We start from the raw sequence: 144,179 nt of genomic DNA on the forward strand, positions 1-144,179 counted from the left end.
CAAACTTTTATACGTTTTGTTTTTTAACATGTACGTTAAACAGATACGCCTTTAATCAGCTAGGCACACGAGAGCGTTAGCTTTTAGAGCTTTAATTAGGAGGTTAGAAACAATGAATCAATAATGAACCAAAGGGTTTGTTCACTTTTAGTTTGCGAATAATTTCCCTCGTCTGGATGTGATGAAAAAGCCCCTTTTCTTGGGTAGTTCAGGAAAAAAAAAAAACCCGTCGTTTTGGCTTTAGAGCCAAGTGACATACGCGCACACCTACGACGGGCAGTCATGCACGATACACTGCAAAAGAGAAGAATCAATAAAAGGTATCAACAGGTGACGGGAAACACGAAAAAGGATTTTGAACAACGAGGTCGTGATCCATCGGTTGTATTTCACTGGGCTTTATTTAACACTGAACCGCATAATGTGTAGGCTTGCTATATACACACAAGTTTTTATACATCAAATTTGTTTCTCATCTTTGAAGTGTACGATCCCTTGAATGACTGAACGTGGCCTTGGAGCCGTAATTCAAGGCAGCATGCGGGTCAAGCTGTAGGGTTTATTCTCGAGTCCCACGACTATGTTATTAGTTCATTGGGCGTTTCTGGTTGGCTGAAGACTGAGTTACGTATTGGCAGTTTGTGTGGGTGGTGTTATGTGCTTTAAGCAAAGGAGCGTCCCAGTGCGTAGTAATCAATCGCGACAGCGCAAAGAAAATAAATATTCTTATTTTTTTTTTGTTTTATTGTTAGGCGAAGCGCGTGACACCAGACTTTTAAAAAAATAAAAGAAGACACAAATTAAGTTAAAAATGTGTTCATAAAGGAATCCATCTTAGTAAAACTTCCATAGGGTATCTCATTCAGTAGGAACAGGGCCAGGAAATGTAAAGATAAATATATTTGCTATATGCCTTTTTTGTTGTTCTGCCATACACATTACGACAGACTCACTGCAACTGTTTCGATATCTGATTGAATTGGAATAAGATGTCACACAATGTAAGTGATAATTATGCAGAGAGCTACCTTATATTCAACTTGATTGTTTACTGGTGCAGAATAATCAGGAGCAATGTCCGATTTTTATGCAGCGTTTACTCACGTATTGGTCGGCGAACCGTTCACAGAAAGGAAAGGGATGGTACGAAACAAGCAAAAAAAAAAAACAAAAAAAAACAATGGTTGTAATTTATCGCCCACTCCCTGTGTTAATACAAATGTTGAGATGCTGATATGGATTGTGAGTAGTAATCACGGTGATTCAGATGTCAGGGACCGGTCTGTGCCGTCGGGACGTACTTAGCAAATCATTTGTCGATCTGAGAACCGTACGTTACGCATATTGCTCACATTTAAGTCCCGTATTGCTCTGGGTCAATAATTCTGATGTTTCACTAACAAATTAAAAATAACAGAACCCACAACACTATGGCCCTTCGAACTAAGAGACGCGGGACCTTTTTAAATGTATAGAACGTTTACAATGGTATTGCGTCGAAGTGCCTGAAAATAGCCTCACTTTGAACAAGGGAATTGATGGCTACATAAACAATTATTTCCCATCACTTTGAAGAGTTTTAATTTCAACGACAGCTGACGTTCTCAAAGGACGTAAATATAGCGTGCTTCTTGAGTTGTTTTAATGTGTATATCAATGCTTTCGCGAAAGTATTGGTAGCTATAATATTTGAGCTCTTGTTAGATATTTTCGACTACACGCAATTTAAATTTTATCAGCAAGATATGTTTTTGGCTTGTTCTTAGTATGTGTATGTGATAAACGAAACTAAAATTAGAGGTACATTGCAGGAAACTCCCGTTCAACCACTGCCTCGTGATAAAAGCGAAGCTCACGGAAATTATACACTAGCGCCAACGTAACTGGCATGTGTATGTTTCATCATCGTGTGCCTAAATGCAACGAACAAAAGACACGGAGTTCACATACTGGTATAGATGGTATAGAAACAAATCCTTTATTTTGTTTTTTTCTGGTTTGCCACAAAAACGAATTGATGCAGCCGAGACAATTTAATTTTACGTCACGACGACAGGCAGAACCAGTGCAGCTTTAACGATTGCCACTAGGAGTTGAGTTATTTCATCGGAGGAAATAGATATCGCACCTTGAGTCGATACAGCAAAGCGTATACACACAATTTTATTATTCTTTTTTTTTAATATTTGAGAAGCATTTGTAAATGGTTTCGGATGAGATGCGCATATGGAGTTTTTGCTGATTGGTTTAACAACATCTCCCGTGACGTGACTGACAGGGAGGATTTTACGAATACGGGCAATACCACTCAGAAAACAAGGCTTGCGCCCCACCCCCTCCCCCTAACGTTATCGCTAGTGAATCCACGCGGCGTCACCCAGCTCGCGTCAGCGTCGCTGCCAAAGCGTCTTGCAGCGTCTCACAGGCGCCTGCCGCTTTGCGGCATACGCTAGTTGAGCTTCGGCGTGTTGGCCGCTTTGGGGCGGGTCGGGGATTCACTAACAATGAGGTCATGCGCCGGGCTTGTCTTCTACGTGGTATTGTTATAGGACACTGAACACGGATCACACGGAACACATCTACTGCAGATACTGCGCGAAAGACCACACACACACACACACACACACACACACACACACACACACACACACACACACACACACACGCACACGCACACGCACACGCACACGCACGCGCACACACACACACACACACACACACACACACACACACACACACACACACACACACACACACACACACACACACACATGAAAATAATATTTTCATCATTCTTGTCCAGCACGCTTGCACCTTTGCATTTAATTGCATTCTAATTATAACCTTAAATTGCAAGCTTCACCCTTGTTGGTGTTAGACTGGTGGCAGCTGATAAAACCCGTTTGCTCTACTGATGTCTAACCCCTGGTTAGCTCAATTGGTAGAGCGCTCCACCTGTAATGGAGAGGTCCCGGGTTCGATACCCGGACCAGGCGGATTTTTTCGGTCGCGCACCAGTCACCTAGCTGTGTTTGGAGATTTGTGTTTGTCCTTTGTCCCTCTTGTTCCCCTTCTCCAGGATTTATTTCCATTATATATATATATATATATATATATATATATATATATTACAAAAATGTGCCTGATAATTATATGAAGACATATAAGATCCTATAAGAACTTATATAGGCCTGACAAGTGCCTTGTACAATTTATATAGTTTCTGATGTGTTTAATTGGGAAATCTTATATAAATGTTTTTTTTTCCTTTCCTTATAGGGCTGGACCACCCACTTCATACTCGTCTATATAGAATATGATACCGTCAAGATAAATCTACATAAAAGATTTTAACAAAAAAATTAAATCAGATGTTGATTGGTAAGGTTACATAAAAAACCGCAACGTACCCCAAATTTGTTTACCTTACTACAAAAAAAAAAAAAAAAAACTGCGAATATAGGTTTTGCGCGTGCGAGCGCGCGCGTGTGTGTGTATGCGTATGACAATTCTCTACGTCGAAACGCCGGTGATTTTTCACCTTTCTCGCAAACAGCGTCGCAAGGAAGGCATAAAGCTTTCCTGCATGAGCAGAGCCCAACCCACGCGAAGATTTGTACTCGCGGAGGCTGTCCCGAAAAACAACGAAAAAGCGCGTTTGCGCCGTCTACGAAGCGTGAGCGCAGATAGCGGTTACAAGAAATAAAAAGCAGGACGCAGTCTTTCGCATTTTTCGTGGGAACAACATCCAAACAACACGGAGCAAAGTGAATGGTCGTAGTATTTGCCACAGCTAAATCTTTGAAACAAACATAATTTCAAGAAAGAAAGAAAGTAAATAAATAGCGAGCGAACTTTTTGTTGCGGTGACTTGCTGGCTCTCTGGTTCACTTGGCCTCCTGGGCGAGGAACCACTACACGCGGGGTCTTGATGGGAACTCATGCACGTTCCCTAAAGCTGGTTGGCGGGTGAGTGATTGTTTCTCAGCAAAAGCGGCGCGGAGTTCTCTGAGGCAACGGAGCTGATTTACGGAGACAGGGCGGAGTCTATTGCGTTACACAGCTCGATTACACCTCCCGTCGACACCAACAAGCCTTATAACGAAGGGAAGGAAGTTCATATCGAATTGTGTATAGAGTAATTAAACATGTTTAGTTTCTCAGGTTAAAGTGGTAGGCCTACGTGAGAAGTGCCATAAATGAGAATTCCTATTTTCTGCCAATCCGCCTTCGAACTTGGTAAACGGGTAAGCCGTTTCTTTAAGCAGTTATTTATATGCCTACGCCTAACAGTCCGTGATTTCAATTTTTAAATTTACAGTACTATTTTAGCAGATATGTTGGTCATCAGTTAGTCTTAAATACCGTATATGTCAACGTCATAGGCATGTGTAAGAGTGTCTGATCAGTAGGCAAGCATTTGGGGCCCTTACAACGGAAACGTAAGTCCAACTATTGTAAGGAAATCTCACTATTAGGCGATTTTAGAGACGGGACATCCACCTCTCATGCATACTGGGGCGGGCGCATCATGTTATACATTTAAGATATTTAAACAAGACGAGTACAATAAATTTCTAGGAATGAATGCGTCGTGTAATCACTTGTTTTTGTTACTCCATTCATCGGCTGCATATTAGAAGGAACTTGGTGGGCCTTGTGGTAGTTAATTTAAAACATGGCACTAAATTCCCGGTTCAAGCCAGTCTGCAATATTCAAAATTAAATCGATCTTTCCACATGTCGTCAAGGCGACATTTATGACACGACGTTCCCATGACAATATTCTACTCACCGACATCCGACGTCACAATTTATGCTGTCTAAGGAAGCATCGATCGCTTATCGTAATAATTTTCCGACCTCATACAAGGACCACTTCGTCATTCAACACAACGCCATAACATCGAGGAGGGCATGCTCCCCGATAATTAGGGTAATACTACTCTTTACCCTTTCCTTGTAGGTGTTGACACTATCGTAATTTTTCTTGTAACTTTATCACGGTGATGAAATATAAGACCATGCTTGAGCGGGCGTTGTCTACCAGCTAAATGCCGCAGCCAGCATGAGGAAGTCTTCTCTCTGATACCCGCTCACCCGTCACGGATGCTTCGGTGCCTCGAAGAGTGGTCGCGAAACTAGTAGAAACATGCTCCTATTACGTAGAGAAAGATAGAGAGATAGAGATGGAAAGAAAGCAGGGTCAAGCTAGGCGCGGAACATTAAACAAACTCGCTCCGGCTTTCTGGGAGGGTGTACGAAACGCAAAGCTCGAAGCATCAACAACAACAAGAACGGCAACAACGCTAGAGCGACGGCGACACCGCTAACCACCGGGAGCGGTCTCGAGTTGGGTTCGTTCCGGACGTGCGCACTGGAGCACCAATGGCTGTTCTCCTTCGGGACTTCTCCGGAAGGCGTCGTCACCGGAGAGCGCACGAACCCAGTTGTCTTGTTCCCGACACCACCAAGTATACGTGTCACGGCGTGGTCGCCTCCGGACCACGTCATCACCTCACCACGACCGCTTCTCAGGGGACGCGGCCTGGCTTGTCTTGGGTAATGGCGACTCCTCCTAGGGAACGAACGACGGCACCACCACGTGAAGAACCATCCGTCGCAAGAGTGTTTTTCGAGTAGCTGAGTCTGCCGGTGCCTGTCTTTTAGGGTTTTTTTTTCTTCTTTTTTTGGGGGCGATGCGAGATAAACGTGTCACTCCGGTGCCTGGGGGAAGCTGTGACTTCGAAGCGGAAAGGCAAACGGTCGGCTCTACAGTGTCCTGCCGTCCACATGGTAGCACTCCGGATCTCACAGTGCGGCCAAGACAGCGGAAGCAGCGAGGGCCAGCGCTGACGAGATCAGTGCCACTGTTGACGTCACAGAGGTGGAGGCTCGTCCGCAAACACGGTAGTCCTCCTGAAAAAATAATAAAAAAGGAACTTTTATCCATCATATTGATAAGCCCTCGGGGAGCACAGAATACGTCGTTTAGGCATTATGCGTGCCTTGTAATTTGTTAAGCTTTGGTACGGAACGCTTTCGGTAGTTTCGGATCTGTTGCGCGCGCGACCGACTCGTGGATTCCCCAGGTATGGCAGTATGGTCAAAACAAGTCTAAACTTATGCCGGTCACGCAACGTCGTGAGATCACGTGGAGAGCTACGCTTCGTTATTCGGAAGCCAGCAGCGCTCGCCGACCATCGCCTGTTGCCACAGGCTCCCTGGAGTCATTATTGTTGTCCCTTCCCCTTGCAAATAGCGAGCGATTGCAGATTTGGAACTTGGGGCATTCGGTATCGATAGTAGAGCTGCAGAGCATCCGCTCCCAGGGTCACATTGTAACGTGATGCAGCAGACGAATTATCTCTTCCAGAGCTATATGTATATAGGGGCCCTGACCCCTTCTCGCTAACAGCACCGCCGCGTGGCCACTGCCGCTGCTGCTACGGCCGCAATTCTGGCTCTTCTCCCCGATAGCGCTCTAACAAGCGGCCGAAGTTATTTTAGAGCGCAGCTCTTAGGCGCCGGCTTCGGGCTTGAGCGGCGTCGGTGTTGCCGTCGCCGTAACCAAGGTCACCCCAAGGTCACGTGATCCCTCCCAAGGTCACGTGACCCCCAAGGTCTCGTGACCCCCCGAGATCGCGTGGCCCCCCTCCCCGAGGTCACGTGACCCCCCCTCCCCCCCCCCCCCTCCGGGGTCACGTGACCCCCTCCCCCCGAGGTCAGGTGACCCCCCCGGAGGATATTAAAGAATGAGCGGAGGAGGAGGAGAAGGAGGAGGAGGGGTCTACCCTCCCCTCAGTACCCTTCCCTTCTCCCCCTCAAGAGCTGCGCTCCAATTCGGCGTTACAGGGAGTTGTAAACGGCTTTCACTTTTTTCATCTCAACATGGCAGTTTCCTTTTTTAATCTCACGTTCCGTTGCTAATCTCGCGAGTGAGAGTATAGGAGCTACCAGGTCACAAAACGACACCTTTGCATGGTCGTAGCACTTGTCGGGGCGCCGTCGATACCGATGTGGACGCTGACAGGGCGCCGGGTCATCAACTGGGATGGGGAAAAAAAAAAGAAAACTTGTTTCGAGAAACTACAAAATATAAAGCGCCGAAAAAACAAACAAACAAAAACGACAAGACAAAGAGGAGAGTAAACAGGACAAGGCGCTCCCGTATGCGCCTTCTCCTGTTTACTCTCCTCTTTGTCTTGTCGTTTTTTTGGCGCTTTGTATTTTGAACGTGAGCCAACTGGCCCAAATTTCCACGTTGTCGAAGCTACAGATCAGCTCCGCCTCGACCGTCTCACCTTCAGTGGGTGCTTGTAAAGGTGTCGGGGGTGGATCGCAGAATACTGGAGCACACGGCATCTTCGAGATAACCAGGATCAGGTTTGTGTAGCCCACTCGTCCCACGCCGTACTGCCTGCTCACACCGTTTTTGCGAGATCAAAACTGGTTTGGACCACAAGATGCGCGAGGAAGAGTTGCTTCTTTGACTGTGCATGTTCACTCTAAATCTCGACATGCTTTTTTTTTAAGTAAGTTATATTTTTAGAAGTACACAGAACTAAACAAGAGCATGCTTGCTTCTTGAATTCAGAAATTCAAGCTCATTGCAGACAGAAAGAAAATGCTAAGCAAGAATTAACTTTTGTAGTTTGTATTGAGCCGAAATATAGTATCTGGATACTTATCTGAAGAAAAACGCGAGCGTTTTCCTTACCATGCTAACTGAATTTTACTTTCACGAGTAATTCAACGGATTCCACAAAATCTTAAAAGAAGAATGATTAAACTTAAGGGGTAAACCGATTTGGATTGCCCAACTTCAGAACCCATTGCAATACGAGCGACGCGCAGAGCTACTATAGTCAAATACACATTAAGAATGCGCCAGAAACTTCTCCCTCACCCACACTATCATCATCCAGTGTACCTCCGCGACGCTCAAATAGTCCCCTACCGAGACGCACGTCGCACTCGCGTCACGTAACTCATCATGACTGTTTCTTTCCTCCGGTTTGTCCGTGGAGAAATTCGATACCATGGCTGGTGCGTTATGCTGCTTATTTTTTCATTATTTTACTTGTATCCGGCTGTAGCTTCCCATCTGGGCTTCACACACTCCTTTAAACCGCTCGTTGTTTTGGATCACGCCGACTATAAATCCCTTTCGAAAGTCACTTGCCGATTATTAGAAGGTTGGAACCTCTCCATAATGGCGGAACAACTGCACCGGGGAACGTGCAAGCCATTCCATGAGATAGATAAACGTCGGAGCGCGGCAAACACTCCGAGCCGACGAGCCAATCAAACAGCGTCGAAAGTGCAACGTCACTGCGCTCATCGCCTTTTTTTGTGGGTGTGTTTTTTTTCCAGTGTGCCGTGACGTTGAGGTTTTAGTCCGCCATTGTGCAGGGTTTCACAGCTGCCAGCAGAGGGCAGTATTTCGAAAGGGGTCTATGGACCTTTCCAATCATCACCTTTTGTAAGCTGCCATCTTTGCCATTCTGGACTGTGGAACAAGTTTTGAGCTTGCGCAGCTAGTGGCTCTCTTTCACGGAATATAAGACGCCACGCATGCGTCCACAGGTTACTCAACAGTTTTCGCCTGGTTGACGCGCGCTGGAAAGGTCTAAATTCACCGACAGCTTAAAAAACGCAGGGCGTGACTTCTTATAATCACGCTTGTTGCCTCGTCCTTCCTTCTTCGGAGTTCTTATCAGATAAGACCTCGATTTTATTGGCTACAGAGTGAGAATATAGACCTTTCCGTCGCTTATCACGCGGGCAAAACATGCCGAGTCACTGGGCTAAGGACAGATGCGCAGCGTCTGATCTACCGTACAGCAGAGCAACAGCACTCGCTCAAAAGGCGTTCCAGAGCCCAGCAGACAAAGATGGCAGCGCGCAGAAGGCGATTTTTGCAAAAATCTATAGGATGCATGTACCTCGCCACATCGCGCGTTCCTTAAAAGAGCGGTGCAACAATTTGGGTGCTTTGCTTAAATAATTTGGGAGCTGGTGTCTCGACCTGTAAAGAACAAAAAACCGCTTTTGCCTGCATGTCCTAGTTTTTTTATTCAAAATGGACAAAGATTGAGGTTTTCGGCATCTCTCAACTTTTTCACCATCTTCCGAGTCACGTGCGCTGTTACGTCAATGGAGGACGCGCGGGGTTCCGGTGAAGCTGTCTCTCTAGAGCCATCAGTGAGCAGCGAGAACTCACTCGCTCGCGACCACGTGACCACGGGCTTGCGCAGCGCGATCAACATCGCAAAAGAAGGAAAGTCTCATCCGCGTCCGGCCATCCCCGTCAGGCTTTGCCCCCGTTCCCCTTCTGCTTTTGGCGGCTGTTCGCGGTAACAGATAGACGGTTTTGTTGACCTCGGATAGATGGCGCCACTAAAACTTCGTATAATAAAAGTTTTGTCGATGATACCAGGTTTTTGACGCATTCATATTTATGTTTGTACGACAAGATTTACAGAAAAATTACCTTTTATCGAGCAGGTATTTGAACAACTTCCTATCTTTTGACAAGTCCCCCATTGACGTCACGCCGCTAGTTTCTCATGGCCGCCGTTCGCGGCTGCAGGTCGGGAAATATTATAATTTTTGCTTTGCGATTACGCGGCGGAATTGCAACATTTTGAAGGAGGTGTGTTTTTTGTCCTTTGTGACAAGGTAAACAATGTCAAAAGTAGAAGATGCAAGCCCTTTCAACATTAAAATCGTTGCACAGCTCCTTTAAAGGGCCCTTGAAAACAAAACGCAAACAAACAAAAATGTGTTTTTAGACAGTCTGGTTGGGACACGCGTGTCAAAAAATAAATTTTACGCAAAAACAATTTTTTTAGAGCAATATTGACGGCGCAAGACACGATTTAGTCGGTGGTCACCTCATTTCCACTTGTTTTCTCTCTCCGCATTTTGTTGAGGTGGAAAGAGAAATGGTTATCTCGTTGAGCGAATGACCGTTCCGTGACGTCATGAACTTTGCGCGCAGAATTTCAAATAAATCTCTCACCGTCAATATTGCTCTAAAACATTTTTTTTCGCGTAAAATTAGTTTCTCGACATGTCTGTCCCAAGCAGACTGTAACATGTTTTTTTCCTTTCAGGGTTTTCTTTTTAGGTGCCGCCGGCGACTACAGTCCATTCGGGCCAGGCCTTATGAATAAGACAGCTCTCCTCGAGTACGCACCTGGAGCAGTTCTCGCAGTCCAGGCTGCTCATGAAGTAACTGCTCCGGTTTCCGAAGTGGTACAGGGCCTCCCTGGTGGTGCACACGCGGTAGTCGTCCGGCGCGTACGAGCTCTTGGGGCCACCTTGGCCGACTGAGCACCCAGGGTCGTCAGCGACCACAGCGACCTGAGCCCATGTGCCGAAAACAAAAATATGCTTTGCTTTAAGCTGCAAGTGACACGCCTCACGCACCAATTTTAATTTTACAGCGCAATTATATTCTTTTAAAAGGCCAAGCTTTCCGAAATTGCATGGAGCACGCATCGAAGAACTATTAAAGAAAAAAATGAAGGACGCCATAACTTCGGCTTTAAGAGTGGAACGCGATAGCGTTATTGGGCCCCGTTCTCATCGCCTTCTTATTCCCTTCTCATGGTCTTCCTGTCGGTCAGCAGGAAGTGCGGCGGACATGGCCTAGATCAATAGAGGAAAAACAAAAGAAAAAAAGACACCCGTCCTAGGTAGTAGCGTGTGTGGCTCGAAACCGAAGGGTCGTAGGTTCGAATCCCTCCTAAAGGGGTATTCACACGAGGGGTATTCAGGCGCGCATCACGAGATGAAAACGCGAGGCTTTTGCACATCGCAAAGCCTGACGTTTTCGTCGTGGGATCCGCGATTTCTTCCTCGTGTGAATACTCCTTCAAGGGGTACTGAGATGAGGGAGAAATCCCGGGGGATTTATCCATGGCACGCGCATCCCACGACGAAAACTTCAGGCTTTGCGATGTGCAAAAGCCTCGCGTTTTTGTCTCGTGATGCCCGCGTGCCGGGGAAAAATCCCCGGGATTTCTCCCTCGTGTGAATACTCCTTAAAGGTCTTAAAATGTTCCTTCAAGGTAAAAGAGTTACTCTATGAAGTGAAATCTTTTGAGACATGCAGCGACCTTTAATTCGCACTACGTGTAATGTTTTTTATTCACATTCATTCCACGCGTGACGTCACGCTTCCCGTGAGGGTTGCGTGTTTGAAATTTCTGGGCGAGGTCATGTGGCTGTGACGTTATGACCCGGTCAACCAATGAGGATTGTCACGCCACCGACACCGGTTTTTTTGTGACACGATGTCCTTAACACTACTCGTTAAAGAAGACTGTGATAACACCAAAGGCCACAAGATCCTGAACTTCGAAGCATCCGATTGCGCAACGCCTAGTCAGATGTCGCGCTAGTAGCGCGACAATAAGAGCCGGAACACAACATCGGCGCTTCTTTATTTTGCATTTTCCCTAGAAAAATCTTGACGAGCATCAAAATTTGCCGTATTGATCAATTACCAAGTAAGCACTTTCGACTTCACTAGATAGTTTTCGTGGTACCCTTTAAACAATAATGAAAACAATAATAAAAATCAATAATGACCATCGCTTGTTTGTGCTAACTAGGTCGTGCTCTGTACATATGCATGTGACGTTCATCGCCGACCTTTTAAGTTATTCCAACAAAAACTGGGAGTACATTTGGAGAGTGTTCACAATGCACGAAGGTAATTTTTGGTTGGTGCAGCTTTTACTTGGAGTTAACGAAGATTGTGTCAAGAATAAAAAAGAAAAAAAAATCTGCGGAGAGCAACTGTTAGCTCATCATCGAGTTATTACCAGTCTTCCTGACATATATTCTAATATTTATGAGTATATATTCAATTAACTTCTTTAGTTTTCACTTCCCCCACGAAACTCATTGCGAGAATTGTGTTCATGCAAAACATTTGTTATAACACGGTGTAATTTTCGTTGTATAGCTTTGGAACAAATGGTGAGTGGTGAGAAAAAGGGACGTGCTCAACAAGCCCTGTTTTTGTCGATATAGGTCGCATAGATTATATTATAATGAACAAAAGTTTCATCAAAGTCTTCTTTGCAAGTTAAGAAAATGCTGACTAAAACACGCATAAAAGTCAAATTACACAGATATTAAAAAAAATATGGCTTCTCTGAACTGCATAAAATATTACAGTGAGTTGAAACCCGAGGGAAAGCTAGCGAGTTTTTATTTCTAGTCGGGCCTTCAATTTTATACGTGACTTAGGTTACCGGTAGAAGTTAGACGTTACCGGCGATTGTCGAAACTTTCTAAATGCATGCTGGTAAGTCCCATTGTCAGGAGGACCGTATTCAATGGATCTGGTGTGTGGGAACGTACTCTGGAATGTTCTTAAAGGGATATTCACACGCTGGAGAAATCCCTCCGCTTGCTCCCCGGGATTTGCATCACGTGGTAACAACGTTAAGCTTCTGCGCGGAGCCGTGCTGACGTAGACATCCCAGGGGGAGGGGCGAGCTTTGGTTCGGGCTGCACAAGCGCTGTCCGCCTTGGCTTGGGATCTCTTTTGCAATTGGCGGCATTTTATTCGCGTGTCCGGCATTTTTCCAGATTTTGCTCAGCGAGATGCCGGTGGTGGCACGGGGATCATCCAACTTGTTGTGGATTGCCGATGATGTCGTCCGAGGCATCTTAAGGTGTCTTCGGTATTCATCAATGCCATCCTCAAGCCGCTCCTCTCACAACTAGATTTTGATTCCACGTCCTTTGTGTTGTATCTAGCAACTCAAGAAGCATCTTTCTTTTAACAGGAAGCAGTTCGTCATCTTCTGCATCTAACCGCGCTGCTGCTATAATCGCGTAGGGCCGTTTTATGTGTGATTCTACTGTCGTCAGGGCGCACCGAGCCCTGTTGTCGAGCGTGCGGTCGCTACATGGATCTAATAATATTAACATCCCTCTCGGCTTCTCCCCGTTCGAGTGGATGCTTGAGTAGGGGAGGGAGTCCCGCTGGTTCCGCCGATCACTGACGTCTCGCGCTTCCCTTCCCCGTAAACCATCCCTGTGTGGCCCTTAAACACGGTAACAAAATCATATAAAAAAAAAAAAAGAAAAGACAAAACAACGTCGTCTTACGTGTATATCCAGACTTTGAGTAGTTGCCTGAAAGGAAAAAGAAAACAGGTCTTCAACATGACGAAAAGTTTGGTAATCAACTACAACAAAGTGAAAAAAAAAAGTATGCTCCACAAATCTTACCAAGATGCCGCGTCTAACACCCAGCTGATGTCGAAGATGTGAAAAATGTTTTTTAGAGGCTGCAAGAAGAAGCAACGATAACATTTTAATTGTTTATTTACACGTACTCATTGTTCTGCCGGAGTGAATTAAAAGGTGGGATTAAATTTGCTGTGCGTTTGTAGATTTGCACAAAAATAAGTACAAGCGCGCTGGCTTAGACCACGCGGGTAGAGGAGTGTTTCAGCTATCTTGTGCCAAGGTCTAAAAAAAGTTGGTCGCTACGCGTGTTGAAGAACGCAGTATTGTTCACGGTCCTATTGAGGAAGTAAAAAAAAATTTTCCGGTTTCCAAATTTGTTAATTTACGCAAAATAATGAGCTAACTTTTGAATAATAATTTATGTGCTAACCTCCTTATACAAAAATTGTCGGACGTTTTGAGTTACATTCCATTTTGCCGCTCTCATCAGGTAGCCTCTAAGTGGCTTATTTTAGTGGCCCTTAAATAAACAACAACAGCAACTGAGATTAAAAAAAGGCCAGACAACACACATGAGCGATGAAAACGGGCGCCACGCGGCAGTTTCCATAGCAACTTGAGCGGACGGTGTGACGTGTTGTGTAAACGGAAAAGCACCGGACCAGACCCTCCCTATCTAATCCGTCCGGCAACGGTGAACTCATTGAGTAGCATCGCCACATGGCTCCGGTCGGCTTGCCCGGAAACAAGGCGAGAGGCGACAAGGGGGTGCCGTGGGACCACCGTGTTGGCGTCGCCCCAGCTAGGCGCGGAGCTAAGCCGGACCCTTCTTTCTGGCTGCGTTAACGCTGGTCCGAAACGGGGTCAGCCGACTCAAGAACAGGAGGATTACCGGGCCAGGATTCCGGGTAACGACGCGCCAGCTGCGGGACCTCCGTGAGGGTGGGATTATCCCCGGACGCTACCTGCGGATGATCCGGCCAAGCCCTTTCCCGTGCCTCAACGCCGTCTGATGGAGGGGTCAGCACTACCACGGCCAACGTCGTCACCCGGGCAAACACTGGACCCCTTGCTGTCGCCTCCTCGGCGCAGCTTTCGAGGGCAAGGGTGCCTCGGCGCCGGAGTGTAAAGTCCGGCCACAGCTGCAGTGTGTGCATGTGGGTGTGTGCGTGCTCAGGGGATGAGTGAAGGCGGGGCCTGAACATGATTTGTTGGCAGCTCGGCCACCATTGGCTGCCAGCCGCGAGAGTACCGAAGAGCGACCCTATAAAAGGGGCAAACAGAACGTCGCATCTGTGCTCTCGGACGTTGTAACTACTTTGTACATACGTATTAAACAAAGTTTCGTTGCGAGAGACCCTCCCGTCTCGTCATGTTCCTGGACGGGAGTCTGCCCGCTGCTCCTTTCCTGGCCTGGCCCTGCGTGACGCTACCCGGAGAACCCCCTCGGTCCCAACAGACGTGAATGCTATACCATGCCACCACGTTACAGCGCCCACGCAAATTGCTATAGGAACTGCCTCGCGGCGCCTGTCTTCATCACTCACGTGTCCCCCCTTTAGGGCTTTTAGTCACGTGTGATTTTTTTTAAATATCTCGATCGCTGTCTATGAAGCTCGAAGTAATTAGACGCAGGAAGGCTACCTCGATGGATAAGGCACAATTGGATATGTTTCCCAACACGCGCTACAATGTTTCATCGGATTTGCGCCCACATTATTTAAAAAGAGTTAGATAATTAATTTATTTGTGTTGATTAGTCGATTCGACACACCACAAATATTATCTTGACTTGCTCAATAGGACTGTGACGAACACTGCGTTGGTTTGAGACGCGTAACGTGCGCCAGCTTGGCACAAGTTGGCGGAGTCACCAAAGATGTTTTGTATATTTCTCATTGAATCACGAAACGATACATGGTAAAATATGATCAGTATGGGTCGTGGTTTAAATTGTTCGAAGCGGTAGCTTTATAGGACCACTTAACCCAGGCGCGGCCTATGCACGAAGTCTGTGGGTTGTTCGGCTCGTAACCGCTAAACGATCTTAAAAAAAGCGGCGACCGGTGGCAGGGATCGAACCCCGGTCAGCGGCGCGGAAGCCGATGGCGCTCTGAGCTACGGACGCGGCAGGCAGGAACGGGTGGAGCAGAAGCACGAGGTGTGAGAAAGCGCGCGAAGTGGAGGGGTGTGGAAAGGGCAGAAAAGAGGAGCAGAACCAGGTGGCGTAGAAAGAGGGCGCGGAACGAGGAATGAAAGGGGCAGGAAAGCGCACTTCTCCTTATTGGTGGCTTAAAACCGCCAAACAATTTCGACAAAAAAAAAAAAGAGAGAGAAAGGCAATTCGCGTTAGGGATTTAACCCCGGTCACCGGCATGGAAGCCGCATGCGCTGCGGATTGAGCTACAGATTCAGCACGCAGAAACGGGAGGATCAGAAGGATGTGGTGTGAGAAAGCGAGCTGCGCGGAAAGGGCTGGAAAGGGCAAGGAAGAAAAGAGCGGAAACAGGTGGTGTAGAGAGAGCGCGCGGAACGAGGAGTAGAAAGGGCTGAAAAACGCATTTTCCGTGTTTTGTTGACTCGGAAAGTTCAGCGGAAAAGCTTTTTATCCGGTTGGTGTGTAAGGAAAGCGCGCGCAGCGTCACAAAGAGACAATGGTATGACGTAATCTGCTTTCATACTAAACTCTGCCCTAGGCACCACCTGAACAAAGAGCACCACCCACCCCAGGCACCTGAAGACAAATGGACATCCCAGGCACCACCCACCCTATAAAGCTATCATAATTAAACGCGCTTGGTAGAGTGATCAAACATGCAGCAAATTTTAGTTAATATAAAGCAATATACAGTTCACAATTCAAGGGTCATTTGGGTTCGGCGCTAATGCACATTGTAACATAAAAAAATGTATTGTTTACTTGATAGTATACATCAACGAATAATTACTGCAATATAGTTCAAACTATAAAATAAATATTCTAAATGAAGGAAACAAAAGAAATAGGAGGGCATGCACTCATGGCATAAGAACCATTGACTACTTGAAAATGTAACGGCTAGATTATTTCTTTTTTTAAATCTGTAATGATGAAATATCAAGATCAATGACAAGTTATATAGTGCAAGCCCAAGTCTCGAACGGTGAGGTAATGAGGTGTTAGGTTGAGATGCTCGTTTACCAACATGGACGACCTCGCTCCCGCTGTGTACTTCCGCACTCGTGGGCATCGAGACTCTGTATGCAGTTCCTCAATCCTGCGAAAGTATGTAATTTCCCTCTTAGAAAGCGTACCTTAACTTACTATCATCTCAAGAGTTACAAGCACCACTGGAGCGCCAGCTTATACCAGACTACGGATGTCGGCCAGTCCAAGCGACGACTGGGGCGAGTGATACTGGCTTGTGGCGCAGGTCTGGTAGGCTCGCAATGGCAGATGCACACGACGGACCGAATCGCGATTTTATTTCGCAGACCGCGATCTTGTCTGCACGTCCTCCAGCTCAGTCAACCAGTACGATTTTTCTTGCAGCACCGGCGAACTAAAGAGTTCGCCGCTGCGTGAAATTTCTTCACGCACCGCGCGAGCGCGCGGCGCGTGAGGGCACCTTCAATCCCCCTTCGTAAGCCCAAGATTCCATCGTTTCTAGGTCCAAAACTCCCCTCGAGCAGGGGTGCTATGTTGCGCTTTTTGGACTCCCAAGAGACTAGGGAGAAGGAAGTGACCTCAACGACACAGCAAACGCAGATTGGGTGTTGATTTCGTTTTCTTCTGTCAACAATCAATCTGCGTTTGCTATGTCGTTGACGTCACTTCCTTCTCCCTAGTCTCCTGGGAGTCCAAAAAGCGCAACATAGCACCCCAGGAGTATGCTTGTGTAATTTCTTGGGTTAGTAAAGCTGGTGGCGCGCAAGCCTGTCACGGTGTTTTGTCTTGCTCGGAACGTAACATGGGCACACAAGGATTCTTATTAGTATAATGCAATTAAATGCAAAGGTGCGAGCGAGCTGGACAAGAATAATGACAAAAAGAATCCCTGGAGCTGTGTTTGGAGATTTGTGTTTGTCCCTTATCCCTCTTGTTCCCCTTCTCAAGGAATTATTTTCGTCAAGGACTCTTTTTCGCGGCTATTGCCGTGACCATAGCGTCAAACGTCGCTTTCGCTGTTGGACAACGGTGCCAGAGTGCGCTGTGGGCGTTTTGCCGCCCTGTGTGGCCACAAATAGGTTCGGTTCGTCCTCGTTGTCGCCTGCTCGTCGTAACCTCCGTGTGGATGCCCTTAAGAGACGGACGGTCCGTGGACATGTCGTCACGTGATCAATCCCGGATTAGTTTGTCGTGTGAATCGTTCATAAGGGATCGGATGCACTTGAATGCGTTTAAAGAGCAAAGACGTTGCTGGTTCACGCTATACATGCTCAATGTACGGTTTTCACCTATTTCCACCTGCAAATAAAGTTTGGTTGTATGGCCATTTTGACAACTGGGAGTTAATCTGTTCTAAAATGTGGCAGGTTGTGTCATCGCAGCAGAGGTTGATACTTCACCAAGGGAATAATACTGATAACCCGAGGTCTTTAACATGCGTCAAGCTACAACGCCCGTCTAAACCAAAATCTACAGAAGTGAAATAGTTTGAATTCACAGTGTTCAGCCTGTGAGCATTTGCTCCATATTTAGACGAGCTTCACGTATTCATTCCCTCAAACCGTAGGATGCTCGCATTTAGCTGTTGCATGCTCTTTGACGCAATGCTTTGTGCACATACCGCGGGCTGAGAACGTTTGCGTCAACAGACTGTTAGCACTCACTCCTTTCGTTTCTGTGAATAGACCAGCCTCCGGGTGATGTTCTTCTGAGATTATCTGGCGATTGCAGGCAGCTCATAATTGGTAGGGTGATCGCACGCGCAGGTCCTAATGACTGAAGGTTTCAATTTCGGAATTTATAATATGTATTGTTTCGTTCGAGCATTATGCCAGCTGACATTGACAGGCGTCTGGCTTTGGAACTTACTTGAAATATACTGATTTCTTCAGCATGTCGTCCATAAGTTCTGGGTCTACTGCTCCGACAAATTTTCCTACCTGCAGAAACACATTGATATAATAATAATAATAAAGAAAAAAACACCATAGTGTCTACGCGCCTTGAAAGGTGAAGATGGTAGAATAGTTTTCGAGCATATTCGTAAAAGAGAAGTGGTTGTACAAAGAAAAGCTATAATAATTTCGAAATATTTACTTTATCACATTAATTAAGTTAGCACAATGGTGAACGAGAAAACAGAGTGCTCTATGAGCACATTCAGTTTAAAGAAGCTGTCACCATAATAAAATGATTCAAAATACCCACTATTAGGTTTTGTAAGAAATCGCTAAAATATTTTTACGACTGTGTAAAAATAATAAAGGTGAACAATTGTATTCCATGTTTCATTGTTTTAACAGAAAGACAGCAAAACTTTTCAACAGAGTTTAATTTTCTTAATCTTGAGCAGTTGGTCAATTTTAATTGGTTAAAACTAAGTCTTTATGACCACGTGTATGTAGTCAGTCACCCGCACAGCAATAAATGCGCATCTATTCTCTTACATTTTCAGCATGATCATCACCGCTTGATGTGATAATGAAGCCGCCGTCGTCGAGAAGGTAGCAGATTATGAAGTCCTGGGTCGATGAAGCAAATAAAAATAAAATTAGAATTTTTGTTTCCGAAATCTCACGATGCAACCATGCACAAATAAACAGGACTCGTCCTCACCTCGTCAGCACAACGGAGGTGGCCGCCCGAACTTCCGTTGGCAGACATCGTCATAAGAGACTCGTGAATAATTCTCTCTTCTACCAAAAGGCCTACGACTGAAAAAACACAAGAACATACAGTCCTCTATAAATGGCACCAAGGTGCTCTGAATTAGCGCACAGTTCAACAGAACCAACAGGATTGTCGAAAATTAAGCCTCGCCTTGTCTCGAAAATAAGAGCATCTCGTTCTTCCAAGTCACTGGGCGAGTGTTGCATCGACGAATATACTCTTGTACATTAAATGTCGCAATATTTCTGCCTTGACTTCAAAGGAAAGTGCTAATGATGGTGATAGTCGTCGGGTCCTGACTGATGCTCACATGAAAGCTCGAAAACCTCAAAACCGAGTACAATAAGATTAGATTTGCGTTTTAAACGTAGAGGTACCGCAAAAACTCGTCAAATAGCTCAGTTTAATCACGTGCCAGAACTGCTGGTCATTATTGCTTCGTTTCAGTATATTTTGCGTTTCGTCCGCGAGGAGCTCAAAGTAGTCTCTTTTCAAAAGTACGTGCCATCTATAGTAGCTCTGCGCGATTCTCCGAGTTCGCCATTGGTTGGGCAGCAACTTCGAGCGTTTGGACACAAGGATTATGTCATCGCTCGGCGTGGACTGAGACAAGCTCATATCGAGAACGAGTGCTATAGGTCAACGTTCGGCGAAGACTCGCATACATCACATGCTTCTTGCCCAAGAAATGGCGGTCTCGAATGTTGGTTAATAGGAATTTAAAAAAAAAAGGTATACTATTCAACTCGGCTATATTTCACCTCAAAGCCCCTATTCTACGTTACAGGGGGAGACTGTCATCAATGCGTTTCTCTAGGAAGTTATTTATTAGCGTAAGGGGATTCTATGAGACGAGCACCTTGCAGAGCTGCTTTCTCGCGCGTGTGTTTTTGATGGCTTTGGGCGCAACATGTTAGATAAAAGACATATAGACGTGCTTACCTGCCGGCATCAGCTCTGCCTTTTTTATGCAGACGTCGACCGCCTTGGCCGCTATGATGACATGTTCTTGAGTGGCATTCAAACCCCAGCTTCCTGGCGAAAAAAAAAAGAAGAAAAAAGGTGGCCTTGAAAACAAAAGAAGAGCCTTCTTTGTCGATCTGATTATACGTGTATCGGGATATACCGGCAGGAGGTGCATGTACATAGATTAGTAGGAGAAGAAGATAAAGGTTACTCGTTCTACTGCCCGTCATGATGGTCTTGTGTCCTTGTTCATGATGCATGATGTCAGAAGTGGCTTTTCTTTAGCCTGGCCATGGAGGGACTTCGCCCACTTGATGGTTTGCTTCTCTCCGGAAATGTAGCGGACAACTGGCGCAAGATTAAGCAGCAGCTCCTGGAGCTCTACCTGGCCGCCACCGAGCCGGATAAGGCACGCACCGACACACAGAAGGCAGAAAGTTTCCTCCACGTCGCGGGTGCGGTGATGCCATGGAAATCTTCAACACCTTTGGACTGACAAAGAAAGAACCAGCTACCGCGTCCTGGTGAAAAAATTTGAAGAATATTACACTTTAAGATGCAATGAAACTTGCGAATGCTGCAAATTCAGGACTCGGACGCAAGCAGAAGGCCAGTCGTCCAAATAATTTTTCGAGACGTAAAGCTAAAAGCTCGAACATGTAATATTGAGCAGTTGTTCAATTCTTTGATTCGCGACCAGATTGTCTATAGCGTCACCGACACGCGAGTACGCGAAACGCTTCTTTGCGAAGATAACATTAACTTGGAAAAGACAATCACACTCTGCCAAACGACTGAAGTAGCCAAGGAAAGGCAAAACACTTGGGACAATACAGAGAAGAGCGTGGCACCTGTAGCCAAGCAGAAGGACAAGCCCGCTGCAAGACCAAGCAACATGGAAGGTGCAGCACGCACTGCAAGCCTCGAAAACGCCCCGCATACGGCAAAGCATGCCATGTGTGCCGCAAAAAGAATGACTGCTTGACTTGTTGAAAATTCAAGACCACAGTCGACAAAGTGAGTAACCAAGACGAATTTTTTTGTTTTTTTGTTTTGGGCATCGGAAATGGTTGTGCTGATTGGGTCATACCAGCGATCGTTTCTGACAGAGGAGTTAAACTGAAGGTCGAAAATGGTTCCTAAGCACACCTGCTACTGTTATCGACTTTCAAGAAACTAAGGGGAGAACGTGTGCCGAAACCGTCGAGGGCGGAACTTCGCAGCTTCAGCGGAGGTATCATGGGGCACATTGAAATTGCAGAACTGCGGCTCAAAATCAATAGAACAGACGCAAGCCTAGACTTATTTATCGTTAAGAAAGCTAGCCAGGCACTTCTCGGACTCGGACCATGTGAGTCATTTGGGTTAATAAACCATGTCCACACCGTGACAGGTGCCAGTGACCATGCAAAGAAGATCGGAGAAACCTTTCTAAGACTGCCTGATAGCCTCGGATGCTCCATGTAAGAGTATGAAATGGTTCTAAAAGACGGAGTCAAACCAGCAATTTAAGCAGCCCGTCGGGTACCACAGCATTTGAAAGCACCTCTCAAACAGGAGCTGTTTAGAATGGAGAAGGCAGGAATAATAGTCAAAATGGAGGAACCGTCAGACTGGGTCAGCCCGCTCGTCGTGGTTTGCAAGAAAGAAAACAAAATACGAGTGTGCATGGGTCCCAGATTTGTTAATGAAAGCCTGAAACTCGAGCAGTACGAAATGCCGAGAAGAGAGGACATCGAAGTGTAGCTGGCTGGCACGTGATTTTTCTCCAGGTTAGATGCCAACGCAGGTTTCCACCAGATCCCCCTGGATGAAGAAACGCCAGGCATCTGCACGTTCCGCACTCCGTTTGGGCGATACCGTTTCAAGCGTCTTCCGTTCGAAATTTCGTCCGCAGCGGAGGTTTTTCAAAAGACAATGTCACAGATCTTCGACAGCCTATACCAGGCGTTCAAGATTGATTGGAGCGTTTATTTTGTGAACCATACCTTGGTCTATTGGGCCTCATGTGACATGGGGGAGGGGAAAGGGGCGTTTAACGATGACGATGGGTTGATGTACCGTCCAGTCCCGGAGGACCGGAGGTAGGAGATGATTGATGAAAATACTAGTGTTCGGTCAGCAGGTGCTGACGTTGTCGGATGGGTCCATTCCCGCAGGGTCGTCGATCGGAGGGGCGGCGGTAGACTGTTGACTACCGCCACCCGTTCACGAGATGTCACCGGACGGGACCATACCAGTTTGCATCGACGAACTCCTCATCTGGGGTGCCACGCGTGAGGAGCACGATCCACGATTCCAAAGAGCTCTGCTAGCGGCACAAAACGGGGGCCTGATATTAGATAAAAAAAGCCTCTTCTGAATCACAAAAGTCACCTTTCTGGGCGACAGGGCTACCAAAAATGTCATACAACCTGACACCTCAACTGGTACAAAGTGTCCTAGAGATGCCTGTTCCGAGGATCAAGAAAGGAGTCCAACGGATGATGAGTGTCGTCACCTACTTCGGCATGTACTTGCCACGACTTTCGGACAAGACCGAAAAGTTACGAGAGCTTCTAAAAGACGTATCACTCTTCGAGTGAACTCAAGCTCATGAAAAGGAATGACAAGACATAAAAGCGTCTTTCACAGCAGCGCCAATGCTAGCTTTCTTTGATCAGTCCCTTGTTACAGAAGTGTCCACAAATGCCTCAAGGTACGGTTTGGGTGCAGTGTTATTCCAATAGCATGGAAACGACTGGCGTCCAGTTGCTTATGCCTCAAGAGTGCTGACCGACACTAAGACAAGGTGCTCACAGATCGAGAAAGAAGCGCTTGGAAATGTCTACGGCTGCGAAAGATCCCATGATTTCATATATGGTAGAAAAGTGATGTGGAAACGAGTCACAAGCCGGTGATATCAATCTCCAAGAAAAACCAAGGAGCCATGCCTTCAAGGCTTTAGCGCTTCTTCATCCGTATCATTAAGCACGACTGCGAGTTCCAGTTCGTCCCTGGCAAAGAACTGCTCCTGGCGGATACACTTTCTAGAGCGCCATCAGGAAGAACCGCGTTTGACCAGAAGGAAGATGACGACGTTGAAGTGCATGCAGTCTCAGTTCTGTCAATTCTGGTGAGTCAGCATACACTGAATTGTTTGGTTTCTGCAACTCGTGATGGCCAGAAGTTACACCGTGGACAAGTGCTAGAGGCACATGAGACAATTGAGGAACCTTTCGAACCTTTCGCTTCAGAACTGACCATCATGAATGGAGTTCTGTTTAAAGGCGCAAAGGTGATTATCCCCAAGTTTCTTCGCAAAGAAATGCTAGCAAGAGTGCATGACGGACGCCCTGACCTAGCCAAATGTAAGAAAAAGGCAAGAATATTGATGTTCGGACCCGGGAATGCGACGGAGATTAACGCAATGATCGGTCGCTGCGAGATATGTAAATGTTTTGCGTATCGTCAACCCAGCGAGCCTCTACTGATACGACCGACACCCAGCAAGCCATGGAACGTGGGGGAGCAGATCCTTGCCAGTATGCTGGAAAATCATACCTTGTGGTTTACGACGCATAATCCAACTTCCCAGAGGTTGAATCTCTACCGGACACGACGACAAGCACCGTGGTCAGCAAGCTTTCAAGTATATTAGCGAGACACGGAATACCTATGGAAGTAAATTGAAACAACGAGCCACAATTTGTGTCACAAGAATGTAGAGTGTTTGCTTCCAAGTATGAGTTTAAGCACGTGACCTCAAATCCAGGATTCACACAGTCCAATCGCCTTGCCGAAAAGGGAGTGAGAGTCGTAAAGCGACTTATAAAAAAAAAAAAAAAGCTATGCAAGCGAGGACTTTTTTTGGGGGTTAGCTAAATTACAGGTCCTCGCAATTGGAAAGAGGAAAGTCACCTAGTGAGCTATTGATGGGTTGTCGGATTCGTTCCAGAATACCCGATTTTTCAACTAGAATCCACGAAAGCGTCGTGAAAAACAAACAAAAGGAAGACAGGGGCTACCAGACCTGCAACCTGGAGATATTTTCCGCGTGCGACACGACGACGGTTGGACTGCGAAAGCTCAGGTCGAATACTCTGTCGCGCCAAGATCGTACAAGATCATCAATCAAGACGGGCGCAAGTCCAGAAGAAATAGACAGCATCTGCTCACAACCTCCGAAACCTTCGATGCCCCTGACCATCCAGAGGGTTATGCAGCTAATAGCCAGGTAGAGCACTGAAGTACCCACTTCACCTGCGGCAACGCAGAAGAGTGCAGAGAATACTGTAGCAGTAGCACCCGCAAACCGTGTGCCACTGAACGTCTCGCGACGCCGCGGCAGCATCGCTGCACCGGCATTCCTGTTCGCACCTCAGCGCGGTTAAGACAACCACCCCGTCATCTGGGATATGCCGAAAACTTTAAGCGGATTCCCTGAGTCCGCAAGTTTGATATTCCCGCTCTCTCGGTAAAGAAAGTGGGGTGTATCGGTATATACCGGCACGAGGTGCATGTACTTGGAGTAGTTGGAGAGGGAGATAAAGATTACTCTTTCTACTGCTCGCAATGATGGTGTTGTGTCCTCTCTCATGATACAATACGCACCTCGCAGGCACTGGGAGTGGAAGCACGGCATAATCGAGAATAAATTATTCTTGAGAGCTTTGAGACGGATGGGAATAGGAAATCACACTGGTTACATGTGGCTAAGATATTATCTTGTTCTACTAAAAATAATTGATAAAATACACATTTTTTGTCTAGTTGCTGAATTTTGATTAAGTAAGAAAACACGACATAAAAATAAATAACAAGACGTTTTTCGTTTTAATCTTGGGAGGCGTCTAAACTATTTCGTTTAAGTTTCCACGAGTAAAAGCTCACTCTTAGAACCACTTTATATAAAAAGTGTTAAAAATCCTGAAAAAAAGGACGAACGGGAGCATAAAATGATGTTATTTGCTCGTCAAAGTGCCCTAAGCATTTGTATGCATCCGCAGCGAACCCTACTCTTAGTACAGTGGTATCCTTTTGTGGCGTCGTAGCACCATTGGATGTATACAAGAATCATGGCTCCTATTTTGATACTAAAGGAAGAAAAGGATGAAAACCGAAATATGCAGGAAAGCAATAAGCGAAACGTGTATGTCCGGCGAGAAGATGCGAAATCAAATTGTAGTTCACTCACCGTCGTCCTTGCGCTTGACGTTGCTGATAAGGAAAACGAAGTCCTCTGCGTAGAGGGCTCGCCTAAAGAAGGCTGCCTTTTGTGGATTCGCTTCGTGGATCAAGTACACCGCGATGCTGTAGTAGAAAATACACGTTCGTGAGGACAGTGGGCACGAGAAGGAAGCAACAGAACCTGGTGGCTCAGTTGCTTGCTCTAACCACGAAAGAAAACATTAGGGAATTTTCGTAGACCGCGTTTCCCCCTCCGCTAAGCCCTCCACAAGAAACAAGCCCCTACTGCGGCTGCGGGCCGATGGCCTTGACCGTACAGCTCCGGGTATCGCAGCAGGTTGCGGAGAGCGTTGCGGGACAGCGATAACGATCTACGAAAACTCCCAATTGCTAGACAGCGTTCGCTTACTTTTCCGGGTGGTTCCGTATCAGGCGTCCTTCGGTTCCCACGATGATACCGAGGATGCCGTCTCTGAAAATTAAACCGATATCACAAGAACCCCTATTTCTGCCGATTCCTAAAAAGAAAAAAAAAATTGTGTAATATAGTTTTGCTGTGCACTTGAAATAAATAGCGTTACAATCCTCTACCTGCAGAGATAAAAAATCTGTCACATAGTATACTCCGGAATCAGGCGTCTGAACGACGAGTGAGCGTTCCAAGATGCGTCTTTGGAATACTGCCTAGAAGACCAGGCTGTAGTGCTGACATGTTTGCGTCACTAGCGAAGGCCAACGTTGGACACGCATTGGAAACGACTGCTGCGTCAGCGCCCGGCTTCGAGTCAAGTTAGACCCAATGTTGACGCAATAGTCATGTCCAATCTGTGACCAGCGTTGGCCTTCGCGGATGATGACATCTCTATCAGCACGACGGCTTTGTTTTTTTGGGAGGTGTCGGCCTTTGGCTCATTCGGAACGCAAAGAGGGTCATGCCTACCAAAAGGGCAACATAGAGAACGCGTAGAGAACGCGCGATGGCAAAAAAAGTAAATTGGGTTATGGGGATATTTATACAGCGTGTAGTTGGTCAGCCATTAAAGTTGCGACGAGTCACTCGCTGTAGATGAGTAATTTAGCCAGTGCAGTACAACCGCTAGCCTGGGGTCTTTAACGTGCATCACGCAGTAGTGATACACGGCGGCACGCCAATACGATGCTCATCCAGATCGAAACGGGCAGGGGTGGGGATCGAACCCAGAATCCCTGGGTTCTGCAGGGCGAGCTTTCGCTCCACGCGCGTCGAGCTGGGTGACGCGCGATGGCGAGGCAGCTAAGCTGGCGCCGTCATTGGTCGTGGTCATTGGTCGAGGTTAGGGAGAAGCAAATGCACGGTGGCGCGTTTGGGCTGCAGACAAACGCACGAGGTTCAGGAGCAGACAACCTTGCACCCGGTAGAGTCACTGAGAGCTGAGGAAGCTCATGGTGTTTTAGCGGCGAGATGTTTCGGTGGCGCCCTCGCTCGGTTACCTTTCGTGACGTCATTACCTTGTGAACAAGTTCGAGGGTGTTTGTAATGGGCATGGTGGAAGCCTGATATCATAGCGGTCTCAAAGCAACACTGCCCACACCGTCGAAATTGAAGTTCTTACATTCCTCTTATTTCCGCCGATAACAAATCCTTTGCTGACGTCATTGTCAGCATTCGGCCAATCGTGGAAGCCGACCACAGTGACGCTTTCGATCGCTCACGTCGCCAATAGTGTCCCGAACAGTTTAACGCGACAGCTTTAAGGAGCTCGTGTCACAAAAAATCCGGAGTCGGTGTCGGCGGGACGGGAAAATCCTGATTGGTCGATAGGTTCATGACGTCACAGCTACATGACTTCGCGCGGGAATTTCAAACAACCTACAACAGTCACGTGAAACGTGACATCACGCGTGGAATGAAAGTGACACGCGTGATGCGAATTAAAGGGCGCCGCATGTCTCAAATGATTTCACTTTAGAAAGTAAGTAATTTGCCTTAAAGAAAGATGTTAAAATTTCTAGGCGGGATTTGAACCCGCGGTTGCGAGCCAGACCTACACCACCTAGAATGATCAAAGCCTCCGCATCGCCTCCTCTCCCTTCATGAACCGACATCACAACGGGATGGCTCTAACTCCGCTACTCGGCCCGAGTCCGACCGTCGACGCGCTGATTGAACACGAGCTCCGGCCGAACCCTGACGCAGCACTCGTGCCCATTCTCAGGCCTCGATCGATCTGACTGTAATGTTGGTGCGAAGGCATTCTGTTTATCTAGTTGCTACTGACTAGGCCACGCAAGGCACGCTTGCACGGCGAATGAGAAGGCGATGCGAACAGGGCGCGATAACGCTATCGCGTTCCACTCTTAAAGGCGAAGCTTAAGTGTCCTTTAAGCTCTATTGCTTCGCAATCAACGATATTGCGGCATTTGGCGATAAGAATTCGAAGAGCGTTATCCCAAAGCAAAAAGCGTAAACCATAACAAACCATGCTCTCCTCTTTTTTGAGGTGTCAGTGACTATAAAGCGAATAAAAAAAAAAACAATTAGAAAGCGCAATTTCTTTTGCTTTCTCTCTGCGAACCCTCGGAACAAGAAAATCGCTCGTGGCAACGCTTAACATTTATTATCGTTAGATCAGTTGTGAGACTGAAGCGTCGCCCGCTCAAATATATAATGTTAGATGGCATTAATAAAAACACGATTGTCACTGATAACTCAATAAATGCAGGGTGTGACGAGCCCCTAGCGTCTCATTATTGCATCGTGGGTAATAAAATTACGGCATCATCATTGACATGAAAACCGCAGAACGAATCACAAAGCGTGAGTATAGTAGGCCACGCCCTACATTTTTTAATTTGTTCCTTACTTTTTTACGGAGAGGTAAATAATTTTGTGGTGGATATAGCGGTATCGTATTGATCGCAATATAATGCTTTCGCTGACGTAGATTATTTAAAAAAAATTATATCTCTTCTTGGCGGCGTTGAGCGTGTCGAACGTCGAATGACTGACTACCTCATTCATTTATAGGTGATAAATGTTTTTTTTTTCGGGTCGTAGTTGTTTTTTAAGCACTACTCATAACTTCTCACAGCGAAATCCAGAACTGACGTCCGGGAAAAAGGGCCTGTAGTTACTGAGAGCTTTGCTCTTTTTATTCTATCTTCGTCTCAATGAGACAACGAGCCATTATTGTAAAAGGTATTGAACTTTTTATAATATATTTACATGAAATACAAGACAATACAGTACAGGGCACGACAAAAGTAATGTATTTTATATGTTAGCTTTTCATTGTCCGATACTCATAGACAATTAGCCACTAGTTCGTGACACGTTGATTGGACCGTCTTAATCGATTTTGCTTAGTTGTGTTTACATGCAAAGCTATGACCGTATAGATTACTTCGGAATTTCTTTTGGCGAGTGTAGCAAAGCTGCATGATGGCTACTTTTGCGTCGACCACTTATAACCGGTCGTGAGACGAAGTCGTGATGCTTAAAGGGACACTGACAGGGTATTTATGCTCGCCGAGGTTTTTAGTTGTACGTGACATATGAGAGCTCAACTACCCAGAACAGAATTTGCGGCTCGAAATTCGGTTTCTTTCCGCCCGAAAACCGCCGATCAAGAACTGGCCGGTTCGAGTCTCGCTCACTCTCTTTTTCGCGGTCACGGGCCGTTTTCTAAGGTATCGATGCGACCACCAAATTTAATCAAAGTCGTGGGTCACTGAAGGCACACACTCAATATTAAAAATAAAAAAAAATATGAAACCCATTTTTTGTGGCTTCTAAAGAGCTGTAATTACGTTGATTGAAAAAAAAAAGTTCCACAGACAACCGGAAGCATTCTGTGCGTTCGTCGTTTCGCGTATCGTGGGACTCGCGGGGACGGCGATGGCAGCGGACGACGGGCATGGGACCTCTATTTCAGAACTGTCGTTCGCGGTACCGGCGAATTCTGTCTACCGTTAAAAGAGAAATTTGGGACTGATCAAAAGAATTGGTATTCATCCCGTACGACACGCCCGGCCACCAAGCCGATTTGCACGAAGACGTCGCCGAGCCGTCGCTCCCTTCTCGTGGCTGAAGACAACGCTCGCGCGAACGTCAAGCACGACGTGTCTACTTCGAGTTGAATATGCACGCGTACGATTTCTTTACTAGGTGCGAATGTCCCCAAAGCGTGGTGCTGCCCGACTTCGACTCGGGAGTGCTTTTGCTAGAGAAAAATCGACAGCAAACTTTCCTACTGTTTATCGGCTGAATTATTACTAAGGAAAGAGATCCACCAGAAACGAGATGCCCCAGTAGCTCAGTGGGAAAGACGTCCGCTTCACACGCGATAGGACCGAGTTCGATCCCCCGTGAATTTTTTTTTTTTTTCAAACATTTTTTGATGTTTACATATCTTTTTCTTTTTTTTACAATCATCACTGAAGAAACGAACAAAAAAAATAACAAACAAATGTTGTGGACGATACTTCGCTGAATTGAACGGTATGGGATTTCCGTTTTGACACCTGCGAACTATATGTAATCACTTTCCACAAAATGCAAGGAGCATATAAATCAGGTAGCGTCCGCTTTCCGAGGTGCCCGTAAATGTTCTACAGGAATTGCAGCCAGCCATTGGTCCCGATCCCGTTGATCTTTCGGAAACTCTGTCGCACAATGCCACTTTTTTTCGGATGCAGGACATGTGAGCCAGCTCTTCACGCAACATCTTGGGTTTATTCTTTTCGGACCCGATCATGGAAATTCACCACGGGCACTCACTACTCATTTCGAACTCCTCAATGTACAAAACAACTCATCTTGGAGTACAGAACAACGAACGGAACAAACATAACTGCAAAAGAATCGCACGGCAAGCAGTTCCCGCACGCCGCATCGCACGCCGCATGTCGCGTCGTCTGCTACCGGAGAGGAGAAAAAACAAAAAACAAAAATAAAACCGCATGGTCGGGTGTAGCCACGTGACTTCCGCCAGTCACTCTCTTCTCTCCACTTCTCCGACCTCCGTCGGGTTTCGGTTTCGGTTTCGAGCAGTTGCGTCTTTTGGCTTTATTAAAGAAATACGCTACTCTGTTGCAAAATATTAATTGGGTAGTCCTCCGACACCATAATAAAGCGCCTGGCAAAAAATAAATTTTTTTTTGGGGGGGTGTCAGTGTCCCTTTAATTACCTTTCCTCAGCGAACGCGTCGCTTGTCCAGTTGTTGACCACAGCCCGCGTGTTTTCAATGTCCCAGAGGAGTCGCTGCATGAGTAGAGGATCGCCTGCGATAGCAAATAACCGGCAACTTTTTAAAAAGAAAAGTTATTGCCTAATTTTGTCAGAACGCTTGCACGGAAATATGAAAAATACGTACAAAAACATTAAGACAGCAAGTTAGTCATTAGAAAATTGTTTTACTAGCTGTAAATTGCTGAACATAACTTGTTCTAGCATAAGGTAAAACGAGCTGGTGGTTTAAACCCTTCATGCCAAAAGTAATTTATGAACACAAGGTCTTCTTTTCTTAGTACTCACTTTCATTTATCAAGAACGATATACAAAATTTAAAGGCGAATGACTACATTTTAGTTATAATAACAATGCCCTTTTAATATTGGTACAAAAACACATAATCACTTAATAGCAACCTCGCTGTTCTATAACACCCTCGGTGCAGCGGATACTGACGCGTTTAAGTCTCATTTTCTAGTGGGTTCTTGCGGACTAATTTGTAATCAAATTGTTTGTGCATCACTACCAAAGCGTTAGTTATCCGCGAGAACAAAAAATAAACAAATATATAAACGAATAAATACATACGCAAATGAAACGTTTCAATTACAAATTACAACAGGACATGCAGTATTACCACAATATGTAAAAAAATGCATGATCGAGAATGAAAATTTACGCTTTGAGGCACCCTAAATAAGACGAAACTCCCTTGGCGGCGCTTCAACGCGCTTACTTTACTCGCTAGCACAAAAGAGAGTTCATGACAACATCAGCATAATCTCCTGGCGATAATCAAAATTCATTTTAGTGGGTGTTACTTAATCGAACTGTGTCGTTTTTACGACAGAGCCCTTGGGACGACTTCGCGTTCCCAATAAACAAGCAACACAGTTAAAAAAAATCAAGAAAACACACACATAAAAAGTGAAATCCGTTTACAACTCCCTGTAACGCCGGATTGGAGCGCAGCTCTTGAGGAGGAGGAGGGAAGGGTACTGAGGGCCACGTGTTCTCGGGGGGGGGGAGGGGGTGTCACGTGACGTCGGGGTGGGGGTCACGTGACATAGGGGAAAGAGTCACGTGCCCCCTCCGAGGTCACGTGATCTTGGGAGGGGTTCGTGGCCTGGGGGTGTCAAGTGACCCAGGGGGAGGGGTCACGTGACTCCCCAGGTCACGTCACCCTCCCCCCGGTTACGTGACCGAAATTTCCCCGCTAGATTTAGCGGGGAAATTTTTCCGCTAGATCTAGCGGGAAAATTTTTTCCGCTAGGTTTAGCGGTGAAATTTTTCCGCTAGATTTAGCGGGGAAATTTTTCCGCTAGATTTAGCGGGGAAAATTTTCCGCTAGATTTAGCGGGGAAATTTACCCATAATGCACAGCGCGGTTACGCCGACGGCGACGCCGCTCAAGCCGGGAACGGGCGCCTAAGAGCTGCGCTCTAAAACAATATTTATATATATATATATATATATATATATATAAAAAACACCAGAAAGTCGCATCTGACTCACACTGACGATGGTCTGCCCGGTACGCTTCGAGGACTTGGCTTAGGTTCCCCGTGGGTCCCTTGGGGCGCGCCACGTTTTTGCAGTAGCGCCTGCATTTCAATGGTTTCCATGACATGCCATAAAATAGATGCCGGTTTTGCAATCATATCCTTAGTTTATAGCATTTAATGACAAGCATCTCATTTTTGACTCTCAAAAGTCTTTCCCCCAACCCCACTCCACTCCCTTCCCCTTCCTTTCTTGAAATATTTTCCACAAAATATTTGCTTCCCAAAAATACTATAGCTTGATGCATTTGAAGTTCTTAAAGCGCCTACAATGAATAAGACATTTCGAATAATTACAGTTACGCACGAAGATTCGTATTGATTGTCTCATAATAATATTCTTGATTATCACCTCTCTCAGTAGCTGTATGAGAGCTAGTATTGTCACGATCAGATAGAAAGTTACCTTACCACGGAGCCAAGAGGACACCATCTCCTTTCTCTGTTTCTGGCTTGAAACCTGCAAGAAGGTAACGGCCCGCTTAGCATCTTTCGAAACCTAACCGCCGAATTCAAAACCTGATCCGCCGTCGCGATTGGCCAGCGCCGGCCCTCGCGCCTTCCTCGAGGAAGGGGAGGGGCCCTTCAGTTTGAGTGTAGTTTGAGGGAGGTTTCTGAATTCGGTGGTGAGGCATTTCTTTTAAGGTTGCACTTCTATAAAATCAGAAACGCCCATGTTCTTCGGCAACAAATAAGTTATGTTGCAGCCGAATATCATTTGACAGTCAAAACCACGAAAATCATATTTCATGGTTTAAGGAGCGACCTTAGGTTACTTCTGAAGCGAAATCGTCTGGAACTTAAACATCACGCGGGGCGTGTTTTAGCAAAATAAATAAATAAATAAACCTTCTATATGACTTTATCTTGCTGCAGATGAAACAACAGTTGCAGTGTCGTTTGAAGAAAAAAACGTGGTTTAATACCTCAGCGTGGTTGCGTTAGGTTTTAGTATTTACTATCTGTTTTAAAAGTATTTAAAAGTAAAATAAATTATATTTATTTTCATTGCATAGAAGAAATATAAAGTCAAGGCACTTTTTTATATGTGATTTTGTAGTCTCATGACTCAATGAGTGACGTGTTCTAGAAACGACAGAGGAATTGAAACAAAAAGTCAACATACTGTATGAATAAAACAAGCACAAGAATACCATAAAAAAAGTTCGCATTGTTCACGATTATGTTTCTCAAGCTGTGAAACTCACCGTCTTCAGCACGCATCCCTTCCACACGCACGTACAACTTTCTCCTTTCTGGGAACGCCAGTCCAACGCTGCGGAGTTGAAGTGAGGACAAAAAAAGTGGTAGAATTATCCTACCTATGCATACGATTCAGCTCTCATGTAGCCTTGTGCAACCTCAGGCTTTCTCTACCGTGCACGACAACTTGTCTTGTCTATAGTAAGTTACTGCTCAAGAAGGTAGGGCGAGAGAAAGGAAGGTTGGGAAGGAGGAAGCAGACGGAACGCTGGAGAGAGAAAACCTCCTCTTTTCTCCAGCGTTCCGCCTGCTTCATCCTCCTCGGCTTTCATTTCCCTCGCCCCATCGTCTTGAGTTGCAACGGACTATAGCACCGAACAGAAGGTGGAAACAGATGGCTTTGTCTCCACGATCACTCACGCTTAGAGCGCAATCGCTTAAAGGGGCCCTGCAATGACATTTTACTAATTTTTAAATTGCACCGAACCTGAGCGCACTCACTGAACGTAGTAACTTAGTGAAACTTTTCTTTTCTCGAAATTCCCTTTATTTTAGAAGTTATAGGCGAATGAAAATTACAGAAACAAGCAAAAAATAACCTCCCCATGACGTCCTTGGTTGCTTGAGAGTGACCGTGAACTAGAGGAGAAGTAGTGGGCTCATCGAGCGCTTACGGCTGCCGCACTCCGAGTCGACGGCGCGAGAGGGCGCCACTAAAGTATGTTCTCGATATGCTGTATGCACCGGGCAGCCAGAGCGGCTCTCATTGCATTTGCTGCGCGATTAAAGGCTAATTCGGCATGACACTTCATTGGCCACAAAGGACAGCAAACACGGGGTAAAGATCAGTTCAGAATGGGAGCTACTTTGCGCTGCCACACCGCGAAACGGCCAAAACGCAAGACAAAGCTTCTCGCCGAAGGCCTTCGGAACGCTCGGAGCCGGTCGGATGCTCCTGCCCAAACGACCGCAGAGCCGCCGCGAACATCCGGGACCTTCCCGTGTCGGCGCCTGATCCCACTACTCTTTTCTAGTATGCGCCGCTTTTTCCACCGCTTGGTGGCGGGTATGTTGACGGGTCATTTCTTGTTTCCGTACTTTATGAACTGCATTCGTTTCTTTTTTGATGAAAAATACTGAACAAAAACTACTTTTATAAATAAGTGAAACGGTTCGCGCCACTTATATTTTGTATTTCGACTAAAAAGAAGCTTTTAGCGGCTCTGACCAGTAGTAAGCCCAGGACCAAAGACGTCAGATTTTGCGCGCTTTCGGTACCGTGGGTCGCCCTCGTCGGTGGAGGAGGTTTCCGCGTCGTCCGGTTAAAATATGACGCATTGATATTTAGTTACTCTCCCCGTGCCTGCTGGCTTGCCCGAACCACAAGAGACGTGGAAACCGCAAAAAAGGTGGACGCTTAAAAATGATTGCAGAGCCCCTTTAAGCAGCGCTCGCTCCCCAGCCTACCATATCACTGGACAAATGGACGTACCTCCTAAAGCAAACAAACTACTCCCAATCGTAGAAGACCTCCCTTCCCCCTCTGTCTGAGTCGCGCGAAAAAGAAAACCACAACAACAAAAGCAAGAACAAAAACATTCAATTTTAGGACTTACCCGAACTCCGACTCGTTCATGTGGGTATAGAAATATACCATGTTCTGTGGGACTAGATGTTTCTGCAAAAGTAAACAACACGGTCTAGTGGCATTCCTCCGCTTAATCGAATATCCTATTGCAGAATTTTGTTTTCTTCTGGTGGTATCAGTTTACCTCATCCGGCATCCTTATCAGGCTCCTCAGGGTTTCTTTTCCTGAGCAGCCTTCGATCATTAGCTCCCTAATCTGAATAAGTAAATAAACAAAGCAAGAACAAATTGCTTAGCATGTATGTTTGATTAATCTGCAATAATTCTGAATTCGTATCACACACCCAAGAGAAGAAAAAACTCTTTAATATGCTTGATGAAGTTGCAATGAAGTTTACGGATTATTGGGAGATTAGTACAAAACAGTAATGCGGTGAAATCTTGTATAAAAAAACAACAACACAATAATGCGCCGAGCAAAAAAAAAGAAAAAAAAAAAGAAATGACCACACGATGTGTGTTGCGTTTGACGGTGGCAGCTCTTGCGTGTTTCTTGGAAGAATGCTATTGGGACTGCAAACGATATACAGTTACCTATTTGGTTGCCAAGATACCACAGACGAGAACAGTTTAGAACTACATGTTTCATACCATCCTTTTTTCGTACGGAAAGTCTAACAAATCACAATACAAAACGTATCTTTATCTGACTTCTAGCCCTGTTTCCCCCACACCCTAAAAAATTACGTGAGTTTACTTTCCTGCGGAACATAAAAACAGCCAACCAAAGCGAACATTTAGAGCATGATCCCAGTGAGTCAGAAGATCAAAAATTCAATTAGCCAAAAAAAGAAAAAAAAGAAAAGAAATTGATATGTGTTAGGAAAATGAGTATGACGTTTCGCTTGAATTTTTGCAGATATTATCGCAATTTTATATCTAATTGCCTTCCAAGCTTTCTCAATTGCTGAAATTCTTTTAGTGTTCATCGGGACTGGATGCTTTTGTGTACTGCAAACATGTGAATTCTCGTCGACATTTCTTTAGAGTTTACCGTTACATCCCGAAGGATAGCCCATCTAAAACCGTGAGAAAATCGTGTGAAAATAAGTTGTGGGATAACTTTTGGTGTGCAATCAAGAAAATTTTAAAAAATGATCGTCTAAGATTATGTGTCTCTGTCCAACATTTTATTGCGGTGAGGAGCATTAAAACAAATATGACTGTACTTCCCAGTCACTAATGTTCGCCTCTAATCCCGCCATAGCTAACTTGACGAATTTATCCGAAGGTCATCATTAATCTGAACACTACGGTTATTAAGACTGGGCTATGTTTCGGTGTTTAGAGAAATAGCAAATCAAGTCAAATATAGAGGTGGGTTACCTTTCGGGGGTCGGGCATCTGTCGTGATTTTACCGTAAATACGGTGCGTTATAAAAAAGCGTAACACACGGGAAAACTGTGGCTGTATGTTGTGGTGGCAGTGCTGTATTTGATGCATATTAGTTGGAGACAGTCAGACCGATTCGGTCAGCCGTGTGAGGCCGAGCAAAAAAAAAAAATACCCACTTTTAATTAGGTGTCTTCAGTTCATTGTCACTGTAGTTCCTCTCGTTCACATTCTCAAAATAGGTTGTGTAGTACTTACGCCCATTGCCCCATACAAATAGCAAATCAAGCAAAAAATAGGGATGGGTTACCTTTCCAAGGGTCAGGATTTTATGGTATGTATGGAGCCTTATAAAGCATTTCGATGTTCAGTTTATTTCGACGTTCAGTACATTTCGACATTTCAGTTCATTGACGTCAAACGGACGATACCAACTTTTACGAGTGGCTTGATAGCTATGCGATATAACTTACTACATAACTAATGTATGCATAGAAAACTACAAGAACACTTAAGGTTTGCAGCAGGGCCAACAATACCTTGAGCGTTTTCCTCTAGTCTTTAATACGCACATTAGCCATTTTAATCAGTTGTAGCACTCGACTATCAAGCTGCCAGTCAAATTTGGTATCGTCTGTTCGGCGTTAGTGAACTGAACGCCGAATTTTGGTTTTTGGGGCGTTATACATGGGACAAGAGGTGTAAGTATTTCTAAGAGTGTAGCACATCGCTGCGTCGACGAAGGAACGTGGAAGACGAGAGACGCACATTTTCCTTTTTTGGATTCTCAATCTCCACGTCGAGAAAATCTATGTCCAGTGGCTCCTCGAGGGACCCAAGCTGAAATATAAAAAATAAAATAGAAATAGAGTCAAGGATGTGAGGGGTTGCCAAGAATGTACTGAACGAATCACAAACCTGTAGCTTGATGTCTGGGTGGTACATGACGTATCCATTGCGGTTGATCATAAATGAGTATCCCGATGGGCCGATCTGAAACAATCATATTCGTAGGATGCTAGCTGTGGGGGCACTTCTAGATAAAGCCGAAGACATGTCTCGGGCCATTTATGTTATCGCAATGAATGTATGTTTCTCAGCTATGTTTGTGATGAACGTATGTTTTTCAGCTTTTTGGTTCAAATAGAAAACGTCTTCTGGATCCAGGGGCCTGTCTTAGATGTGGGGTTAGTGAATAACTTTTTATGTGTTTTGGGTTTATACAAGAGCAAGCAGTCAATGTTCTGATCCTTGGAATCATATTGACTCTTTAAGCGAAATTATCTCTACACAGAAGGCGTGTACATCTTAAGAAAAAGTTTAACCGCTCTTTGACAAAGCGGGAAAACCGAAATGATGTCGCCAAATACATTTTCACACGTTATTTTCGCGATTATTTTTTTTTCAGAATGACGCATTGCATTTCTGATTATAAGTTTGGTGACTGAACCATTAAACAAAACATCAAATACACTTAGCATAGCTAAGGAATTGTTCGGCTGTCAATAAACTCACTAAATATGCGAACATGGGTATTCACATTTCAGTTGTTTCATTCACGCTACAACATTCCTTTTTATAAAACTATTACTGATAAGTGAATTACGTTATATTTTCTCAGCGTCTTCGTAATAATAAACAGCACGCATACGTGAGAGCTTCCAGCCTTGATGGTAAATAGTTGTTGTAGGTAATGGCTAGACAATTTTCATAGCCATAGCTGTCCCAGCCCATAGATAATGGGATTGCGTACCTTGTACGTGGGTTCGTGATCTTTGAGCTCTTCGAGGGACACATCCACTCCCATGACCCCCATGATTGCCTGGTCTTTCTGCAATCACGAAGCAGAAAAGGCCATGAAGAAAATATGCGAAACTTCATTGCAATTAAAACTATGAAAACATATCAGCTACGCTTCCTTCCTTAATTTTTGGAATCGCACAGCCCTTAAAGTGAACCAACAGATCCTTTCCGAGTGTGGTTCATTTAAATTAGAGTGAATGGCTCGTGTAAAATATATTTTGAATATTTAAATTTTATATTTTGTAATGAAATTCAGAATTACTAGAAAAAAAATTTAAACTTCCATAAAGTTCGTGAGATAAACTTGATAGCAAGTAGGGCTTTCTCTAAATGAAAAACAAGTAAGAAAAACACGTTTTTATTTTTCGAGTGTTCGGTGTCGTAAAATTTGTTCTATAGAAAATGCACTGGAAGTTGGCTGGTGCTATATTCCTTACCCGTCGAGAAACGAACAGGACATAAGGAGACGATTTACTGTGCCCTGAGTTTTGTTGTAAACAGGAAGAGTAGCCGTTGTCAACAGGCCGATTCCCTAAAACCAATTGGGCAGATATATCTTAGTGGGAAACGATATCAAAGATATAACGTTTGATGTAGGGACGGGCCACTCACCCCTGAATCTTGGTAGAAATTGGTCCAGGCAAATTGTTTCTCTCCAGAAAGCACCATAGGTCGGCTGAGCACCTTGAGGTACTCCTTGAAAAAAAAGAAAAAAAAGAAACCGGAAGAAATTGTCAAAAAGAATGATATTGGTCGTTGAAAAAAAAAACAAAAAAAAACAGCAATAATATGTAATTATAGCAAGTGCTCGCTTATAGTTGCTTTTCTTCGTAATCAATAGATAAAACATTTATATGTTACCTATTCTATATACGCTCATAAAGCCAGGTATTGCTCTCAGAGCAACAATCCTGTAAGTATTTCTTTAAGAAAATTTTGAAAAGTATGGAGATTTTTTAGGAGCAAGAACAATTTAAGGAGTATATATAAATATATCTTCTAAAATCGGTCATTTAGAAACATTACTTGAAATATATTAGGCCGATTTTTGGGCAACCCTTTATATCTGCATCACTCATTTTTTCCAATATAGAGGTAGTTTCGCGAAGGCTTTCAAATATCTCTAAAATAGGCTTGTTGAGGAAAGAAAGAGGCTCTTTTCAGGAACAACCTGCCAGCCACGACGGACGTTAGGGATTGCAAAAACAAAATACTCATTAGCATAGAATTGAACTAGAATTTACTTATTTTGGTACCCGAGAAGAACGCTTCGCAAATTTCCTCTTTCTGTAAAACTTCTTGCATACAAATCACTCCTTAGACCTGTCTTAGAATTCGCGTCTGCAGTGTGAAGCCCATGGCAGACCTCTCTGGTCAATGGAGTCGAAGATGTCCAATCCCTAGGGGTGCTTGTCCTTTTTTCAGATTTCCGACGGACCGCATCTGTCACGGGACTTAAAACGAAAGCCAGTATAAATGTTCTGGCAAACAGAAGAGTGTGCCAATGGGTCCAGTTGTTCTTTCAGATTTTCAAAAAACGTCATAAAAATTGATAGATCGAAAAATTTAAAACCAAGAGGCTTCTTCTCCGAACGTTTGCATCACTCAAAAACCGTAGCTCCCATTAATGCCCTAATAAATATTTATGAACAATCTTTTTTTGCGCATACAATTGATTTATGAAACAGTCTTTCCGGTGATGACGTTGGCATTTATTCATTCTCTTCTTTTGAGAAAGCTGTAGAGATAATTTTTCAGTGCTAAGAAAGTTTTTGTTGTTTGTTGTTTTGTTCATTTTATTTGTGTGCGATTCAGATTTCAGTGGGCCAATTGGCAATGTAACCCACTCCTGCCTTGGCCCTAAACTGGGCTGGCAGCATTGACAAAGATATAAAAAAAATAACTGTTAATTAACGAAAATAAACATAAAGTTCCAAAAAGAAAATTGCTAAGCTTCACGGGAAACCACTAAATCAACACATTTTGGAAAGATATAACGCAAAAACATCATTTTACGGTGCTAAAAAAAGAACAAAACAAAAAACGCTTAAGTTGGATGCGTTTTTAGGTTTCGGTTTCCTCTCGGAGCGCCAGGAGTCCTGCTCCCCGGTGCCCGAGGTGCGAAGTCATTACCTTGCCTCCCTTGTAGAACGGAGGGAAATATGGCGTACGTGCGTTGCGCCTCTCGGCCACCGGGGAGCAGGACCGCTGCTGCGAAGATGCGCTCCCATAGGAAACCGAAACCTAGGAACCTGTCCAAATTGAGAGTATTTTGGTATGCCATAAAAGGCTGCCTCAGCCTTATCTCTCTTTAATTTTAGTTGATTTAGTGGTGATGCTTTGCAGGTTTATATTGAAACCATATGTTTATTTTCACCAATTAAAAAGTTAATGAGCAGATTTTAGCTTATTATCTAGCTAATTAGTATGCTTTTTACAATTTTTGACACCCACCTTGACTGGCAGTCTGTTCCCAGAAAGAGTTTCTTCTTTTTCTCAACCACCATATTTTTTAGAGATTTTGAAAGCCTTCGCTGAGACACCAGAACACGAAAAGACCGATGCGGATATAAATCATCAATGTAGAGATGTTCGGCATATACATTTAATGTACACATGTTTACTCGACAAATTTAATGTACACATGTTTACTGTATAAATTTATGTACAAATGTTTATTTTATCTATACAACGAGTTAGTCTACACATGTTCACGTTGCGCTGAGGAATTTTCACTCTTTACTGTAGAGTTACTGAAAGAAATCAGTCGCTACGTTTTTAAGAATTAACTCGCTTTTCTTGTTGGCGGGTTATGCCTTAGGAAGGTAAAGCTGGTAAAGCATTAAGAAGGTAAATAAGGGAGCCAAGTAAGTTGCTTAAAAACTACCGCGAAAAAGATATAATAACGTCATATTGGAATTATATCACCACATCTAATAAATATAGTAATACAGAAAAATACACGACTTTTTATATAATTATTACTAATTGCAATGCGCACGACATTGGAGCCCGTCAGATGGCTCTTTTCAATGTATAACATGGAATCATCTCATTTGTGGCAGAGGTATGTTCAGTTGACTTGTACTGACCTGCACTTTGTACCTACTGGCTCCAAACGATGTAATAGCCGTGAAGTATCCTGGAAAAAGCAAGGCCCCACTGTGACGACCAACGCTTAATGCATGTTCAAATGGGATACCTCTGTTATTGCAAGCGAGAGCCTTGAGGGTAGCGTACGGTATCGGGTGCGGTCCAACAACGTAAGTGAAGATGCGAATCTGAAATAGAAGCGAGAGGGCCTCAGTTTCATCTCAACAGAACCAGTTTCATACCTATCCGGGCTGAGCAACAGCTTTTCGTTTGTGAACGCAAAAGAAAGGCTCAGAATTTTTTTCTTTCTCACTCGTTGTGCTGCTAACCAAACGCCAAAACGAAGCTGTGTGCCATAAAGAGTCAGGAATTATTTATAATAGAGACCTTTCAAAAGTGCGCGATATCCAGAAGCTGCAGCACCAATTACCTGAGCCCGTCGTTGTTTGATCACGTACCCCGAGAATGTATTGAACACGAGGTCCGTGTCATCGTTCGGCGTGAGCCCTGCTGGGCTCGTGTGAAAAACGAGTGCTGCCCTAAGAGTTCGGCGAAGGCCCGGATCCAATCGCACACACCTCGTGTCCAAGAAATGGCGATCACCAATGTTGCTTGATCAGATTTTGACAAGGGTCTGTTACGATGACTTAATTCCTTCTTGTCGCCCTCTTTTAAGACTAAGATGTCTGGAGCGTGTCCCAGACTGGTTCGCTTAGCGTCGTGTCTTGCCCGTACATAGAAAGTGTCCCCGAAACGGCGAAAAAAGGACGTCACAGAAGCCGGCACGTGACGTTGACGAAGTTCGCGATCCTGGCGGTTGGTGGTAGAAGACCCGGTAAAAAGTTCGAAAGAACGCAATGTCGCTGTCGTTGAGGGGTCCCAACTCCTAACTGCTGAAGCTTCCGTGGACTGTAAAGCTAGAGAGCAAACTGTAGGAGAACAGGCGTCTGCTACATTTATCACCACTGCTGTGACACGCCATGTTCGCGGCCGGTGACAGCATGACACTTTTATTACGTCATCGGGCGGAAACCGATGCAGAACCACTTTTTGGGACGCGGTCAACAGATCCAGTCGAAGACGCGTTCCAGGCACAGTATAGAGGCTAAACGGACTGAGTGTGAGAGAGCTTAAAGCAGGTCGGGGAAACCTTAAGTCCTGTGTTGAGTTTCTTCACCAATGGGGTTGGGTCTTCCGTGCCTCCGTCCGTGAAGACCATGATCATCTGGATGCATTCCGCGCCGGCATATGTCGTCCTATTTTCTTGGAACTGGAATCAAAGCAAACGCAGATGTGGTGCCAATAGGCGGCCGTACTTATGGTTTTATGTGCAGAAGGCAATGGGGACATAATTTAAAGACCGTTCTGCCTATCGGTATACGCCTCGCAAGTGTGCTCATTTTCGTCTTCTGCGCATGAGAAAGGAAGTAGTGGTGACCTCAGAACACCGAGCTCTGATTGGCTGATCGCAACCCCCTATCTCAGCGTCGTCTGCTCCTTTGAAACGTCGTCTGCTCGCAACATCGTCTGCGTCTGTCTTACCTGTCCTGCGACTTTCGGAAGTGCAGGTCTTTACGAGCGAGTTCGACTTCGCCTTTCAGTGAGGGCAGACGAAATAACTCGAGCGGTACGTTGTTTTTGTCTAACAACTAGCAGACGCGTATCAAGGAGGGAAGTAAAAGGACTCACTGGCGAGGTGTCCCGAGGCGCCGAGGTTTGTTTGCTAAGAACCGAGAGGTGAGCTCATTAGTGTCCGCAAGTTCCCTCCCAAATGCTTATTCCCTCCTTTCGTGTGCGGCGAGACCCCTCATTCTTTAACGGCGTCGGTGGGTTGGCGCAGTTAACGTCGTCTGCTTTACGTCTGCTAGTCAAAGCGATGGCTGCTTTACCTTTCCTACGTCTGTCGGAGATTCACCGCTTTTTCACCAGCGAGAGTCACCGTTGCCTCGGGAAAAAAGGAGATAACAAGAGGAAGAAACTGACCTCTTAATCTAAAATTGAGGTCAGCGATCAAAGTATAATACGGGAAGAGTTCACAAGGGTCGCGCGGGCATCTTCCATTCAACACGCCAGCCGGTCGTGGGCAGACGGTCGCCGAGTCGCGGAGTGCCTGCTATGTCTAACTGCGGAACTCGCTTGGTCGCGTTCTGTGGAATCGTGGCCGTTGGAGCTTTTCCCGGGTGTTTGTGGATCCAGCGTTCTTGTTCGTCGTAGTCTGTTTCAAGTACTTTTTTACTTTGTTCTTGCTGCTTGAAGTCGGGACTCGTGAGAAGCGCACGTAGAAAAATAAAGGTCCGTGGGTCGTCGGTCATGCTGATTTGGTCGTAAGAAGTGCGTAAGACAGCTTTGGAGCTGTCGTAGGATTTCGGCGTAACCTGCGCAAAACTTACGAAAATTTCGTTTCGTGAATACGAATTTGTTCTTAAGTTTTGTCTTACGCACATTTTTGGCGTAAGATTGTTTCGTGAATCTGGCCTCTGCACTTCCGAAAGTCGCAGGAAAGGTGAGACAGACGCAGACGACGTTGCGAGCAGATGACGTTGCAAAGGAGCAGACGACGCTCAGATAGGGGGTCGCGATCAGCCAATCAGGGCTCGGCGTTCTGACGTCACCGCTACCCCCTGCGCAAAAAGCAGACGAACTTGCCCTCCGCATAGGAACACACTACAGTAAAGATGGATCCATCAAAAAGCTACATGTAGTGTTTGGACGTCATATCTCGTGACTATTTGGCAAGTTATATCGGCAAACGTTTCGAGCTTTAATTGAGATAGATGTTACGATGCCGAGCTATCATAGCCCCGTAATATGTTTAAATAAACGGTAATACGAGATCATGTTATCTAACATGATCTCGAGATCATTATAACATTTCATCATGCCCTATTACAAACGATGGTGCCGGAACATGTTTAGAAGAAAAAAGAACGTATTATGACGTCATATTATCATAACATGATCTTGTATTACTTATTGTTCGTATTGGTTTTCTTGATGACATTAATAAATGCCTACTACACATTCAAAGTTAAAAAATTCAAAGCTTCAAAGTCACGAACAATCTACACAGGTCAACACTATTAGCGCGAATACAGCATAGGAGCGTTTTTTTTTTTTAAATTTTACTACAAAAAATTATTGTCAGGCGTGATATTTTACTTCTTAGGTTATTGTCCCTATTGAGCCATTTGCACCACATCAGTAGTTTGATGACAGTCCTTCGATTCGAATAGGAGCACAAAAAAAATTACAGGGAGATCCATTGGTCGATTCTTAAGAAATGCGTTAACATGACCCTTGGAAACGTTGCACACGTACCCTTTGGGAAACGCTAACGCTGACCCCTTCTCTTCTTTCTTTTGGATTTCTCGTTTGCTTCCTTTATTTTTCTGCTGCCTGCTTTCGGCCTCGTTAAGGGGTCAATGTTAGCGTTTCCCAAAGGGGGGCGTGTGTGGCGTTTTCCAAGGGTCATGCTCAGAATCCATCAATGGATCATCCTCTAATTCTTTCACCGATTTTTCGTAGTCTCTCCCTGTCAGTGTACGTCGACACCCTTGGATACGGTCATCCATATTACTCGTGGAAAGAACCACATCCATACCACTCGTGGAAGGAACCGCATTCATATCGCTCGTGGAGGATACTACGTCCGTCGTTTTAACTACACACATATCACAGCCCACGCACCGCTACTTCGGGAACCCAGAGCGAAGGAAAACCGGCGACGGAAGAGCGGCAACTGTGCAGGCGTGCACAGTGGCGTCACAAGGGCGAAGCGGGTGGGGGGGGGGGTGGGGGGGGGGGTAGGGGGGGGGGGGAGGTCGCGGCGCGGCACAGAGCGGGGGAGGGAGGAGGGGGGTCGCGGCGAGCTACCGCCCTGGGTGCTGCTAACCCTAATGACGCCACTGCGCCCGCATTCCACTGCGCCACGGCGCAGCACCTGATAACAAAGCCGTAGTGCTCAATGACATAACGTCATCAGAGAGGACCAACGCGGCTCCCAGATCGGACACTACGATTACGTCAACGTTCGGCTCAAAAGTTGAAACTTGACTCGAAGCCGAGCGCTGGCACGGCATTCGTTTTCATTCTATGTCCAGCGTTGGCCTTCTCTGATGACGCGATCTCAATCAACACTAGGGGTTTGTTATGCAGGGAGTGTTGCGCGGCGCCTCCTCCTCTCTGGCTCCGCGGAAGCTGTGCGCGTGAGTGTGACTTTAACAAAAACCGGAAGGCTCGTTTTGACGAAAGCTCGGCAGTGTCTTTCCGTTTGTCAGCTCCGGGGACAGAGAGAGAGAGAGAGAAGAAGGGGTTGAGGTTGACGCGGGCTGAAGTCAGCGCTTCGGACCAATGGAAGCGTCGTACGCGTCGCTCTCTCCCTTACCTTCTTCTTCTGTCCCTGTAGCTGGCAAACGAAAGACACCGCCGGGATTTCGTCATAACGAGCGTTCTAATGCTAACTCGTCAAAGAAACTGGCGATTGCATGTTTGGATTAACAGTACCGCGCAATGTACAGGTCAGTCCCTTTCACTGCTCAATAAAAGTATGTTTAACTTAATTATTGTTCTAATGACTGCAATATTTTATAAACAAGGGGAAAACATACGTCTGCCATGTTTTGGAAAGCGAAGTCCAGTGCGTGCGACAAACTTGCGGTGCCGCCGTCGGTAATGCGGTCAATGCTCTTGGACAGTATCTGCAAAAACAACAGCAGGTTCCAAACGAAAGCTTGGATGGTGGCACGTCATCGCCTCGTCAATTAGTGCCAACTTCTATGTCACTTGACACACAAAATACAAGAAACAACAACACAAACAAGTACAGTAATTTAGTCGGAAAGTACCGAACACTGCTGCGACACAGTAAAGGTACAGGCACACGCATAGGTGTGTGCCTGTATTGGTGTATTTGTCAAGTCTGCTTTCGCTTGTTCTTCCGTGTGTGCGCGATGTATCGGCAAACAATTAGGCGAGACAATACAGCTAACCGAAGGCTGTTTTTATGGGGCTTTAAATTGTATCAGCAATCATTTCCGAATCGTAGCTCGGTGCGATGATGACAAACTGTATAGGAGGTAAGTTGTTTCGTTTTTCTTCTTTTTAATAAGTAAAGTTTAACTGCGTTTGTTATGATGGAAGCTTCGGAGAAGTGAATACTACCTCTGGTGCGTATCTTAGTTGAGTTTTATTCTTTGGGTTGTTTTGTTACTCGCCTCGGTGCTTTGTGCGTCTCGAGTTTATCTGCACGTTTTATTTTCCTTCACTTCTGCCACATTAAAATAGTGCTGGATATACATGTCGTACTTCTTTTAACTCCAGGGAATGTAGGGTCCCCTGTTAACATGCAATGTCAATTGTTCATACCGATAACGCCAATCGATAACGCCAATAAAAAAAATTATATGAATAAATATTAAAAAAAATAGAACACCAGTGCGCAACCTAAAGCATAGTAAGATCAATCTCTTCTCATGATTCTATTCACCACTGATTTATGCATATTTTAAGCATCTGGTGCATACACGATTGTATTGCAGTGATCACAATATTTTCTTTTCACAGTGACCGCAGAGGCTGTCATATTTGAAGTTACACAAAGTTCACGTCGTGAAAACACTCATAAATTATGTTTATTTGATCTTGAATTTTTCTGTAGAAAAAGGCCACTGGTCTACAAGGGCACAAAACGCATACCCGCTTATTTCGCCTGTTGGCTTGCACCAGAGTGTCGAAGCAGGACACCCACCGGACTTCGCTGGCAAAGTGCAAAGGAATATGTTTGATTGTTTTAAAACTAAGGTACGCCATCAACCTTGAGTATTTAAAAAACAAGATTAACGCAGACAAATGCATATTACATTAATTCAAACACTTTGCAATAGGTAACATTACGAAGAATAATACTTGCTGAAATTATCCATTATTATTGCATTCGGAATAATCGAAGGAAGAAGTAACGTGGCGCATATGAGTGGAAGCTCTAAGCAGACGCCGGGCTAACGCTTATCCCGTTGGAGGCTACATAAATCTGCCAGATTGAACGCGTATCTCGAGTGTATTGATCCGCGTTTTTGGTTTCTATTTTTTCAAAATTGGGCGTACTTTTTTCGGTGTTTATTTTAAAAATTAATTTTCGTTTTTTTTTCGGCGCATATTTATGCCCACAAAAGTTTATCGGCTTTTTTTCGGTATATATAAAATAAACACCAACGGACGTCGCATCAGATGATCCTTCTAAGTCTGATATTTGTGATCAGTCAAAGAATAACGATACAGATACATCAAAAAATAAATGGACTCTTTATTTCGCATGTGTTTGTAATGTAAAAGAAACAAGAAAAAAAAACACACACAAAAGTACAAGCAAGTCAGATACGAAGCCTATGCTGAAAAAACATGGAACTTCACCTTCTGTACATAAGAATTACGTGATCTTATTATAGTACCACACAAATGTACTTTTCCAGGTTCTCCTCGTTGATTCGTACTCTTTCCTTCCTGTTAATATGACCCTGAGCTTCGAGAATGCCCTCTCAGCACTAACACTGGACACTGGCAGGCTGAGGAGACGAAGCGCTGCCTGAGCCAAAATCGGCCGATCAACCAAATGTGACCGCCACAAGAGACATGGTGCGACGTTCTAAAGCCCGACATGACATGCAGAGCTTTCATCGAGTCAGTCTTCCTTACAACGTGTTTGAAAACACGTTCGTACATAGCGAAGCCATGGGGCCTTTTGGACTTGATGATTTGCTCATTAAACTAAAACGTCGTAATGGCATCCGGGTATCCCATACATTCGGACACGTTTCGATAGACACTGTCGTTCCACTTTTTCGCCACGGCTCTGCGGTATACGACTACAAGGTCAAAGTGACCTTTCCGGTTAAAACTGACCTTTATAAAATGGACTCGACGTACTTTTATCGGTTTTTATTGGTTTAAATAAAAAATGCCGAACTCTAGAACTGACCTTTTTCGGTTAAAACCGAATTTACGAAAATGGATTCGGCATACTTTTATCGGTTATTATCGGTTTAAATCGAAAACTCCGAATTCTACTTATAATGCAATTAATGCAAAGGTGCAAGCGAGCTAGACAATAATGATAATAAAAATAAAATCCGCCCGGTACCTGGTTCAATACCAGAACCAGGCGGATTATTTTGGTCGCGCACCACTCACCTAGTTCTCTTTAAAGATTTGTGTTTCTCCTTTGTCCTCTTTGTTCCCTTTCTCCAGGGATTTTTTTTATCACTCGAGCGTGTATTCTTTCAAAGACAATACAAGGTTACTTTTTCAACTTAGAATGCGTGTTTGGTGTGGGTGTCTTAGTGAAAACGTAAGACGCAAAAGCAACAGATGAAAGCAAGGCGCGAAAAGTTATAAGGGACGCTACGATCGAAAGTATACGCATATAGCATCACTACCGCAGCAGGTCATTCTCGCGGTTATCGTCTGTGCCATTAGCTGGGGTGAGCGACCATGTGACCATGCCGAAAACCAATAAATGTCGTCGTTACATAAACGATTGCCCGGAAATTTACCGGCCCATAAGCATTTCCGACATAAGACGCCTTTTTACGGTATAATAGGTGCTATCGCAATGATTTCCCAACCTGCGATAAATACTTAAAAAATAGCGCTTTGATTGGGGTTTCGGGCTAAATACTTGTGAACTGATTTTTTTTTTAATTGAGCAGTTTGCGTAGCGTTGTCATGCGAATATCTGTAGGGAAAACGATCGCTTCAAACTTCGCGGCAAAGTAATGAAGCCACACATCTTATTCAATTCAGTGGGCCGGGCCAAATCAACCTGGTCCATCGGCGACGAGATGTTTTGGTGGCACACTCTCATTGCCCATATCCCTGACGTCATGACCGCGATTACTATTAGCGAGTGACAACTTAGATGGTACGTGAAAATGTATGGCAAATTGCTAGTGAATTCTGTTGCATACGTGAAGCCTTCTAGCATCACAAACATTTTTTGATTCTGTTAGCCTCTGGTCTTCTTAGAAGTTTGTTCAGCAGCACGCCTAGCCCCTTCAGCCAGACGCTTACGTTCACGGCGCTCTTCACCAGATAATTTAACGAGGTGCATGTGTACACTTGATATCATAAAACCTGGCGATCTTCCAAAACCTTCTAACCCAATCCTCCTCTCCCACCTCGCCTCCTCGCCTACCTCTCCTTCTCATTCCACCCCTGGTCACGTGACCTCCCTGTTAACCAATCAGCGCCCAGCACCTCACTCCTCCTCTCCCACCCGTCAAGCAATCAGTGTCGAGCCTCGCCTCCACGCTTTTATCCAGGCTTCAGTTTTTTATGCTTCACGAAATGCCGAACACCTAACCAAAGAGCGTTTCACGGTAGAACGCGTGACAAGGCGTCGAGCTGCTCTCTGCTCAAGACGACCTAGTGAGCGTTTAGCCAATCGTGGAAGGCCGATCACAGCGACGCTTTTCGTCGCGCACGTCGCCTCTATTCACTGATAAGGTGGCAGAGCATCTCTTTTGAACAGCCGGCCTCCAGCACGCGCTCGTTGCCTTCCGCCGTGCTTTGCCTGCTCGTGCACGCTCGACGCTCACGAGGGACCGAAGCGTTGTCGAAAGCAGGAAGTTCGCGCTGAAGGCGGCACAAGCCGTTTTCGGCCTGTCACGCTAGGATACAACAGAATGTTGTATCCTAGCGCTAGGATACAACAGAATGTTCTCAAGCGCTGTTGGGTCGTTAAAAAAAATGTCATATAAATAAAGCAATGAACACAGTGCATTGAAACTTTTACAAAGATGTCCTTAGACTATGCATTCATCGTACTCAACTTGAGTGAGTGCTGGTATAAGGAAAACAAAATATGGTGCTTGAGAAAAAGTTCGTTTTTCCCCCCCAAGAATATGAACAGAAAACGAAGAAAAAAAAAACGACGAAAATCGTCTGTTTAATGCTGTTTGTTCACAGATGGCAGCACACACACTAGGACTTGCTGGAGCTGTTTTAGGATTTCCATCTTAGAGTAGATGTTACGTTTTTTGTCATGTTTTTTTGTTGTGCCGAGCTGTATCAGCGTTAACTCGACGGTTTTTGTCGTTTTCCTCCCTCGGCAGAAAAATAAAGTTTTTATGTTTACTTTCTTTTTAGGAACTTATACATAAAGTTTGAGTATTATAAATGAACCCCCTAATGGCACAGTTGCGAAAAACGATGGATTGTACTTTGTTTACTGCTTTATTTATACCACCACGTATTCCAGCACGTATTCAAAAAGACCGTCAGTCTCCACAGGTGGGTAATCTGTATGGAGAAAACTGCATGAAGTTTCCGGGAGGACGAACAGACATCCATGACGATGGGGGTCTGTGATGACTGGGAGTCTTCTTGAACGCGTGATGGAAACGAGTGAGAACCCTCGCAGTACCCTCGTTCAGGAAGGCATCCTAAAGTTGCGCCACTTCGTGATAAGGGCCTAAATCTAAACGGTCATTACGTGGGGAAGCAGCTACGGAGGATGTATTTCCCTGTTGTGTGTATATGAATACATTTTTACATTGCTCTTGTTTTTTACAACGCAGCTCTTAGGCGCCCGTTTCCTGGTTGAGCGGCATCGGCGTCGCCGTCGGCGTAACCGAGCGTTGCATTATGGGACATTGCCCATAATGACGTCACATGTGACGTCACGAGGGTAAAGTTTCCCCCTAAATTTAGCGGGAAATTTTACTGCTAAATTTAGCGGGACGTTTTGTTATAATGACGTCACACGTGAATTTTCACGTCACGTCTCACGTCACGTCACATGTACTGTCACATGTGAATTTAGCGGGAAAATTTCCCTGCTAAATTTAGCGGGAAATTTCCTCGCTTAATATAGCGGGGAAATTTTCGCTAAGTTCAGCGAGAAATTTAGCGAAAATATTCAGCCAAAATGGGAGGGGAGCAGGAGAGGACGATGGGAGGGTACGGAGGGGGAGGAGGGGTATACGCTTTGCTCCGTATCCTACCCTCCTCATTTTCCTCAAGAGCTGACCTCCAATTCGGCATTGCAGAGAATCGTGAATGTCTTCAATTTTTTTTTTCTTTACCCGGTTCATCTGAGGTTAGAAAAAGAAATAAAGAAAAAAAACATTCCTCCTTTTTAAAAAAAAGGCTATGAAATTCTCCCTTGTTTTTAGGTCGCATTTGTAAAATCTACTCGTAGTAAAATGTGAGACAAACAGGGATATTCGGGTTCGTTTTATTTTGAGAGAGATACAAAATACGTTTTGGAATTAACATACCTATATATTTCTTTTTCTGGTTGATGTGCTTGTGAATAGCGATTGCGGCTACATGGTGGCAGCAGACGGCACCGAAACCATCATGCTGCATTTCGAAAGCCGCCGAGCCGCTTCGATCGGGCTTTCATTGTTTTCGGATCAGTGTTTGAAATCCTTCTTCAGCCCAGAATAAATTTAGGGCTACGTATGGCTTCTTCCTCCACAATTCTTTTGTTTTATTGAAAAGGTACTCAAGAACAGGTCAATCGCCAACGAACATAGTTGTTTTTTTCTTTTTTGTTTTTCGATCAGAGGTTGGCTAGGAGTTGCTTTTGCTTGTAATAACTAGAAGAGTTTCCTTCAATTTTGTCTGGAGATATCGTGGTCTTAGAGTTACTTTCGCTATTTGTATACCTTACAATTTGAGTTCTCGGCGAACACATAATGTGGCGCTTTCTCGGTTTTCTCGAAGGCATGCGGACGTCGGGTCAAGGATGATACTCAATTTGGCTGCTCAGAAGTTTTGCCATGGCAATTTTAGTCACGTCCCGACGGCATGATGGTCTAGAAAACCGGCATGTGGACCTTTTTTGGTTGACGTGACATATTCGGAAAAAGTGTTTGTTACGTCGTGCTTATCAGTAAGGAGCTCGCAACAGCGACGAAGGATGTTGTTGGGAGCCGGTGTTGTACATAAACAACGTTCTTGCTTTTGTAACGGTCGTATTCCAGTTCCGTCTACGTAACATGTAAAGACCATTACTTCGTTCTGTCTAAAGACCCATTACATGATAACGCTTCACTACTTTTGACAGCGTCATGACGTCGAGTTACGACTGCGAGTCTCCTGAATATCCGTGCTCCTTATGAAGCCGTGAAGCCAATTCAAGGGATAGCTGGGCACGTGGGATATGAAGCACGGATATCCCGGTGACCCGTGGTCGTAGCACTGCATAACGTATTCAAACCAATCAAACGACCGCTACTGTTTCTTACGTTAGACCGAGATTCGAACGCGAGTGACCGGGAAAACCGTGCTTCGTATCTCCCGTTTAAAGCTACTAATCAGCATCTTTTTTTTTTTTTTTGCAAAATAGGTTTTTTGTAAAATGACCAAAATACAAAGAAGTACGATACGATAGTGATTACACGCGCGGTACGTTCGAACGTCTGCAACAGCGGCTGTATTACATTTTTCAGAGGGGATCCTCTTTAATCTTAAAAAACTCAAACGCTTAAGATTTGCCAAAAATCGCCAAGTATTATGACGAAGGGTTTGTGAAATGCAAACCCTTCGTCATAATACTTGGCGATTTTTGGCAAATCTTAAGCGTTTGAGTTTTTTGACTGGTGAACTGCCGAAGTTTGCATAAAGAAGTATTAGGGATCTCTCTTCTCCTGTTGATTGGCGTCGTGTATGGGATAAAACAAGTGCTCTAGAACAAGATCAGTGACGCAGAATTTGTCCGTTTAGTCAACCGAAGAAAGGCGAAGTTTGGGGTGTGCTGGGTCTCCTCTTAGAACTGCGTTCTGTATGCAAACCATTTCATTGCTGAGAAAGGTCAAACACGAGACCGAGGCTTACGCAGGAGCTTTCGCAAAACGGGTTTGACATTTCCAAAGAAGATAAGAGCGCGCGTATGCACCTTTCATGGACACTAAGGTCGTTAAGGTTTAGGTCACACGAGCGCCGATAACTTCGCTTTTATGAGCTCAGAAGGATTTAAAGCAACAAACTCTCTCTCTCAAAAAAAAAAAAGGTACAGACTTACATTCTTTGTTGCATATGCTACACCCCAAAACTCCAGTTTGACGTACAGCGCACTAACGTCGACCCGACGGTACCAACACTCTCGAGCGGCGTGATAGCCGAGTGGTATAACATTTTGAAATATCTTATGTGCGTGTTCATAACTACAAAAAAAAAAAAAAGAAGTAATTGTTTCTTTTTTTTTTTTTTTTGCCCTACTGCAAATCCTCAGTGTTTTTTGTTTTTCTAGTTTTTGATAGGCACTTTAGCTGTTTATACGTTATATCGCACCGTTATGTCTCCCTTACTGCCTTTGCTGCCTCGCATAGCTTGCCGGAATGGGGTGGATTCACTGGCTGTCGTAGTTGTGGGCGTCGTTCTTTCGCCAGTGGTGACAGTGAATACGTTCGTTTCTCACCTTAAAGGTTGTAGCACCCATAGTCATTGAAATTATGAAAACTAAAGTCACTGGATTCTGGGAAAGTAACGCCATTGCCTTTCCTGCCTGCTAGCCGAGCACAAACAAATACTAACATACATACGACTAAAACCTCGCAAGGCGATTGGTTCATCGGTTTCTGTTGCCATGGAAATCGCCATCTCGGTCCATTCAGATATCCGAAGCTTCGAGAGGGTCACTTTAATTCAGTCGCACCAAGATCGCCATGGAGCATCATCGTACTGAAGGCGTTCCTCGCCAATATAAGTGTCTCTGGCACTGTGTCTGCAATCAACTTATCAATCATGCTCATCCCCACGGATCCCTTAGATTTATATCGTTCATTTCAAAACAGGAAAATTATTTTTCGATGCCTCCAAGCACCGACACCGCATGTGGTGGTGCACGGTACGAAGATGTACGCTAGTTTTGCCAGTGTGTGGATAGCAAAATCGGCACATTGATACTTTAGACCCATGTTGTGGTAAAAAAAAACTATCTCCAAACTCCGGTCTAAAAACATGCTTTTCGTGCTAGACTCGTCAAATTATGAGGAGCTGGAGAAATGCAGCCTTCTGCGTTAAGTTCTTATTTTGAACTCTTTTTGTTCGCCTTCCGCCCATTGAAAAGCATGCGGGAAGGGTTTTAGAACGCACCTGGTATCGCTGCGCCGCAGCGTTCTTCCGCACCAAAAAGTTCGTCTGCTTTCCTCGCCGTCACCATGGCAACGAACGCCGAATGAATAGAAGCACGCACGGTACCGCCGCGTGAAGCCAGCAACAGCTGACGCCATTTTACGAACGCCGTCTGCTAGCCAAAGCCGAACGCGGTGTGTCAGATCAACCGCCTCCGCCGGTGCGCCGCTGGCAAAGACGACGAAGCTGAGACACGCCGACGGCGATCGAGGAAGCAACAACACCGCGGGACGACTGCAACGGCGGCATTTATTCGGATCAAAGGCCGCATTCGCCGGTGCGCCGCTGGCAAAGACGATGAAGCTGAGGCACGCCGACGGCGAATGGGCGAGCAACAGCACCGCGGGACGACTGCAACGGCGGCATTTATTGGGATCAAAGGCGCGAAATAAGCAAGAACAACTTTTATTTGAATCATAACACGCGATATCCAAGTTGGGGACCACATACCTTTGCTGGGTCTTTCCTGCGAACTTTTTACAGAGACACAGGGTGCCGCATTCAAAACACACTCCGTTTGCAAAATATGGGGGCCCTGAAAAGGGCCGTTTAGACCTCTACCAGAACCTATAACTTACGTAACGAGCACTTGACGAGGGGTTGGCGCATAAGTAGTCTTTATGCACGCAGGCGGGCGACGGGCTCAGCGCAGCGGATCACTCGAAGTCACCCCCTGTCTGCGTCGGGGCTGTAGATTTTGGCGGCCGCGGTGACGAACGACTGGAATCTATCAGTGTTTCCGCGCGCCTTCCCTCTCCTCCAAAATATGAACTTTGCAAGGTGACCAGTGAAATGGTGGCTCTCGCGCCGTCCAGATAGAAGAGAGTTTTTGACGTGGGCCCAGGTGCCCTCCACCGTATTGGTGTGCGCACCGGTGTTCGGGTCGACAAAGTGCAGCTTGTGGTTAACGGTGAGGTGCGTGAAGCGAGCGTCATCTGCAAGCTTGCGATAGCCAGCCCAACAATCTGTGATTATTCTTGTTCCAGGGTGGACCCACTTGGTTATTAGCCCTAGCAGGGTTTTAGCGTCACGGGTCTCCACGGGAACAAGAAAGCAGCACCCGGTGCAACGCGCCACACCGCCAAAAACCCACTTGCCAGGCCTTAAATACCCGCGATGGTACTTTCGCCGCCCGAACATACTCTCGTCTAGTTCTACAGTCACGCCTTCGCCGCCAATCATTTCTGAATGCGTAAAGACGGCATTTACCACAACCTCCCGTCAAAGGCTCGTCCAATCAGTTATTGTCTTACTTGCGACATCAGTCTCCCGCTGAATGACGGCGCACGGTAGGTTCTGGCACCAGAGGTAGATGATCTTCATGAAATGGGGAAGCGTCAGGTGCGATCTCTCGGGAACCGCTCCGTACCGAGACCTCGCACCGGCACTGAACCTTGACCGGCTTCCTCTTTGGCACCTCACGAGTCATCCACACACCGAACCTTCACAAATAACCATCTGCAGATCTAGCGCGGACTTGCAGCGTCATGGGAGCTTCGCACTCTGGGCACGCACACGAACCCAGAAGCAGGCCCCTGCCCTGAAGCAAATTAATTGCTTCAAGAGGGTCTTTCATGGCGTCATGAAGACGGCACAAGTTAAACGCCATGGCACTCCGACGCTCGCCTCTGGAAGAATAAAGCGCCGAGGGGGCTAAACGAGCAGAACTGCGGGCTTCTTTGCATTTATTATTTTTATTTGATCCGCCATTTTATACCTCGTGACACTATTCTAACAAACTCATTGGTTAATCGGTCGGACCATGTCATCGCGTGACGAAACAAACGCCAATCGTATGACCAGAACGGTTGCCACTGTCGGCATCGTTACAAAGAGAACAGTCGGACCCAACAACAAAGTAAAGTCACAAAGTGAACAAAAAACAAATAAGAAGGGAGCCGTTCTCGGGCGGCGTGTTCTTTGATGAGAAGTGTTGCTCGCAATGGTAACTTGTTTGTTTTCTTTTCTGTTTCTTTACCCTAGAGGGTGCCACGACCCTTATTTGAACCATTTCGTCGTTTACCCTGAGACTGGGGGGGGGGTTTTGAAGAGCAGAAGAAACAGAAAAAACAGAAAGGTTTCAACCTTGAGACCTGTCTGTTTTTTCTGTTTCTTCTGCTCTTCAAAAAAAAACCCCAGTCTCAGGGTAAACGACGAAATGGTTGACTTCCACCAGCTAGCCTGTACTTTGACTCTTTTCTCCTTATTTGAAGCTGGTTTGTTAATTCAATAACAAAGACGCGTTGCAACGAAAGAGGGAGGGAGTCTTGGCGTCAGAATAATTGAAAAGAAAAGTAAGAATGCACAATATATACCGTACTGCAAGACCGTTATACTCCGCACTCGGCGAGGCCTCATGACGCCGCCGACGACCGTTAGGCTATTTATTTTGTTCCTTTAGACTTTTATCGCGATCACTACTCCACCGTGCCTCATATTTTCCAGCGAAGGTCCGGCAGTTTTAATAAATATTAGTATTGTCGTTTAAAGGGCACTCTTTCTAAGCTCTTTCGTCTTCGTTCCTGACGCCATAAAAATATGGGCGGGAAAAAATAGCCCCACGTATAAAAAAAAAAAGTTTATTTCAAGGTCGGATTGGTTTGTGGATACAATTAGTCCAATAAAATTAGTCCAATAATTAATTATCCCAATTATTTAGCTTTGTTGTTACCATCTTTTGTGTGCATGCGTGAAATACGGGAGGCACTCACTTCATCGAATGACGTTTTAGCGAACGCCCACGTTTCACCGAATGACACTTTAGCGAATAGCCGGGCGCCGCGAAGCGGCGTTTTCGGGTGGGCCAAATGGGTTCACATTTTTGCAATGAGCTGCCGCAGACTGTCGCCGCGAAGCGGCGTAAAGCGCAGCGCGGCGGATGGGTTAGCGCGCGCCCCCGTTATTCGCTAAAACGTTGATTCGCTCAAATGTCGCTGCTCGCTAAAATGTCATTCGCTCATGTGATATGGACCCGTGAAATACAGCACCCAACGATAAGACATGAGAAGAACGCTGCAAGTGCTGGACCGTAGACCGTTTAATGTCACCAAAATCCTGGGCCGGAGAGCACTTGGCGATATCAGTGTATCGTTTTAAAAGCGCTACAAAAACACGTCGGGGACACTGAACTTCTGGACCAACTATGAGTGCGTGACCGTGTGATGTGTGTGTATGCCATTCCTTATTTTTAGATTGTAGTCGCGAAAAATCCACATGGACTAGGGCCTGAGTAAGTCAGAGTCTAGGCCAACATCTGGGTGCTGTTACTTGTTCCCTAGTCAGTGTGGATATTTCGCACCTATAATTTAAAAAAGAAAGAATATTTTTTCGGCGTCAGGAACGAAGCAGCATAGAAAGAGTGCCCTTCAAACGAAAATTCTAATATTTATTAAAAACTGCCGGACCTTCGCTGGAAAATATGAGGCACGGTGGAGTAGTGGTCGCGATAAAAGTCTAAAGAAACAAAATAAATAGCCGAACGGTCGTCGGCGGCGTCATGAGGCCTCGCCGAGTGCGGAGTATAAAGGTCTTGCAGTACGGTATATATTGTGCATTCTTACTTTTCTTTTCAAGAATTTCAAGAAAACAAAACGCGTTGTTCTTTTCAAGAAAAACGCGTCTTTGTTATTGAATTAACAAACCAGCTTCAAATAAGGGTCGTGGCACCCTCTAGGGTAAAGAAACAAAAAAGAAAACAAACAAGTTACCATTGCGAGCAACACTTCTCATCAAAGAACACGCCGCCCGAGAACGGCTCCCTTCTTATTTTTTTTGTTCACTTTGTGACTTTACTTTGTTGTTGGGTCCGACTGTTCTCTTTGTAACGATGCCGACAGTGGCAACCGTTCTGGTCATACGATTGGCGTTTGTTTTGTCACGCGATGACATGGTCCGACCGATTAACCAATGAGTTTGTTAGAATAGTGTCACGAGGTATAAAATGGCGGATCAAATAAAAATAATAAATGCAAAGAAGCCCGCAGTTCTGCTCGTTTAGCCCCCTCGGCGCTTTATTCTTCCAGAGGCGAGCGTCGGAGTGCCATGGCGTTTAACTTGTGCCGTCTTCATGACGCCATGAAAGACCCTCTTGAAGCAATTAATTTGCTTCAGGGCAGGGGCCTGCTTCTGGGTTCGTGTGCGTGCCCAGAGTGCGAAGCTCCCATGACGCTGCAAGTCCGCGCTAGATCTGCGGATGGTTATTTGTGAAGGTTCGGTGTGTGGATGACTCGTGAGGTGCCCAAGAGGAAGCCGGTCAAGGTTCAGTGCCGGTGCGAGGTCTCGGTACGGAGCGGTTCCCGAGAGATCGCACCTGACGCTTCCCCATTTCATGAAGATCATCTACCTCTGGTGCCAGAACCTACCGTGCGCCGTCATTCAGCGGGAGACTGATGTCGCAAGTAAGACAATAACTGATTGGACGAGCCTTTGACGGGAGGTTGTGGTAAATGCCGTCTTTACGCATTCAGAAATGATTGGCGGCGAAGGCGTGACTGTAGAACTAGACGAGAGTATGTTCGGGCGGCGAAAGTACCATCGCGGGTATTTAAAGGACCCATGAAGCGAATTTTAGGCTGGAGTAAATCAATTTATATTGGGATTTTACTAATAGCACATCGTTCAGTGGGCCAAAAGAACAAAGGTAGAAAGTCAGAAGCCTGACTTTCGCTACGAAAATTTGCAAAACATAGCGGACTATTTCGTACCTCCTTCCCTTCGTAAACTCTCCGCCTTTTCACTGTGATACATCCGCGGACCCCGCAGCGCGTCACCGGGCTACTAGCCACCATAACCGGGCCCCCACAGCGCGTCACCAGGGCCCAAGCGCACGTCACACGACACCGGACCTCACTTAATCCCTTTACCCCTAAGCTGACATTGCGGTGGAAGCTACGCGCTTGCCGGACCAATCAGCCGTCTCCCTTTCAACACCTGACCTCATTCTCTGCGGGTCGGTATGCGCGAGAGGGCATGATCACGTGGAAAATGTGTGGCTGGCCCAACGAGCACGTAGCTTCCACAGCACTGTCAGCTTCGGGGTGAACGGGGTGGGGAAAGCAACTAGTCGGAATTTTGAGCGACGGGCTAATCTTCTAGGGGGACAATGGCTGTGTCCGGCTAGTCAAGCGAGATTCCGAGCAAGAGGGGACTCCCCCCTTTCCGACTTCTTGAACTGTTTGGTACAATGCGCGATTTATGAGTTGAGAAGGAAAGCTAAACAGAAAAAAGTTGAAAAAGCGTTTCATGACTCCTTTAAGGCCTGGCCAGTGGGTTTTCGGCGGTGTGGCGCGTTGCACCGGGTGTTGCTTTCTTGTTCCCGGGGAGACCCGTGACGCTAAAACCCTGCAAGGGCTAATAGTCGAGTGGGTCCGCCCTGGAACAAGAATAATCACAGATTGATTGGCTGGCTATCGCAAGCTTGCAGATGACGCTCGCTTCACGCACCTCACCGTTAACCACAAGCTGCACTTTGTCGACCCGAACACCGGTGCGCACACCAATACGGTGGAGGGCACCTGGGCCCACGTCAAAAACTCTCTTCCGTCTGGACGGCGCGAGAGCCACCATTTCACTGGTCACCTTGCAAAATTCATGTTTTGGAGGAGAGAGAAGGCGCGCGGAAACACTGATAGATTCCAGTCGTTCGTCACCGCGGCCGCCAAAATCTACAGCCCCGACGCAGACAGGGGGTGACTTCGAGTGATCCGCTGCGCTGAGCCCGTCGCCCGCCTGCGTGCATAAAGACGACTTATGCGCCAACCGCTCGTCAAGTGCTCGTTACGTCAGTTATAGGTTCTGGTAGCGGCCTAAACGGCCCTTTTCAGGGCCCCCATATTTTGCTAACGGAGCTGTGTTTTGAATGCGGCACCCCGTGTCTCTGTAAAAAGTTCACAGGAAAGACACAGCAAAGGTATGTGGTCCCCAACTTGGATATCGCGTGTTATGATTCAAATAAAAGTTGTTCTTGCTTATTTCGCGCCTTTGATCCCAATAAATGCCGCCGTTGCAGTCGTCCCGCGGTGCTGTTGCTCGCCCATTCGCCGTCGGCGTGCCTCAGCTTCGTCGTCTTTGCCAGCGGCGCACCGGCGAAGGCGGCCTTTGATCCGAATAAATGCCGCCGTTGCAGTCGTCCCGCGGTGTTGTTGCTTGCTCGATCGCCGTCGGCGTGTCTCAGCTTCGTCGTCTTTGCCAGCGGCGCACCGGCGGAGGCGGTTGATCTGACACACCGCGTTCGGCTTTGGCTAGCAGACGGCGTTCGTAAAATGGCGTCAGCTGTTGCTGGCTTCACGCGGCGGTACCGTGCGTGCTTCTATTCATTCGGCGTTCGTTTCCATGGTGACGGCGAGGAAAGCAGACCAACTTTTTGGTGCGGAAGAACGCTGCGGCGCAGCGACACCAGGTGCGTTCTAAGGCCCTTCCCGCATGCTTTTCAATGGGCGGAAGGCGAACAAAAAGAGTTCAAAATAAGGACTTAACGCAGAAGGCTGCATTTCTCCAGCGCCTCATAATTTGACGAGCCTTAAACGAAAAACGCGTTTTTTTGGCCATCCCGCGTCCTGTTTTTTTTTATCCGTAACATGGGTCTAAAGTATCAAACTGCCGCAAAATCTCGGTATACAAGAAACGTGTCTATAAAGCTACACGTCACCAGCGAATTTAGATTGACTCGCTAAGAATGGAGAGGTCAAGGAGGAAATGCTCGTTTCAAGGGCCAAAATGGCGACCATCTGGGGAGCTTGGCGCTACTTTCCAACGATCCAGTTATTTTAGTGAAAACGACAGAAAGGAGCTTCAGCTGCCCGAACCTCCAGCTCGAGCTGCCGACTTTCGACAACGCTTCCCCGTCTCGTGCACCTCGAACGCACCCGCATACCCGAAGCAGGGCGAAAGGCTTAGTGCGCGTGCTGGAAGCTGGGCGTTCGAAAGACCAGCCCTGCCGTTCTCACTTTGTTAGTGACTATAATGAATGTTACTTTGCTCACGGGTTGCTCGTGGTGTTCACCCCGTATATAAGCGGCATTCACTGGCGGTCGTAGTCTGCTCCCGCTGACCATGATCTTACGTTGAGCTTCCAAATCGTTTGCGTAACGTACATTCCACACCACCAAAATAAGCCGAGGCTCATTCTAATCAGCTGCGACCACTTCGCTGAAATGTGGTGCCCAGTGAATCCCACCTGTACTTGCTTTGATCTTATCTTTTTGTCTAAAAACTGGTACGGACAGCCTCATTTTCTTCCGTTTTCTTACGTTATGCATTAGTCGCCGAAATATCTGCGTCTCTAATATCCCGCGCCAGGCCCTCACTTTAACTGGTAGCCACGCTTAATAGGAAGCACAGATGTCCCCGTGAGTTGTGGCGTAAGCAGACGTAAAATTTCGTAATGTAAGGTAACGGAAAATGGGACTGTGTGGTACAGGTATTATGCTCATACAGCAGATGACAACCATGCATCCACACTATAAGCGGTGAGATATTTGGTGGCGCCCTCCTGTGGTTTCCTCTCGTGACGTCATTACCTTACGAACAACAACTTCGATGGTGTTTATAATTAGCATGTTGGAAGCTTGAGATTATTGCGCTCACAAAACAACACTGCCAACACCATCAAAATTGAAGTTCTTACATTACTCTTATCTCTGTCGATGAAGAAACCTTTGCTGGCGTCATAGTCAGCATTCGGCCAATTGTGGAAGGCCGACCACAGCGACGCTTTTGATAGCGCACGTCGCCAATAGACCCTTTCTGAAAGTCAGTCTACCCACCTTGTGCAGAGCCAGACCCGACGCTCTAATGGCGGAACTACACCGTTTCTCCACACCAGAAAAATCGAACGTCTTCAAAAGCGTAAAGCAGAAAAAGGAAAATATGTTGACCGTTTCACGACACCTTCGATACACGAAATCGAGGGTGCTTGATTTAGTCGCGCTTGATCTCCTATCACCGCCATTAGAGCGGCAATATTGGAGCTTTTTGTACTGCCACAAGAGGACTCTGACTTTTGAAAAGGGTCTATTGGAATAAATTACAGAAGGATAAATACCCATTTCTCATTCCTGCTAGATGCGTTCACTGTGCGAGCTTGCACGCGAACCGGGAAGTGTCCAAGTTTTTCAGTGCAAACGTAAAGGACTTGAGCACACCAACTAGTGCTTGAAACTGCAGTACCGGAACAAGGCCAATCCAGATTAAGCTATCATTGCTGACCTTCTCTTTTCTTATCAAGATACCGATCCACTAAAGCGGGCGTTGACAAGCTTTCACAAAGGCCAATGCTGGGGAGAAGCACGCGGTCGAATCTAAAATAGCAATAACCTGTCCTGCTGTTGTAATGATGCAAGGAGCAAAGTGATGAAAATAAGAAAAAGCAAGAATGGGAGGTCAGTTATTGCCTCGCAGCAGCTGTGCAAGGGCGTAATACAAAAATTCACGGATTTGACTTTTTTTATAGTTAGAAGATGTGTTTTTTTTTTTTTTTGGTTAAGCCGCAGCCGTCGACTAAAAAAAATGTTACAAAAAAGAAAAAAAAACGGCGCTAAGGAAAGAGAACTTTACGCCATAAATTGTAGAGATCCTCACGGCTCACGAAACACCAAAGAATGCGTAAAAACGCCTTATTTTGAAGAGACAAAAATAAATGCGGCAGACGCCACGTTATGTTGTGTTCACACTACGGATGCAATGCGCCGATTTTTTATAACACGCGAAAGCGTAAGCGCAAGAAGCGGAACGATTTCGTTCAGACTACGAGCAATCGTGGTCTGAACGAACTTGTTCCGTTTGTTGCGCTTGGGTTTGCGTGTGTTATGAAACATTGGCGCGTTGCGTCCGTAGTGTGTACATAGCATAAGTCGCGAGAAACTGAACAAATGGTCCCGAAACAAATGGTCCCAGAATAAATGGACCCGGAATAAATGGTCCCGGAATAAACGGTCCCGGAACTAATAGTCCCGGAACAAATGGTCCCAAAACTAATAATTCCAAGTACAAAAAAAAAATGATCCCAGATAAATATAGCAAATCTGGCTTCTGGCGTTTTCGGATAAATCCGATAAAATCCAATAACTCTCGCCTGTCAACATTTTACGGTTTCCAACTTATAAGAAAAGCTCCGAATTTCGAGCCTGACGGTTGCACGAACTCCGATCCGTTTCTACATTTTTTCTGGGAAGCTGAGACATATTTCTGCGCTATGGAAACCTACTGCAGCTATAAAGGCATCGGGCTCCGCTCGTTATGTGTGATACCCCCCCGCGTCATGACGAGATGGAAGTCATTCGAGTTTCATGGCTTCAACAGGGGAGGCACCCACTTGATCGAATGTCGTTTCAGCGAACGCCCACGTTTCAGCGAATGGCACTTTAGCGAAAAGTCGGCCGCCGCGAAGGGACGTTAACGGGTGGGCCAACTAGGTTCATATTTTTTGTAATGAGCTGCCGCAGACTCTCGCCGCCAAAGAGGCGTAAGCGCAGCGCGAGGGGGTGGGGAGGGGGGGGGGGGTGAACAAGTGCTCCCGATATTCGCTAAAACGTCGATTTGCTCATGTGACATGGACCCGCTCCAACTGTATAACTAGGAGTACTATATTTTCGTTTCAAAAATTTTCTGTTCGAAAATATTATGTCGATTTTGAATAAAATTAAGTTCAATACCCGACCACTTTCTTCGAAGTAACCGGCCTCAAAGTATAGACGAGATCCTTCATTACACCAGAAAATCACTGATTGCATAGTGGAGGAAGTATATTGCATGGTATATCTTAGTTTCAAAGCAGCCTTCTTACAGGACCATTTTGTCCTACCTTGGACTTGGACCATTATTCTGGGACCATTTGTTCCTGGACCTTTAGTTTCGGGACCATTAGTTCCTACACCCATAAGTCGCATCCCGGAATGCAAAACGTTTAACGCATCTGTGATTAACGCTTACGGTTTTATAACTCGAGATGTAACAACAAATCATAAGATACATGAACATTTTTCAAATAACGGCAATATGACACATTATCACGGTATATTTTCCGAGCGTGTTCAAGTTAGTGTGATGTCAACCAACACGTTTAGTGATATGAAAGAAAACCTTTAAGCATCTGAATAAAAAAAGAACAAAAAACGAATGCGCTAACCTCCAAATTTCGACTTATCTGGTTTGTTAAAATGTGTGAACCGCCATTTATTATGTCTTTAAGCGATTGTTTTTATGAGAAGCAAGTGCGTCTAGAAAAACGTTTAAAGTTATTTTGCATTTTCGCTAAATTTAATTTTAAAAAAAAGTCAGTTTTTTTTATCGGAGTACTTTCTTACCAATACAATGGGTTTCAAGTTACCGGTAAAGTGTCGATAGAAGAATAAACTATATATAAAAACAACTTTATAACTCGGGGTATTAGTTCAATGAAACCATTTAAGGTAACCTCTTTGCAAACGAGAAAAAAAGGCATTGACTGCGGTCGCGTTATTTTCTAGCGTGTTACTTAAAATAGTAACATCACAATATTTGTTCTTTGTAATAAAAAATTACATGAGGAAATTTGTTTTTGTGCGAACGTGAAACGCGTGTCTCAAGCGCTGCTTGCTTCGCTAATGCTCTCTTCGCGCTCATGCAAAACTTGACACGCCAGCACTCTTTCTGCAGCCGTGACCTGCCTCCCTTTGATCTTCAGGTTGCTGCAAACTTGGATCGTCTTTGATCTGGAGTCTGAAATATCGCAACCCAAAACCACAAAAAAAAAACAGAACACTTCCTTATTTTAATAAAAAAAAGAAAACTGAACTAAATCAAAAGAAGCAGAAAACTCAGAAAACCAGTTCAGGCACCGGAGAGCTTTAAGTGCAACATAAAACGAAAAACAAACATTAACAGCAAAGAAAAAAAAAAAAAAAGAAAAAAAAAGCGCGAAATAAAAAGAAGAAGAAAAAAGAACTTTTTGCCATAGAAAATTTATAAGGTCTGGACAGACGATTTCGTCAATATGGCTTCGCCGTGTCCCGTCGCGCTTTTATTAAATAATGCGGGCGAAACCAAACGAGGCCTTGGGTCTGTTGAAGGAACGGGACGTTATCCGAAATTCGATACCGGTATTTGTAGGCGCCTCCAGAAGCGGTCCTCTCATATATAATTCAGCGAATTTTGATGTGCGGCAGTACATATGGGTGAGCGTTCTGCGGTGTCAGACTTCTAATTCTGCCTGCCGCCGAGGACAAAGGGTTCCCACCACCAGAACGTTGCGCGAATATATTCGTGCGAAAATGAAAAATGAACGCATAGCAGATGTGGGACAGTGGAGCGAAAAATTCCCTCGTTTTTGTCTATGGTGCTGTTTTCTTGATGATTAGTTTTCTTTTTTTTTATCATCTCTGTTGAAGACCTTCAAGGTTTTCCTAACTTCCTAGCGTTTCTGCATTGTACCGTTTGCGTGTAGCCAGGCTGTGCATTCCTAATTCGAAATCGTGTACCGAGCATACTTGCAATTTAGGTTTTCGGTAAACAATTAAATTAAATAACAAAAAAAATTCACGCCGCGAAATGACTTCTCGAATTGTTCGAAAAGAAAAAAAAAAAAAAAAAACGTTGCCAATATCGGTGGGTTGAGCCAAGTTACAAAGTGCAGCTTGGGTGTACTAACAAATCCCGTAGTACGAAGGTTCCTGGTCTGCCGACGGATCTGATGCGTCAGCGCGGGTTTAGGTCACGTCACATAGAAAGCTTTCGATGCTCCTCGCCACGCGGGCTTACGTTCCGCTAAATCTAGCGGCGGAACATACTTACTAGGGAGCTTCGGGACAGGGGGCCCCCTAAAGTCTCGGGTCCCCCGATTTGCTTGGGGAATCGCACTGCGCATGCGTAGAACCCCTGCGCGTACGCACTGCGACACCTCAAACTTCTCGAAGGAACCAATGCGTTTGGGACCCCCTGTTCTAAAACTCCCCATTTTAACTTAAAACGTAAGCGCATGAGTCAATGCACACACGCAGTGACACAAAGGGATGGTCTTTTGGTGTCAAGATCTAGAGTGACGGGCATTGATTATACGTCACTGACAGGACAAGAACGGCAGGGAGGTCCCTTGGTTGTCCCGCCTCCAGCGCGAGCTTGTCACCTTCGATGAGGCTTCGGCGTCTCTTCAGGTTCGAGCGTGTACAAGCAGTCGAAGCATGACGGAAGGCGCAACGAGCTCGTGCTAGAGGCCGAACCTCCGAAAGAGACGCACCGTAGTTCTCACCCTTTCAGTTCCTATTCGCCACTCGAGCAACTTGTAGGGGACGCCGTTATTGTGCAAATATGGCGGTCTAATGCATGCCGTGTCTTGCAATGCGCGAGATCAACGCACAACGCTGGGGCATCAGCAAGCGAGCGTTGGACTCAAAATGGTTTGCCCCGCTTTTTATCCTCCACGTTTCGAGCCTGCGTCTATGTGTTGGCGCCAGTGGGCTTCCAGAGGCTTGGCCTTTTTCGAGGAGGCGATCAAAGGGCTGCCTACTCTGATTCCTCGGTGCTTAGGAACAAAGGCCGGATAAAGGAATTTTGGGGCCCCGGGCCAAGGCTGTTCACGAGGCCCCTGCTGATGGTGATAATACTGAATATGATGACGATGTGGTGGCGATAACGACAATAGCCACTTCGGTGGCTCGGACGCAATGCGCCGGCCTACGGATCCCCAGGTAGCGGGTTCGAGTCGCGGCCGTGGTGCCCGCATTCTGTCGGAGGCTTATTGCGGAGAAGGCGCCGTGTAACAGAGCTTTCGGTTGCACGTCAAAAGATCCCCAGGTGGTCGAAATTAATCCTCCATCCTCCGCTGGGGCATGTCAGATTCCCGTCTTTGGTTTGGCAGGTAGAACCCCCGAACTTGACTTTGGTAACGACAATGACGGCAGTTTGTGTATTTCACCACCTTATGAAATATAAATATCGTTGATCTTATGGTACACAATGGAAGGTGCCGATATCTGTATGTAGCTTCTATAATTAGGGAATTCAGGTTTCACAGGTGAAAATGAAGCCCGTGGAATTGTGGGCTAGAGGCTGTTTCGGAAATAGCCAATCGCTCACTAAGACGTACAAATCGAAAATAAAAAATTCAGGAATATGTTAACAAGTGTCGCTAACTTTTAGCAGCTCCATGGAGAGTCTCGTAAACTTCCGTTGAAATGTTGAAAATATTGACTCCGCGTTCCTATGAACTTGTTGGATCAGGCCTGCAACCTTATTTATACTGTACGTGTCTCTGTCGACTTCCCTAAATTCAACATGACGTTCAGTTAGAGAGAGGCACATATGGCTCCCTTTATGTCGGCTGGTATGATTACCAAGGCACAAAATGCATTAGGCAGTAAGCGAAAGGATACCCGAAATATTTACATTAAAAGAAGAAAAAAACATTTTGCTGCCTCTGACGACATGCATCCCGAGTCGCAATTCAAAAACTGTCCCGAGAATATAGTGTTTTTATTCTAATAGTTTTTCCGATTCATCGAAACTTGTCTAACTAGCTCTTTTTTAATCAATTACTGACTTCAAAAGTAATCTTAGTCGTTACAGTATTTAGTGCTCAAGCCGTTTTGAAGCCGATGCGATAATAACAGATCTTTCGTGTCCCGAACTAACGCACTTCTGCATTCAAAATTGCAGCGATCATATCACTAGATGGCAGGAGAAGTGCTATCTCGCACTGGCAGATCAATCATAGGCTCCAGAGGTGTTGCTTGCAGTCACTGGGTGCGTCAAGTCCTCGCTCCTTTACTCCTACTCCGACGCTCCGAGGTTCATATTCCGAGCGCAACAGCTGAACGACGCACGGCGTAGAGGAGCGCGACACACCGAGGCTGCGTTCCAGATCAACTCGAATAGACTCGAGTTACCCTGGCGGATTATGTAACGTGACAACAAAAATAGAGAAACGCTGACGTGGGTAGATTTTTGAACGCTAAAGTACAGACAGAATCTTCACCCTACAGTTAGATAGTACATTTTGAAACACGGCCTGAAACTAACGACGAGCCACACGAGCTCCTTCCGACCGCGCGGTTATGATGAACCCGGCTTCTCCTGAATACGGGTGGCAGAAGCCGAAATTATTTCAACGATAAATTATATATTCCCGTGGGCAGCGGCAAGGTCTGAAACAAAAAAAGAAGGTGCCGTTATGAAGTTTCTACGAGCGTTTTAATATTCCTGAAATGTTTGAAGACTCGCTTCGTGCACATATGTGGAAAGTGACATTGGCCGATCTGTTTATTGACCATGCATGCTGTTCCGATTTAAATTAAAGACAGCATTCTTGAACCCGCTCGTTGACGCATGAAACCCCAAAAAATTGTCAGACTCCGTGGTTCCGTCTCGCAGCGCAGGACGAATCTACGCCGATACCGGCTCACCGTCGTTTGATAGCATGCCAATTCTTTTTTTACGCGGTAGGCATGACGAAACCTTTCCCGCAACACTAACTGATGTTTTGGCGTTTTAATTTAAGTATATTTATTCGCTGCGGCTGGTCTAAGAATTCTAAGCAAGGCAACCGTCTGACTGTCTTTTCATCAGGAGTTTTCTGTCGCCGAGCTATCGGCACTCTAGTTCGATACATCAATTCGTTTACAGGCAAGACGCTCGTGCAAACCTTTTTCCTCGACGCTGACTGATATTTCGGCTTTCCAGTCGAAGTATCTTTATTTAGCTAAGCATTGTAAAAGGGGCAGAGCGGTCCGAATGTCTCCTCATCTCGACAACGTTTCTGTCGATGTGCTATCGTGCCGATAGCACATCGACAGAAACGTTGACAGATGAATTGCTTTTTCAGGCGAGATGCGCGAACAGACATTTTTTGGAACGCTAATTGCTGTCTTGGCTTTCAAATCAAATCGTTTTTACCGTCTGGATTAAGCACTAATGAACTGAAAATGGGCAGCGGTCCGGTTACGCCTTTCGTCTCGACGGCGTCAACGGTCTCACCAGCAGCGCAGCCATCTAGTTCATTTACGTGACGTCACATAGCGCGAAGAAGTCACTCGCGCTCCGAGAAATTCTCGGTGCACGAAGAGCACGCTCGAGGTCTTTGGTGGCACTCCTGTTCGTGTACTGAAAGGAGCGCCAAACTCTCGCGCTCGAAAACTTTTTGGAGACATCTCAAGAGCCGGCTCTTTGAAAGGCCTGTTAATGGTTAGAAAGGATGGCTTCGGGAGGTTCACCGATATATATATATATATATATATTGCTTTTTTTGGCTTGTCGCTTTGGGGGAAACATTCCATATGGAACTACGCTAAAAGACAAAAATAAACAAAATTATGTGTAGCATGTATGTTGCTCCTATAGCCTTCGGCAACACTTGCTTGCCTTCCAACCCACCATCGTCCGTAAAACGCGTCGAAGGGGCCCCAGTACAATAGAGAACTCCGTGTCCCTCCTTCCACCTGTCCTCAATTAGAAGAGACTTCAAAGCGACCGCCAGTGTCGACAGCTTTGCTCTCTTCGATAAGGAAGGTGAGAGACAACGCTTACATTTTTGTTGCTCTAGCACAGTATTTTACAACGAGTTCACAAACGCCAGCTCGTCTAGAGAAGAGAACTTTATGGCATCGCTGTTTCCCCGTTGAAGAAAAACTAATTGATTGGGGGGGGGGGGGGGAAGGGGGGCAATGCCAGAATGCCAGGGCCCAGAGGTTCCTTTTAGTTTTGTTCCTTCTTTAGCTGTTCTGAACTGAGAGAGACTAGCAGTTCTTCAAGTTTCTGGGGGCCGACACAGGACCCCCGGGCAGCCCGGGGCCCTGGGCAGCGGCCCCCTTAACCCGTAGATTAACCCGGCAATGCTGATGAAGGTTGATAAGCGCGGAATATCTGCTTCACGCGGTTGCGTAGGTTGCATACAGAGCAACTTGGGAACATGATACTCCAGTTACGACAGAGTCATGGGGACAAGTGTTCTATCGCGCAAACCATCGACTACATGTAAACACGAAAGCCACAAGAGACAAGAAAAAATCACGAAAGGACCTGTTCCGGCTAGTTCAGTGTTTTCCCGCTAGGTGCCGTCTGTCTTGCTGGAGTCGCGAATAGTTGCATGAGAGGTAAGTTTAGATGAAGGCTAGAGCGATTTTCCATAGACGAAATTAGACGTATCCCGGTCGTTGGTTTGGTTTTTCTGACTCAAAGTAGGATCACGGTGCGCTCAGAAAATGTTTAATATGGGATGCATTCTATTAAAGCAGTGCCACGCTCTTACGAGGAATAAAGTGTACTGGTAAGTAGAGTAGACAGTTGGGCGAGTTGGTAGTTATTGAACATAGTGACAGTTGCGCACACAGGGACAAGGACAGAGAAGAGGAACATGTAGACGACAGACAAGCGCACACTCACAACTCATGTATTAACGAAAGAAGAAAAGAAAGTGGTACAGAACGCGGAATCCGCTCGAGCGTTGGCCACACAGGCACGAGGGACCAGAGGCCCGAGGGCTCGAGGGGTACTCTTAAAATTACCCACACGAAAATGATTTTAAAAAGGCAATTTCCTCCTCTGTTAATGACACAGACGGAAAGCTGACACATCGCTCGCCCATGCTTAGAATAATGAAAGCTTCAAAAATCTCTCTGGTGTGTTTTTCCCGGTACCTGCCTATTATCTTGGTGTCCGCTAAGGATGGCGTACAATTACACGATTTACAGTGAAGGGGTAGATGGCCCCCCACCGTAGACTTTAGAGAGAGATTGTGCTCTCGTAGCCGGTCGTTCACACACCGTCCGGTCTGTCCAACGTAGCTTTTACCACATGAAAGGGGGATACTATATACTACACTCAGGGAGCAGGGCACATAAAAGTGGGAGTGGTTCTTGTGGCACGTATGTGTTTTAAAATTGTTTACCTTAGCATGAACTTTTTGACAAATTTGAGCCATTTTTTGGGGGGCTGACATCACTAAAGGGACCCCGTAACGGCTAGCCACCTTTTTAAGATTGTGGGAAATTTTATGCATATACGGGACGACCACAATTCTTTTTTTGTCAAAAGCGGGCTTAGGTTTTTGAACTCCCTTCACTCTCTTGACCAGAGTTCCCACTACCTCAGTCAGCACCTGCATAGGAAAGCCCGAGGATGTCAGCCTCTCAATTTGTGCTTCAAAACTACATTGGAGGGTATGATAACAAGACTTATTTAAGGCGCTTGTAAGGCATGACATAGCTATACCCCTTTTAACGACTTTGGAGTGAGAGGACGTGTAGTTTAGGATGCCTTTCTTGGAACGAGGGGAAAAGGTCCAGCACAGGTGATTGGGTAGCAGAGAAAGCGAAATGTCCAGAAATTGCAAAATTCCTTCCTTTGGCGTTTCACAGGTAAAGACAAGTCCCAAACCACATTTGTGGAAAATGTCCATTGTCTTACAGACAACATCATTATCGACCGTTTTTTTGTACACCAGCAAGAAGTCGTCGACATATCTAAACACTTTTGTGACTGTCGTGGAATCAATGGAAGACTCAATAGCACGGTCAACACCCGAAAGAAAAATATCGCTTAAAACCGGTGCTACACATGAGCCAATGCACACACCCGACTTTTGTAAATAAACCCCATTTTGCCACTGTATGAAAGTGGAACTAAGATAGTTCCACTTTCATACAGTTCATACAGTGGCAAAATGGGGTTTATTTACAAAAGTCGGGTGTGTGCATTGGCTCATGTGTAGCACCGGTTTTAAGCGATATTTTTCTTTCGGGTGTTGACCGTGCTATTGAGTCTTCCATTGATTCCACGACAGTCACAAAAGTGTTTAGATATGTCGACGACTTCTTGCTGGTGTACAAAAAAACGGTCGATAATGATGTTGTCTGTAAGACAATGGACATTTTCCACAAATGTGGTTTGGGACTTGTCTTTACCTGTGAAACGCCAAAGGAAGGAATTTTGCAATTTCTAGACCTTTCGCTTTCTCTGCTACCCAATCACCTGTGCTGGACCTTTTCCCCTCGTTCCAAGAAAGGCATCCTAAACTACACGTCCTCTCACTCCAAAGTCGTTAAAAGGGGTATAGCTATGTCATGCCTTACAAGCGCCTTAAATAAGTCTTGTTATCATACCCTCCAATGTAGTTTTGAAGCACAAATTGAGAGGCTGACATCCTCGGGCTTTCCTATGCAGGTGCTGACTGAGGTAGTGGGAACTCTGGTCAAGAGAGTGAAGGGAGTTCAAAAACCTAAGCCCGCTTTTGACAAAAAAAGAATTGTGGTCGTCCCGTATATGCATAAAATTTCCCACAATCTTAAAAAGGTGGCTAGCCGTTACGGGGTCCCTTTAGTGATGTCAGCCCCCCAAAAAATGGCTCAAATTTGTCAAAAAGTTCATGCTAAGGTAAACAATTTTAAAACACATACGTGCCACAAGAACCACTCCCACTTTTATGTGCCCTGCTCCCTGAGTGTAGTATATAGTATCCCTCTTTCATGTGGTAAAAGCTACGTTGGACAGACCGGACGGTGTGTGAACGACCGGCTACGAGAGCACAATCTCTCTCTAAAGTCTACAGTGGGGGGCCATCTACCCCTTCACTGTAAATCGTGTAATTGTACGCCATCCTTAGCGGACACCAAGATAATAGGCAGGTACCGGGAAAAACACACCAGAGAGATTTTTGAAGCTTTCATTATTCTAAGCATGGGCGAGCGATATGTCAGCTTTCCGTCTGTGTCATTAACAGAGGAGGAAATTGCCTTTTTAAAATCATTTTCGTGTGGGTAATTTTAAGAGTACCCCTCGAGCCCTCGGGCCTCTGGTCCCTCGTGCCTGTGTGGCCAACGCTCGAGCGGATTCCGCGTTCTGTACCACTTTCTTTTCTTCTTTCGTTAATACATGAGTTGTGAGTGTGCGCTTGTCTGTCGTCTACGTGTTCCTCTTCTCTGTCCTTGTCCCTGTGTGCGCAACTGTCACTATGTACTGGTAATTTTTGAAAAGAAGATAATGTAAGGAGGGGGGGGGGGACGAAAGGCCCTTTATAAAATTACGACCTCTTCTCGTAAAGCTGAAGATACTACTCGGTGGCGTACTCAAAACCCACAGTCGAAGTGGCAAGTCCATAACATAATGTTCACTTCCAAGCAAAAGTTCGTAATTATTATAAGAGATGTTCCGCAGTGTCGCCAGCTTCATTATAATGCAGTGTTTTCGGAGATAATGCGCCTGCCTTTTTGTCAGCATCACACAAGGGTACCGAGTCAACGAACGTTAACTACTGGTCTCCGGTGTGACGATAGAATATGCTGAGCTAAAGTTACAAAAATAAGGGAGAAAAAAAGACATAAACTGGTGCCGAAAAATCGTTATGGGGGAGGCATATGAATTGATATGTCGAAGCACCGGGCTTACTTAGTGTACAATTTCGGCTAACACGAAACCAAAACCGAGCTCTCACGCAAGCCACGTTGATGAAATCGTTTTCTTCAAACGTCTTCAGGAGGGACTTGACGGAAAGCTTCATGATCTCCATGGAGGGGCCGTGCATGCTGCCGCTTCTGCAGTAGTCGGAGGAAACAAAAACACACTTCAAGAAGGAAAGTTACATCATGAGATTATTTGTACATTTTGAGGCATGAAGACCGAACTATAGTAATTTAATAAATAAAATGCAAAACAATACCAGAAATAACAATAAAACTGTTCCTGGAATGGAAGGCAATAATGCATAGTTTCTTGCCCTGACGTAGACTCAATACCAAGATCAATCGTAAATAGGCAACAAAGACCTTTTCGTCACAGTTGGACTAGTTGACAAGGGCCATAAACACATCAGTATGCGTGCCTATAAGTAAGTAAGTCAAACGTAGCATAAAATCAGACAGCATCCTTATGGCATAAATTATTCCAATTTCGCATCATCAGCAGAAAGGTTAGATTATTATCGACTCACATTTCTTAAAAAAAAACAAAAAAAAACTATACTTTGCTTGTTCTGAAAAGGATTTGCGGCACTTAGTTACATTGCCGCGTTTAAACTTAGCGGGTTTGTGTCCCGCTAGTGGACGGCGTTGAGTTGTCACTATGAAGTCACGTGACATTGTGACATCACGTGACTTCACGACGTCATATGACATCCTGATATCGCGTGACACCGTGACCTCACGTAGCACAATAACGTCGCGTGGCACAAACTTCCGACGCAATTTAAAGGGAAAACTTGTAACCTCACGTAACATCATGATATCACAGTGTCACGTGACATTGTAATTCTCCGCTACGTTTAGCGGAGGAATGTCTTCGCTAAATTTAGGGGGCCACGATAAACACGCGGCCAAACCCTGGGATCCGCCACGAAACCTTGTCAGTAACGGTTATCGCCGTAAAGGGAACTCACGTGTCCATTACTAGAATGACGTCTTTGGGCGAACTTGAGCCGTCAATAAACCTGGAAGAAAAACAGAGCAAAAAAAGCGGCGTGATTTACTGGAGTGCAGCATAAAAGGGCAGGCACATACGCGCAGTAAAAATGGCCCTCGAGCGACGGTTGTTGGAAACTGTAGTCCTGCGCCTGTTCTCATTGCGCTTGGGTTTGCCGTCCAACATATCGGGTGGGAGATAAAGTAACCAACTTCTTAGCATTACTCGAAAATAAGTTCAAATCCCCTAGATAGCTTGGCGCGTAAAAGCTTACTCAAGGCAAAATAAGAAACCAAGTATTAGTATGTCATCTATTTTGCCAACTAAAATGAAAGTGTCGATACAAAAATTCGCTACATATACTGGGTATGGCGGCTAGTGCTAGTGTGACCAATAAACTAATATTTCGTACCAAGCCGCTCAAACATGCTTAAATCATTCATAATCGCTTCGACGCAATTATCTTCGAGATGTTTCAGTGGCGCCCTCTTACTGTTTTTTTTCGTGACGTCACGAACGGGATTCGCCTCGCCGTGATTGGCAGGATTTGCCTCGAGGCGAACCGGCGACTGAGCAGGCATTATCATAATGCAGTCAGCTGTGGTTTCGCCAATTGCGAACTTCGATATTTCAACTAATCGAACTCACCAAGGCCTCATTCGGACATCGAACAGGTCTGGCTTTCCAGGGGCGACCTTCCAACGATTTGCTGAAACGAGATGAGACCAGCAATAGCGTCAGCTGTAGAAGCAAAACGACACAACCGAGTCCCAAATGATTTTGGTCAACGCGGAGCTTCAATTAGAGCCCCACTATGCAGTCTGCCGTAAAAAGAGCCTGCTGTATCAACAAATTGCGAAGCGGTCAATTCACGTAATTACCGGCAGTTCTGCTTAGTCCGCCCCTCATAACAACATGCAAACGCTTTCATCGGATTTCCCTACAAGGCAAGTAGTGAAATCGATGAGTCTGAAACGTTCGACCCAAAAGCGTATTGATATTTTTTTTCTTTTATTCCTGTCGGTCAACCTAGAACTCATCGGCCTGCGTACGATAGCGCAATATTTTATTTGTACATTTTATACAGCAGAAATCTTCTCGTCTCTCCAGAGTGACTGGCAGATTAAGAAATGCGGGAAGTGGTGAGCCCTGAGCAGCTAATTATCATTCGCCAACGAACAATTTTGCGGAAATTAGCCTGTAGAAGCGTGGAAGAAGAGGTCTGGAAAAAATATGCGCAGTCATGATAAGCCACGCTACGTGTTTCTTAATGCTGAATATTGAACGCGTCGGGGTTGAATCTTCGAAAACACGGTCTTCCTCTTGACGTGTGGCAGAAAATATGCAGACCAGACAAAAATATATGTTCCCGAAAGATTACGCGAACACAACCAAGAAGTGAGCAGCCATCGAGGTGGTCGCTTGTCGATGTATTGTGATGACTGCGGATGAAAAATTTTGTTGACCATATGCACGATTATTAGCAGGCATAAATATAATATGGAAATAGGCAAACATAACCAAAAGTTAAGGTGACGAATGCGTCAGCGTGGCCTAAATCGATCTGACAGATAAACAGACGGGGTTCTTGTGAGCAGCAGCGGGGTAAAGGATTGGTTGAGTGGCGCGATAGCGGAGAGCATATATGCCCGTCTATTTCTGAGGATGAAGTAGTTGGAGTGAGCGCGTTGATGTGTCTGGTTCTTCCCTCTTGTCCGCCTCTATAAACGCAACCATATATGTTTTCAAAAGCTGTTCACTCTGCCTCGTTAAAATTTTTGCGTTTTTTCATATATTTGTTTGGCTTTTGTTTTTTGTTATTCGTTGATGGACGGTATAGGCAGAATACATGTTAACCTTAATCTGGAGTTAAATTGATTGTTTTGCGTCTTCGTCGACCCTCAGTCAAGGCCACAGCCAGCTGTAAGAAACCGTAAAATAATCTCACCTTTGGCTAAATACTCGCTACACCCAAGGTCCGATAATTATAATGTATAAAACTAGTGTTCGTTTTTTTCCCGGCGCATTATCTGTTACAGAGTTTACAGTGCACGCAACAAGCAGGCGACGCACTCTGTCGTCAGTTTGCTGTGTTCATGAAGAGATGGCGCCACAAGCTACAACCATCGCTAACTTAGTCGTCTGCCGTTTATCCTGGAAAGTTTGTTCTTCTAGTTGTCTACAGGAAGGGAAGAACGCATTAGAATTCAACCAGGTAAAATTCAGTCCTAAATGCACGTTTGGTAAAAGTTGAAGCATTTTACGCGCATGCCCCGATTTTCCCGACTGGCTTTACAGCGCAAGGATCCATTTGAGACTCACTACACAATTTGTTAAACAAGTTTTAAAAATTATTTACCAGTTCAGTTTTAACATAAAATTACGATAGTTGATAATGCATCAAACATCTAAAAATTTCTGACATAGAAAGGACTCTCCAAGGGCGTGCTGATAATGGGCCCGCCTCACATCAAGCTGAAGAACTCAACAGATCAGGTCTTACGTGCTTCTATGATTCAAGGATTTTTAGTTAATTAAAATTGAGAAATATTATATATATATATATATATATATATATATATATATATATATATATATATATATATTAAATTATGGATAGAATAAGGTATTTGTTTTACTCAACTTTAGACTATGCAGGATATGGTTTCCTGTTTTGAGTGAGTTGGGTCAATATCTCATTAGTCGAGACGGCAGTTGAGTTCAAAGAAAAGCATGCGGATGCAACATTATTTGATGAATTTGGGCTCTGACACAAATTACGTTCCTGTTTTTTTTGTTTTTTTTTTAAATCTAATGACTGCCATAGCCTTGGGTAAAATTATTTCTTGAAAGATTTTAGGCAGGAGTGAATTTACCTTATATTCAACGTAAGAAAGCATGTTTCTTTTATAATTTTTGAATTTCAGAACTGTTAATTAATTTGCTGCAACACTATATTACTAATTAAAATTGTATGTAGTTTGGTAATTTCTCTCCATATATATAGTGTTCTTTTTCTAGCTTTATAGATTTAAAAAAAGACAAAAAGCCGCGAAAGTTGCACTTATGCGTATTGTGCAGGTAAGTTATACGGCCCGAGGGGCATAGTATATAAACTAATTGTAACGATCAGTCGGTCAATTAATTAAAAGTCGTCACTTAACTTCTTATTTAATCAAAATAGACATATGGTTCCTATTAGAAACTTGCTGAGCGTCATCGAAAACCACTAAGTTAGCAATTTTCAGGAAGACTTTGAGCGCGTGAGAGGCTTAGTAGTGCACTAAAGTTACCACTCGTGTACCAAGTACAAGGATAGTGGTTGCGGAACGCGTATGATTAGATTATCATCGCGTTCCGCCACTGCGAGCTTTGCGTCCGGTGTACGAGTGGTAACTTTACTGCGCCCCCAATTGACCCCTGAGCTTCAAGTCGTTATAAAAAGAGTTGATTTAGTAATTTAAATTTCTAATTGAAACCTTATGTCTGTTTTGACGAATTAAAAAGTTAATTAGTGAATTTTTATTAACTAGCCGACTTATCGCAAAGATTAGCCAGCCACATAACGTCCCCCTGGCCGTATAACTAACCTTCACGAGCCGCATAAGTGTATCTTACAAGACTTGTCAGCATCGGTAACCGCAGCGATTCCCATCTGGACGAGTGCTGCAGGAGCAGGAGGAATGCAATCAAAGCAGGCGCGAAGCAGCCAATAGGGACTTCGGACCCGACTAAGGAAGAAAGGGGCCGAGAGAAGAGTTCTACGCGGAGGAGCAGGTGGACAGAGGCATTCTCGTTGGTCGGCCATGAGCGACATCTTTCTAACGACTGAGTCGACGTCAGCCGCGACCTCTCTCCACGACGTCTCCGTCTTGTTCCGACAAAAATTGTGTCCAAACAGAAAAACGGAAGAAAGTGCACGCTTTCCGCTTTCTGTTTTTAATTTGGACAGTTTTTAGCACGAAAGTCGAAACGAGACGCCCTAGCGACATGCGCGTCGTCACCCTGCAAAACTATATCACTATTACTCAAATACAAACTCACACACAGAAAGTCTGCACGAGCACCACACGCAAACGCTAATATACACGGAGACGTGCGCATGCACCCAAATACAAAAACACACAGACATGCACACACAAATTCACACACGCAAAAAAACATACATAAACACATACGAACAAGCAGGCACGCACACGGACTCTCATACACACACGTATACAGACCCACATACACACACACACATGCACGTACACACAAATACCCGCAAACTCATACACACCCGTGAAGACACTCACGCAAACACACGCACACTTAAACAAACAAACAGACGCGCAAACTCAAATCACGCTTGAGGGCATGAACGGAACCGAGGTTGGGTGGGGTGTACGACTTCCTAACATGCATGAATAATGGCCGGTATCAGGAGGGTCGCTCGTGCATACGCTCATCCGCCTCGCGCGACTGATGATCGTCGGGAACATTAAGGTTTCCGCTGCGGGGCCTTTCCGGGACTCGCGACGGCGTTTTCTGCCGACGTCGCGCCGACTTTCTCGCCCCGCGTTCTAACTCTCTTGACGAATGCCCTCTTCTTGTGGCCCTTTTCGCTAAGCGAGTTTTTTTTCTTTTTTCCTTTCCGTACGTCGTTGTCTGGAAAAGACGCGATGCAGAAGCAGAACTGACGTGTCGAGCTAAGATGCGCGAGCACGACGGCACTTAATGAAGACGCCGTTTTCTGGTAAGTGCGAGGCAAGTAAGATAACGGGACCATTAGGACCCGAGACGCGGCTGCTGCACCTTAGGACGAGAGATGGCGGCAGGGTGTTTGAAATGAGCGCTGTCTAATGGTAGTGAAATATGAGGAGAAAAAAAAAACGCAGAGGAAAACAGCAGATTGACAAACGCCGATCTTTCAACTAGACACGAAAGATATCTTGGTGGTCACCTAAATTGCACATACCTCTCAATAGACCGATCTCACCAGCCACTTTGACTACGCCACCGCTGCCGCAATGCATCGAGAGAACTTTAGTCTTTCAGCACGAGCGACACCCTCGATGGAGCTCTGGGTGTAAATATAGAGCACGAGCCGGCACGAGCCCTCTCGTGCACTAGTGTTTGCCTCCTGTGGACTAAAGTTATGGTTGTGTCACCCACGCGCCGAGCGTTGAATGAGATCGGTCTATTGCGGTCCACATCAATAAATCTGTTTTAGCTAGTTGAAAGATACGTGTGTGCAAGTTTGTTGTTGCCTTGTGAGCTTTATTTTTTTTTCTTTGTCTTTTACTGACTACCCTAACACGCTTCATTTATTCCTTCTATTTAATGGTTAGAGAACTTGTCATTCTCAGAAAGCAATAAAACTAAACTGACACATTGGAGGTTTATGGAAAGGATAGCAAGCGAATCATAAATGTTACGATTAGTTTCTATAATGGTTTCCCCCTTCCTTCCAGTTTGCTGACGTTAAACCGTGACTTTTTTTTTACCGCGGATTGCGTAGTTTTTTTTGTTTTTCGGGACCGAAGATGAATCAGTCTTGCTGCATCTTTTATACTGCAGCTTAAAAAAACCTAACAATTGTTTTGACAAATCCCGTGATATGAAACAGGCAACGAAAGCAAGAGATGGCCGCCGGAAACGCAAGATTCACAAGTCGTTGCATTGCGTTCGCTGAAAAAAGCAAAACAAAAATACAAACAAAAACCCCCGCTCGATTGACATAAAACGTTGTTCTAATTCACAATACGTAACCAATTTTTGTTGAGTTATTTTACATTCATAACTCATAATTCTTTTTTGGAAATAAGGGTCTGAGGTCGTTTGACTGAGTTCGTTCCCTGTCCCTTCTACTTTTGATTGTTTAAAGATTTTATCACCCAGTCTCAGATATTTTAACAAAATGATAAACGATTGAAAGATTTTATCACCCAGTCTCAGATATTTTAACAAAATGATAAACGATTAGTCTATCATCTTTTATTACATTTTTTATTTGTTACAACGATTAGATTTCTGGACAGAATCATCATTGAGGTTTGGAAGTCCAGCGTCACACCGCGGTGCAAGCATCCTTCCTATGGTTCCTTGAAACCAGTATTTTTCAAAGCTGCGTGTATCACGCGTTCAGAACTTGAGATTATCTATACTTTTATCAGTTTTTTAAATAGTTTGACTGGCCACCCACTTTAAAAAGTGGTTCTGTTGGTTCACTGGCGGAATCATTCACCCCTGTAGTAAAAGATGGAATTGATCAATTTATTCTAAAGCGTTCTTCGAAACTTAAAAATAAAGTATTCTTTGTGTTATTCTAAAGATATGCTGCACTATATGCGCACAAAAAAAGAAAAAAAAAGAAAGAACACAAAAAACACTGTCACGAAATACACAAAAAATAGGGATAGGAATAGTGGTATCTAGGTTAAGGTTTTATCGCGCACTCGTGAAAAAGTTCTTTGTACATGACGAGCATGTTCTTTTAAAAATAATGAAACTATAGTCTGTTACGCAAACCAGATGCATTTTTTGGAAGTTTGCCAGTTGACACACAAAACATAGTGTACAGTAGATCTGCCTAAGAAATGATTCGCGGTAGCTGCCTAATCCAAAAGACGTTGCTCACTTATTTTCGAGGCACTTCAGTAGCTCCTCTTCTTCAGATGTGTTTCAGGGTTGGGGATCTTCTAATGAGTAAATACACTCAGCTGTTTTTACGGCTAGCTAAGTTACTGTTTTTAACATCATAAACGCTATAAAAAATGTAAATCCAAAATTATTATTTGGCTCCGATTCTATTCTAAATTGTATTGTTAAAGGTTATTTAATCGCATTTGCTCCAATATTAGAACACATATGTACCATCAGTGGAAAGAGTTCATTGTTGTTCCTACACATAAGGCGGGGGATACTTGTTCCATAAATCAATATCGTCCTGTATCTTTGCTTCGTCTTCTTTCATATGTATTCGAGATTCTAATGGATGAACGCGTCTTTTAATCTCAAACAACGTATTGATTCCCATTAACATGGTTTCCTTAAAATGGTACTTCGGTGATATTTTGAGCTACCCCAACTAACTACATTTTCAGAATCACCGGTCTTTACCCTTTTAGGTAAGCTAATTTGTATCGCAATATTCAAAGTAGTTATTGAGAAATCGGCAAGTGAAAATGATACCAAAACCAGCATTCATACATAGGTGCGCTTTTCAGTGCCGTGACGTCAGGAGAAGGCAGGCTTGCAGGTCGAGCAGGCAATCTAAACAATAAACTGTGCCGAGGATTTGTTTCGTGCTAGAGCGCGGGTACTAGAGCGAGCTTCAAAAGCCTTCAATTGACACCACGAATCTGCTTGTAATCAGTTTGGAACAGAGTCTACAGTATAAAGAGTTAACTCCTGCCTTCCGCTGTCGTAATTTTTTCATTGTTGCCCGTAGAGATTTTCACTTTGAAAAGCACGGCGAGGACCAAAATTTTAAATTCTATATAACTTCGCAAAAAACATATTTTGGTCCAATCTTTGAGTTACTACTTCAGTGATGTTTGTTGGTGTGTTCTCGAATTTCCTAGTGAATCTGGCATTGTGAAGAAAACGCCAACGTACTCCTTACTTCTCTATGGGTCGTTCCTTGAAGACACGTCAGTGTAGCTTTCTAGATTATTCAGTGCCTCGTGGTTTAAATTGTGGTCAAGTTTATGTTATTTATTTTGATATATCGAAGGCGTTTGATAAGGTGAATCATGCTTTGCTTTTACATAAATTGTCACTAAATGGGTTTTTACCAATCATCCTAATGTGGTTTGATAGCTATCTGTCTTACCGCCCATTTGTTGTGCGTGTTTTAAATAGCTTTTGAACCCCTTTTGCCCGCCACCAGGAGTACCACAGGGCTCGCATTTGGGACCTATTTTATTTATTGTTTTTATCAACGGCACTGCCACATGTGCAATGAGATCCAATGTCTTCCTATTTGATTATGAATTTTATGTTCTTCTAGAATTCGCTCGTTTGATGATTGCGGGCGTCTGCCGGGCGATGCCTTGCGTAAACTAGATTGGTGTTCGGCAACTTTGTTTTATTAATTAATCTAGATATAACTAATGTTTTGTTGTTTTGTAAAAAAAGATAAAAAGTAATTCTTCATCGGTATGCACTTGACAGGAAGACTATTTCTTGTGTATCAATGATTCATAATCTTGGAGCGTTTTTGGATAGTCCTTTTCCTTTGGCTGCAAGGGCACTAACATTTTCTGTTCTGCATTTGAAAAGTTGGGTTTAATCTTTCGCGTAACTCGAAACTTTGTCAATGTAGCATGCATTTTTTTTTTTTGCATGCATACTTTGATCATTCTCAACCCTCATCTGATGTAGGCTCGAGTTTGGTTACATAGAATGGAGTTTGCCCAGTGCATCTGATACGGCTCGAATATAATCTATTCAGCGACGTTTTGTTCTTATAGTCTATGACACATTTTGGCCGAATATACTTTTATTGTTACAAACGCCCAGTGGACAAGCTAGATCTTAAAGTACTACTCGACAGAAGGCCGTCACGTGATGTCACTTTTTTGTACAAAATAGTTCACGGGGCTATAAACTCTGATCTTTTGTGCACAGTGAACTTCAATGTACTTGCTCGCTTAAATAAGAGTGCTCTTACCTTTTACCCTCATAATCAACATACGTTATCACCTATAACCAGAAATAAGTCATATTTAAATAATTTTTGGCATACAGATTTTGATATTTTTTGCAAATATGTTAATTTTACGAGGCAGCTGAACGATATTGTATGTTTTATATATACACACAAGCATTTATGAAAGTGTTTTTTTAACAGATTTTAGAGACAGCTGTTGTTACAGACGATTGTTGTTCATGGGCTCATAATTAAAGACATGATGATGATGATGTCTTTGAACCTGATAAATACATGATTGCCTTCTTGTTGGGGTTCCTCAGGCTCTAATCTTGTCCTCACCTCCCACCCCTTTTTTTTTTAATTGTTTTTCTCTTTCTTTTCATTTTTAAGCGAAATGTGACGTGCGTTTAATAAACACCTTGGTAGTAGTACCTCGAAGGAGAACATTAAGCGTCTGTTCCTGGCGATCAAATTACCTGAAGCGTATCCTGAATGCCTGACAAAAAAGGCGTTACATCTCTGGATAAAGATCACAAGTACGAAGAAATGCTGCTGTACTTGTGCGAAAAAGAGCGCATTGCTTGGGCACTGGTCAGAAAGTAAATAGGTGTGCCCGCTGTTTCTACGCTGTAGCGGAAGCAAGAACTGCATCGTCGATCACTTTGTTTGTCCTAATGTCAGCGCCCTTCCGCGTGTGGCTCCACGATGTATTTTTACGGTAACGAGAACACTTCGTGTTTTTTGTTTTTTTAATATTTTTGTCGGATTAGGTGTATCTTGCGAAGAAGCAAGCTTGTATAGCTTCTGTGAGAAGAAAGAAAGCCAGACGTCTCAGCACGGCAGTCGAACGACCACTTCCGAATCTGCAGCGCTAATCTTCTTCTTATTTTTTCTTGACGCAGTGCTTTTGGAGAAAAGGGCAAAAACTATCACTATCTCAAAAATTCGACTCAGAATGTTTGAGCGTTGCGCGTTCGGGGTGAGAAAAAACAGGCACTCTTGAGAACAAGAAAGCAGGACGAAATAAAAAAAAAAGTCATGTCCCGAGTAAGAATAAACGCGAATCTTTGCGATTTGTCACACAGTGCACTGTGTGGCAAAACAAGGATAGCCACAGACATCATCATCTTCGTCGTCGTCGTCATCGTCGTCATCGCCATTGTCGTTGTGATCATTATCATCATCATCATCATCATCATCATCGTCATGGCGCGTCACCTATCAACTGTTCCTATACAAATAAAAGAGGGAGCAGATGCCGCATGTACTCCAACTCTTCCCGTGTCAGCGGTGTTGGCGATTTCGTAGCTTCATAGAGGCTCACGCGCCGAGGCAGTCGGTCTACACCTCGCGGTGCTTTGAATCAAAGCAGCGCTGGAAACGTCGGAGATGTGCGTCGGTGCATACGTTGGTTGGACTGCGGTAATAATCGAATTATTACGCCCCACAGTGGTAAGAGTCGACTCCGTAATGAATGTATATCCTTTCCCGCATGCATGAAAGTGGAAGCGAAGAAGAGGAATACCACAGCGCGTATCAGAGCGACGGCTTCTTTTAGGTACCGGTGCCAAAAGAGGGTTGTGGTGACTATTGATGCGTGCGCTATTCGAAAAGGTTCAACTTCCACCTTGATACGCGGCACGAATTACACTCTGCTCCACGTAGACGCCAAGGTTGACTGAGCACCCTCAGTAGAAGTTTCGGTATTTTTCCTTCTTCGAATATTTTGTCGCGATCATCGTAATATTCATTCATTTATTCATTCATTCATTTATCTATTTATTTTTTGTGCCCACGAAGAGCTGCTGTCTAGGTGATGATGCACGAACAGTGCGATTACATTGAATTGCCTTCAGGGGTGCGTGGGCCTGGGTAATATATCTTTATAGATGGGAATAGAAAACATGACGCACTAGCGAATTGCTGCGTTTTCTTCGACTGTATATTGTTAGACGCCATTTAAAATCTATAGTGGTTCAGATAGGAATTTTGTGGGTAGATGCTTCTACCACTGCGAATCTAATCTTCAGAAATATAAATACAAATGGAGCGTGCAAGTTCATCTTCTTTTTGAGTAACTTGTGCGTTTGGTTTACCCTCCAGATGAGCCCACGTGCTTTATTTTTCCCCCGACGTCAACCAATGGCGACGGGCGCTAGGCTGCCTCGTCATCCAGCGGTCTCTGAGCGTTCTCTATGTTGCACTTCGGTTGCCGTGATTCTCTTTTACATTCTTATTCTCCAAATACGCTTTACGTTCTTGGCAAACTTGATTTCCGCATAGGATGGCTGGAAACTACGTATACATAAAAACTGCTCGAAGATACCATCCTCTGATTTACGCGACGAATCAGGTTGCTTCTTAATAAAGCCCTGAGACTCAGAACAGAAGAAGGGGAAACAAAACACAAAATATCATTTTTTGTTTCTTTGTACTCAACTTCAAACACTTCCGGTAACATCAAACGCGATGGCAGCACTTCTCGGTTTGCCGATTCCGGATTCTTCGAAAGATTAAACTTTCTACGTAAAGGTAAGCGGCTGATTGACCTACTAAATTATGACCATCCGCATTTGGTCGTAGAGATTACTAGCGAGAAATTATGATCAAGTTCAGCTTAAATTGACAAGTGTAGTTAGAAAGCACGCACCGCAGCCAATGCAGAACCCAGGGATCCTGGGTTCAATCCCCACCCCTGCCCGTTTCGATCTGAATGAACATCATACCGGCGTGCGGTCGTGTATCACTACTTCGTTGTGCACGTTAAAGTTCCAGGATAGCGGTCGTACTGCACTGTCTAAATTGCTCATCTACAGGGAGTGACTCGTCAAAGCTTTGAAATGGCTGACCACTAAACGCTTATAAACATCCACACAACCCCAAATATTTAGAACTCCAAAGAAAAGAAGCTGGACATATCTCCCCCTGTAGTTCGATCTCCTCATAAGCGCGACAATGTTTTCAAATTCAGCACCAACTTGGCCAACAGTCATTATTGATTTAAGCTCTTGGCTGGTGCTTGATTTGTATATCGATTCCATCAATCCCGACGCCGAGAAGAACATCCAAGAAACTCTATTCGCAGCTCTCTCTCTCTTTCTCTCAGACTAACCTTTTCCTTTGCTTTTGGGCTGTGAAACCCAAGTGCTTTCAGTTTCAAGGCGTCAGCGCAACATTCTCGAAAATCCCTCAGAGGCTGCGCCCCTAACACAACGCAAATTGTGCGAACATTTTGTATGGTCCTCCCTGTTCTCGAAAATTGTACATGACCGCTGCGTCAGAATTCGCCTGGAGCTCGTGTTCTCACTGATTTGACACGAATTTAAATCTTAAGCTGACGCATCACTCGTGTCCAATCGCTGCCCCCCCCCCCACGTTTGACTCTTTTAGGTGACGGAGAAATTTCGCCTCTACGTTCTCCCTATTTAAGAGGTGTTGAACTTAAGAAAGCGAGAGAAAGGGAGAGGGAAGCCCACCGTTCTTTGTAAGGGTCGGTTCTATACAGTCATTTTGCAGAATGCCTTTTGGAGAAAAGAAGAAAGCGATAGAAATAGCCGTTGTCTCCATTGTCTTTTACAGTCGGTTCTATACAGCCATTTCCTAGAATTTTTTTGGCGTAGAAAAGAAAGTGAAAAAAAGCGAAAGGTAAGTCGTTGCCTCGGTCGTTTGCTAGATTCGGTTTTAAGCAGCCATTTCCCAGAATTCTTTTAGGAGCCGCGCAAGGAGAAGCACGTTTTGCAAAAGTAACGCACTATGTATCTCCGCGCACTCACCCGGAAATATCCTCATGTATCCCACTTCGCTGCCGAAGTATTGCCACAGCAGATCGGGGTCCTTCCCGGCATTCTGTCGGAAGGCCTCGTCCAAGGCCTGAAACCACTTGAGCCCGTTCAGAACCTCGGCGTCTGCAAGGACAGCATTGGGATCAGGGTCCAAACAAGATACACGACACAACACACAATAAATCGCACGCATGTCATCCCACGAATTGTAAAATATAGCTTATCCTGTGCCTGGAGATTCATCTCGTGTTGTTCCATTTCTTTTTATTTTATAACACAAACTTTATGACAAAAAAGTAAAGTTTCAGCATACAGTTCATGAGGTGAATTTTTTTTATTTTTTTTTTGCTAACGTTTAAAAGCTGTTGATAAGGTTATGCATCCGAGATGGGTATTAGAGCGTTTAAAACCAATAAAAGCAAGATCAAAAGTTGAAAAACCACTGGTGAGATGACCTAAAATTGAAAACTGGATAAGAACTGCTCGCAAAAAATATTCAAAATGTAAAAAAAAAAAAGAGACACCAGCCGCCGATCATTTTCGAAATTACTACACGCATAGTCAGGGTGAAAGTGCGTGCTGGATCGCGCACTCTGCTGGCGGAGAACATTATGAAGGGATCATTTGACCGCTTCGCCAGATTGGTGCTCCGTATAAAATGTAAATAAAATAAAAACGACACAAATATTGTGTGTATTGTTTCCTTGCTTTTTAAAAACACTTACTAATAATAATAAAAGAAGCTTATTGAGAACTTTCAAAGAAAAATACGATACCTTTCAAGGCCCTCCCGCAATTGCAAACTATGTTTATTAAAAAAAAGGGGGAATTGAAATTATGTTTATTCTCACTTTATATGTTTATTGAACTCACCCAATCGACATAGTTACCTTAACCTAATAATTTGAAGCTTAACTCCGCACTCAATACCGTAAACACAATGATGGAACTCAAGCGCGTGCAATGACTTCAGTCGAAGCTTCCGCTCACAGGAGGTCTCGGCGAGCACGCACCTTCTTCGTAGATCTCCAGCAGGACGTGGGCCCCCGAGTAGGACTCGTTCACGTAGCGGTGGAACTTGTCGCTGTAGCGAAGCGAGCCGTCGCTTTCCGTGAGGTCCTGGAGCATGACGGTGCCCAGTTCCTCCCGCTGCGTGGAAAACACGCGCACAGCGTTGGTCAGAACCACCCGTGGGTGCATGCTTCTGAATACTCGCGTCTGAACAATCCATGAAGCCCACCGAAGTCCTGCTAGTGTTTTTAAAGCAGCGCTCACGAATCTAATATATCAACCATAAGACAACCTTCATGACACTGCCTGATGCGGCTTTCCTCCTTGTATGATGTGGTCCTGTTGGATTTGTCACACAAAAACTTTCTGGAACATGTTCAAGACACACACTCACACACACGCACACACACATGAACACACACACACACATATATATATATATATATATTATATAGCTTCCTGACGATGGCCGGACTCCGGCCGAAACGTCGAAGATGAAATCGTCCGTTGTTGCTGTTTTCACCAAGGGTTCTTTTCGTCTTATATATATATATATATATATATATATATATATATATATATATATATGTGTGTGACGCAAACTTGCTCGAGGCGTGTCCTCGGGTAATCCTATCATCAGGTCTACGGCGAACCTCTTGTCTTGTATGATGTCTTAGCAACGCGACCGAGGCCTTATGGGACATCTAAGCGAAGTTTCTGATCGCTTTTGACGTGGCCCAAAGTTTTCTTCTTTTTCTTTAATCTGAAGAAGTGACAGAGGAGCTTAGTTTTAGTCTAACACAATTTTTAATTTTCGTCACTGGTCAACTATTTATCGGCACATTTTTTTTTTTTTTTTTATATCGAAACATAAAGTACGGAAGATAGGCATATTGCAAGGCTGTGCAAAGTTAAAGGCACTGAGTGGTCTGTTCCGACTCCTGAAACGTCGATCACTCTTGCTTCCATTATTTTTTAAACCTTTGTTCACAGTTTTTGTTTAGGAAAGGTTGCTGACACGTGCTGTTAAAACTGCCTAAATCAGCTAAAAAAAAAAAAAGAAGCAGTAACGCGAAAACAGTGCGTACCATTCTGAGAAAGATCTTGAAAACGCTCAGCTCTCGTCTACCCTTTTCAAAAACAAGCCGACCACGCGAAGGTTTAAAGCAACAGTGTGTCGAAAGGCGGCTCCAAAAACGAGTTTCGCGGAAAGTGAATAAAACAACTCTCCCTTTAAAAATTATGTGCCTTAAATAAGTTACATATACGAAGAAAAAAATATTCGTTCCCTTATCGTTTTCGAAAAGTGCAGAAGGTAAGCAAAAGAGGCGAAAGGTTGAAACGTAATATATCTCTATATATTATATATATAGTATGCTCGTTCGCATCAGTGTACCCATCGATTCATCCACCTTACGTACAATATGTATAATCGCGTGCCGAGTTTTGACTCTTGTGCAGGAAACGGCTCGGAAGAAAGCTAGAAACAGCGAACGATCGAGAGCACCGGGACAAAAAGAGGAACTATGAGCGATCGCCGCCGTGCCCGGGGGGCATGGCATCTAAGCTCGGCAACTCCTTTGAATGATAATCTCAAGATGCACTCGATTTGTCCCCACACCGCGCTCGCTTCGCACGGGCGGGAGCGCGTTCGGAAATTTTCGAAGTACCGCATATGCCGCCCGACAGCCACCGCTTTATTTTCTCCTGTTTTTTGTCTCCATTATTCATAACGTTTTTTTCTTCTGTGGTTATTACATTTCCGTAATTTAGCTCCGCTCTCGAACCTTTTCTCGTTCTGGTTTTCTGGTTTTTGTATGTCACGTTTTGGGTAGTTCTACTTTTAACCTTTTTTTTTTCTTCTTCTCAATTTCGTTTCACTTTTTATTTTGTCGTGTGTTCTGAGCTCTCGTCGTTTCTGGTTTCATTAATCAGCCCCGGAAGAGTCCCTCCTCTTTCGTGCTCTTTGTAGCGTCGTAGCGGGCGCTGTGGCTCTGCAGCCGAGCGATACGGCTTCGCTGCCGATACCGGGAGGCAAAAGCTGCCGTGATGAATGAAGGAGGCCGCTACCTTTCGGCGCCGCATTGCGTGGTGTTATGCCGTAAGCGGGCGATTGAACGACAAAGAAAACGCCTAGAATTCACGTAAGAAGTCGATCTTTTCCCAAAGCTCAAATTGGGCTTTGTAGCCTCTTTATGGGCGGATGTGGTGAGTATTGATTGCAGTGGCTCAAGCCACAAGAAAAAGAAGTAAACAATCTTCGGGTAACAAATTGAGTACCATTTTTGGTGGACCACTGTTGCCAAGAAGAACTCCCACGTTTAAGCAGTAGGCACGCTTAAAGCAGGCGCAGCTTAGTTATGACGTGTCATTGATGGCAGCCTATAAATTATTAACGTACATTTAGGGCCCTTATCGCTTCTATGATTAAAAACTTTCTTGGTGAGAAATAAAGAAAAATGTTTGCATGCCTAAGCACAATCTACAAATTGTGTTCACTTATCTAAATTCAATGGCTAGTCAAAATGTCAGTTTACAAATATCTAAGTGACTACATTGCGTTTTGAATGTGTTGTATAGAATCTCACTCTGCAATTTAGTTACTCTTTAATTTTAGGTAAAATCCTTCCATCTATTTTATCGGCAATGACCACCCAGCCTTTGTCCGAAACACAAATGGCGCTCGCTCAAGAAATGTTATTCTAGACTGCCTTTGGACTTTATACAGGGTGTTTCAGAGAACGCAGGCCAAACAGTTCCTGCGAAAACTACTCATCGCAACGAAAAAAGGCTTGCGGCGTTGTGGTCCTGGGCCAGGGGCTCATTTAAGAAAATTCTTAAAGTCCGGGATAATTAACTTGTTAATTATTTTTGCCTAATTAACGTTTTTAACATTGTGTTTAAGGGCATGGTTTAAATTAGAAAATTGCTCAGCATCATCGAAAACCACTAAGCCAACAAATTGCAGAACGATAGAAGGCACGCGAAGCATTTTACGGCTTTCTGAAAAACCGCACAAATTCGACGGGTTTTTAAGTTTCGGTTTGTTGTCGGAGCGCATCTCGGCCCCGGCAGCACCGCGCCCCGTGGAGAGATAGTGCAACCAGACTTTGCTGCGTCGCGCGATGACAGCGCACTCAGATGTTGGTTGCACTATCTCTTCGCGGGGCGCGGTGCCGTCGGGGCGGAGATACGCTCCGATAACAAACCGAAACTTTAACTCCCGTCGAATTTGTGCGGTTTTTCAGGAAGCCGTAAAATGCTTCGCGTGCCTTCTATCGTTCTGCAATTTGTTGGCTCAGTGGTTTTGGATGATGCTGAGCAATTTTCTAATTAAAACCATGTCCTTAAACACAATATTTAAAAAAGTTAATTACGCAAAAGTAATTAACAACTTAATTATACCAAACTTTAATAATTTTCCTAAATGGGCCCCTGGCCCAGGACGAAAACGCCACAAGCCTTTTTTCGTTGCGATGAGTAGTTTTCGCAGGAGCGATTTGGCCTGCGTTCTCTGAAACACTTTGTATATATCTCTACAGTATGTTCTTTTTAATATTTACAGATTTGTTTATAAGAAGCTGTAAAAACTACACTTATGCGGATTCTTCAGGTGAGTTATACGGCCAGGGGGACATAGTATATGGGGCTAATCATAATGATCAGTCGGCTAATTGAGTAAAGATTGTTAACTAACTTTTTGATTAATGAAAATGGACATATGGTTTCTATTTGAAACTTGCTGAGCATTATCGAAAACCACTAAGTCAGTCATTTTCAGAATGGCCTTCAGTGCGTAAGAAGTGTAGTAGTGCACTAAAGGTACTACTTGTGGAACAAGTACATAAATAAGAGACAAAAAAAAAAATTGCGCGGGCGCCTTACCGAAAGCGATAGCCTTGTACCTGCTCCGCGAGTTGTAACTTTAGTGCACTACTACGCTTCTCACGCGCAGGAAGACATTCTGAAAATGAATGATTTATCGGTTTTCAATAACGCTCAGTTGAAGCCATATGTCTATTTTCATTAATTAAAAAGTTAGTTAACAAACTTTACTTAATTAGCTAACTGATAATTACGATTAGCCTCCCATTTTATGTCCCCTGGCAGTATAACTCGCCTGCACAGACCGTATAAATGCAGCTTTCACAACTTCTTTGAAACAAACCTCTAAAGCTTAAAAAAACACCCTGGATATAAACAGTAACACGACCTGGAAGTTTTGAAACATGAAAGAGGACCTATTTGTTCGTCCGTACACTGTTAAGTAAACAAACCAGCTCGTTCCTTCAGTAGTTTTGTAAGATCTGTTTTTTTATTTGTAAATGTTTATAAAAAATTATTCGTTCGTTCTTATAGTCTGAGCGTGTTGACAACATAACAAATTTAATGGTACTCTCATAGTCACATGCTGTTCAAAAGTTCTGTTTTGTTTCTCGCACTTTCCGCTTATCTGCTACGAAACGATTTCTTCGCGAAATGTAGGTAAGATTCAGTCACAAGCATAAAAGTTTGCGCCTTAAAAAAAAAAAAGAAATATATATATTGAAGTGGAACAACGTTCCTGTTAGACGGTAAATAGTCATTCACTGCACAATTAAAATGAACGCAGACACCATTTGTTTTCTCACGACTTGTGAGACGTGGCTCGGAAGCGTCGCTTACCGTGAGATCGGCGACAAATTTGTGCTTGACCACAGCTTCCTCCGCTTTTTTCACCAGGCGCTGCGTTCAGGAGAGGCGCGAAAAAAATAAAATTAAAAATAAAGGTCATCCCGATTTTCCAAGGCATAATCGTGTTGATACCATGCGCAACACATGTCGAGGAACAGCGTTACGTGTTCAGTAGACACCGAGGATAATAAGCACGCATTTCTGTTTTTTCTTTCTGGTACGTAGAGCAACACTATACAATTAGAAACGTCTATATTTTTAAGTAGAACTGGACAATGTGTATAATCTCAGGGGAGTCTGTGTTTTATTTGAACCCCAATAAAAGTTCTTCGGAAGTGACCTCGAAGCCGCGCGGTTACACTCGCTGTACATCGTACAAAAGACTATCCGCAAACATAGGTTCGAAGCAAACTGCTCCGAGTGTACTTGTGGCCTGTCCGCAGATAGTTTTCCCGTCATGTCCGATGCAAACATTGTGTCTGTGGTGTACGAGCAGTGAATGTGAGTGCGCGGCTCAAATCCGCCTGGCTTTCATCGCGACATTACCCGTAGGTGTTATGTACAAAACACCTTCGAAGCAGTGTTGAAATTAGAGAATTTTCCCTTTACGAGCAGAAAATTAACGGACGTTTATCAGACAGCTCTTTTTTTTTAATGCCGACTAACCTTCCAATGTCGGAACGCGCACGCACACAAACAGTATTGACTCCGGTATGCATTTAAATGATGTGGAAACTTACGTGTCCTTTCTTATAGATAGATAGATAGATAGTTTATTTAGTGTCGGTCAACAGCCGTAAGGCCTACAGGACAGTACACTTTGTCATGTTTCGCACAGTGGCGTTAACAATAAAGAGGGTATTACATAGGACAGTGTGGTTGCCGAGGAGCACAATAGAAATCAGTCTGACGCGTCATCAAATCCTAGTTAGTTAAAAATAAAAGTGGTTGCCACGGGCACACTAAGATAAAGTCAAGTGAATATGTCATCTTGTAAAAACATTGAATTGTATGTATCTTGTAACCGAGTCATTGGACACTTTGAATGAATATCTGTATAAAATGTGTGAATACATTTACACGCCTTCCCAGATGGGACACGGAAGCACAATGATGACAACAACTCGTCGCAATCAAGAGTGCCATGCACAACGTTTCTCAAAAAGTTCATGTCATGTGCAAGCCTCCTGTCGTGAAGAGACTGGAGGCCTATGTCTGCTAATACCGAGCTATAGCTGTAAAAACGCCGACGACCAATGTGCCTATCGTATACAATAGGAATAAATTTCCGCTGTACCTCTTCGATTACATTGCTGTAGCCGAGAGAAACAGAGTTCCATATTACGGATGTGAACTCTAAACGCGGCCGGACAAGTGAACAATATAAAGAGAGAACACAATGAGGGCTTCTAAATTTTCTAGTTATCCGTGACACCGCACCAAGGCATCGGTGCGAAGTCACTTATGGGGGCATATTTTCTTTCGGTGGCGCCTATTTTTGTTTACAATGTATCCTTCGTAGTTATAAGATCTGTCTCCAGTAATGACTCTGAATGTAAGAATATTTGAATGAAAACTAACGTCGAATCTATATAAAGAATGAAAACGTTTTTTTTTTACATATGAAAATAATTGTATGAAACAAATTGAACGGGAACAATTAAAGTTATGCTTGGTTTAGGTTAAGGGCTGTATGGTGTCAGCAAATTAAATCAAACTTTAGTTGCCCATTTGGGCTTGAATTCTAAATCATTTAAGTCGTTTTTTTGTGCAGGCGTACTTTAATTTTACTTCGTGCAACTGTGTGCGAATGACTGTTATTCTTTTCTTGGTTTTGTGTTTGTACTCACACACCTTTGTAAGACACCTCTTAAGGACTGAGATTATCAATAAATAAATAAATAATTAAGTACAGTTACGTTTAATTTTCTTGGTTTCAAAACCGTTAATGTAATTTGATGGAGTCAGTTTTCAACATGTTATTTTTTTTAAGCACCATATCAAAATATCTGTCATGAAGTGACCGTCTTATTGTGAATAATGCATCAAACAAGCGCGATGCTATCAACTGATTTACTTATGTTGCTTTTAATTAAATGAATTGTATTCGTTTCACGCATCATTCAATGAAAAACCTGCGTCACAAAAATACAAATTCAAAGGTCGAGCAATGCCGGGAGAGCTGCTGCTTACCTAGTTACCTAATTAACTAGCAATTTATATGCCGTGTATTTTAAATAAGTCTAGAGGTCTTATAATTGGGTTTTTACATACGGTGCAGGATCCGTTCGAGAATGGAACTTGCGGACCTCGTTATAAATTAACTCGGCGGTTCTCGTGGGAAACTCCATGTTACTGTCCCTCGGTTTCACGAGAGAAATCAGTAAGCGCAAAGGTCCCACATCTTTTGTGCATCGCGAAAAGCTCTCGTTCAGTTCATGCGCAAATGCGACTCTGATTTATTTTCGTGCTTCTTTTATTGTCTATGAAAATTGCTACGTATGCTGCGCTAATCCAGTTGAGAGAACTAAAGCGAGGCATTATCCCCCCGTGCATAGCCGAGTGCTGAAGCGACTACATTAGGGACGATGAGAGCAGACGACGCGCTTGGCTATGGGAGAGTTTTACCACATGCTTTCGAGCCTATTTCCGTGGTTTTGTCTTTAGACCGTCAGCCGCTATAAATATCTGATTCGCTCGAGGAGGCTGGAGAGCGAACCTGCCGCCACAGCTTTCTGTTCTAGCTGCTAGGTACCGTCGGTTTCGCCGGAGTCACCAATACTCCGTTTGCCCCTCAAGCTGATAGTGTAGTGGAAGCTGCGTGCTGGCTTGACCAGTCCTACATCTACCATTCGCCACGCGATCACGCTCGCGCCCACACTCAAGAGTAGAGGGCGGGGTCAGGCGATGAAATGGACGTGGACGCTTGCCGGCGAGCACGTAGCTTCCACCACTCTGTCAGCGTAAATGTGAACAGACTACATGGTCCCACTCAGTGCAAACTGTTTCAGTAGGTTGGGTTCACCGGTCGCCTAGGAAATTGCTTTCGACGCTAAAGTTATACTTTGTTTCAGTTTAAATCCAGACGCGGCCAGCACTACGAGGAAATGAGATCAAGCAAGCAGCGTCGAAAGCGTAGCTCACTGGGCCCTTTCTGTTTATGATTGGTCAGGAGATGATGAAACCAACTAAAGGCGAAGCGCGTGAGAGCCTCTCGAGCCGGCTAAATTTGTTTTAATTTTGCTATCAAAACAGACACCGTAATACCATAAACTTACTGGGGAATTAACACCGCAGAGGGCCTATCATGAAAATACCTAATCATAGCTTTTTTTTCTTTTTGTCCTACCAACTTTTGCGTGTTTTATATTTTTTTTTTATAAAAAAAGGTGAACGTGTGTATGGGGTAAAAAGGAGGAGGTTTGGGAATAGGTTTATTTTACTGGCTACCAAGAGGCTATGCTCCTGTCGACTATTAGCAGTACGGTTTTTTTGTTAGCCATTTGGCTGATTTAAGCCACAAATAAACATCGATGAGAGTGAGTCATCGTCTCGTTCTGAATGGCTTTGTGGATTCTCTTTAAAGGTATCACTTCCCCCAAAATAAAATATAACGGCCTCCCTAATATCTCTGTTGGGGCGCCGACATTAAGATGTGGGACTATAAAGAAGCCCATTACCATTCCCCTGCCACTTCTTTCCGGAACAGATTTTGCATACTGAGCCCCTGAAGTTAAATATTTTGATTTTATGGCCACTTCTGCGAGGTGGCAAGAAAATGCATTCTGAGGTTAAAAAAAATAACCTCTTGAACCTAGACGTATGCTTAGAGCTCCGTCGATGCCTAATAAAATAATGACAACATCAGAAGATTGTTGTGCTATGGACAATAAGCAAAAAATATAAACACGAGCTTGGAGTCGTTTTAAGCGCGGCGTAATTTTATCAATAATTTTATGACAATCGCCCACGGAAATGATCAGTTCAGTGACATTCCATATCATGTTCAATTATACTATCGTTTTTTTAAATATTTGAAACTTCACCGCATTGACATAGATTGCAAAATTGTTTACAACACACAGAATTGCGCGTTCTGGTTTGGCGCTAACCACGCAATAGCTAGTGCTTATTTTTCATTTATTTATTTTATTATGTTCATGTTTGTCATCATCACAATTTTGCAGCAATTCTACTGACAAACAACTGATTCCTGCTGATGCGAACGCCGAAAAGTCTAGTAGTTTCTAAATGCGAACTTTGAGCCATGAGGCAAACAAGTTATTATCTCTGCTATTAGCTGCGCTGGAAAACTGTTAAACTACGAAATTTCGTTTCAACTAGAATATTTCTCTCACACTTTGCTTTGATAAAGAAAAAAATAAACAACACTTTGTTTTCCATTGAATGTTTCCTCGTCCACAACCCAAGCATAACGTCTTTTGATACTTGGCGTGCCGGTACAATGACCCATAGATTCCATAGTGCGTAAATCGGATGCAGTCACCTTGAGAGCGTTTTTCTTTCGCTGCAAGTTCTTCTCCATTTCTAAGGTCATCTTGAGCAGCAACTCCGTGCCGTTCACTTCCACCAGACTGAGACTCTCTTCATTCTCGTAACTCTGAACGGAAATAAAATCGAGACACTTTCGCTTAAAAAGAGACCTCGTTGAAGGTGTCTGCAACTTGGCCGAGGCTTATTGAAGAGGAGGCGCCATGTTACTGAGATTTTAGTTGCACTTCGATAGAACCCCGGGTGGGCGAAATGAATCCTCAGTCCCCCGCTGCCCAGAGCGTGTCGGATTCTCTTTTTCGTATTGGCGCGTAAAACTCCATATTCAAGTTTTAGACCTTATTCAGGCACACAGAGAGGTTGTTCAGGGTTAGATACCCACTCGCTCTGACTCAAAGTAGTAGCGTTTGACTACGTTTGATTACGTCGAGATCCGACAAAGAAGAACTGTGCCAGCGCGATCTTATTGCAAGCAATGGTATTCGAACTAAAAGACTTCTCTTCAGAAAGTGCGTTTTACTCTCTTCTAGACATAAACTTAGCTTACTAATTTCATCTTACAGTTTCCAAGAAAACTTAATATTATTTTTAGGCAGAAATAACAAACGTAGTCGTATTTTACAAGAAAATAACGAGCGATTCGGGTGCAAATTTTAACGTCTATCGAAGAGACGAGGAATTATCGAAGAAGGAATACGAGCAAAAAGTGAATGCTTACATTTCGAAGCGTCTCGATGCCCGATATCGAAGATAACCTCGTCACCAGGGTCGTATCCAATTCGTTTGCCCATCGATAAACCCTGTTGGAACAACGTAGAAAAACAAAACAAAATATATTATCAGTTATTTTTGGCATAGGCTCGCAACGTAAGTACAGATAGCGGCCGTAAGAACTAACACATTTGGCGTGCCTTGCAAAATTAGAATTCCAAACCTATGTACATACCTGAAATTGAGCACGCCTACGTAGTTTCGCAAGAAGTTTTATGTCTATTTTTATTTAGCTAAAGTCACAGGTGGTAAAATGTTTAAAATAAAGCAAAGATGGCGGCCGTGCGTTTTCTAAGCCCAATACCGGATGCTCGTCGTTCTTCACACTGGTTCGTGAGCTTGCTCACAGCTGGTGGAACTTGTTCACATATATTTCTGAAAAGCAATAATTATCGCAATTATCTCGCTCGTCGCGACGCCTATTTTTTTTTTTTTTTTTTTAGTTTTTTGTTTACTATTTTTTTGCATTTAGTAAGTTACCGGGGAGCAAGCTCATAAACCTGTGTGCAGACGACCAAACAGGCTGGTATAAAGCAAATAAAAAATACACCGCCTTAGATTTTGCTTTTTTTTTAATTATTTCACTACCTCAGAATTGAACTCTAAAAAATAGACATAAAACTTGCGGCTAAACGTATATGTCCGCGTGCCCAATGTTAAGTATGTAAGTTTGGAATTTGAATTTCGCTAGGCGTTCCGAATGTGCTAGTATTTACTGCCACACCCTGTAAGACAAAATGGCCGAACCAATTATTTCCACCCTAATAGTGAACGACGCCACATTTCGCACCCAAAACCGCCATTCGTACACAAAAAACAACAGGAAAACTGTCTTCCGTGTTTTAAGAAACATAGGGTTCGGGTCTATCTAGTCCCGAACATTCTAATACCGCTCCACAGCCGGTGAGAATCAGGCATTATTTGACAAGAACGCCGAAGACTTAACTATGAAGCACAAAGCGTAAACATAAGCTACGCCTTGCGTTTTTTTTTTTTTAATTTTCACTGACTATAGTAAAATCAACCACCCATTAAACAATGAGGCAGCTATTTGTGACATTTCGGGAGGAGGGTAAAGGGGGAAAGAGGTTCCAGGCATTCTGGCTTTTAGGTGACATCACATTTACGACTTCTGATTGGACAAAACATAAATATAATGCAAAAAAAAACCTATAGAGACCACGTTAAACAGTTCGAGGGATTCAAAAGCCGAAGAAAATATACATTTTTTTTTAATTCTTTTACCCCAGCCTCGGGTATTTTTTGCGATATCATGGACTTCCGCTAGCATATTTGCACCCTTACTGTGTTTACACTCCCACATATGTTTTGTTTTCATTGACCCCGATATTCGTGTATTGATGCTATATGTGTTGATGCTATATGTGTTATTACGTGAGCATATGCACCAAAGGTGATACAAGCGCGCTCTAAAAATCGTCAAAGCTTCTACAAAAAAAAAAAAACCAAAAGAATCTCGGTTTTTGTAAACATTTTGGGCGGTTCATTGATCCTAGGGCTATTTTCTTTATCCATCGCGCCTTCATTTTTATCTCATTGATCCTAGGGCTATTTTCTTTATCAATCTTTGCTATCCGCAGCGGTAGAGCGGAGTGGTTTCAGGCGGTTGCAAATCTGTGGCGACAGCGTAGTGGCAGCATCTGCGCTGGCCCTTCGCAGCTCGGCGGAGAACCACGCCTGACAGGAAAACAAGCGTGACGGAAAGGCTTGCGCATAGGTTCAAGCTTTCACTTTTCTCAACCAAACGACACGCAGGGAGAGTACGCAAACGACTAGTTTGCATTTTTTTTTTAAATTTTAATTGGTGGGTTTAGTTTTTTTGCCTAAGCCGTCACGTCGAAACTGTTCGGGAAATTAAGGAGAGGGATTGTTTTCCCCCTCTTCAAACTATTTTGCAAGGAATGTCTGAAATGTTTCAGCATATCCTTCTTCGAGGTCGCACCCACTGTTCTGACACCGCTGGTCTTGGGTGCGCTTGCAAGGTCAAGTTCCCGTTTCCTCTTCCCTTGTGTGATAGAGCCTGTTTATATTGGCATTCTTGAGGCTTTAGTGTTGAAGGTCTGAGAGTCTCTTATGTCGTCGTGTTTCGCTGCCGTCGAGTTTCGCTGCCGTTGTGTTTCGCCTCCTCATTAACATATATCTCCATGCATATCTTCCTTTCGGCGGTGGCCACATTTGTTGGACTCGTTCCAACCGAGGTTTTACTCTCAGTGACAACAAACTTTAAAAAACAATATGACTTATATTTTTTTTTGTTTTTTTAAATTGGTTACATTGTTTTATCAAAGGGATATTAAAAAAGTAATCTAAAATTTAAGGCAATCAGATCGTGATTGGAGACCGCTAAAATTAATTGTGCGGGACCGCTTGCTGCAAGGAACACTGGGCATCGCAGCGGCAGCAAACGCTCGCGGGCGACGCATGTGACATGAAACCTCGCGATCTGTACCGCGGCGCCGCCAGCTGCAGCGCGTTTAGCCGCAGAACCACTGCATGTGGACGCGCATTACGAGTGGGCCATGAACGATGATCCGCTTGAGATCTCAGCAAATTCTAAGGGCCGGTTGCACCAATGTCGCTTACCTTAGCCCAAAGCGGCTCTTTTCTAAGTCAGCTTAGCGTGCTAAACCTAGCTCGGCTAAGCACGGGCTAAAATTCCGGTTGCACCAACATTAACTCGAGTTTACAGACGCGCCCCTACTTGAACCCTGGATTTGCGTAGGGAATCTAGGGACAAACAAAGCGAACTAGGAAACGTCCAGAGGGACGAATACGATTGGCGGAAAAGAATCACGTGATGTAAACAAACTCTCTGCCGTAGTAGTCGGCGCTGGCGGCTGCCTTTCGCTGTGTTTCTTCAGTGAGAAACAAATGAAACGTCTCGAAATTCAATAATTTTTACGCTGACCTTTCAGAAATGGTAGTCAAAGCTTTAAGGTAACACGAAATATCTTTACCTATGTAATTGTATGTGTTTAATATTGGATGAGAGCAAAACATGTTTAGGATGGCAGTAGTTTTTGTGCTCACAATTCCAGTTAAAGGAGCCATCGGGGGGCCCCGAATTTCACTGTACGCGAGAAGGACGCTCTACTTGCTACATCGCTAAAGACTCACGAAACATTATCGGGAATCAATAGGCAGGTAAGGTGACTACGCAAATCAGGAATCACGCCTGAGACCAATGAAGTTCAATACAGGGACGAGTTTGCCACGGCAGCTGCAAAAGTGCTTTGAAAACGTCGATATGAAGACGTCGAGAAATAAGATCGCGAGGAAGAAATATGGTCCTTGCGTCGACCGCACTCGTTGGTCTCAGAAAGGTGACGGAACTGCTCTGATCTGTACCACCGTTGAGCATCTGCTGCAGCCCCAAACGGACTTGAGTTCCACACTGTGCTGTACGAAGGTATACCTGCTCAGCCATTTTCATTCGATGTGCCCCTCCGCAGGCACAAATGTCGGCTTTCTATATGCCCCAGCGCGCAAATATTCTAAAAACGGAAGCCATGGTGAGATGAGCAGTTTGAACAGCCTTGGGTCTGCCAAACCAAAAACTCAAACCCAAGTCGTTTGGCTAGTGTATAATCGAAAGAATACACAAAAATTGCAGTTTTCCCTGTAACGTCTTTAAAATCTTCACTGAATTTATTGCAAATTATCTTCATGAGCAAAAATAATCCTTCTCCACCTGTGCGTTTTATCCTAATAACTATAACAACTAAAGTGAGAGGTGGAAGCTAGGCTGTTTGGGTTCAGGAAGTAAGCTAAAACATACACATTTGGGTAAATTTTGAGCTTTCCTAGTTTGAAGGCGAATTTGGACACACTGGAGCCTGTTGTCTCGGTCATTGAAGCTTTTGTGTTATAAACTCGCAAATATACGCAATAGGTGATGTCAAAAGGTGGCTTAACTATTCGGAAGAAAGTACTTGTTGCTGTTCTCCCTTATGCCTTTGTACATAAAGTGTCTGCCTTTATGCAAAGCACCCAGTTATTTTTATAGCGCAGCTCTTAGGCGCCCGTTTGCGGGTTGAGCGGCGTCGCCGTCGGCATATCCACGCGCGTAGCGTTATGTGACGTCACAGTTTCCCCGCTAAATTTAGCGGGGAAACTAAATTGGTGTTGAGGTCTCGTGATGTCAATTTCCTGCTAAATTTAGCGGGGAACTTAACTCGCTTTATTTAACGGGGAAATCTTCGATAAATTTAGCGGGAAGTTTAGCGAAAATTTCCCGCTAAATGAGAGCGAAGGTGGAGGGGAGGAGGGGAGGGTACGGAGGAGGAAGAGCATACCTTTCCGTTCGTACCCTCCCCTCTTCTTCCTTAAGAGCTGCGCTTTAATATCGCATTACAGCAAGTTGCAAGCCTCTTTCATGTTTTTATCTTTATATTTGTCTTCCTAACTGTTTGCCTTCATAAGTGAATTTCCAACTCACTCAAGTTACTATTTCATAAAAGCACATTTGTTGAACTAGATATATGTACCTGTAAATAAGTAAATAATTAAGGAGAATTGTTTTTGCATATTAGAGTTCATAAAAGTTACAAATGCATATATCAACAATTAAGATTCTAAGCTTCCCTCGGTGGTTTGTCCTATTGCACACCCTTGAAGTGAGTTTTATGAACTACACAATTGAAATTCTAGTCATCAGGCTATTTTCTTGATAATACTGAAGGTCTTACTTACAACACGTTGCTTGGTCATAGTCGAGACATTAAAATATAAACTAACAACACCCCTGCAACACTTATTTCAACACCGTCCTTTGTGTTTCAGATATTGCTGAGTGGCTTCATTATTTATTTTTACACAGCCCTGGTTAGCTGTGTTTCTCAGCTTTGTTCGCTTGATTTCTACCATGAGCAGCCAGCCTTGCACAAAATGCAGCTCATACAAATTCAGTATAGTCCCATTATGAAAAAGGGCAATTCAGGCTAAGCCGTTGAAGCTGAGCCTAGCCCACATTCATAAAACTAATTGCATATGTCTGTTTGCAGCTGCACCAAATATCATGAACACTTAATCAGAGTGAGATATCACTTAGTGGAACTTGAATGTGCCTATCGTTAGTGTTGCATCTAGAATAAGATTGGCAGTGACTTTATGTCTGTCTTTTCAGTAAATTTTACATGATCTAGTTCCTTAAGCATCTATCTGTTTGGAACCTCGCAGGCTTACAGCATTTTTATGTGTAAATAATTTTTAATATTTTTAACGATCACGGTTTTTACTTCAAAGAAAAATCTACAATCCAAGGACGACGACCATACAGTGGTAGCACTTAGCACTTTAGAGCCGTCGGGGGCAAGTTGGGTCACCAAAAAGAAAACTTCGTTTAATAGAACCGTCCAAGACTAATGATTGACTACAATCTGGGGACGATGACAATACCGTAATAGTTTTCAGCATTTCCGTGCCCTCTGGAGGTTTCCCAATGCCCTGCAGAAGTGTCTCAGCACCTTTCAAAACAGGGCTAAAAGAACGGTTCAAGCATGTCCAGCCTTTGCAGGCACTTGACACGCCTACTCTAAGGTTTTCTCTCACTGTGGCAGTTGCAGCTATGTATAGGGAGGTTACAGATTCCAAAAAGTTCTGGCCTAAAAAAAGAATCTGGCTCACACACAAAAAAAAAACAAAAAAACACACACGCACATTTCAGAAATGGCAAAGCAGAACCTAGCATCCTTGCTTTTTTGTGAAAGCAAGAAATGTGTCAACTATACACTGAAGAGAAAAATAATAGAAAAACTTAAATACAAGGGTGATCAGAAATTATTCACTCTGATCGTAATTTTATTTTGATCACAACTTTTCCATACCCAAGCCTGTCATCGATTACTGCAAATGCAAAGGGGGGGGGGGGGGGGTGTTGAGATACGGGAAAAGGGGGTAAATGTCCATGCGTACTATTATTCACCGTAATAGGGGAAAAGACTCGCATGAACAAAGCGATGAGGGATTCAATGTGGGATAGGGTGTTAAAGAGGAATTACAAGTTCAAAGTTCCAGGCGGATTTAAAGGTTGGGAGGGGAGAGGGGAGAGGGTGAAAGGGGGCGGGAAGTGGGTGACGGGCGCGATAGGAGTGTGAGGAGAAGGCATGCAGGGGTCACAGGCGCTCGGCAAGCCCTGTCTGATTTGCTGATTTGACTGATTTGCAAATGATTTGTCACATCATCCACTGTCACTTGTTTTTCCGACAAAATGAGTTCACAGGCACGCTCAATGTCATTATCAGTCGTCGACACGGATGGGTATCGGCTCCTTTATGACCGACACTTGTGCATCCTTCAAAAAACTTTTATATCCAATTCAAATACATTTTTTTGCGACAAAACATTTCCATGATATCGTGCACAAAGTTTTGTTGTTATAAATATCGACACCAGACACCCCTTCTGATAAAAAAAATGAATCCTCTACTTGAACAAATTACACATGGGGCAGCCATTCTTTTTTGCACCTCAGTCACAACTGAACTGGCTTAACACATTCTAGCTTGCACATCAGTGACTGGAGGGGCAGCAACCTTGTACGAAAGTTCCGATAAGACAGTGCGGCCAACAGAAGGGGTAATATAACCGAAGTGTGAATGAGTGTTTAATCACCCTCGTACGAGATGGATCCTTCGCAGCGTTTGCATTCTGGCTCGAACAACACTTATTTCTTGTTTTCTTTACTTTATGAGTCAATTTTAGTAGCCTAGTACACATAGCATTTACACCAAGGAACTCTGTGTGGTCACACTGTCCAGTAAATATGTGATATATATCTTTGCATTGGTTACAACTTAACTACTTTGACTTTATTATGATCATCAAAGTCAAAACCAAACGGGTTGTTTGATCTTCAGAGAGTGTTGAGTCAGTCTGCTATGAAATTAGACGGTACTAGACGTAAAGTTATCGCATATTGGTAAAGTTTCACCTTTTTGTGGCAGTCGTGTACTTCATTGTTATTGTTCTATTATGTTATTCCAATTTTTATGCCGGGATGTCGAGGGTTTCTCTTTCTAAGCATCTGCTAGTTCTATCTTTTAGCGAATATATAGAAACTGCGTCTCACACCCAGACATTGTACATAGTTTCTTTTTTTTTATTTCACCTGTTTTGACTCAGATCCCAATCATGAAAACCAACACTGGGACCATCCCATTAAGCTTAGGTTATTTATGACCTACAGTCTTTTCCAAAACAAATCATTCAGATTCCGAAATCCGCCTTCATAAACATTTCATGTTTTTTTTTGTTAGTACCTGCATTATTTCCTTAAACAATTCAAGGAACAAATGTTGGAATAAGCAAGGAACGACACTAGGGCTGGGGTCCAGTTGTTTGCCAAGAATAATTTAACCATACATATTTGTATTAAAATGTGAACTGCAGCCAAAAAATTAGGAGTTTTCATGATGCCAACTTCATCAATCAACACATATGCATTGCAACAACGCACACCCCAAAATTAAAAGTAAATATTCTATCTAATTCTGATAATGATATAAAATATATCGAAGTACAGATATTATTACGTAGCGATTATTAGCTTTTGCGATACTGCACAACGTGTGGTAACGTGTGTACCTAGAGGGACATGGCAAATATGCTGTGGCACAGCACACTGCGTGTTTACCTAATTGAACAATAGACAGCGGCAGTCTTGGAAGTACGAAAACTACCACTAGTTCATCACATCGCGTCGGCGAGAACGGTCGTCTCTTTGGAGAACCCGCCGCAGCCTGCGCAAATACAGTGCCGAACAAATCTCGCACGGTAGTCGTTATGACATCTCGTCACTTCTACAAAGCGCGGTCACCAGAAAAGTTGCGATAGTAAAACGACACACTTTTTCGAAGCTAAGAATCTACTCGCGTGACAAGAAAACGTCCCTGAAGATTTTCTCAAGGCTCTAAAAACCAAGAAAATGGCATTCTCGTTCTTCTATTATTTAAATGAGTCGTTCGCTGCAATTTGACGAGAACGACAGAAGTGTCGACAATCAGCGGATCGCCGAGAACATGCACTGCAGCTATTCAGCGCGCCAATCAGAATAAGAGATATGCGGTAAAAGTAACATTATACAAGGTTCTAAATAGCAATACGTTACATGTACGCGCAAATCAGTGCATACGAATGAGCATGTTGACGGAAACACAAAAATGGAAGACTGACGAGAGCTTCACAGACTTTTTTCCCACTGAAGGCTGACACGCACTTAGAGTGCCAACTTGAAAACAGGGGTCGATAAACACTTCACACGACAATATTTTGCATCCTTTTCACAATCGAAGGTCAATCTGTCGAAGCTCTTACGCTGGTGTAGTCTAAAACACTTTTTACAACCACTTTTGCCTACCGTTTCGACAGCCACAAACCAGTCACCATGTTTTTAAATTCGGGATCAAAAAACAACCAAAAGCACAGCGCCTCAAAAGATTGTGTTGCTCGTAGTTTTAGACAGCCTCGATGCTAGTACGCCTCAACGGGGAACTGTCTCTCAGCTGTAGATGAGAAATGTAGCCAGTGCAGTACAACCGCTAACCTGGAGTCGTTAGTGTGCACCACGCAGTACTGATTACACGAGCGGGTGCCGGTACGACAATCAAGCGGATCGAAACGGGCAAGGGGTGGAGATCGAACCCAGGAGGCTCTGCAGAGCAAGCTTTCGCTCCACGCTCCGAGTTGAGACGCGTTAGCCCACACGGCCACCGAATCTCCCGCCTCCAATGTTGAGCGCTCACGATACGCGATAAATGTAAGGTTCAGCAATAAGCGATTTTGGTGCAACAGAACGAAACCGAAACTCAGCTTAAGTTTCACGCTAAGCTCCGACTTCTGCTAAGCGGCGTTGGTGCAACTGGCCCTTAGTGTTCGGTAGTTCGCGTAGGTGTTACAGGCGCTCGGGTTGGACTGGGAGAGGGCGGGGCGCCTATACAACTACACGCTGCTCACGCTGTGCAGAAACGCTGCGCAGACACCAGACTGGCGTGAAATGAAACGTCTGGGCATGCGCAGTGCCGACAGCAGCGCCACCGCAGTGGGGTTACGTCAGCGAGCTCAGCTGGCGTATACTTAACACCAGCATGTTACAGCGATTGCCGTTACGGGCTCTTAACCCCCCTCGAAATAATGTAGCGTGTTCGTCGTTTCTATTGACACGTAACACCACGACGTCACAAAGTCAAGTGACGTCATGGTATCACCTGACATGGTGTCATGTGACGTCACGATGTCATGTGAGGTTGGTGTGGCACGTGGCATCATGGGTTTGAATGACGTCACCTGACACTTTGATCTCACAGTCACGGGACGTTACAATGTCACGTGATGTTATGTCAAAGCGGAGGAAACCGATGTTCGCTTGTTTCGTGGTTCTTGAGTTAATGACATTTGTTAGCGAGCGCCAACAATGTCGCGTTATGTACTCCAATTTGTTTAACGCAACGTCGAGTTTTTTAGACGAGAATCGACCTCATGCTTTTAATAAGATTAGTTCCGGACAAAAAAAAAGTATTCGAAACACTTGCGAGCGGCATTTGTCGTTTGTCCGGCTGATTTCACGAAACCTTTTTTTTTTTTTTTATTTATTCAATCCCTCAGGGCCCGAAGGCATTATAGAGGGGAGTGGACACACACATCTAATTGCACACAAAGACAAACAGTAATTAGGCGGGTAAGCATAAAAATCCAAAAACCGAACATTGTTAAAACAAAACACTGTCAACCAAAATCCAAAAAATATTCGCAAAGTGCAGCTCTGAATCCGGCACTCTCGGCTATGTTGGCAACAGGTGCGGGAAGGCGATTCCAGTCCAGTGATGTCATGGGTATGAAAGACTGATGAAAGTTTGAGGTGCGACACTGAGGGATGCCAACTTTATTTTGATGGTCGAAACGTGATGAGACATATGATGGTTGTGTTAACAGATGCTGAGGAAGATTTGCATTGTGGTGGTAAATTTTATGAAATAAACATAGACGAGATTTTTTTCTACGCAGGGAGAGGTAGACAAGTTTAGGGTAGTTTTCATTGCTGTTACGCTAAATGTGCGATGATAGTTATGCAGTATGAAACGAACAGAACGGTTTTGAGCAGCTTCTAATGATAATGCAAGCGTTATACCGGGGCCCGAGATAGCGGAAGAATACTCAAGTTTGCTGCGGACCAATGATTTGTAAAGAAGTAGTTTTAAGGGCAGTGGGGCAAGAGAGAAGTTCCTTTTTAGAAAGGCCAACATGCGGTTAGCGTTTTTAATTATATACTCAATATGAATGTTCCGTGAGAGGTTGTTAGTGATATGAACACCAAGATATTTAAATGAGGACACAGATTCCAGCTCAGCAGTTCTTATATGGTACGAGGGACAGGTGTTATTTTGACATTATACTCTCATGGATTTGCACTTGTTAATATTGAGTTCCATTTGCCATTTATCACACCAACGAGAAATACTGTCAAGGTCAGACTGGAGTGCAAGAACGTCAAAATCGTTAGTCATGAAGAGTTAGTGTTATATAAACAAACTAGTGGTGAAAAACGGGTGGCGCAAGGAGTTGACCTAAGAACATCGCGTCTGCGCCTTGACAACCAACTTAAAATCTCCGAAAACGAAAAAAAAAAGAGAAAAAAGTTTTCCGTAGTTTCAATGCTCGTCGCAAGATGGCGCTTTCACTCTGCGCTTCCCGTGCTTTGCTACGGCTAACGAGCGACGCAAACAGCGAACAATGCGGATTGGGGAGAAAATTAGAACCCCAAACAGTGACTTTCCCCCCTCCTCTTCGATTCGGGGACCGCTCTCCGCCCCGGCGCCCATTGTCTCTTAATGCAGATGTGCTCTCTGCCGTACCTTGTACACGTCTGGCCTCGCTCTCCGGGAACCTCTCGCTGTCGCTTTTGTGTTCCTTTGTTTCCCTCAGAAAATCCACAAAAAAACAACGAATCGTTTGTAGCGTTGGGGCGCGCGCGCTACAGGCAGGCAAGTAGGCAGGCAGTATCACGCGTACTTTAGGAACGTTAGGCCTAATTTGCGGAGGAACCCGTTAAGCGAGCAGGTCGCTTTCTTTTCTGTTACGTATACATTGCTAAACGATGGCGACGGTCTGCCACGCGTTGCACACGGAGCAGCCAGATTTTAGCTTCGGTTTCTCTCTCTCTCTCTCTGTCTGACCGCGTTTTAGGAGCGTTCGAGCGCCACAACTATACCTACCGTTTCGTTTTGTGTATTGCTATATCAGGCCACGACACGACTGTACAGAAAGTGAACATCGTCGTGCCGGTTCGTCTGCAAAAAAGAGTACGCATTTTTTCCCCTTGTTTCGTGTGGTGTTTGGGGCTGAAACTCGGGGGGGGGGGGGGGGGGGGGGGAGGTTTACTGTTTATCTTATTAATGCGGCCCGCTACACTACACGCCTCTTGATCAATCGATGTGGCACTCTGTCTGATTTAAGGCTCCCCCACCTCCTCCTCTATCTCTGCGCTCAACGGGGTCTGCACATCGTTCCCGCTTTGGGGAAGTTGCTGCTGCGAGGCATCTCCCCGTTCTCCGCGGGTTGCTTGCTTCCTTTTTCGATTCCCCAGTTTCGCTTCTCGTCCCTACTTCTGCCGTGCGTTCGCTTTCGGCACGACTGATGTCGGAGCTGTATTGAGCGGCGGTGTACTTATCCTTCTTGCCTTCCGCAGAGTCTGCTGGTGTGTTTGGTAGAGTGGCCGGGAAAAGGTGAAAGTGAGGAGAAGGAAGAAGAGGGGGGAGAGCACTTTTCGGTGTTCTGGAGTAAAGCAGCGTACTCCCTCCCCGACTCCCTTGATGGAGCCTAACGTGGTTTGGAGTTTGTTGCGTGTTCGGCGAGTTTGGAGCAGCCACTTTCCAGCTCTGCGGCATCGCTGACTTTGAGACAGACGAGGTGGGGGTCCTTGCCTCCTCTAGGCTCTCGAGTGCTGGGAAAGGCATCAGTGCCATCGGTAAACCTCGTTTGCCTTACGCGTAATAGGCGGCGTGAACTAGCCAATTAGAACACAGAAAGACACCTAGAGGCCGGGAAAAAGAAAGGACGGACAAACAAAAAGGGCGGACACACACGAAGACCTCTGTGTTTGTCCTTCCTTTTTTTTCCAGCCTTGGCGTGTTTTTACCGTGTTCAACAACCACCAGATTGTTTGCTCCCTAACCTTCTGTTCAGACAATTCGTTTCGTTATAACGCATGGTATGTTACGAACAAAATTCGGGGTGGGTCCAGATTAAAAACAGCCACATATGAGTGGAAACAGTTGTAAGTTAAGCGATCACGTGGTAATTGCTGTGTTCGTTAAGATAATTTTTTTTTTCTAAATTCGCATTTTTAATAATGAGATTCTTAAGTATCATTCTGAACATCAGCCTACTGAGCCTTAGCCTGATTCAATTTTGAGCCCGATAAGATTCCAAGCCTGATAAAATTCCAAGTTTGAACAAAACAAATCAATTACGTAACGTCTAATGATCTGCGAAAGTTATTCTTTTTTAGAAGAAAGTTAAAACTTCCTCTCCTTTCCTTGCGTGTTCTCACATATAGAACTATAGTCTTTCCAACATTAGGTTATGCTGCAATCATTCGAGATCTTTTCACTAAGATTGACATTAATAAACTCAATCAAGTAGAAAAAAAAGGGCGGACGCTTCATTTTTAGCTTTGGACGAGCCTCCATAACCGAACTTTTAACAAGAGCTAATTTACTGTCCTGGTTTGAAAGAAATCGGCATCCTCCACGAAAAGTTATGTACCAGTTAATTAATGAAAATTATAACGCAGAACTGTCCGAATTAATCACTTTAGTTAATCACTTTGATATGATATGATATGCTATTTGACAAACGCATGCTCTAACAAGAACACCTTTGAAATGGCGTCAATAACTGAGAGGAATGACCTCGCTGAGAGTGTTGTTATGCAGCCATCGTTGTCGTTATTTGCATCTAACTTGAGTTACTTCCATTTTGTACCGCATTTGTTAGAGTGTACCACGACTTGTTTTCATTTTTGTTCTTTATGCCCAGTTTGTTGTATTTTCTTTACCAGTGTACCCACTTGCGAAACCTCCATAGAGAGACTACAGTATTAAAAAATAAAAAAATAAAGAAACCTGAGAAGATTCCGAACTTTATAACCTTCTGAGCTTGATAACTGTTATATTCTATGATAGTACAATACTTTTGATGGTTTCGAGTGCTCATCCGCTCGTTGTAGCGTTTTCATGCGTGCGTGGGACATAGTGTAGACTCGCTTCGCTAGATACCGATGAACATGCAGATTTATGTCTATATACAGAGAAAATATAATACTAATAAATAGAATATACACCAACCAAATCCTTGTATAAAGGAAAACCCTACGTTTCGAGACCAGCTCGGTCTCTTCTTCAGGGGTTGACTGCGGCTATGGCCGTTGAGGAGCAGTAATCTGTTTTCTTCTTCTTCTACGGCAGTGTCTATCGTTTTGCATCGGTGAGGTGGCGAAGTCCGTTCACGTAGCCGGTCGGCAGAGTGCCGAGGGATCTATTTATGTTTTCTGGCGTTGTTTGTATGTGCCAAGATTCAATAAAAAGTCTATGTCTGGGATTGGTCTCAACAGCCAGGATGCTGGTGTTGGCAAAGTCAATTTTGTGGTCCCTGACGTCGCAGTGCTCAGCTACGGCGCTTCGTTCATGGTCGAACTTCCGAACATCGTTCATATGCTGGCGGATTCTCTCCCGAAAGTTCTTCGTTTCCCCGATGTATGTGACCGGGCAGTCCGCGCATGGAATTTTATAAACGACGCCTTGTGCTTTTTCCTTAGGCGGGCGATCCTTTGGACGGGGCATGAGTCTTCCAAGCGTAGACATAGGCTTGTGGGCCACCTGGATCCCTTCTTTGGCCAGTACACGTGCCAGCGCCTCGCTTGTACCTTTCATGTAAGGAACGCTGATGCGTGAGATACGGCGGGTCTGTGTACTTGCTGGGAGTTGCAGGTGTCGGCGATCTCGGGCTTGATCACGCGCAATGCGGCGGATGAAGCTGCTTGTATAACCGTTATGTTGTAGGTCGGCGAAGATGGTGTTTTCCTCTTTTTTACGGTCAGCCTCGGATGAGCAGATATTTTTTGACCTAGATAAGAGTGTTCTGACCACTGATGCCTTGTGACAGGCTGGGTGATTGGAATGGAAATGGAGATAGCGTCCAGTATGTGTCGGTTTTCTGTAGACAGAAAACTGGAGCTCTTCATTTTGTCTTCTGACGAGCACATCGAGGAAAGGTAACGTACAGTCCTTTTCATGCTCCACGGTGAATTGTATAGACGTTTCGATGGAGTTGAGGTGGGTAAGGAACGTGTCCACTTCCGACGTTTTTAGGATGCAAAAGCAATCATCTACGTACCTCAAGAACACTTTGGGGGCCGTGTGAAATGACTGTAGCGCCTCTTCCTCGATGGCTTCCATACATAGGTTCGCTGTTGTATGTATGGAAGCCATCGAGGAAGAGGCGCTACAGTCATTTCACACGGCCCCCAAAGTGTTCTTGAGGTACGTAGACGATTGCTTTTGCATCCTAAAAACGTCGGAAGTGGACACGTTCCTTACCCACCTCAACTCCATCGAAACGTCTATACAATTCACCGTGGAGCATGAAAAGGACTGTACGTTACCTTTCCTCGATGTGCTCGTCAGAAGACAAAATGAAGAGCTCCAGTTTTCTGTCTACAGAAAACCGACACATACTGGACGCTATCTCCATTTCCATTCCAATCACCCAGCCTGTCACAAGGCATCAGTGGTCAGAACACTCTTATCTAGGTCAAAAAATATCTGCTCATCCGAGGCTGACCGTAAAAAAGAGGAAAACACCATCTTCGCCGACCTACAACATAACGGTTATACAAGCAGCTTCATCCGCCGCATTGCGCGTGATCAAGCCCGAGATCGCCGACACCTGCAACTCCCAGCAAGTACACAGACCCGTCGTATCTCACGCATCAGCGTTCCTTACATGAAAGGTACAAGCGAGGCGCTGGCACGTGTACTGGCCAAAGAAGGGATCCAGGTGGCCCACAAGCCTATGTCTACGCTTGGAAGACTCATGCCCCGTCCAAAGGATCGCCCGCCTAAGGAAAAAGCACAAGGCGTCGTTTATAAAATTCCATGCGCGGACTGCCCGGTCACATACATCGGGGAAACGAAGAACTTTCGGGAGAGAATCCGCCAGCATATGAACGATGTTCGGAAGTTCGACCATGAACGAAGCGCCGTAGCTGAGCAGTGCGACGTCAGGGACCACAAAATTGACTTTGCCAACACCAGCATCCTGGCTGTTGAGACCAATCCCAGACATAGACTTTTTATTGAATCTTGGCACATACAAACAACGCCAGAAAACATAAATAGATCCCTCGGCACTCTGCCGACCGGCTACGTGAACGGACTTCGCCACCTCACCGATGCAAAACGATAGACACTGCCGTAGAAGAAGAAGAAAACAGATTACTGCTCCTCAACGGCCATAGCCGCAGTCAACCCCTGAAGAAGAGACCGAGCTGGTCTCGAAACGTAGGGTTTTCCTTTATACAAGGATTTGGTTGGTGTATATTCTATTTATTAGTATTGTTGCTCCCCAACCAGAGAGACTTCTCTCAAATGTTCACCTTCAAGAGAAAATATACAATACTTTTAAATAAAGCTAATGTTCAACTACGCACTGTTGCATTTCCTTATCCGTAGCAACTGATTTAACCTTTGACATGGCGAGGAACAGGTTTTATTGCGAAGGGGAGATGCAATACGAAACTTCATTTCGTTTTTTAGGACGACAAAACGACTGGGAAACGTACGCGCAGCTTTTTCGTATTCCATTATTTGTTTTTGCTCTTAGATTTCTAATAATAAAAAAAAGAACTACAGTGGGCTTGGCGTTGACTTTTATCCCCATGCAATCTTCACGGTTGCATATGTATAAACAAAATAAATTCAATCTGAAAAAAAAAAAACAAGAGGGGAACTCTCGCACATTATTCAAATACGACGCTCTGTCGTGATCCCGCGCGGTGCTTGCAGGAAAACACGTCGGCTCCGTAGTCGTCTACAGCCACTATCACGCTGCCGCCGTCATACGAAGAAAGGGCAGCGTGCTGAGACTGTCCGAGGTGTGTTTCTTCCTTGTGGGACGCTTTCGTCACGCTGGTAATGTCAATCAGAGTCTGCAGAAATGTTTTTAGAAACATGCATATCTAGACAGGCAACGTGCATACGCTTCAGGCCTGGTGTCCACCGATACTGCTGTCACTGAGTCTGCATGGAGAACCGCGCCTTTTGTATGCCGTGTGAACGTGTGACTGCGGAGGGAGGTTGCCCGGCACTGGCTGTCTTGGCGTCGCGTCTTCCATTGTCACTGTCGCATTACCAAAAGTAGAAAGACTGACATGACGCCACTGTGTCACGTCATGTCATGGCGTCACGCGGCGATACAGTGTCACGCGAACACCATGCTCTGAATGTAGCGGGACGTAGGCTTTCTAAATTTAAACGCGGCTGTGTAAATTGTGCAGCACTGTGTAAATTGTGCAGCACTGTGTAAATTGTGCAGCACTGTGTAGCGTATTACCGCAGTTCAATAGACTCATTTCTAGGGTTCATCGAGCAACACTGGCAGTCGCCATTGCTTGGACACGTAGCGTGTGATTGGATACGTGTCCTCGCCGGACGCTGGCGTCGCACTTATGTCCAATAGGTCCTCACAGTGTGTGATCAAGCAATGGCGGACAGGCGATGGCGCGGAATTTTGAAAAGGGTCTATCGCAGAATAATGTAAAAAACGAGCTACTTTCGCCTAATTATTTATTGTACGTCGCGGCTAGTTAATCCAGATATTTTGCCGCTTCATGTTTCTGTGGATAATAAATTGTCGGGTCGCTCGCATATTTAGGAGTATAACTCTTGTTCATTAGGGAAAACCGCGGTAGAGCTGTCTGATTTCGTGCTAGAAGTCGCAAGCTTTTGCTCGCATGTATGACTACCACGTATGATGGTAAGATAGTTACCTTCGAACAGGCATAATGTGGCGGTGAGAGAAGTACAATGGGGCTGACTTCATATGCAATTCCAGCTTTTGTACGAACATGATGAAGTTGCGGAATTAGAAATGCCCAACGTATTTACTCGAGTCCTAATCGCTCTATGTATAAACAAGGCACCTACACCGTCTTTCCCTCTGAGTACGGAAGTAGTCGATCATCGCGATCGACAGAAAGCGTGCAGCGGCTTACCGAGCTGAGGCAACGGCCTCGTGTCAACCCGCTATCTGAGCAGATCGCATTTTAACCAAGAATCGATTTTCTACCCCATCGTTCACTACACTTTTTTATGTAGAAGGCGACGATTGGTTGTATGTGCTCCCAGCGGAGTCTCACGATACCTCGTTCATAGGTGGTCCTTCTATCACTCGTGTATAAACAAGGTGCTTAAACCGGTATCTGAGAGAACGGCGAAGACGACACTGGAACAACAAAAATAGAAGCGGCGGTTCGAGGCAGATGAAAAACAAAAACAAAAGGGCAAGCGAACCGGTTTAAGACTGACATTGTAACCCTGGAAGAAGGGGAGAAAGGAACGTGCAAACGCAGCACTGCATCCTTGTCCTTGCTCGCTTTTCCTCGTTGCACGTTTACTATGTCAGCTGGAAAACAGCGGAAATAAGCGGACCACGTAAGTATGCTTTCAGGCGGCCCGGCGGAGTATCCACATATCCGTGCCCACCGGACTCGGATGTCGTCGCCTGGCAAGGGGGCAACACCTTAGGGCACGAGCCTGCACCCTCTTCCTTCTCCCCTACGTCCTCTCGCTGCCCCCCGACCCGACTAACGATCCAGCTCCAGAGGTCTTGCTCCGCATCCTCCCACTGTCCCAAATTGATACCCGGGAAACCCCTTTCGGATCCACTCGGAGCAAAAGCCGGTTATTAGAAAAAACATTCGTTTAGAACGCATCGATTCATACAATCCGGAATGCACCCACCGTCTACTGTAAGAAGCGTCCCGTTTCCACTAACCGGTTACCTCCCTCTTTCTCCTTGTCTCTACCGCTTCCTTATAAGCGAAAGACGCGAAGGCCCTCGCGATAACGCCCAGGAATATTAATGGTGTTCCCGGGTCCGACGGGCGAAGCGGAGGGAGTAAGCGAGAGGGATCGCGCGGGCTCCGACGTGTATTCTAATAACGGTTGGCGACCCGCTCTGGCTTCATCGTTTGATGGGTCTCCAGCCTTTTCGGGAACGGATCTGTTGGCCTGGCTTTCCTACTCCGCCTGTTTACCGGCCTGCCGACCGTAGCATCGAACGGCGCGACCGAGAGCACGCCCGTGACAAGCAACCGGGCGTTTTCCTTTTCTTTTCCTTCACGCACCTGCGTGCGTGCTTGCGGAGGTTGCATCATGCTGTTCTAACAGTAGTGCTGTATAAAATAATGTTTTCTACAGGTTATATACTCTTTTTTTCTTCTATGTCCTGATGCTTCTGTTGCTGCTGCATCGGAAACTCGCTGTTTTTTGGGCTCAGTTGGCTCGGCGCGTTGCGGTGTTATTTATGGGTCGTTAGTGCGGGATTACCCGTGTTGCGAAGGGGGGCTTTGCTGCCGCTTTCCGCCATTTGGAGGATGCGGCTAGGAGTGCAGCAGGTGACGACGGCGGGGATGTGGTGGGTCCGTGCGGCCCCCCTTGGGGGTCCTGGGCGGTTGGCGGTTGTGCGCGTTGAAGAACGTGCTCGTTTACGGGAACCACTGGACAGTCGGTTGATGTCGTTAGGCGGACGAGACCTTGGTCTGCGATGGTCGCGTTTCACTGCTAGGGCGTATGTTTTGGAAGGTTCTATACAATTTTAACATAGAGCATCTCTAGAACGTATTTTTTTAATGTTAACTGTTACGCGATTAAGGTTATAATGACTGATTCGATGCGCTCTTTCACTGCTTGCCTGTCCCCATTTCTTCAATTGTTTTTTTTTTTTCTTTACGGAACCTTTATTTACGCTTCATTTTTTTTGCGGGGATATTTTTGTGTGGCTGCGCTCTTCGGAAAGGAGGTCAGTATAATATGAATACAAAAACGTATTAATAAATATTGAATGTGTTTAAACTGAAACCTATCTAATTTCGCCGCGAGTTTTTTTTTTCTTATTTAGAAGCTTTCGTGCAACAAACAATGTGTCTCCAGAATTTCATTTATAATTTTACGTTCATTCTTTCGCATAACTACAAATATCATTAAAGCTAAAAAACAAAACAGACAACGTACGTTTTCTAGTTGTTTGTGTTTGCGGTAAACAATTGTTTTAAGATATATTAGCAATAACTATCTAACATTAATAGACTTTTGAATTGCTTTCGAACTTTTTTTGTGTGAGCTTGGCTGCTATTTCTTATACGCCTGGGATTCGTATACGAATTGAGCAAAGTTGGGACGTTCTGGCAGTATAGTGGGGGTATTTTTAACATCGTCATATTGTTAAAAAACAAATCAATATTTTATTGACTTGTGTGCTAACAGTTTGCAATCTTCCTTGAAGTTCGACTAAATCCCGGTAAGTATTGGTTCCATTATTTTATATCAGCAGTGGTTGTGCACACTTCTCCAAAATCAGCAGCGTGGCTTTACCTTCTCATTTTATGATTTACGCAGTGCATAAAAATACATATGTGACAATCGACATAAACTTATATATACACAAAAATCTTATATCTTCTTAGTGTTTGTCGAAAAATAGAAAGCTCTTGAGGGACAGTTTAGATTCAATCTTGTTTAGAAGGGAATTGTGTTTGTTTTTATTGCACATTTAAATAAGTAGGGATGCCGCTAACCACCTTAAGTTCGAATTCGAAAGGTTTCGATATTTTCGAACCGAACTGATGTTCGATTTCGAAAAGTTTCGATATTTTCGACCGTAGGGAGGTTCGAATTCAAAATATTCGCAATTTTCCAAAATCGTGGGGTTTTGAATTCGAAAAGTTCGAAGCTTTCACGGTTTCTAAAAGTTCGGGTTCGATTATTTCGAATATTTGTTTACTTGAGGTTCGATAAATTCGAAGATTTCGAAATTTTCTAATTTCAAAAAATCGAGATATCGAATGTTTCGAATTTCTTTGAATCTAAAATTCGAAAAATTTGAACGTTTTGAATTTTTAAAAACATAAAGTTTGATAAATTCGAAAATTTCGATTTTTCTTACTACATAAAGTTCGAAAAGTTCGAAGGTTTCGATTTTCTTTTAATGCTAAATTAAAAAAAAAACTTCGAAGGTTTCTGATTTCTTTGAAGTCCAAGTGCGCAAAGTTCGAAGTCCGGTTTTCATGTTCCGCCACAGTTTCAGTTTCAAATAACGTTTTCACGCCTCACTGGTATTCACGAAATCAGGTTTAGAAAAGTTCGGGTGCGATAGACAGCGCGAAGTTGGTCAGGCAATTAAATGAGACGACGAGTGCCCCGGATGTGCTGGAATATTTGCCAGTGCAGTGACGTGTAACAATAGAGCAGTAATTGTGACCGCCAGCCCGGGGTGGTCATTAACGTGCATTACGAAGTAGTGATCCTACGAACGCACTGTTTAACGATACTCATCCAGTTTGAAACGGCCAGGGGCAGGCAGGTGGTTGAGGCTCAGAAGACACCCTGAAGTGATCTGGCAAACTGCCCCCCTACCCCCTTGCACTCTGGTAGTAATCCGATCGAACGCCGCCCGAGTGACGCTGGCAAATAGTAAGTTTAGTTTGTCCATGATGCAAAATCCTGAGACTGGGAATAAAATTTGAAAGAAAAAGTGTAAGAAGACAGAAAAAAGGGGACAGGACAACGTCTCAAACTCAACTCAGCTGAGTTTGAGACGTTGTCCTGTCCCCTTTTTTGTCTTTCTTCTTACACTATTTCTTGCGAATTTCATTCCCAGTCTCGGGATTTTGCATCATGATCAACACACACCAGCTCGCCTGTACCTTGAAAATTCTTTAGTTTGTAATTGCTTTGGAGGTTTATTTTCTGGGGCGGAGGAAACGCTGAGCAAAAAGCACAGAAGCTGACGCAACGTGAGGTCGAGGAGTGTTCTACCATACCAGCGGCGTCGGAAGAGAAAAAACGGGGGGGGGGGGGGGGGGGGGAAGGGGGAGAGGTCCCAATCTCTACCCCCCCCCCGCCCTCCAACATATTTCGGACTGTTAAAGAAAACAATACGGGGAAAGAGGGCATGGTCGAGCTTATTTTAATCTGAAATTATTTATGCATATGTATAGCTACTGTCGCTCTTCACTACATAAAAGATCGCGTAGATGGTCATTGTTAAGGCCGGTTCTCACATGCAGCGAAGCGCTGATGTAACGCTGCTCACGTGCCGTCAGGTACTTATCGTATGCCATGAGCAACAGCTTTGACGGTGCGATACAAAGCTGGTGAACGCTCCCGTCGGCACGTGCTTAGCACGAGGTCAGCGCTATGCTTGTTGCGCTCCGCTGCACGTGTGAACAGGCCTTTAGAAACTCGTTGTCAGGAGGCACTACTCGTCACATGCTCGGTGGCTCGAAAGTTCAAAGCTATGTCTTTTCGACCTAAATAACTGTGCCATTGGTAAAAAATAATCAATAAATAAACATTACAATAAATGCAAAAATAAAAAAGCTGGAGAGAAAAAGAACTATTAAGAACCCACCGGAAGTGTTGTATTCTTGCATATTCAGAGTCCCAAAACTATGAAACAAGTTTCTCCTACCAAAATGTGTACAGGCCAAAAGAAACACGTCCCAAAAGCGTAAAATGAGAAAAAAAAAGATATTTTTTTTATGACGCGCTGAACTTGAACAATTTTAGAAATCTTCCTCCTTGAGTTAATCTATTCCTCAACGTGAAACAAAACAATAAATACATTATTTTGTATTCCGCAGATGGTAATGATATGTACTGCCTCTGGCGTTAATTTAAATGCGATACCCGAACAATGTAGATGAAAGAAATTACCAAGTTTAGGGCATAATTGTCCGTATACCCTTAGCAAAAAGAGGCCGTACTTGAAACGAACTTGAAATATATTGAATATCAATATTCATTTTGTATTCATTCAGTATTATTTTGTCCCCATTCGAAATACGTGCGCAAGGTATTCAAAATAAACCAAAATATTAGTCAGAAAAGATTTTTGATATACCAAAAATATAATTCCTTCCCCCTCAGGATGCCATTTGTGCACTAAAAACAAATGACATTTTTTGGGGGATTTTCTTAGTAAATGTGTCCGTGCGGTATTTGAAGGCACTTCTAAATACATCCCACGAATACACATTTGAAACAAAAAGAAACCCAAACACCATGACGCATAGAACACCTGAATCACAGTCCCGTTGACTGCTCTAGAGCCTTATATAGCCTACATATTGAAGGTAATCATTTGGCCGGTGACCAGGTCAGCACTTATTAAGTTTCCAAGTATTCGATCTTCCCCTCGCGAGTCTGTCAAAGGGGAAACAGTGTTTTGAAGTTCGTGGACGATATCTCTTACTAAAAGCATTAATACAACTAATAATAATTCGGCGCAGTCGCTAAAACATTATCCACAAAAACGGCTCCTAGAAGAAACGTTATTGCTTCTCTGCATAGCACCTCCCAGGATGAAGCGAGTCAAGCTAGTTTCTTCACTTTGAAATAGTTACTTTGCTTTTCTTTACTAGTTGACTATTTAATATGGTTATTAACTTCACTATGTTAAAGTCACCACTCCCATTACGTACAAGGGTGAGCATACACATTCAGTGAACTAACATTGTGCTAACACAATTCCACGACAAACATATTTGCTCACAGCACTTGCTGAAGCTTTCCAGCATCAGCAAATGTTGTGGTTGTAGTTCCCGAACCCCGCTTCTGATTGGTGTGCAAGAAACTCATCAGGTGTGTTCTTGATAGAAAAAAAAACAATAACATAAATTGGGCTGATTTATCAGTGCGATGCTGCACAACCCAATTGACAAACTAATCAAATGTTGTATTTAGGCACTTCAGTGTACTCCACATCTGCTTGAAATGAACTTCTGATAGGCGACATTTTAAATACTTCTATTAGTATAAATCAGACCACCAAAGTATAGCAGCCAAAAGATACTTAGAGTATAATACAACAGTATTTACAGGTATTTTAAGAGTATTCTGCACATATTTTTGATCACTGCATTTTTATTAGGGTTGGAGTATATTTTGCATGAAATAAATAAATAATTTAAAAAATCTATATGAAAGGTATTTTGTGCCTACTAATTTAGTATTTACATATTTCAGAACGCATGAAGGGAACTTATGAAGTTTAAATAAAGGTATTTTAAAAAGATTTTCTGAAATATATTTAGTACTAAGTAAAAAAAGGAAGTGTAAATTTTCGGTCTATTTATTGTGTACTTGCAATTATGAGCTGTACTTCAAATACACTCAAATTAGAATGTGGTATATTTCAAACGTTTTAGTTTTCGCTAAGGGTACGTACGTGTTTGGATATTTATTCGAAACTCGTCTTGAGCAACAATAATCATATCTTAAGACGACACTCTCCTAGGCTATATATAGATCATTCTTAAAAAGTTTAACACCTCTTCCATAAATAGCTTCGGCTATAGCGCGCCTCAAATATGGCACAAACGACAATTGTCAAAAACGCGTCGTCCTTTCTCGCTCCTTCGGGAATCTAATTCTTTAAAATCAAACATGCCACATGATTGAAATAAACGGCATTGTCTTTCGCAAGGAATGCGTCTCCCCAAGTAAAATTGAGAAAAAAAAAATTACGAATGTACCTTACTGCTCGAATCCAAATGAAACCGCCCGCCGGTTTTTCGAAGTTAGACGAGATTCGAACTTTTACCCTAAAAGTTCGAAGTTTGTCGAAATTTTGACTTTTCAGGAATCAAGAGTTTGACAATTTTCGAATTCTTTAGATTAATAAGTTCGAAAGTTCGAAAATTATCGAATTTCTTAGCCTAGGAAGGTCGAAAGTTCGAAAAGCTTCGAACTTTTTAGTGCAAGAAGTTCGAAAGTTCAAAAATCATCGAATTTTTTAGTCTATCAAGTTCGAAAGTTCGACAAGCATCAAATTTTGCAGCGTAATAAGTTCGAAAATTTGAAAAGTGTCAAACTTCTTAGCTTAATATGTTCGAAAATTCGACTTCCGTCAAACTTCTCGATATGGAAAGTTCGAAAATTCGAAATCTTTCGAACCGCTTGATTCTATCATCGAAACTTCGATTCGAAAAAGTTCGCGGCATCTCTAAAAATAAGTACAATCCGTCTGGCGGTCACCATCTGACCTTGCGGCAGAATATTCGGAATATTCCATTCTTTCGAATTTTCACATTGTCAATTTTGTAGTTCATGTATTTTTACTTTTTCCAACCAGAGGACATATCTTCACTGGTCCTAAATCATGACTCTTTCCTCGCATTTCTCTTATTTCTCTTCAACGGTACAAAGTAAAAGCACAATGCAAGCTCGTAGTCGAAAAAGGCAAAACCTCCCACAAAGTCCCACGGGAAATTGTGACGTTGCATAAGATTTCTGGAAGATGGCTATAAATTTTTATAACTGAAGGCAAAGTATACGCGTTAATCATAGAATGTTTGCGTCGAGTTTCATCAAAGCCCTACCATGTTAGTTCGTGTTTCTCAAGTCAAACACAAATGCTGCTTTCTGGCTAGTGTGGCAATTTATAAGCAGTAATGACACTCAGAGAGTTGCTCATCCTCTCGAAATTTACCAAGTTATTAGCCTAGTTAGATGTTCTTAAGTGTGATTATTGTTTTCGTCTTCAACTATCAAAAATTAGAACACGCTCTTCAAAATGGGCTCTTACGTTTACGTTCTTCCAGGAGCTAGAAAAATTGTTTTACAAGGCGTTACCGCGCATCCATTTTTTGTTTTCTTTTTTGTGGTGAAACTTGGTGAGCAACTTCCTTTTATTTACCAAGAGCATTGAATGACGAGGCACCGGTAAAATGTGAGCTAAACAAAAATGCCGTCCGCTTTGTAAACAATCTACTTCCATGTGTTCGGAATCCCAACGTAACTACCAACGTAGCTTATTATTGGCTCACCGCCAATAATATTGCATCATTAGCAGATAAGCACACAGGAAAACGAATCGCGAAGCAAGAAGCGTGAACATAAAAAAACACTGATTATTGTGCAGTCGAAATCAGTCGGTAATCGAAGAACCGGGAATAAGCGAAATCAATTCCATAACCTGCCTAGCGCCGGAAAGCGTGCTTTTCTACATATACTGTGTTATAGTGGAGAAGCTAACTTAAGTTGTATCTTGGGAGTCTTAGCAAAATGGATTCATAACCCGGTCTAAATGATCGCGGTAACCTTCTGCAGCTGGTCTCAGACGTTTACGAGTTATTTTGACGAGAGCGCAGATGTTGTGGTTTCATCTTTGGCCCCTAGTCTGTGGAGATGTTACTTTTAGAGAAGCAACACCTTACGAGGGTCCAATACTAGCGGCACGCGGAACATAAACTTGAGCGTACTTGGAAACATGCTATAGCCCCCTAGAAGAACGGTCAACAGAGAGAAAAGCCCAACGTTGTTTGTGGGGACGTAAAAACCTTAGATTGCTACGTTGTACTTTTTTTATTTCAACAATATTAGGAAGAAGATGAATAAAAAAAGAGAATACGTTAGGCCAAGAAACCGCCACTTAGTAGAAGAATGGTGGCGGTGTTCCAGGCTTACTTGCGTTCTTAGCAGCGTTCCGCTTTTCCTTTATGTTTTGTTTTATTTTGGGTATAGTGGCTATCTGGGTTGAGTTTGTTCGCGAGCTTGCAGTCGTAAAACGGGCGGAATCCCTTCATCACGGTTATAAACTTCTCCGGCCATTTTGTTTTCCTTTTGGGTATTGCTCGTTCTGACAGGGAAGCGAAGTTGGAAACAGAACTAAACATATTATAGAATAAAATTAAAATAAAAAGGAGACGGTCGTATTCCGAAGAACGGTAGGCGTTCATAATTTGCCGCCATTGTGAATGAGGGTAAATGTCTGGTTCAAAAGCAGACGCCGTTTACACTTTCTCGGAGCCGTTCATTTTCTTCGCGCCCTCTATTTTGTTTTCACCATAATATCTCCAACTTTAGCGCTTTTGTGTAGTCGTATTTATGTATATATGTATAAAAGGCTTTGCCTAAAGCGTGATTTCGCCGTTTTCTTTATGTGTAGGAAGGTTTCACTCCATCTGGAGCCGTTTGAAGCAGCGAGATTTGAAACAAGCGCGGCAGTGCTGAGTCTTAAAAGTAGCGGAGGAAAAGAAGGGGAAGAAATACCGGTTAAAGGGGAGAAGCAGAAACGAAGGAGGAGTGGGATGTGCGGATGCGAATCGTCATCGTTATCATCGCCTTCCACGTCGCCAGCGAACCCTAGCGGCCACGCGGCGAACTTTTGGTTGGTTCCTCCTTGTCTGCTCACAATCTTGGCTTCGTTATAGAACTCCCTGCTTCTCGTGATTTTTGCGCAATCTGCTCCGAAAGGCAAAGGAATCGAGGAAACATCTCCGATGTGTTTTCTTTTTATTGTTTTGCATACCTTTTTTTTGTTACAAATAAAAATGAGAAAAAGGGGAAAGGGGCGTTAGGGGTTGCTTGTTTGAAGCTATAAAAAGAAATTTCATTTTCCGTTTCGTTCTTCGTTTTGCAGCTGGAGAGGGAGAGGAAAAAGGCAGCCGAGCGTGTGCGCATTTGAGCGCGGGGCTCTTAAAAGGAATTTGGTTTGTTAGCTTCACTGCGCATCTCTCTTGCCGAATTAGGGTTAACGCGTTTCGCAATATTCACTTGGAGTGAAAAGCACGTTTCGCTAGACGGTCAAAAGGACGACGGGGCCCCGTGAAAGGAGACGGGAGACGGTCGGGACCAAGTTTTGGGGGTGAGAAGGTCCTTGAATTTTATTGGCACTTTTATGAACTTCTTTCTTTTACTTTTTTCATTTCTTTCCACTTTCTTAACCTATTTTATATTCGGCAGATTTGTTTTCTTTTGTGACGTTTATTACTTTTTGCTTTATTTAAGTATGCGTTTTACAACTTCGTTTTTATCTATTTCTTGTAAGGGATTGACTCTAAATGATAAAAACAGCCTCCTATTGATAAAAAAAGGTCCTTAGCGTGAATCGGGCTCCTTAGAGGTTTTTCGAATTACAAATAATTGGATCGCGTTACAAACGGACAAAAGATAAACACAGCGAATATTCCCTCCCCACTCTGCCTTTAGAACATGCATGCATTCACGCGAGGGATGTAGAGATGTACTACTTATTATGGTAACTTTATAAATTCTAAAATATAAACTTAAAAACAAAACGTGCTTCAAGAAAAGTAATGCAGAAGTTGGAGAAAAAATTCCCCATACATTTTATTGATCATAAAAGGAAAGAAAAAAAAGTGGAAATTAAGCCGATATTTTTTGCTGATTTGTTTTTCGAACTTGTACAGATCTCTACGTTCTTTTCCTAAGTGCATTAAGCTTGGGCTTTTAGAAACGCCTTATCTGTCGTTATTTATTTTTATCGCAATCTGCAGGTGGTTTTACTCTTCAAAATTTGCTTACGCAATCAATATAAGATTTTTTTTACAATTATAAAAAAAAGATAAAGTCAACCTTTGAAGAAGAAAAAAAGGTAAGAATTTATTGTTAATTTGACAGGGCGAAGAATGCGCTACAAGTATGTGACATGCTTTGTTTTACTACAGGCACGTATTTGTATAAAACGATAATGCATAAAAACGTCCTTATGGGAAAACAATATTGTTGATACATTTAAGAAAAAGAAAAAAAAAAAAAGAGGCCTACGAAATGTCGGTGTGAAAAAAATTAAAGATTCGGTAACAGTTAAAGTCCAATAATTAAAATAAAGAAGCGGCCACTGGTCGAGTAGATTATGTTACAGTTTGATCATTGTTTCCCCCCTTTTTATGAAAGGGGGAAACAATGATCAACAACTTTTTATGAAATGAAAGCGAAGTACTCTTAACACAGTTGAAAAAAAAAAATGTAGAAAAGGCAGGTAATAAATTGCAAGCCCTGAGAAGGGGTGGGGGACAAAAATGAATTGAAACTCGAAATAATCATGAGAGAGTTCAGACATTTAAAATGAAGGGATAAACGAAACGAGGCAGCAGTTTCGAACAAAGCGCAACAAACAAGAACAAAGCTACAAATAACAGAGGGCGCTTAGAAATGTGTGATGCGAAAACAGGAGTGGAAGAAATGTTCGTCAGGACAAAAAAAGGAACAAACGCTATGATTTCAGTAAAACGACGACAAATAAGAAGGAAAAAATACTGTAACAGAGCACAAAGGAGCAGAACGAGCGCACAGAAAGTTGTTTCGACGTTCCGTCTGGTCCATGTCGCGAATGGGCCCGGTGACGCCTCTGCGACTACTGCGGAAGCGGGCTTTCTCTTGTTTTCTGCTTTCGCAGCTACTGCGAAAAGCGGGGAATAAAAGCGAAGGAAGCATCAGGGCAGACAAGAAAACGAGAACCCAACGGCAACGACTCGTTGTGACGGCACTTGGGAACAGATGGCGCCATTTAGAAGGCAACTTTGCCGCCTTGGCACTCTCTGCATGCTTTCCGACCGGCGCTCTCGTGCCCTTGCTGCTCGGCGTTTTTTGGTCGGTGTGCGTTGGATTTCGTCGCGTCGGGGGCGCCGTCGCTTTGTGTCGCCCCACCATCGCTGGTCGGTGCTGACTCGCGAACTTGCACGCCTCCGCGGGTCTCTCGGCCGTGGCGCCTCGAAGGTGTTAATTTATTTCGCGGCGCCTGTACCTCTGGGCGATGGGACCTCGGAAAATTGGGCCTTCCCTCGGTTTCCGGCACTCTCTGTCGTCACCTGGCCTGCGAACCGCTGCACAAGATTGTGGTCGAGACGGACACTTTTCTTTTAGGTATTCGAGTTATGGTGAGAATAATGTGAATTAAAAATTCATTTATTTGCACGAAAAGAAAACTCCGAGAAAGAAAAGTTGATTTATAGTCTCAATAGAAGAAAACATCTGGTGTTGTATACGTTTTTTTTAAACAACAATGTCGCACGCGTTTCTTTTAAACAGTGTCGTACGCGTTTATCCAAAACAGGAACGAAAGCTTGTTTCCTCGTTTCTTCTCAATTTCAGACCGAGTTCCCGTTTCAGGTTCCGGTGGTTCAACATAAACGCATTCCTATTGCCTTTATAAGATTGAAACGTGTCGTTACATTAATGTTCCATTCGTAAATTTCAATCCAATATTCTGAAGAATAATCAGTAGCTAAAATAGGGTGATCAAGTGAAAATACCTATATCAAACTGCGTGTCGTGTTGTAACGACCACGTTGGTTCCACTCCTTTGTTCTTTATTATCACTCGGACACTTCACTCTCTTTTCAAGTCGGGGGTTTAAATAGTCGATAATAAGAGCCCCATATGCTTACTAAAGTCGGGTAAAATTGAAGATATATAGACGAAAAGAAAAGAAACGCCGTTGCTCCTTCCGTTCCTTCGAAAATGTAACGAGTTTCTGTTTCAGTTCCATCGATGCAACATGACACGGCGGAGTACTCAAGGAACGTCGTTCCCTGGAAGGCCGTTCAGTACAACATTGTATATAAGTAGCACAGAACGTGTGAAAAATAATGTATAGGTGACGCTTAACTGCGATAGAATGCTGTAAAAAAATTTAAATCAAACAATTTTAGACACGTTTTGAACAAAAAAAAAAGAAAAAATGTCAAGAAGAAAGGTACGAAATTGGCAGAGACAAAGAAACAAAAACACACACACCGACAAAAAATGCAGTCAAGAGTCAGTGATATGTCTGTGGTTTCCATATTTTGCATAGGGTGTTATTTTGTATCTTCAATGAGCATAAATTAAAAAAATAGAGCCGTGAAAATTGTTTTAGACTACGCAGTACAGTAAATTTAAAAACTTACTGTAACCACTTCTCTTCGTAATCACCGCGCCAGTTTAGGCAGTTTTAATTATGTGGCCCAAATATTTGAATGCCTTGATCAAAGAAGGTTGCCGCCAGCGTTTTCAGTGATTGTATCAAGCGTCAACAAGACCGCCAATCGCCACAGAAAAATTTCCCTGACTCACATATTCATCGAAATATGTTCGTCCTCCTCACTGATCTCTATGACAATTGCTGGATTGCGTTTGCCCGCTTGCGAATGCGGCCATTGGCGGCCATCTTTTTGGTAGAGTTATATTACCTCCAGCCAAGGTACAGCCGCTGCAGTCACTATTATCCATTCATGGCGGACAGCATTGTGGCAGTTCTGGTGGCAGGCTGCCATCGAAATAGCGTGGGTGATATTTCGTGCTTGATGGAAATTGTTTGACGAAATATATTTTTAAAACCCGGCTTGAACGGTAGCCCGATCTTTGAGGACTCGGTGAACGTTTCACGAAATCGCAGCACCGGGGAAAAGCAGCACAACACTCATCGAAAGTCGCATCGAAAGAAGCATCGAAAGCAGACGCCGGTACGGAGTCTGCTTTTGATGCGAGCTGCGCTGCTTTTCCCCGGTGCTGCGCTTTCGTAGAACTTTCGCCGGGTCCTCAAAGATGAGGCTACCGTTCACGCCGGGTTTCAAGAATCTACTTAGTCGAACAACTTCAATCAAGCATGAAATATCACCCGCGGTACAGTGTACTAGATCTACGGCTATTTTATGGGAGCCTGCCGCCATTCCGCTGTCCGCCACTATGCTATGATGGCTAGAGATAATATAACTCTACCAAAAAGATGGCCGACCGTGGCCGCATTCCCGTCCATAGGCGGAGCGGGTCAAACGCGATCCAGCAAATAGACATAGATATCAGTGGTCCTCCCCAAAACTTCAGATAGTTTCCGCTATACGGATTACACGCCTGTGGCGACTGGCGGTCTTTTGGACGCGTAATAGAGTTATTGAGAACACACGCGGCAAACTTCTTCAAGAAGGGTGCCCAAAAGCTTGAGTCACAAATGACAAGAGCTTAAAATTTCGCGGTAAATACGCCAAGTATCTATGGCATGTATAAGAAATTCGTGTATACTAATGCATTTTCATAACTTTCCTGTTGTTCTTACCCAGCTTGTTATACTCCGCGACAACTTTTTTTGGCAATGCAGTGGAAGGTACAGGCCCGCGTCCCCTCTCCCATTTTGAGTGTGCGTGGGCTCTCCACCTCTCCCCGGAAATGGGGGAGCAGGAGAGCCTGCGTACCCTCAAAATGGGAGAGGGGACGCGGGCCTGTACCTTCCACTGCATTGCCAAGAAAAGTTGTCGCGAAGTATAGAGGCTGAACCAAAACATTTTTCGCACCTAGCTTTGTTTTCTCAATTTGTTTTCTGATGCTGCAAGCCAGTGCACTAGCTGATCGTACCGAAAATTGAAACTGAGATGCTTTTTTAACGTAGGGATGGACCTTGTGAACAAAGATAAATCTGACAATTATTGAACAAAATATATGAAGTTTTAGTCTATGGACAGATAATATTATAGTATACAAGCCTAGTCAGTAGAAAAACCAGGATTTTCTCGGCATAATTGACCAAAATCGAGTAAAGATAGGTTTCATAACACCAAACAACAATAAAAAATGTTTGAAGCTGAAAGCAGAATATCATCTCGAAAGTGACTAAATCTACCGCGAAACGTGTTTTTTTCTCAGCCTCCATTTAGTTTGATATATTAAGGCCGCCAAGACCCTCAAAGTTCCAGCACAGTAACAAATGAACACCACAACCTACGGTTTAAACCGGCGTCTTCATACATAGAAAAACAACAGCACGGCGGGCAGTTGTGCAGTACTTGCTCAAAGTTTCCTAAACACAGAGCGTGAGATTGTGTCATGTTAGGGAATAGATAGATCGAAAGAGTGATAACGACTTTATTCCGACATAATAGTGGGGTGCATCAGCCGCCTCTTTTACGTTATCCTCTCAGGTTTCGTAACCTGACGACCACAGTCCAGTCTGATGCAAGGCATTCACGTATGGGGGGAAATGGCGGACGATTTTAGCACTCCCAGTTTTCACCCAGAGCGGCGTTGTCTGCAGCTTCCCACAAATAAAACCAGTAAAAGCGGCGTCTGCGCTGAACATGGGGATAATCTGGTTTGCCGAAACTCGCCACTGTGCGTTGTAGAAAAAAGAAAAGAAAAAAAAACTAAAAAGTTTCAGAAATTGTTGCTGAAGGTTACGCAACCAGAATTTCCACTATGTCTAATCAGCGCTTACCCACTATACTACGGATAGCAGGGAACCACCGTTCCCGCCATCTGAAGCTGGTCTGTTAGGGCCCCACTCCATCCATGCAACCAAAGTGGTCGCGAAGTGGCAACAAACGACGCCACAGAGCAGGAGTGTCACGCTGTCGGATGCCGCGATCCTGGCGGTTGGTAGTAGAAACGCCGGCGAAAAGCACGGGAAAACGTGAGTGTCACCGTCGTCACGACGTCCCAACCCCTGGCTGCCGAAGCTTCCGTGGACTGCCACAGGGGAGAGCGACACTGCACCAGAACAGGCGTCTGCCACATCCACCACCGCTGATGTGACGCCCGTCATGGATCGCGTCCGGCGACGGCATAAGACTTCTATGACGTCATCGGGCGGAAATCGACGGATCCCATTTCTGGACGCGATAAACGCTCAGGTCGGTGACGCGTTCCAGGCACCATAGCGATATACTTCGTCTTTACATTACGATGGACCACTGCGGACGCTACGAGTGATCCTAGCCGACCCTTCCAAAGGTCACGTGACACGCAGACGGCCTGGTATTGGCTTTGACGGTTCGTGGTTTCGTTGCGGTCCATCCTCATGTGGAACGGAATATTGTAGGCCGGCGTGAAACTTTAAAAGAGCCCACGAAAAAGCAGCGCAAATGACGGAAGGGCGAGTTAAAATAGCTTAACGATTATTGTGTGTAATCGCTCTAGTTGTTTTATGTTCCTTCGTCTACCTCCGAAACCGTTGGTGCAGACTACTTTCAATGTTTGAATGAAACAAACCCACGTTAGTTTCTGCATGTCGTACGACTTGAAAAGAGATCGCTCGACATGTACCGGCAAAATAGACGAGTCATTTATCGTCCGCGAAGCTTCGTGGATCGGCGCTAATGAGCGCATGATCACGGCGTCGGCGGGCAGCAAAGCTTGGATAAAACCATTTCGCCGTTTGGACGGGACTGAATCCGTCTGATACATTCACTCAAAGGTTGCCCCCCCCCCCCCCCCCCCCTCCTCCTCTTCCCCCTTCCTTTCCTCTGCCGTTTCCTGTTGTAGCGCATGAGCGGATCCACTTTTCTTTTCGAGCGCTGGGAAAACAAGTCAGGGGTTTAGACAAACGGATGTACGCTTCTAATGTCCGTTGACTTTGGAAGATTGCCGCCTTTTGTTACACAGAGTATTCTATTTACAGAAAAAACAGACGCACTCGAAGTATATTTTAGAAACCTCAGGAGTTTTGCGTAGCGGTAACTTCTGCCATAGTTCTACGGAAAAAAAAAAATAATTAAAGAAATGAAGGTAGAAGTGAGTAGGGCACAGCGCAACTTCTCGCGCTATACTTTTCAGGATTAAATATTTAGTTGGAAGCGACGGCGTGTTCTTGCAACGTTGGCTGTACGTGTTGTTTAAATATAACTAAAACAATGGACATGGCACTATCCCAACGAGCCATCTAGAAATAGCGTCTGACATGCTGTGAAAAAGGTATTACGTGCTACGAGGAGCACCAATAAAGTAGCATGTTAAATTCTCAGGCTAAAATATGCGCATTTTTTTAAGTCGGAATTGAAGCATGGGAAAGATGACAACCTTAGTTCAGTCAGGCGCTACCCACACTTTATAACATTTATGATTTCTATATTAGCACAAAATTTGTTGTCGGTCTGGTTTCATAAAATAAACGTAACTTACAAGAAAAACGTAATAAGAACGTCACATGACCACTACATTTGGTGTGCTAGATATCACCCGCCAAATTTAGCTAACTCTCGAACTCAGGAACGCTTATAAATAACACCCAGCGCAGTTCAAACCACGATAAACACTGTGTGTCTTCTGATTTTGTTGCCAGTCGTGACAACTTGACTGCTAATCAGCGCCCTAATTCTATCTTATAGTAAGATATACTCATGTTTCCTCCCGAATTAAAAAGAAAAGTTTACAGAAAAGTTAAATAGCAACAAATTTTAGCCCGACGGACGGACAAGAAATAAAATCGCTCGCAAAACGAATGCAATTAAGGTTTAAAATTTTAAACCCTAATCCAGGTCGCAAGACAGCAATTGCGCTGACGTTTAGCAAGAAGAAAACGTCATGAAAGGACGCCAGCACGAATGTGACATACGGACCTAACAGGAACACAATTTTATGTCAACTTCAAGAGCTTGCGAGGTACTACGAAGCCACGCTCCCTCGTGTACCAGAGTTTTCTTGGCGTCTCGCCAAGCGCCGAGTGAATCCAAATCGGGTGTCGAGCTGCGAGACTCTGATTCGCATGCCTGAAGCGAGGCAAGTGAGGCACGAGGGATTTGCACGTCCGCACTCGTCCACAATCCGAAACCCCGCACGTGTCCGCAATCCGAATCTTTGTATAACATTCAGAGCCGCGCGGTTTCAAAAGACGGAGCAGCTCGAAATTAGCTTCGACTGTATTGAATTCGGTTGTGATTCTAGGAGGGTGAGACAGCGATGCAAATGCGTTTTTGCCCTCTGATGTGGTTTTCGCTTGGGGCCGAAACACCCGGTTAAATAATGATTGCTTGTACAAATTGCCACCGAATGCCGCAACTCATAAAACATTTATATATATTTTCACGTAATATTATGTTTTTTTATATTAATAAAGGTTTAATGCCTAAGTATTTTAATGGGAAAGCATTAACTTCCCATGGAGCGAAGCCGGTGTTGTCTGTAACCGCCTGCAGCAGAAAAAAACGGAACACAGAAGCGGAACTCCAAATGGCTGCAACGCGTCATATCAGATGCTTCGTCAGGGAAGCTGGCCGGGCGCTCAAGGTCAAAGCGGACGCGCCTCGAAAATAAAACACAAAGAAAAGCACAGCCACGCAGTTGCATCGTCACGGAAGCTGTCGTGAAGCCGGAGGTGTTCGCCGCGCCTGCGCAGTGAAGAACCATGATACCACCGCCGGCGCGCCGTGTCAAAAAGAAAGACGTGGCGCGCAGCTTGTAGGAATGCGCTGCGTGTAGGAATGATTTCGTATTCCTACACGTAAGCAGTCTTAAGTGTGTCTGCCGAATGTGTGTTCCCCTAGTGTCACATGGGGCTTGAGGAACACGAGGCGTAGCATTCCGATTTATTATAGCGCCGCAGCCAATGAGGTTGTTGCATCTGCTGATAAACACTGAGAACAACAAATTGGGCCGCAAGAAGCGTGACCCTATTAGGCCGATCCCCGTGTTTCTTAAGCTTTTAGTCACTCTGAGACCAATCACAATATTGAGCTACGCTCCATCTCACACGGTTCAACACTGTGAAAACAATGGTGCGAGACAGAAAAATTGACTACCGTAAAACGACAAAATAAACGACCGCACACATTCTGAGTGTTATCTTTCTTTTTTTTTTACTTAGCAAAAAACTAAAAAAACAAAAAAAGAGGAATAGAAAGCACTGCCATTAGGCGAAGCACTCTAATGTGACAACATAAAAATTATAAGCAGCATCAGAGCAATAGCGTCGTCCGAAACATTCACTCAATGAGTGTTACTGCAACGAAACATATTCTCGGGACCCTGTAAATAAAGCAGAATATGTTCCACTTTCAACCTGCAAGTTGATGATGTCGTAAACATCGCTCCGACCTAATAAGAGGCGGGCGCACCTGATCGCAACTCCTGTGTAGTCCCATTTATTTCTTTAGGCAACGATCTTGATGACATCGCAGTGCGGTACACGTATAATCGCTCTGGAACGAAGAAACGGACAACACAAAATTTCCCCGCAGTTGGGAGAAATTGAGCATGTCGTGAATAAAAGAAATATATAAAAAACAAAAAGTTACGAAGATAACGTTCAATATTGGTAGCGGTACCACCTAGTCATAACATAATCAGTTTCATTTCTTACTCGCGTCTTGTAATCGGAGTTCTCGAACGTCGTGCCACGCCCATTTCGTTCTAACCCCGCTTGCCGACGTCGCACAGCAGTTGTAGTCTACTTCGATTAGAACTCCTATTTCTAACTCAATTAACTATTTCCCATTTGTTTCAATTTCTTTTTTCTCTCTCTCTCTTTTTCTTTCTTTCGTCTCCTCTTCACTCACTACGGACCTTCGATCCCAGCAAGAACCTAATGACCTCTCGCTGATAGCCGTTTCTAATTATGATTGAGTTCGATGGCTGCCGCTAGGTTTCCCGGAAATGGGAGGCGCTACCGGAAACACGCGTCCCGCTGATGCAGATGGCGCTGATCTCGGTTCCTGTCACGTGACGTCTCAGGTTTGCCGTTTGTCCGCCACAGTCGCCGTGAGACCCGTTCTGACGGTGGCGGCATCGCGGCTACTTACGGATATTATAGGAGAAGATAAGGAACGCCACGGAAGTAGATCACATTTGGACTGCAACCCGAAACATGTAAATCAATATCTCGCGTTACATAACCGTAGGATCCTTCCTAGGACTCGATCTCTGTACTTGCCTCTGTCGACCCGAATTAACGTTGTACTGGCGAGTGGCCGTGTAATCACAACTGGGTTCACGCTAAAGAGCCCAAGTTCGCAATTGTATAGCACTCTTTAAATTTCCCATCTATGGCGGCCAAACTTCCCGCTATTCATATTTTTACATACAAATTTCTGGTTGAATTTGTTAAAATTTAGTGACAGTTTCTGCTTAGACAGTTTTGACGCTGCGAGGTCGGTCTGCCGCACTATGACGACAGTTACTCGCCCGAAAGGAAATATTTACCCAGTGCAGTACGACTGTCGACAGAAGGTTCTTAACGTGCACCACGCAGTAGCGGTACACGACTGATGACCAGTAGAATGCTCATTCAAATCGAAATGAGCAGAGATGGGTACTGGCCGAGGATCCCTGCTACCCAGTTTTTAATTATATTGTAATGTAAAACTTATTTCCCATTATGTTAATATTGCTGACTGTTAGCCTGAATTTGCTTAGGAGTACAAATACGTTCGTAGAGTACAATTTGAATGCACTTTATAGGACCCCAATACGACGATAGTTTCTGTTGACACTGTAGCTTGAGCAGTGCTCTCCACACGCGACCGATCTTACCTAGAGCGACTGTGAGCTCAACAAACACACATCGTGGTTCATCATGCCTTGCGTTCTCCTCGACTAGTACAGCAATCTCATTGACTGAGAAACGATAATTTGACGTCTGGGACTTGCCACACCCCGTTCTTCTGAACATTTCTGTGCCATATAAAATATACTACTGGTTGCGACCGTGGCAGCCCCAGAAATAAGCCAAAAGAAACAGAGGGCTATAAAACTTTGGTTCGCTCCAGTGAGAACTTGCGACAGTGTATGAGTGCTGCTGATTTGAGCGTCGGAGCAATGTGCCTCGAAAGGCCGCATTCTCCTGGGCGACACTGAGTCGAGCTTCGGGTGAATAATTCACGACGCGCACGGTAGCTTGAACAAACTTACCGTTGTCAGACGAAAAAAAAAATCTTGTTTCCCGAGACGCACGTGTTGCGCGTAAGCCAATTCACATTCGCATCAGGAGGCCACACGCCATCACCAACGCAGCTCCCCAACACCTCTTACCTCGACGAATATTTTTGTTGAGCTTCCTAGTTCTTTTTTCTTCTAAGCGTTTCCTTCAATACGCACGCTAAAATATAAATGAAGCTTGTTCCTCGAGCTCTCTTTGTTTTAACCTTAAAAAAAAATGGCTGGCTTAGTAAGCTCTTTATGGTAGGGTTTGTTTTCTTTTTAACCGATGTTCTATTCGTGTTTCTCAAACCATCTTTCCTCTCTCTCTTCTCTTTCTCATACCCGAACTTGAGGCAATGAGTAAGAGCAGCACAAATAACTAGAAACAACACACACCGTCTCTCCCTCTCTCTCTCTCTCTCTATATATATATATACATATATATATCTTACTTTTTACATTATTTCGTTTACGTTTCCCTTCTCAGTTTCGCTGCAGCCTGCTTTAAATATTCACGCCGTCAAGTTCGCGTTTCCGGCTGGACGAGTTTTCTTCGGCGGTGTCCCGCGTAAGCGTGCAATGCTCCGTCGCACCTTGATACAACTCGCCGGTCGTATTACCGACGCCTTGACGAATCCTCCGACATGGGAAGAGCCGTGCGCCGCTCTGCGGACCGGGTTCTTCGTGCCGTGCCTGGTTGGTTTGCAGAGTTATTTTCGCTCTCTACCCTGTCGCTCTTTTGTTCCAGCTGAAGGGTGCCACGAGCGCAATATTTCAAAGAAAGAGGCGTCGCAAAAAATAATTCCCGGAGAAGGGGCAAAAGAGGGACAAAGGACAAACACAAATCTCCAAACACAGCTAGGTGACTGGTGCGTGACCGAAAAAATCCGCCATGTCCGGGTATCGAACCCGGGACCTTTCCATTTCCAGTGAGGCGCTCTACCAACTGACCTAACCAGGGGTTAGACGTCAGTAGACCAAATAGGTTTTATCAGCTGCCACCAGTCGAACACCCAAAAGGGTGAAACGTTTGCATTTCAAAATTATGATTAGAATGCAATAAATGCATGGGTTTTTTCGGTCGCGCACCGGTCACCTAGCTGTGTTTGGAGGTTTTTGTTTGTCCTTTGCTCCTCTTGTTCCCGTTCTCCAGGGATTATTTTGCCATTCTTGTCCAGCTCGTTTGAACCTATACATTTAATTGCTTTATAATCATAATTAACCTTAAAATGCAAGCCTTTCCTCCCTGTTGGTGTTGGACTGGTGGCAGCTGATAAAATTCGTCTGCTCTACTGACGTCATGAACCAACTCGCCTGCTTCGCCACTTTTGTTTTTTCTTCCAGATTACCGATGCGTAACAAAAAAAAATCGGCGAAACAGAAGAGATACGCGTAAGAATAGGTGCTGACAACATAATGGTCGTGCCCTCCGTAAACGCTGACAGCAGGAAGCAAGACCAACTCAGCTGGGAGAGGGTATAGGCGTGCGCAGAGGCTTACTGTAAGAGGGTCCGTTATCTGCAGACACAATTACGATAACACAATGATGACAGGCAGCTGCAGTGATAGTGATTTACAGTTGCGATTGCATAGAGATTTTAGATAAAAACGCGCCCCAGACCTCGCCTGCAGACAGTCTTTTTTAAAACGTACGAGCAGAGAGATCATGGGTTGAGTCCGGTTGAGACGAAGCCCAGTAGGCAAAAATTCACAATCATTTGCGCGGCCTAACTTCCGAAAACAAGACCCATTGATCGGCCGACTAATGAAGGCAGCTACTACATCCGCCGTCTTGTATATATCACAACGTCGATTGCTTCTAAACGCAGGCGCACGGACGTTCACCCCTACACGCAAATCCCGTTTCAAAGAACCTGCGTGATACACCGTTAGACCTAAATGGCACATCTGAAACTTGTTAGTTTGGGGGCACAGATTGCCTGGTGGTCCCGTGATAAGTTCCCGTAAGTGGACCGCCACTGAGACTCACACACGCTCGGGGTTCGCGACGCGTCTATCGGGCGAACGCGATGTCTTAATTAGGGGGTTTGGGCGTTCCAGTCGGAACAACGGGAGCGACACCGCTGTCGAGCGGGTGTGCATAACGACGCTGCCTGGCCCAGTGCACGATCTTTGAACCGTGCATGCGTACGACAGAGCCTACGCTTTCGCGGGACTGCATAATGGATGCCGAAGCCCGGATGAGAGCGCCCGAGTTCATGTTTATTGAAATAGATCAGGAGGTGCGCGAGTTTTGGGAACAGGATTAGAATAACTTTTCCACTTTCGTAGTTCCGTGCTTCGTCTGGGTGGATATCAATTATGTTTGACCCACACGTTCACCCGTAGTTGAATACGTAACGTGGTGCGATCATCGTATTCTAAAGCGAATATGAAAGGAATTTTAAAGAGATTAATAAAACGATTAGGTTTCTTTGGATTTTCAGTTCACTTTGCGTTATGTTTTTGGACTTCTAGTATCCCAACTAAATTTAGCGGGGAAAATGACGTCGCATGACATGACGTCACGTGACCTATTCAAGCCAAGGTCCGTGCTAGGGGGCGCCAGTGAGCAGCAGTTGAACGTCACGTTATATCTGAAATGTGAGGGCGCCGGGTTTGTTTACATCACGCGCGCCATGGTGGTACGACGTGATTGCTTGCTTTCGGATGAGGTGCGGTGGTTCGTTATTCTTTTCTCGGCGGTGACATAGCATACGCGACCGAAAAAGGTATAAGTTTCCATCTATATCCCCAGGGCAAAAAGGAGTGGGCGTGCGCAATGGTGTGCTCAAACTACTTATCAGATGCTTTCACGATGAATCGTGTTGTATATCGTATTATGTATTGCTTTTCTTCTCGAGTGTCTGTTTCGTTCTTCGTACGGGTTCCACGGGCGGGACAAGGCGCCAACAATAATCCGATAATCCGCCTTTCTTTTCCCCGCACCCGAATTTCTTTCTCCTTGTCGTCCGTGTCACCTGTCGCGCTGCAAAGTTGAAAGAATGAACACTATTTTTTATGATCTTCGAAACAAAAGAACGCTCCCGTATCTATAACGAAAAATTGGGCCCCGAGGATCCCACACTCAAACAAGTTTTGCCTTTCTTATGGTGCAAATGCTGCAACGATCGAGAAAAAAAAAAAAAAAAAAAAGTAACCTATGTTGGATGTTTCACTATTTCGCCTACCGGTAGACGCCACTGGGATATTGTTTTTTCGTGCAACAAAAGGTGTGTTGCCTAACGTTTATGTTCAATACTTCGAGTGTTTATTATTCTAGACGGCTTATGGCCAGCAAGACATAATGTCATATAACGTTCCGAAACACTGCCTCCTATCTTTTTGTTGCGTTTTATTGACAGTAAGCATAACTGGACCACAAAAGTACTTCCTTCACTCGCAGGCCAAATACACAAAAAAATGAAACATCTCTTTTAGTCTTAATTATACTGTCCACAAGGCAATCCCATAAAATCTGTATCTGTACAATGTTACAGATCGCTGTCATTGAACCGTTTGCTTTCGATCAAATGATTTGTTAGTTTAAATGTTCCATTTTAACAAAATGACTTGCTGATAAAGATAACTGACAACCGATTTCCACTAGAAGCTTGCATATATGTAGTTTATTTTTTTTAATTTCAATTGTATATAATGGTTTGTTTCAATTTTTTTTAATTCGCTTTACGCTTTGAAATTCTGTGCCTCTTCAGAATACCACATTTCTTTGTACATCAACTTTGTAAAGACTCAGTCATCTACTTTTTTTTTATGCTGGGAGCCTTCACTTCTTCACTTTAATTACTAAAATAACAAACGCTGTGCTGCTTGTGATTTTGGGCTTGTTAAAGTCCAGGATATGCATAAAACCAAATGAATACAGTACTGCCCCTGATTTTTTCAAAGATGCAACAATCAGGATAGAGAACTAGTAAGGTTATCTCGAGAGAGAAAACCAGGACAACAATTGTGCCTTAGATTGTTATCCAAGGAGGTGCCACAAGGAAGTTTTCTCAAACTGTCAAACATTAGTGAGTTAAAAATGGAGCGTCTTCACCATGCTTTGCCCAGGACAAAAAGAAATATAAGAACACCTTAGTTAGCAGCATTGAAACCTGTAATCGTCCTCGATGAAGGCGAAAATATGGTCTAAAAAAAAAAAACAAAGGTATTAGTGAGATGGCGAGGCAGAATGAAAGCCCACATTGCTCTGAAAAGCAACGTCGGCGTTCTGACTTTGTGTTGTGACGCGCTTCCACAAGATGACCTCACGGAATTGTCTGGCCGCGAATACACATCCTGTTTTCACACTACATTTAGCGGAAAAATCGACGTCCCGTGACCTCAACAGCAATCCACTTTCCCCGCTAAATTTAGCGGGAAAATGATATTACGCGACCTATACGCAAATTCAGTTTCTCCATTACATTAAGCGGGACAATTGACGTCAAGCGACTTAAACACCAGTTTGGTTTTCCCGCTAAATGTAGCGGAAAAATTGACGCTACGTGATCTGAACATTGATCTAGTTTCCCCGCTATATTTAGCGGGGAAACTAAATTGATGAAGTCATATGATGTCGCGTGACTGATACACAAATTCAGCTCCCCGCTAGATTAAACGGAAAAATTGACACGTGATTCGTCGGGCTTTTTCAATTAAGTCTGCAGCTAATCACTCAATTAAACAGCAACATATGTGGTACTACCCAATTTATAAATGTTGAAGTTTATTTATTTATTTATTTATACTACTGGTCCCTGTTCAAGACCGCTGTAAAAATGGTAAATAAATAACGATACTTAAACAAATAGAAGTTCAAAATGGCAAACATTATAAATTGCAGTAACAAAGCATGTCACAAATGGATGAAAGAAACAAGTGGGGAAAAAAAGCAGATTAAAAAAATAAACAAGCGAATCAAATTTAGTATCCACTCAATGTTGAAGTGTTTTCTTACATAGTTTAGGAATTATATTAAAGAATTGGAGCTTGCTATATCAGTGGTTAGGTCATTCCATCTATGAAGGTGCGAGAAAAAAAAATAATACTGGATATAAGTTATTACGTAGCAATGGTTCTACAATATAATAGTTGTTATGTTCAGTTCGGGGGGGAAGGGGGGGGGGGGGGGGGGACACGATCTAAATTATTCCCTCCTTTGCTTGGTCCTTCTTTGCTGGCCATCTGCGGCAGCTTCCCCCGAACACCTGCAATAGTGATGTTGACTACGTGTTTTGGAACGATCAGAAATTGATATGTAATTCTCCTGATTGATGTTGGTCATGTCGTCAATTGTCTGATAGAGTAATTTCAGTCTGTTAAAAAATATTTCTGTCTTGCGGGTTTGTATGTGTGCTTCATTAAGTAACTTGGTAGCTGAAGCTAACCTATTATATTGCCAGAAAATAAATCTGATCACCCTCTTTTTGTAGCATTTATAGCTTATTGATCTTCGCTTGGGTGAACCGATCCCAAATTACCCTAGCGTATTCCAGGATAGAGAGCACAAAAGTTTTATGTGCTAGTAATCTAGTATCAAGAGCTGCCTGTCGTAATTTGCGTCATTAGACCGATAGTTTTTTAGAAGGTTTTTTGATAATAGCAGTAATATGTTTGTCCCATTTTAAATTGTGGGTTATGCGGAGGCCTAAATAAGTGTATTCGTAGAACCCGAACCAGTGTTGTTGTTTTTTTTCTTGTTTTTTGCCGATGTTTTGCGTAAAAAGTGGAGGTTGTTTCTTTTGGGTGATGGACATAAATACAGTTCCCTTTGTTTGGAGTACCACTGGCTCCTGGAGGCTAATATCTCCTAGAGGCTAATATTTTCCTCCAGGATATCTCCTGGAGGCTAATATTTGGAATGAGATGATCCTTTGAACTTTTAATTTCATGGTATAAAATGCAATCGTCGGCACACAATCCGAAATTCGCATTAATTTTAGTGGCTATATCATTAATAAATAACAAAAAAAGTAGCGGCCCCAAGACAGATCCCTGTAGTACCCCGGATTCTGCATTTGCAATATGAGATGCAGTATGGGGTCAAACAACAAGTTAGCCGCGATCACCTATACTTCGTTTCAACTTAAGGCGCAGCAGACTGCTACGAGGTAATGGAACCAATCAAACAGCGACAAATGCTCAAGTCACTAGGCCTTTTTTTGTTTATGATTGGTTCAGGGATGAGAGGACACGTACAGAAACATGACGAACACCATATCGCTGTCTGATTGGCCCATCAGCTCGTATAGCGTCCGCTGAATCTAAACTATGATGACAACCATATGCGTCCTTAAGACTGCAACTCTGGAATTTGACACCGCAGCAACGGATGAAGAAGTTCAAAAGCGTTGCAACAACGTGACCACAAGGCCATGGGAAAGATGTTATGACGTGGATAACTGACGACCGTGGCTGCTAAGAATAACAACATGTTTCATTGCTTTGGTGAATCTAAAATGATCGAGTCCTTCTCGTACCGGCTATAGTTCAAGAAAAAAAGGTTAAGAATAGTAAACTCTGGCGGTTTTCAACGTGAAGTACAGTCTGTCCTCCGGGTTCCTTGGTGTCAGTCTAGGAAAAAAAGTAACACTGAAAATACGCATGGCCTGAGACAGGGTTAAATCAAACTTGCGAAGAGTTCTAGCTGTAATCTCAGCTGCGTCATTGATTATGTACATTAACGATTGTTTAAGTACTCGGAGACTTCCATCCCCAATACAAAACGCTTGATAGACCAACGCAGACTCAAGATCTGCAGTTTAGCTCGTCGGATCGGTGGCTGAGCGTGTCAGCACAGTGCAGCCCTATGCACGTAGAGCGAAGTCTCGCGCTGCAGAACCACTGATCCTGAATCCAATCCCCATTCCGGCCTCTTTACATCTGGATGAGCATCGTACCGCGGCGTGCGGTCGTATATCACCACTACGTAATACACGTCGAAGAGACTATGTGGAGCGCAAGTTCCTCTGCTTCTTTTGCAGGGGTTGGGGTGACGTCATAACGCCGAGCTCCGATTGGCCCTGATAGAAAGATAGTGGGTAGACCTCAAGGCATGCCTGCCTTGAGGTCTACCGAGCCAATCAGAGCTCGGCGTTCTGACGTAACCACAGCCCTTGCAAAAGAAGCAGACGAACTTCATCTTACCATAGCAGTCTACTACACTGGCTATATTTCTCCTCTACAGCGTAAACCAGCGTCGCCAAGCTTAGAGGCAGACCGACCATACGCTGTCTAAACACAAATGTTTAATCAACGCAGATTAGAAGTCGTAACACCGAAACGAACATTAAAGCCGACCTTAAAACTCCCCTCTAAGACCCCTGAGACTAGCGATGTGCGTCGTGGCCGAGCCCAACGACTCGCTAGGCGTGCGAAACAAGCCTGGTGTCGAGCTTAACTGGCGGCGACAGGGTTTAACGCTCGAGCGCATGATCCTGGAGACGGTAAAGCAAGCCCCGTTTACCTATGGACGTGCGAGCAAAGCTCTACTCGCTCAGGCCGTTTTGGTTCGCGCACGCCCTTGCGCTCGCACGCGTGCATGCTTGTTTGTCCTTCGACCGCGACCAGAGCCCGTGAGTCGGGCTTGCCCAAATAGATGGCCGCAATTCATTTAGAAGGTACTAGGCAAGGCCGTAATAGACCCCTGGGGACGGTGACGGGGCAGGCAGAGAAGGGCTCCGACGGAGGACAGCGCCCATTATCATGGACGGTCCAGTCTGTGGGTGGCGTCGTTTAGGCTGTTGTACGCGTCGAGCGGAAACGCCTGGCGTGAGCCGTTCAGTGTCTGCTTATGCAAGAGCGGATGGATGCAATGGGCTGATACGCGGACATCGGTTGAGGAAGGCGTGGGCATTTGTTGCTTCCTATAAGCAACCAAAATAGACTTCCCGTTTTTTCTTTCGTTCTTTTTTTAACTCTATTTTAAAGATATCTTTTTGTTCTCGCTTTTAAGCTGGTTTGTTTTAATAAGGGTTTGCCTTGGACTCGTTGAGTCTGGGTTATTATTTGAGAGTCAGAACAAAATTAAATTGGATGTAAAGGAAGTGTTTTGTCGTTGCGAACTGACTTCCAAATGCCGACCACGTTAGTGTGCTTTATTTTCAGGTTTCATCTTTTTTTTTTTTTTAATTCGGAGGGTAAAATTGGGTGCTATTTTTTAAGTTGACAATCGGGGAGAAATCGTTTTTTTTTTTTTTCGAACCATTGTGGTATTCCGAAAATTTCTGCTTTAATTTACAAATAGAGTAATTACAACATTTTTTTGTTTTATTTTTTTAGGGTAAAAATGAGGGCTATGTTTCAAGCTGGTAATCGGAGAAAAACCAGGGTTTTCTAACAAATACTTTTAGATTTGGCGTTTGTTTGGAAATGAATAACATAAGTGATAATAACAGTAAAGAGCATTAATCCCTTCTAGAACATGAAACATTTTATTCGCAAAAGCTGGTCATCAATTTTTTACACATCATTGTTACCATACATCATCATCTGCATGCGAAACATTTCGGTCGCGATCCGACAACAATGTCAACGCAGCATTTGCTAGCCTGGGGTAG

The 144,179-nt window shown here is 44.3% G+C and overlaps 1 protein-coding gene across 1 annotated transcript; it reads right to left on the reverse strand.

Moving 5' to 3' along the window:
• Positions 1-5,811: 5,811 nt before the first annotated feature.
• LOC121048220 (voltage-dependent calcium channel subunit alpha-2/delta-1-like) lies at positions 5,812-98,000 on the reverse strand. The gene is made up of 38 exons (XM_040504297.1): positions 97,863-98,000; positions 97,140-97,253; positions 92,624-92,683; positions 87,961-88,096; positions 86,939-87,070; positions 75,173-75,233; positions 74,502-74,552; positions 73,565-73,662; positions 59,509-59,518; positions 46,727-46,787; positions 45,640-45,729; positions 42,183-42,302; positions 41,142-41,220; positions 41,032-41,081; positions 38,552-38,635; positions 38,415-38,471; positions 37,890-37,967; positions 37,055-37,129; positions 36,905-36,976; positions 34,928-34,999; positions 34,772-34,833; positions 33,161-33,228; positions 32,364-32,412; positions 31,906-31,994; positions 30,347-30,440; positions 25,587-25,649; positions 25,197-25,300; positions 19,985-20,077; positions 18,989-19,086; positions 18,820-18,894; positions 18,242-18,312; positions 16,406-16,481; positions 13,264-13,322; positions 13,141-13,167; positions 10,205-10,516; positions 7,305-7,420; positions 6,958-7,049; positions 5,812-5,919 (listed from the first exon to the last, which is right to left on the reverse strand). The coding sequence occupies exons 1-38, from the start codon at positions 97,998-98,000 to the stop codon at positions 5,812-5,814; spliced, it is 3,294 nt and encodes a 1,097-aa protein (XP_040360231.1).
• Positions 98,001-144,179: the final 46,179 nt, after the last annotated feature.

Source organism: Ixodes scapularis, unplaced genomic scaffold (genome assembly GCF_016920785.2).
Source record: "Ixodes scapularis isolate PalLabHiFi unplaced genomic scaffold, ASM1692078v2 PGA_scaffold2__306_contigs__length_199485367, whole genome shotgun sequence".
In the NCBI taxonomy this organism is placed as follows: Eukaryota; Metazoa; Arthropoda; class Arachnida; order Ixodida; family Ixodidae; genus Ixodes; species Ixodes scapularis.

Excerpts from the sequence above, each read along its gene's own strand:
- LOC121048220 (XM_040504297.1), bottom strand. The coding sequence starts at position 98,000 with ATGCCAAAAATAACTGATAATATATTTTGTTTTGTTTTTCTACGTTGT. Across the intron at positions 34,834-34,927 it reads TGATAAGGATGCCGGATGAG|AAACATCTAGTCCCACAGAA; the intron begins GTAAACTGATAC and ends TTACTTTTGCAG. Across the intron at positions 18,313-18,819 it reads GTGATGATCATGCTGAAAAT|GTAGGAAAATTTGTCGGAGC; the intron begins GTAAGAGAATAG and ends GTGTTTCTGCAG.